Source organism: Martes martes (assembly GCF_963455335.1).
Source record: "Martes martes genome assembly, chromosome: 8".
In the NCBI taxonomy this organism is placed as follows: Eukaryota; Metazoa; Chordata; class Mammalia; order Carnivora; family Mustelidae; genus Martes; species Martes martes.
In genome coordinates, this window is record NC_137895.1 from 19,226,859 (window position 1) to 19,348,754 (window position 121,896).

Genomic DNA, 121,896 nt, shown 5'->3' on the forward strand with positions numbered 1-121,896 from the left:
TAGCACATACCCTCCTAAAGTAATTTTTATAGGTATGTACTTACTACCATTTTGTTAATTGTTTTCTAGTTGTTGTAGTTCCTTTCTGTTCCTTTCTTTTTCTCTTGCTCTCTTCCCCTGTGGTTTTTCTCTAATGTTAATGTTTATATTCCTTACTCATTATCTACTGCATATCTACTATAGGTTTCTGTTCTGTTGTTACCATGAGGCTCACATAAAAATACATATGTCTATTTTAAATTGATAGTGTATTAAGTTTGAACACATTCTAAAACTCTACATTTTTACTCCCCAACCCCTCATGTTTTGTGTTTTTGATATCACATTTTACACCTTATTTTGTATATCTCTTAAGTATTATAGTTATAGTTATTTTTACTACTTTTGTCTTTTAACCTTCATACTAGCTTTATAAATTATTGATCTGGGGGCGCCTCGGTGGCTCAGTGGGTTGAAGCCTCTGCCTTCAGCTCAGGTCATGATCCCAGGGTCCTGGGATCAAGCCCCACATCGGGCCCTCTGCTCAGTGGGGAGCCTGCTTCCCCCTCTCTCTCTTTCTGCCTGCCTCTCTGCCTACTTGTGATCTCTGTCAAATAAATAAATAAAATCTTAAAAAAAATTATTGATCTGTTGCGTTTACTATATAATTTCTTATAAGACCAGTTGAGTAGGTTATGAACTTCCATAGCTTTTGCTTATCTTCTTCAATTCTGAATGATCACTTTGCCAGGTAGAGTATTCTTATTTGGAAGTTTTTTCTTTCCAGCACTTTGAATATATCATTCCACTCCTTTCTGGCCTGTAAAGTTTCTGCTGATAAATTGCTGACAGTTTTACAGGGGTTCCCTTGTACATATAAGTTGTTTTTCTCTTGGTGCTTTTTATATAATAATTGTATTCATCAGCTCTATGACTTTTGTTTGGTACTTTCTTATACTTTCTCTTTGTTGAAGTTCTCAGTGTGTTCATCCATTCTCTTTAGCTCAGCAAGCATACTTATGATGACTTGAACTCTTTACCAGATAAATTACTTATTCATATTTTACTAAGGTTTTTTTCTGGAGTTTTATTTTGTTATTATGTGTGTAACATATTCCTCTGTTTCCTCATTTTGCTTGACTCTCTGTGTTTATTTTTATGTACTAGGTGAAACATCTCACCCAGTCCTGAAGGAGCAGCCTTTTATAGGAGATGAACCTTATCATTTAACTTTGCCCTAGATCTTGTTTGTCTCCTGAACTTTTGTGATTGCTAAGAAGCCTGATTTATTCTTGATAGAACCCTATTATTAAAGGTATGTCAAATGTTCCAGAAGACAGGATCTCATCAGCACTTAATTTCAGGCTGATTGGAAGCTAGAACTTCAGGAAGCAACTTTTAGTATATATAAATACATACTGTCCTGTGGGGTTGCAATTGTAAAGCCAGTTGGCCTTCAAACCATGTGACCTGGAGAAGTCCCCTCAGGAGCAGTTGCAAAAATTTTTGCAGTTGCAAAAATCAGGACTCCAGACAAGCATATTAGCTCCTTTCTGGGAGGTAATGGTGACCTGTAGTGAATTCAAGAGAGAGTACAAAAATGGCAACCCCTGCTGTGTTTCTTGAGAGCCTCTAGATGTGTGGTAAGCTTAAAGTCTGTACCTGAGACTGAAGCTCTAGAATGAGTATATAGGCCTTTCTCACAGGAAGACTAGGGTATTTTTTTGGTCCGCTGTCTGTGCAGTGCCTTGGAGTGTTAGCCCACTGGGAACTATCTCCCTGATTGTTTCAGATCCATGAGGCCCAGAAAGAGAACTACTCCCTTGACCACCAGACCTACTGCTCAAGGGGCATCCCGTGTATGAGCTGCATGTATAGCTTTGAAGGGGCCATAGGAGCAGAACAGAGGTGGGGCCCCTGCTAGCAGGTTAGAAGGAGAATGCAAAAATGGCACTTGCCAGTGACTCAGTCCCCAGAGAGTTTTAACAAGCTCCTGTCCTTCTAATAGATGTTTTAAGATTAGCAAATTAATCATATCACTTGGTCTAGGTGCTTTTCAAACTGCTGGTTTTTCACTGAGTTCCAGGCTAAATGAGTCTTTTTTTTTTTTTTTTTTTAAAGATTTATTTATTTATTTGTCAGAGAGAGAGAGAGGAGCGAGAGTGAGCACAAGCAGACAGAGTGGCAGGCAGAGGGAGAAGCAGGCTCCCTGCCGAGCAAGGAGCCCGATGTGGGACTCGATCCCAGGACGCTGGGATCATGACCTGAGCTGAAGGCAGCTGCTTAACCAACTGAGCCACCCAGGCGTCCCGAGGCTAAATGAGTCTTTATGTGAGCTCTTTTAAAGTGGAATCTTCATTCCTGACAGCACTCTGGTTCTCCTGGACATAATCATATTGGTTTTCAGAGCCAAATATTTTGGTGACTTGTCTCTCCAGGATAGATCCCAAGGACTGGGATGCCTGATGTGGAGCATAAACCCTTGGTTCCTTAGGGATAAGCTCCATATTTGTGAGGCCCCTCACAATTGTGGGTCATCATGCCAGAGGTGGGATTTTAGCAAGACTGCATTTCTTCCCCTCCTACTTATCTTGATATGGTCCTTTTATCCTTTGTCATGAAGATGCTGTTCAGCAAGTTTTCAGGTCTTTTCAGAAGGAATCATTACATAGGTAGCTATAGATTCATTGTGTCTGTGAGAGGTAAGTTCAGGATCTTCCTAAGCCATCTCCAGGCTAAGCTCTTAAAATCTCCATCTTTAGGCTAAGCTCTTAAAATCTCCATTTTTAACAAACTTCTCAAGTGATACTTTTTCAGTCAACATCTGTCCATACCTGGAACACACTCTACCACCTGCAAGGTATATTTTGGTCTTTCTTGACTCTGGAAAGAAGCATGCACGTGTGCACACGTGCACACACACAGACACACACAAACACACACCACTGCCCCACCTAATAGAGAAACAAATCTGAGAAAGCAAAGAGGACTTCCATCTCTGAACCAATGAATTATTTTCAAAGATGACTGCTTGAGTTTAAAGTACATAAGAACATTTTGTGCATAAGAATTGTTTGTGGAATGAGTAAATGAATGGATAACAGTTGAGTCCAAGGAGGGGACAAGGAGATGCTACATTCAGTAGGAATCTATAAGACTGGACAAAAACTTTTGCACATCCTGTGTTGAAGAGCTGCCAGGGAGAAGAAATGCTTAAGGCCAAGGAAAAGTAGTGTAAGAGGAAAACTTAAAGAGGAGTATGAAGCTTGGAAGGAACCACATATGAAATAAAATGTCATTTATTCTTTTCTAATCACAACTCAGTTTAATGAGGAGATTTGGCAGGGAGGGGGCCCTGGTTGGAATAAAGATGCTCTATTAACCAAAGAAGCCAGTGGAGATTACGTAGTCAAATAAACTGTAACGGTCTTCCCTAATTTACCAGCTGTTTCCTTTCTGTTGAATGGAAATAGAAAAATTAAACCTCCTAAACTCAATATAAAAATAATTCCTTCAGACTCTAGAGAGCATGATCAGGTTCTTACAAGAGAAACTATTTAGCAGTGACTTAATAATGCATCTTCAGAATACAAATTCAAGGGACCAGACATGGAATGTTCATCAGCCTTTCTAATGACATTCACAGAGTTATTTTTATGCTTAATCAAATGAGTCTCAGACAGCTTTTGAATATGGAAAGGATGATACACAAATGTTTGTGCCAATTTCTGGTTATGCACTTTGCTTAAAAATTGACTTGGACTAGCTGGATTTTGGCTGAAGAGTTTTCTTGGTAAGAACACAGTAAAATATGTGGGCATTTCATCTCAATTGGGGAAGGTGTCATTTCACTTTGGGTCTCAGGGTTGTAAAAGTTCAGCTAGGTGACAAAGTGACAAATTCTCATTACACCATTTAACAAGATTTTATAGATTACATGTTGAAGTAGGAGATTTCCATTACCATTTCCTGGATGGCGAATACATTGAAATCTTCTATTAAAAGGATAATAAATGACTCAAAACATAAAAATTAAAGCATGTTCCCTTCATTTGCTTTTTTGCCTTAGAAATGCAAATTAATAATACAATTTAGAACTAAAATAAAGCATCTAACTCAAAACATTTGTTTCACAAATGAAAAACATTTGTCAGATTTAGTTCAAAGTTAGGGCACCTAATAGTTGATTGGATTTTTGATAGCGCTGCCAATGTAGTATGACTGAAAACCTTGCTTTGATTTTCCATATATGTACTGAAAAGACCAGTGCTCCCTAAGTAATATCCCATAATGAACAGTTGTCATTTCCCTCAAAGTCCTTGTCTTCAGATTTTTCTGACAATATGCTGGTTTCTAGGAAATACCTGGTGGAATAAAGCAAAGAGAAGAAGGGAGACCCTTGCAAAATCTTACCAAAACTACCAATTCATGTGAAGAGAAAAAAAAAATCATTTTTTCCTTGGCTAAAGTAATTTAGTTTGGCTTTCCACATGACCCAAATTCACCAGATAATTACCAGTTCTCTGTTTCTCTTCATGCCATTTTGGTCTGGCCTTTGAATCCTGAGTGTACCCACAGTCCAAGGGATTAACTGAAAATTTCCCCTGACATTATTAAATCCATATACCATGCATTTTATGGCCTGCTGCAGGACCCCAGATTGCCAGAACTAGAGAATATGCTCAGGAGATTGTCCTGTGTCCCCAGATCAGATAAAGGGAAAGAAGTTATTTGAAAATATAGCTGGGGTTGCAAACTACACAAGCGTGGAAATATGTCTCTCTTATGTTATTTTATCCTCACCACCTTGCACACTACCTGGCAGTCAGATAGAAGCAGCTGGATAAATATTTCTTGAAAGTACATATAAATAAATAAATAGAAAATCAAAAAACCTAATGTAGAAAGTTGAGACAGTGAAATGGAACTTACCTCTGGGTTATTGTAAAAAAACTCAGTTTGTCAGATCTGTACTACATACACAAAAATTTGCTCTGGTGTGCCTGAATATAGATAGTAAGAACAACTAGAAATAAAAATTAGTGGACAATTCTATGTGTCAGGCACTGTTCTAACTAAGTCCTTTGTAGGTATTAATTCATTTTAACCAAAGCAAACCTATGTAGCAGACATTGTGATTATGCCATCTGGCAGACAAGGAAACTAATGGGGTTGAGAGTCTCATAAATTTTCTCAAAGGTCTGCATCTAAAAAGGGAAGAGAAACAAGATATTAGGCACATACTCTTAATTCCTGTGCTCTGTTAACTCCCCAAATTAATGTTAAACCTAATGAAGATAGTCGATGACTCAGGATACTTGTGCTAGGGGCTCACCCTCCACATCTCCACCCACCTTCTGAGAAGTGTGGCTGTGTTGGAGGTTATTTGTTAGTGTCGTTGGCCGCTAAAGGAGAAATATCCAAATAGGTGCTTTTATGGAATCTTAGCAAATCTTGGGACCTTGTGGGGTTTCACTTCTGCTGAGAGCCACGCAAAGGTGACATGCAGGCCGCTGTTTATAGAATGTCTTCAACAAAAAAGGTTAAAACAGCTAACACGGCCCTCCCCTAAATGGCACCTGATTTTATGCCATAGATTATATAGCCTGTTTCCATAAGGACCTTTTCTTAGGATTCTCAAGGATTTTTTTTTTCCCTCTATCAACAAAACTTGTCTCTTCCAAATCCACAGTTCTGGCATTCGAATCTATTCTTCTGTTGTAGGCTGCATGAACATATTTTATTAGTTTCTTTCTTTTTGCTTTCCTTATCTAACAATTTGAACTCTCCTACATATTTTATTAGTTTCTTTCTTTTTGCTTTCCCTATCTAACAATCCTAACTCTCCTCAAAGCAATATAGATGTCTGTGGCTAAACGTGGAAGAAATGCTGAAAAATAAAGAGAAGTTATATTTCAAAAACAAAAATAAAAATAAAAAACTCCCTTTCATGCCAATCAACCATAGTCTACTCAATTTAAGAAATCATCAAAGCTATAAACATTGAGGTACATAAACAATGAATCTTGGAACACTAAAAAATAAAATAAAATAAAAAATAAAACCTCACATAAAAAAAAATCATCAAAGCTTAAAAATTTGTTTCACTGAAATATGTTGGTTCATTTTCTTTTGTTTCATTTTGCCTCCTCCCAAAACCTGTGGAAGCAATTCTTGTACATGGCCTGATTTGCTTCAGAGTGGAAAACAGCTCTGGGCCTTAACTTTTGTCCTAAGTGTGCCATTGACTTACTGCAAAACTTGGGCTGGCCACCTCCCTGCACTACTGGGTAATCTCTTCCAGTTGTACAACCTATGGAACAATCCACCACTTATGAGCCAGACCTCACTGGGAAGGGGTATATGCCTTGCCTCTCTTGACTTCACAAGAATCCTGAGAGCAAGGAAGGTATTTTCATCCTCATTTTATAGATGAGGCAACTGAGCTTATCATCCAGGTGTGGTGATAAATCCAACATTCAAACCCAGGTTTTCCAAACTCTGAAGCCCTTCACTCTACATCTATTAGTGTGTGTGTGTGTGTGTGTGTGTGTGTGTGTGTGTGTGTGTGTGTCTATAAAGCTGCTAAGTCCATGATAGGGGAAACATTAATGGGAAAATACACATTCCAAAACACATCTATGCCCACTATTGGAAACACCCAATAGTTAGTCATCCTAGTCAAAGGGCAGAGCCCTGGGCATATCCTTATCCAGGAAGATACAGAAAGCAAATATGAGTGAACAAGCAAATTCCCTTCGGTTGACCAGTCTGGGTTGATTACATTGTTGGGACAACTTCTCACCCTTCTAAGGCAAGACTAGAGTTGCAAAATTTTTAGAAAGGGCAAGACAGAGACCACAAGCATTCTGGCAAATTCTGATTTGCAGGGCCCTCTCATGATGACTTATTTCTGCTGAAATGATAAGGATCCCAGACAGGCTCTCTGGGCAGGAAACTCCAGTGCCTAGGGAGGGAACCTAATTGGGAAATGGACAGTGAACCATATGCAGATTCTCATATCCCTGACACAGCAAAATACTCTCTTTGCTCTGCATGGCAAAGTTGTTTTCCCACTGTGTGCGTGGGAGAGAGATGACGCATTCTGTGACAGTAAATGTGAACAGGTGGGGGGGAAATAAGGGTCAACTTCCAAGAGGTCTGTTAAAACTTTCCCTTTTCAAAGTCTGAGGAAATAATAATGTGTCTGCCCAAGTGAAAGTCTATCTGTTGCCATGCATTCAGTGTACACCTTGCTTATCCACTCAGAAGTCTCAATTAAAATCACAGCTGTTATTTGTGTGTTGGGTTCAGAAACTCTCCCATGGCCATGGCAAAGGAACAAAGGAAAATACCCTTATTGGTTGTTACACCTGCAAATGGGATGAATGGAGGTTGATGTCAGCTGCATTCATATTATATCTGGAATAATAACAGTGCCTTTCATTTGCAGAGAGTTTTACAGTTTATGAAGCCCTTTTATGTACATTTCATGCATTCACTTAAATATGGTGCCTCCCTTACAGAAAATAATACAAAGGGACACTTTTTGAAAAATCAGTTTCTGCAGCATATAGATGACCAAATGATTCTGAGTGCCTAAGCATATTCATTACATGGTCATAGCACCCCCAAGACTCCCCACTTGACAAATTTCTACTCCATCATAACAACAGTAACACACACACACAGAGCATATAAGCATATTTCCTGTTTTTAGTTGTGTTATCTATCATTTTTGCTTATTGATTTATAGGAGTCCCTTACACATTCTTGATACGCATTCTTTGATATGAGTTCTCAATATGAGTCATATATATAGAGAGAGCGACTCTCTTCCAATTCCTTATGGAGTCTGTGACTCATACTATTTGTTGAACTTTGGAGCTAGAAAAATTACTAGTGGTTCTTTAGCTCAACCTCTTCATTTACAAATGAGGAAAATGGGCCCAGAGAGAAGTTTATAAAGCTACTTAGTGGTAAAATTAAGATGTGAAAAGGAAGATGTGGTCCATATACACTATGGAGTATTATGCCTCCATCAGAAAGGACGAATACCCAACTTTTGTAGCAACATGGACAGGACTGGAAGAGATTATGCTGAGTGAAATAAGTCAAACAGAGAAAGTCAAGTATCATATGGTTTCACTTATTGGTGGAGCATAACAAATAATATAGAGGACAAGGGTAGATGGAGAGGAGAAGAGAGTTGAGGGAAATTGGAAGGGGAGGTGAACCATGAGAGACTATGGACTCTGAAAAACAACCTGAGGGTTTTGAAGGGGCGGGGGGTGGGAGGTTGGGGGAGCCAGGTGGTGGGTATTAGGGAGGGCACAGATTGCATGGAGCACTGGGTGTGGTGAAAAAACAATGAATACTGTTACGCTGAAAATAAATAAAAAATTAAAAAAAAAAAAAAATTAAGATGTGAACCCAAGTCTTCTGACTTTTTCTCCTGAGCTGTAGCTAATATTCTGCACTGGCAAATTCTTAAGTTGTGTAACTGTCATACAATGTGATATAATCATACAATTCACATATAGTAAGTAAAAATAAAACAACGTACTGACATGTGAAACAACATGGATATATCTCAGACTTATTGCTGAGTGAAAAATTCAGACATGACAGGCATATACTGTGTGATTCCATACATGTAAAGTTCAAAACTAGGCAAAACCAGCCTGTAGTGGTAGAAATTAGATCTCTATTCCTTGAGAGAGGACAAAGACTAAGAGACAGTATGAGAGAGCTTCCCCTGGTATTGAAATGTTTTATATTTTGATGTGGAAAGTAGTTGCATGGATGGATACATATGTAAAGATTCACCAAGCTGTACATTTAACATTAGTGCATTTTATTGTATGTAAGGTATACATTCATAGAAAACAAAGAAGAAAACCAAAGCAGAGACTTAACTATTTCTTACTGACTTGATGGATATTGAGCAAAAAAAGAATAATTCTGGCCCTCAAATGATTTTTAATCTGAATTATTCCTTTTGGCTGACTTTCACTGTTACACAAACCACAAAGTTGCCAAATCTCCACTTTTTTGAATAGTCTGGCTCTGCCTTGAACAAGCTGTGGGTTGGGCTAATTGACCTTCAAAGTCACTCCTGGTCCAAATTTCTGGGATTTTTTGAAAGAGATGCCAAAATATATATAATCTCTGAGTGGGAAGGAACATCAGAAAGTGTCTGGTTCTTGTCTGCTATTTTGTAGGAACAAAGAGTGAACTTGGAGAATGGAAATGACTTGTCCAAGGTTGCCCTGATAGTAACTCTGTGCAACTCTGCAAATGTCATCTCAACTCAGTTCAGCAAAAAACCTGAGTACCCGCTAAGTGTTGGGCCCTGAGTCGGACACTATGTTAGTTTCCCAAGTTCCATAAAGCCATAGCCAAAGGCACCACTGTGTTGCTTTGTGAAAGAAGCAATGAGCTCATTTCCCACGTCCTAGTGTGAGAGCAGCAGCAGATAAGGTCAGAAGACATGAAAAGAAAGTAAGACAAAGGTCACACATAATGTAACCACACAATGTTCTTTCTTGCACTCAACCACAGAATCAAAAAAGTCTCTCCCTGTCCCAAGATAGTGGTTCTGGGACTCTAAATAGTGATAATGGCAAACTATAATTCTAGAATCTACTATATGAAAAATCTGATCATATGGCCTAAAATTATATGAGCCTGAAATTCCCTATTTTGTAAATTTGTATTTCCTTTCTGGAGAAAATTGTATTTTTAAGCAAAGTAGTTTTCTTCTTCAGTTGACTTAGCAAACATGGGGAACTAATTGCTGTAGCCTTCTTATAAAGTGGCTATAGGAACCAAATTGATGAATATAAAATTTCTCACTCAAAGCATGCAAAATCTAAGAATTCACCATTGTGACAGCAGCTTAGTACAGCAGACACAGTCCCAGAGAGAAAGTCAGAAGACATGGGTCTATCTTTTATTTATGTGGTTCATTGGTTGGTTTGTTTTTCAAGTTTTTATTTAAATTCCAGTTGGTTAACATACAGTATAATCCCAGTTTCAGGTGTAGAATTTAGTGATTCATTACTTACATATAACACCAAGTGGTCTGTCTCACTTCTACCACTGACTAGTTGTGTATCTTCTCCTTTTTGGAGAAGATACACAAATTAAAGATTCTTGGGCCACGAATCTTTTTCTCAGCTCTAAGATGCAACAAAAGCTGTGACTCGTGGGCTCATTCAAAAACTTCTGAGTCTGGGATGCCTGGGTGTCTCAGTCAATTAGGCGGCTGCCTTCAGCTCAGGTCATGATCCCAGGGTCCTGGGATTGAGTATCACATGGGGGGTGGGGAGGAACTTGCTCAGTGGGGAGCCTGCTTCTCTCTCTGCCTTTGCCTGCTTGTGTTCTTTCTGACAAATAAATAAATAAAATCTTAAAAAAAAAAAAAAAAAAACTTCTGAGTCAGGAAAGTTTTGCTGGTTGTTCCTGGGAGCCCTGTGTAATGAGGATGCAGAGGTGTTAATGAAGAGGAGAAAGCATGGAGAACACAGAAGAGGAAAGGGGGTAATTGGAGCAGACTCTAAGAGGAAGAGATTTCGTTGAGGTCTGTTTGACTAGCTGCTAGGTAGGCTCCTATGCTTTTGACCCCCTTCCCTTTGCCTTCACACCTGTACCCATGAAATATTTTATTCTATCTTGATCAAGTTGATCACAAAGCTTCTAGGATCTTAGCCTGGGATGGTGACTGGTTGTTTTCCTGTACTTTCTCCCTCATCTCCTATCTCTCCCTCATCCATGCTGTTTTGCTCTACCCCAAAACTTCTCCTCTGTGTTCCAAAGGCACCATAATCCACACATTTCTTTCTATTCATTAATCTCAAGGACTTGGTTGAAGATTATACCTCTAACCTCTGAGCTTAAAGGAGACTATGTAAATGTGTAACTCCCACTACAAATCTCCTTGCAGTCTTGCCTCCTTGAAGCTTAGCATGGCTAAGAATTCACCTGAGATACAGACAGGGATTTTTCAACTGTGGGCATCATATAGGTGCCCAATGCATCTCTGAAGAAAGTAACAGGAATACTCAGTGCCCAGTTACCAGGAAAGCATGGTCACACATAGCTAAGCCACTTCATATAGACAAGCTCCCAGGAAAACATCTCTTCCCCCAACAAAAAGTGTATACAAACCAGACTGGGTCTTGTTTCCTACCACTAGTATTTAATGAGACCAAAAGAAAAATGTGAGCTTGTAGGAGCCACCCCCCCCCCATTCTATCACTCATAAAATCAAAACCAAACTCCACAATCTCTGCAAACTCCTTCATGAACTTCTTACATCTCCATCATTCACCTTCTTGAATCTGATGCTGTGGTGCTGTGGTTTTCAATGTGGAGTGGACTGGTTCTCCACATTAGAATCACCAGGGGAGCTTGCCGTAATGCTCAGGCCACACCCAAGATCGAATAAATGACAGTCTCTGAAGGTGAGACTCAGGCATTAATATTTTGTAAAGCCCCCTCATGATTATAGCATACTGAAGTAGAGAATCACTGCATTAATTGGTTCAAGAATCATCTAGGAGGATTGTTAAGAAGAAAGATGGCTTAGCTCCCACCCCTGAGATTCTAAATCAGTAAGAGGTAAAAGCCTTGAAATGTACATTTTCCACATATTCCCCAGAGAATGATGGTGCAGATGGCGAGAGGACCACACTTGGAAAAACACTGCTCTTTGTCCACCAGGTTACTCAGTCCAAGTTGCCTGAGCACAGAGAGCACTCTCACTCTCCTTGGCTTTGATTCGGATTTGCTCTCTCCTTGGAATGCCTTCCCCTCACCCTGACCTCTAAGAGAACTTTCTGTCACCTTCCAAATGTAAACTCTTCTCTGTGACTTTTTCTGACCCTTCCCAGGAGGAATTAATCACTTTCCCTGTCTGAGTTCCCATAGCACTTTGTACATACTGCTGCTAATGCATTTATCATACAGTATTGTGGCTGCTTCTTTACATGTCTTTAAACTATGAGTATTTTCCTTTTTTCATCTCATCAGCACCTAGCACAGTGCTAGTAAATGTTTATTGAATTAAATGAAGTTGTTTGTGGAGTTGGTCATCATATTTGATATCCATCCACCCATGTGTGGCAAGACTACAGACGCTGGGATATGGAACAGGAAAGATCCTAGTGCCAAAGAGGAGTGTTGGCCATAACAAGGTGGGGTAGGAGGACTGCCAGCCCCAGGACCAAGACTAGGGCATGACTCCTTCAACACAGAGGGCATACAAAACAGATTCAGGTTTGTGTCCTAACACCAGCAGGGATAAGGAAAACACAGAGGATAGTAACTGAAAGTTAGAAGTCTATATGAAGCAGAAGTCCAGGCTCATGGATATGGTTAGTAATCATAAGAATAACTGATATACTTAGTATTTAAATTCAAATAATGCAGACTCTCAAGCCAAAGCTCAGACCTACAAACAAAATCTTCATGAGATATGCCGAGAATCTGAAAGTTTAACAAGAGTCTCAACTGATACTTATAATCAGTCAGGTTTATGAAACACCTGGCTAAGCAAATGTAGGAAGTGCTGAGAATGGGCAGAAAAGGTTTTTAATGAAAAGGAAAGTCAGCATCCCCAAGCACTTGATCACCTGTCCTTGTGGTACTAAGTCTCTATGTGGTGGGGAATGAGGAAAGTTTGAAGTCTGGGGAACACTGGGCTTGGGTCATCCCTAGATCCCTGAACACCATGTCTAACTTTTAGAGAACCTATAGTGAATTACACCAGCTGAGAGGAAGCTCTTCCTATCCATTCGACCTCTGTGAAGTAAAGAGCCGAGGAGGTTTGAGTATAAGGTAATGAACATTGTGGAAAACGAAAACAGAAGCTGAGAAAGGCTGTAGAAATAAAGCCAGCACAGACTGAGGGGGTGGAAAAATAAATCAAAACAAAAGCAAAGGTCAGCCCTGTCTCTCTCAAGCTAAAATAATACTTCTGGCCATGTTTTAAACTCTGAGAAAGGAGGGAAATATGGGGGTGTCATTACCAGAGTTAGCCAAACTGCAAAGTCTCAGGGCACAGTCTCTCAAAATTCACTCATGTCTGACACTAAATATAAGTTTGGGGGATTCCCAACACCACCTCAGTTTTGACCATTCATTAGAAAGATCCACAGAACTCATTGAAACCTATGATATACAGAGTCATAATTTATTACAGGGATTAAAACAAACAAAAGAAAAATTCATATAGGACAGAGTTTCAGAGAGCTCCAAATGCAAAGCTTGTGTCATTTTCAGGACACATTACCTTCCCAGCATCAATGTGTGACAATACAAACACAGTAATTTCCAACTGAGGAAACTCAGCTTCAGTGTCCAGAGTTTTTACTGGCTTTTAATACATAACTATAATTGATTGATTGATTGATTGATTGCCCACATTGTTGAACTCAGTCTCTAGTGGCAATTCCACTTCCCCAGAGGCTGGACCAAGAGACCTGAGGGTAACCCGGTGCCTGGTCTTTGCCATACTTGAAATGGGAGTTAAGGTTTGCAGAACTAAAATTGGACTTTCCAAGGAGCTGTAGAACCCCCATCCATAATACATAATCATGGCAATCATGGCATCAATCCAAGAACAGCCTTACTGAAAGTTTGGAATTGAGGTAAAAGTATTCAAATATATTATGTGTGTCATTGTATATTATATATATGTCATTATATATAACATATATATGTTATTATATATGTGTGTGTGTGTGTGTGTGTATGTGTGTGGATACACACATATAATGACTCACCTAAATTTCAGTATAACCCTCAGTTAGTAATCAATAAAAAATCTATCAATCAATTATTTTTTGTTGCAAAGAGCACTTGCTACATGCCTAGCACTATCCCAGATGTTAAGTCACTATTTGGAGGAATACTATAGAAAATTGAGACACAATCAAGGATTCCAGAAGTTACAAACTGGTTGAGAAAGATAACTTAGACAATTGAAATAGGCAGAAGTTTTCAAATAGAATGCAGCGGGGCATAGCAAATTCTCCACACTGATGATCACTGATAGGAGAGAGATCTTGGTAATGAGAATGTGGGATCCGATAACTGTCTGGAGGCAGAAAAGATTTTGAACCCCCACTGAAATAAAATGCCAAACAGTATGTAATTAAGGTCATAAATGTGAGGTAGAAACTGTATATGTGAAATGAGCTCAAAGGGAAAAGCAGTGAGGCATGGAAGAGCAGCAGAAACTTCTGGACAAATCTTGAAGCTGCAGTATAGTGTGGACAGAGCAAGTGGAGAGAAGGCCACATTGACCACACTGATGGGAAAGTAAAGAGTTAATTCCATACTATATTTCACAAGAGACAGTCATCTGAGCAGCAATGTGGACATTCTGATAATGAAAATACCAAACAAAAGCTCAGAATAACTTCAAAAGCTGATACACAGAAGCAAACAGGCACATTAATCAGGATGCTGGGTGATAAAGATATAAGGCCCCCTCCCACCATCTTTATGAACCAGCTGCCAGATAATCAAGATATATCACTTGAGAAGAAAATGTTGGGGGAAAAAAACAGAAGTCAGTAGTTTCCTGGAAAAGGAAATGAGGATGCTCCTTTGGGAGATTTGGAAGGAAGAATTGGGAGTAGTTTGGGAAGAATAGGTACATAATACATAAAAGCATTTTCAGAGTAGAATAAGCCATCATCACAATTCTGAATGGCTAAAGAACTTGGAAGATAGCAAAGGACCCAGAGCAATTTCAAAAACTCTCTCAAACATCTTTTATGTTATGCTTAGTAAGTTGTCTGAACTTTGAGAGATACAATCTGATTTGCAAGGCTTTCCATTATCTGGTAATACATTTTATCTAATTTAGATAATAATTTATCCAATTAGTTAATTAATTAAATCACTTATTCAATGTATATCTGAACACCTCCACTATTCTAGGCCTTATGGATATAATAATAAACAAAAAGTTTCTGTTCTCATGGAGATCATATTCCATTGGAGAGGGACAAACAATAAATATATATATATATAATGTGTCTACTATCTAATATACATAGACATAGATAATGGACATAGATAATGTCTATTACCTAATATGCAATATAGTCATTAGAACTAAAGCATGGATGAGGAGGTAGAAGGGAAGTTTCACAGATGAGGGGCATTTGAGCAGAAATCCAAATAAAGTGAGAGATGAGATTATGTAGATATCTGGGGGGAAATCATTATAGGTTGGGGGAACAGCTGGTACAAATCTTCGAGACTAGAATGAACTTCGCTGGTAAGCTTTAACATGACAGGCAATGGATAGAATGGAATGAAGTGAGAGAGTTAGGCAGTGGCAAACTCACACAGTAAATCAGAGTAAACTTTGGATTTTATTCTTGTTGCAAAAGTAAATATTCAGAGGGTTTCCTTTATGTTCCTGAAAATGAGGATTACTTCCTATTCTTTTTCATGTCTACTCTCAAACCATGAATCCTCTGGTAAGAAGACCATAGTAAATATGGTCTACCATATTTGCTCATCCACTCCATTACTCATCCACTACTCATCCCTTTACTTTCTCTTCAGATGGCCAGTGCTCAGACTGACCCAAAATTTTATTCCTGAAAGATAGGAGCTTTCAGTAGTTCCAGCTAATAGGGAATTAAAATAGCTTCCCTTAACTTATGATTGAACAGGGAAGTCCTATGAGTTTCCTCCGGATTTCATTCATACCCCTCTCTGACCACACTGTATCAGAAAGTTTTGGTAACCAGGATCAGTCACATTAGTCACCCCAGCCAACATTATGTTCTATATTTTCCTGCCCAGGGTAAAAGGAGCCTGGGATGGCAGAGCGGCAGTCTCTGTTTTTTCCTCTGGGAGAAGCATGTCTTCTCCAAGTACTAAAGCTGCTATACAACTATTGCCCAGAAGTCATAGTATAATGACCATAATATTAAATGTAATTATGAGAAGTGGCACTCCCATGTCCCCACTTTGGTCCCTGGATCCATATTTTCTGTAAGGGTCTGCACCACATATCAAACACAAGTAAACATAAGTCTCACCTCTAAAATGGTACCCCAACATTTCAAGATGTTAACTTTATGTTGGCATAGTAACTGAGTCTTATCTCAATCATTCTAATGTTTAAAAAAAAACAAAACAAAACACAACAAAACAGGTGCTTCCAGGACAGAGCTTATGGTGAGACTACGAATTTCCATGGGCATCAGCCCATTGGCATCCTTTCCTAAAATGTGAGTTTCATGGTGAGAGACAACATTGGGTGAAATACTGTGACAGTGAACAAGGCATTCAGAGTATCTACAGATGATGGCTTTGGCAGAAGCATGGAGGGAAGGGAAACAAATCCAAATCCAAATATTATCTATTTTAGTAAGGACATACTGCTTCTCCCTCCACAAAAGAAGTCAAAAATGATGAACCTGCCACCATGTAAATGACTGGAATGGTATTAGTTGAGACGGTTAGGGTTGGTCACTAGAGCTGACAAGTTGGTGATTCTGGGAAATCCTTAGTGAAGGGAATTCTACATAATTAAACTAGTAGGTTAGTTCCTGCTGCCATGGCCACTTAACTAATGAGTCCACTCAGCACCATTGGCACAGCTGAGGTCAAAGACATACTGGCATTCAAAGGACAGATCATAATTAATCACCTAATTATCACAGGCCCTTTTAGTGACTTTTTATATGGAACTCAGATATTGTGGACCCATTTTGAAAACACAACAGGTTAAAGTACACCTGGACACACCAGAATGTAGGGGTTTTATGGATCAGAAAACATTGTTTTCTGCATGGTTCCAATTTCTGTATCTTTTATTTAGCTATAAGTATCAGAAACAATTTTATGACTTACCAAAAAAATGATGTTAGGTAGCTCACAAAATCTCTAGGAACGTCAGCAAACCAGGCTGAGATGTTACACATTCAGGGATCATGTTCAAAATCATGTTACAGAACCTGGTTGGTGAAGACACCATTGCCACTACCAATACCACTGTATATTGGTGATAGCCCTGAGGTCATTGCTGTCCCTGGAAATCAAATGTAGCTACTGATCACGCTAATGGATCTGTGCATCCTCAATGCTCTGCATCCCTGACTTGTTTTTGCATGTGTATTTATTTTTTTTATTTAAAGGTTTGTCTCTAGTAGCAAAGTCCAGAGAAATAACAGAGTGTGTAACATAAACCAAGGAAAAGGGGAAAATGGATGATGAGCTAATAGCAGTTTTTTTAAGAACAAGGACAATCTCAAAAAGCTTAACTAGTGTTTGTACAAAGTAGCTCACTAAGAAAGGACAAGCAGCCTGTCTTCCTCAGAGGGTCATAAGCCCAAAGCATAAGGGAAACCCAGGGCATGTTCACAGGCAACTAATTGTTGCAAGGAACCATTTTTGCTTGGTTTCCAAAGTGTATGGCCTGGGAGACTACAAACCTTGCCTGAGATCCTCAGTTCCAACACAAAGATAAAATAACATTAACTGAAGGAGGTGTAGCAGTTGGTATCTAGCAAGGTAGACAGACATGCCAAAAGAATTTCAGACAGAAACAATGTCAAAGGAACTGGTGACACAGGTGATGAAAGAGCTAAGAAGTCAAGGAAGGACGGTAAGGCAACTCAACTACTAGCAAGAACAGAAAAATGCCCCCAGCCTAGGGCTGAAGGGACCCAGGGAAGAAGGAGCATTACCAGAGCCAGAAACTGAAGCCAGTGGTTGAGATTTAGAACTGTGGTAGGGAACATGCCACAGTAGCTGGGAAAACAGAAGATGGGATTGACTGATAGGAGCTGAAACTACATAAATAAACAAGCATACAAAAGCAGCTAGTGCTGGAGGCCTCATTTGAAGCAAAAAGGAGGAGAAATACTCGGTCCATCCTAGTTTCTGGTCTTCCACCAGTACCTCACAGTGGCCAGACCCACCTGCAAACCAGGTGGCAAGGAAACCTGCTAAATGTAGCTCCCTGCATGCAGATGGTATGAGCTCTTCAAAGTCCACCAAAAGGTAAAGGATTCCACATTACGCACACTGCTCACCCTCTGAATCACAGCAGCCGTCAGCACTAATCCTGCAGGCCTGGGGAGGTCCCAGCAAGGCTGGAGGTACTCAGCCTCTCCCAGATGGAGAGCTAAAATATAAGTCATTAAGGTCACATTTGTGTGACATCTAGTAAATTATTTTATAACCTGTGGCCAAGACCAGAATACAATGCTAGTGCAATCATGAGGTCACCACACTGGGTTCTAGGGTAATGTGGCTGAAGGTTGGGGAAACACCTAACTGGATCTCCTGTTAGGACTTGCAGGTTCCTAAAAGGCCACATTTAGCAAATGACCCTATTTGATATCATCCTCAGGCTTGCTAAGACCTACTTCCTTTAAGTTGATCTCAGGTAAGTATAACTCACATAAAACATTCATGTACTGGTACCCTTTTTCACCTATTCTCAAGCCCAGTCCTCTGTTGTACTGATGGAGGGGTTAGTGGTTGACCCAGTTCTAAGTTCTTGTCTCTAGTAGCAAAGTTCTTGTCTCTAGTCTCAAGAGCTCTACTGTTGAGGGGGTGAAAGCGGCCATGAGATTGTCCCTCACTCACACTTGTTCATCCATTTAGGAGAAAGTTTGTCTCTTCAGAGCAACCTCTGACACCCTTACACCATGCTGGCTTGCTTTTTTGCTGGGGCAAAACCCCCTAGTAAGACATACTAGATGTCTGGCCTTCTGAGAAAAGGGAAATATTTACTGGTTGCCTTCTGGATGCTACACACCTTGGCACTTTTCAAGTATATCACATAATCTATTCATAGAACTTCCCTGTGGTAGTACTAGTACTTCACTTTATATATAAGGAAACAGAATTCAGAGAAGTAAGGTACTTTCCTAAAGATATAGCTAACAAGTGGAGAACCAGAGATCGAGGAACTAGCACCCAAGGCTATCTTCCCAGAAAATATCTGAGACCCCTCAAAAGAAAAGATGCAAATCAAAGCTCTAGTTATCCGAACTAGGGGAATCAAAGTCCCTTAAGGTTAAATCAGATCTGATTCAACAGGGATCCATTAAGACTGCAAAGGAAAAAGAGCTAAGGACTCAAGACACCGAATCAACAGAGGATTCTGGAAATATTCCTAGCATTAGTTGTTTCCCAAACGCTTCCTCTATTTGCTTTGGATTTTCAGTGACCCCTTCATATAGCCTGGATGATGGAAGTGTTACAGTAAATTATACAATGCCATTTAGGGTGATGGATTTATCAATTTGAGTTTCCCAGTACTCACCTAATCTGAGAACTGGGGAGGGAGAGCAGTAAAGAGGGAATTACCACAAGGCACTTGCTTTCCAGCACAGGGTACCTCTCCTCCTCCTTCTCTCCACCCCCACTCATATCTGACTCAGCTTCTGGGAAGGAGTCATCTCCCTCACAGAGTACCTGTTTGGCATCAACTCCAGACAAGGCACTTTCCCACCTGTGAGGAAATTGCAGGCTCTGAGCTTCTAGAGTTGGAACTGAATGCCATGCTGCTGGTAAACTCAGCTCAAGCTCAACGCTTCCCACTCCACACACTCACTTATTCAATAAAAGAATGCTTTCAAAGTATGAGACAAGCTCTTCCTGGCATGGCCTGTGACTGCAGACCTCATTAGTATGCTGGCCTTCCTGCCAGCCCTTCCCTGGCAGTCCCCTGGCTGGGGGGCTCAGGTTCTCTCTCCTTTCAGGCAGTTTGTTCCATTTCTACCTTTCGGATTCAAGCTATTGTCTTGTGAAAAGGCTTAGGGCAGGGATACAGAGGGGGTGGATGGTGGAGGGGGGGTTTTGCTCTTTGGGTCCCCAGAGAAGCTGGGTTCTTTCCTGTTATCTATCTTCTCCTTCCAGCCCTTAACCTAGGTCCTTTTAGAGGATGTCCTTTTTCCTGTCTCTGGACTAAACAAACTGGGATTCTCTTTGGCTTTGGGTCCTGAGGGCTTTGTCTGCAGCTTGCCTTGATTCTACATCCTTTCTGATCTCTTCCCTCTTCCTGCTGAGTTTTTCTCACCTCCCCCACACCCAGGGTCACTTTTCCTGCCCTCTTCTCTTTCCAGTTCCCCAAGCTTTCAGGCTATTGTCCCAGGAACTCAACCATCCTCCTCTCTCATCATCTTTTCTACACATAACCTTGGCACTACCTGCTCACATCTGACACAGGTCCTGCCCTTTTCCTCCATCCTAGACAATGCCATTTTCCTTGTGCAGTTGTGTCCACAGCTTCACAATCTACATCTGCATTTCAAAGCACAGTCAATGATCCCAAACACACTACTGAAATACTTAAAAGACTGCACTTTCTTATTTTAACAAAACATTTTTAGCCAATGATGACTACTTTTTTCAGGGGACACTGCATTCTTTCCCAGAGCAAGTACTGGCAAATATACATAGCAAATCAGAAATATTCCTACAAACTTGTGCATATGAAATAATTTGGTATAATATTAAAGTCAATATGTGTCTAACAGTGTTTCTCTCTCCTCCTCAGTATCTCTAGAAGATCTTAGTATGCTACACTTACTACCAAAAACGTCCATAATCTCTTGGGGAAGTCTCCTCAACGTATTCCTGGACTTATTTACTATATACATAAGCAAGTCTACTGAAAGAAAAATTTATGTTGTCCAGGGTCAGAGGTCAAAAGTAAAAATATATTTCAGAATGAGTAAGAAGCAAGCAACTAGAAAGCTAAATAGAATTCTGGAACAACTTCAAAGAATGATGGAGTGGACTAACAGGAGAAAGTTGAAGCAGAATAAATTGATTTTTTGGTAGATGATTTCTTCCTAAACCAAAGAAACTCTGCTGGCATCTGTTCCTTCATGTACCACAAAATTCAAACCACAGCTAAAGCTACTTTAAGTAAAGTTAGGGGACTAGAAAGCAAGGTATTTCATGGAAGCACAGAATTTTAAAGCTGTGAGGAACTTTAAGGATCACTCACCCAAACAATTAGGCTATAAGAAGATCAAATCTATAAAGCCAGTCTCAAATGGTACCAGATAGTAGAATGATAGCTAACACTTATTTTTTAATTATTGTAGAAAGAACACTTAAAGTGAGATTCACTCTTAGCAATGTTTAAGTGTACAATATGTGCCTATTGACGGTATGCACTACATTGTACAGCAGACCCTAGAGCTGATTTATCTTACTTGACAGAAACTTTATGCCCATTTTTAGTGACTCCCCACTTCCCTCCCTCCTAAGACCTTAAAAGGGTATCCTCCAAGCTGAGTGTTTTTTATACAATATTTTACTTCACCTCACAATAGTCTTGTAAGGTAGGAATTTTAATTGTCCGATTTTCCAAATAAGGAAACTGAGATTCAGAGATTGAGTAACTCCATCAAGTTACAGGTAGAAAATAGCAGGATCAGTACAGGAACAGAGGTAACCTAATGGCACAGTCCTCTTAACCTCTAAACTATCCCATCATCACAAGGGGCTAGCCAATTCAAAACTCTGGTTAAACCACTCAGATAAGGAAAGCAGATACATTTAGGAAGGACTTTGGGGTTTCTACATTCTAGATGGATGGAACCTACATTATTGGGTTGTGTTCCATTAACAAACAATCCCCAAATCTCAATGTCTTAGAACAAAGTGACTTCTCACTCATGCTATATTGGGTCAGTAGTGAATTTGGCTAAGTATTATCCTCACTCACAACTCAGTTGGCAGAGCCTCCCCCTTTGGAATGCTGTTAGTCATAATGACTGAAGAATGGGAAGATGGTGATTTGTGCACTAGCTTTAAAGGCTTCTATCTGAAGGTGATACTCATCAATTTGTTCATACTGCATTGGCCAAAGTAAGTTACATGGCCACACCTAATGTCAAGGATGTGGGAAAGTAGAGTCTAACTAAATCATTTAATAACACGTTATAGGACACAGGGCATTACTCAGGGGGGTTATCGGGAAATAATGATGAACAGTCTCAGTAACTACCACAGTACCAAATTCTTGGAATTACTCACTTGACTCTGGTTGTGTGGACTAGCCCTACTGTAATTTAAATTTGTTTGAATTTATATATTTCACAAACAGGTCTAATTCCAAATTATTTACTATCACCATTGTTCTTTTAGAACACCAAATTCACTTTCCCTCTAGTATAAAGCTACATAGATAACATTTCTGACCAAATTAATAAAAACAAGATTTAAAAAAAAATAACTAAGTAAAATCAGGGCGCTGAGTAGCCCAGTTGGTTAAGCGTCTGCCTTCAGTTCAGATCATGATCCTGGAGTTCTGGTTTCGAGCCCCGCTTTGGGCTCCCGGCTCAGTGGAGAGCCTGCTTCCCCCCCTGCCTGCTGCTCCCCGGCTTGTGCCTTCTCCCTCTCTCTCTCTCTCATGCTCACTCTATCTCAAATAAATAAGTAAAATCTTAAAAAAAATAAGTAAAATCTATATTCCAACTAAGACACACACAAAAAAATTGAGGCTTTATGACATAATACCTGTAGAAATTCCTAGCATATTGCCTGGCACAAAGTAAGTACTCAATAATTGTTAGTTCCCTTAAATATATCAGGCTCCAATTAGTATTTCTTTAAGAGACACATCTATCTCAATATCTGCCAAAGACTGTTGAAGGCTAGCAACACTTCTGGCTCTAGTGCTCATTACTGGATGCACAGCATACTAAAAAATCAAAAGGCAAAAATGAGTGATCTTGAGAGATGTTGTCCCAAAGCTCTTCCCCAGGGAGAAAATATACAAGTTAGTTCTCCGGGCAGTAGTTATTTTCACGTGAACTAAACCTCTGAAACTGTAGCTCTAGAATTTCTAATTAACCAGAACAGTTTTCTGACATGTGCTGGTCACCATCAGCACCTCTCCGACAAGCAATTACACATTAGTACAGACTACAGCAGGTAAAAGCAAGTGGAGGGCAATAGAGGTTGTTTTCTCAAGAAAAAAAAAAAAGAACAAAACCACAAGTGGCACAATGGAATTTTCCTATTAACTGCTGGAATAAAGAGAGAGATGGGTGTCCAAAGGCAAAATGCAGAAAACTCCACACAAAAGTGAACCACAGTAATCGGAACTGTAGATCTTGAGGGAAGCCCATGGTATGAGAACAATTCTCTTTGAGAATTTAGAAAACAAACAAGGGCAGTGCCAGTCGCATAATTCTGCTCATCCCTTTTCTGATTAAACCAGGGTCAAAGGAACCCCAGTCCACTAGAAAGAAATAACGGATTTTTATTATTATTATCAGTTTGGTCTCACCCATGATGAAGACATTTTGATGATGGAAGATCTCCCCAACTTTACTCTACCTTACTTGACCCCAAACATGAATACCTCCAACTGAAACCTTGTTTCTTCATTTTGTAATATGAAGAAATGCTTGCTGGGGGAGCTTTCTAGCCGGATACCCTTGAATGCACTTCCTGATGAAGTGGGAGATGCGCCAGCTGCCACTACAGATGCTGAAAGAACTGGGAACAAGTGAAGCTGATTGTAATAATATGCTGCACAAGGCTGAAGGAGCAATGGTAGTGGAGAGCCCCAGTTCAGTGGGTAGGCACCTTCCAGCTAAACAAAGGCCAAGGCAAAATTTGGTCCATTGCTCTAACAAAGCTATGAGGATGGCTTGCCAGTTTATTATATGACACTGAAGGGCTACAGAATATTTCTTAAAAAGAAAAAGAAATAGTAGCAACAAGGGGAAACTGAAAGTTTCTTGTTCCTAGAAATTATGATTGCCAATTTAAGTAAGCTGTATAGGCTGTGATTTCATAGACATGGAGAAAGCTCTCAGCCAAGAAATATATCATTTTACTACTTGCAAATGCTTTACTTACCATCAATACAGATGTATTTCTTTGGCCTGAATCTTGTTCTGTTGTTAAAATAAAAATTCAGGCCATAGTAAATCAGCATTAAGTCATTTATACCTTACTATGAATTAATTAATGAATTAGAATCCTACCTCAGAAATTTATGAACATCTCCTAGTAACAAAATGAGGGACAAAGAAAATAACAAGGTGTTCCATTTCTGAAGGGGATCTCTGGCATATGAGCACAGATTACTTTAAACTTTTTATTAGAGGTTGAGAGTTAGGCTTCTGGAAATATGATAGGAAGAGGAAAACAGATGGGGAAGGCAAAAGTAAAGTTAAATGTTATTCCTTCATGTAAATGTTTTTGTTTCAATAAATTGATTAATGGAGCCATTTGCAGGAATGAGATTTTTGAAGGCTAAGACATACTAATCTTTGGGGCCGAAGATGAAGTCCTGAAAATTAGCATTTTCTTATTTTTTGAATTGCTCATAACTGCCTTTTCACTGCCTAGAAAACCACTTGCCATGTGGCAGATAATACATTTTTTTCATGAATGATTAAGTGAATGAAAGACTTAAAACTAAAGCTTCAAACCCCTAAAACAGCATTTCCTTCAAAGCTATCACAAATTTATCACATACCACAGACTATACACAAGGTGTACATAGCCCACTCATGCCCTTATTGCTCAAAACATATCCAAATGTTGTTCAGAAAATCCCCAAAGCAAGTGAAAATTCATTTTAAAATCATCAATGAGGGGTGCCCAGGTGGCCCAGTGGGTTAAGCCTCTGCCTTCGGCTCAGGTCATGATCTCAGAGTCCTGGGATGGAGCCCCGAATCAGGATCTCTGTTCAGAGGGGAGCCTGCTTCTCTCTCTCTCCCTCTCTCTCTCTCTCTCTCTCTCTCTCTCTGCCTACTTGTGATCTCTCTGTCAAATAAATAAATAAAACCTTTAAAATAAATAAATAAATAAAATAAAATCATCAATGGTGTCAACTCATCTCCCTATGGTGAAGTATTTGGTTTTATTTTTTAAAAATGTTACAAGTATAATAGCAGGTGAATTTTTAAGCCAGTTCTATTTTTTAAACAAACAAAAAAAAGAGATAAAATTTTATGAAAATTTAGGCTGACTTTCTCATGTGACATAAGCCAAACTAAAATTGGGTCCCAATCTTTATAAGAAAGTTCTAAGAAATGGCAGCATTGTTAGGACAATCAGCTAGCCCTCCCAAATGGCTTCTTTGAAGGATAAGATTTTTTTGAGTATCTAAGTTTTTCTGTTTGTTATCAAACAGTTAAATAAAAATGTATTAATGTCATACTCTGTTACTTCTTATTATTCATTACAAGCATCATAAAGAAGCATAACATAATGTTTAAACTTGTTGAATCTCTACATTGTACACCTAAAGCTAATGTAACATTGTGTGTCAGCTATGCTCAAATTAAAAAAAAAATTTTTTTCCTAAAAATCTCTTTTAAGATAGAGCAATGATGTATATTTTTCCTTTTTATTACCTCATTTCTCCACTTGCCCTGCATCCAGCTTAGATAATAAATACTATATGTATATAGAAGGACTCCACATATATCTCTTCCACTTGGACGTATGGATGTATAATACCTATCTCAAATTCAAATAAAAAATGTCTTATATCCTTTATCTTTCCCATCTCACTTCTTGCTCATAAATCTAATCTCTTCAGCCAGATTAGAAATCAAAAATCAAAAAATGTAAATCAGGCAATGTAACCCTCTAAGACCTACTATCAGCTTAAAATTCAAACTTGCAGCCCTTGGGCACAGCGCTCTGACCTGGCCTCTGCCTCACCTCAGCCCCAACATCTCTCCCCTTTACTCACTCTGCTCCAGCCCCTCTACTCTGCCTGCTGTTCCCAGAGCCACTAAGCTCAATATAGATTCAGCCCATTACACTTTCTCTTCCTTCTGCCTAGAATTCCTTCCCCTCTAATCTTCAAATGTTTAATTCCTTCTCATCATCAGGACTCTGTTCAAATGTTATCTTTTTAAAGAGTTATTTCCTGATCTATTTAAAATTTCCCCGCTCTAGACACTCTCCATTCCCTAACCCTGATTTATTGTACTCATAGGACTAATCATTCCTGAAGTCATTATTTTATTGTTTGTTTACTGTCAGTTCCCCTACGTCTGGAATGTCCCCTACATCAGTGCCATGAGGGTAGGAATTTTGCTTATCTTGTTTACTGTTAGGGTTTAGAATAGCACTTGGCACATAGGAGGCATACTACTGTGAATGAATGAATGTTCAATAAACCATACAAATTGTAGAGTGGTTCTAAGAAAGACCTAAGATCAGACTGCACTCTTTTTTTTTTTTTTAAGATTTTATTTATTTATTTGAGAGAGAGAGAGATCACAAGTAGGCAGAGAAGCAAGCAGAGAGAGAGGGGGAAGCAGGCTCTCTGCTGAGCAGAGAGCCCAACGCGGGGCTCGATCCCAGGACCCTGAGATCATGACCTGAGCCGAAGGCAGAGGCCCAACCCACCGAGCCACCCAGGCCCCCAGACTGCACTCTTTTGACAGTAAAGAACTGCTTATGAAGACAGCAGCCATCAGTTATGTAAATAAAGCACTGGATTTAGAACTAATGCATCCACACAGGCTTGTGTAGGTTACTAGGTATGTAATCTGTATTAAATATTACCTGCAAACAGGATATGTATCATTTCACAGTATCTTCAGAATCTTTGAGTACTGGATAAAATGTTGCTTTGGGAAGGTAGAAGATGACCTGAAATAAAGGAACAATATTCCCCTGGCCAGCTCTAGCAAGGTGTAGAAAATGACAAATACTAGCATCAATTGGCTATCCTCCTTTGCTCTCTTTCCTTTTAGAGTATGGAGCCCATTGGAAAAAAAGAATTTTATGAATTCAAAGAATTATCTTATCAAATCCCCATAATTATTTTAACTATGTGGCATAATCTGTGCATAGCCAGTGATTAAGTTGTGCCATAATTAAAACAGTATCATGAAACTAATTACAAAAAGCTAGACAGACTGTGTTATCTTTCTGCTCAGTGTCCAAATGCTACATTACAGAAGAATATAATTCTACTCTGCAGACACCATTAAAATCTTCCAACATATTTTTAAATCCCTGGCTGTCTGAGGGGTGAGTTGGGTCAGGGAAGGACGGGTGATGACAAAGAGTGCAGAAGAATCCTGAATGAAGTTTGAGCTTTTAGATAAGCCTTTCATCATGAGATGGGAAAATAACTAAAAATGATTGTTGGGGAAAAAAAATTTTTTTTTCTCTTTATAAAAACTGTCTAATCAGAAAACCAGATAGTTTGGCTGGACTACAGGAACTATCTAGAAGACAGAAAGACCTGGCTGATATTTCCCCATTTAGACTGAAACTACAATTATTTTCCTAATTAGAGCAGATGAAGGAAAGAAGAAAGAATCCAAGAGCTAATGTTAAATTCATCCTTTCAGGTAGCTATTCACACAAGGTCAGTGGCATAAGTAAAATACTTCACATGTATACATGTCTTTGCTAACAGTACATTTATGTGTTGCTTTCATTGATATTATCATTGTTTTTACCTCCAACTAATGGCAGGAGAGGCAGCTCATAAGTACATAGGATAAATGGCAAAAGGAAAATATCTGACATTAAAAAACTTGCCCTGGGTCACTAAGAAATAGCTACAAAATAATTCAAACTGATTTTCTTTCACCCCAGGCTACCCTGACAAAACCATAAAAATAGAATCACCCTATGGGGTTGCACAAGATAATGGCAGAAAAAGACATCAGGTAAGTATCAGGGCTTACCTCGGATCAGCAGGTGTTGGCCCGTATCATCTGCACTGCTTGGGAACTTTTTAGAAATACAACTTCTGGAATCCTAACCCAGAACCACTGACTTGGGAACTCTGGAGGTGGAGCCCAGCAATCTGTGTCTTAATAAAGCTTCCTGGTGATTCTGATGTTTGCCTAAGCTTGAGAACCACTGTATGTTTGTTATTGTCACTGAATTCCTTTTTTCTAGTTTTACTGAGCTATAATTGCCATATGTAAGTTAACATCATGTAAATGGAAGGTGTACAAATGATAGTGCTCTATCACTTTTCCTGGAGAATGAAGGATCCAAACATGCCATCCCATGGGTGTTCCAGGCCTCCCTTCCTGCTCTAATCCTGACCCTCCCATATGCTAGATGAATGAATAGCAACACAAATAAACTATCAATTAAACTTCTCTCTACAACTGAAGAGAGGAGTGTAAGTAGACCTACCTATAATACCAAATCAGAGGAAGAAAGCTGGAATTTCATGACTTTTCTCTGGATAGAGTTATGCTATTGGAAAAAAAACAGTTTATGATAACATTATACATTGGCTCTTAGAACTAAAGACTATAAGCTCTTTGATTTCTGGTTACTCTGAATGATCTTCAGTAGCTAGCTGTCACACTTGCTTTAGCTATATTAGCCATCTGTACATATTTGCTTAAATTAACCAACTAATATTTTTAATAGATTCCAGTTACCCTACGTATGGGAGGCAGTCGTCCTCAGCTGTTTTTTTTCTCTGTCTTCCAGAGCATTGCCTCACCTATCCAAGTATATCATCCTGCAAATAGAAAGAAATGGCCATTTACCATGCTCCCTGACTTAAAAGTCAGCCCTTACTGGAAAGGTATGATTATTCATACTTCTGTTCGTTCAACAAATGTTAACTACACATCTGTCACATGGCAGGTACTGGGCTAGAAACTAGAAGGACATACTCAGATATAATACTACACCCGAGAGGACACAGTTTAGTCCAAGGCAGCATACATGAATTAAGCACAAAAGGAGCTGCTAGTTGTTAAAATGGAAGTGAGCACAGGATATGATACAAAGTAAGAGGATACATTCAAGTCTACTTATAAGTGTGGCAAGGTGTCTGGTACCATTATGCCTGAACCTTTCTAACCCAGCAACTCAAATTAAGTCAACTCTGGGGATAAAAACTTGTTCTGCAATCTAAGCCTGGTAAGGACTAGTACTAGTTGGTTTAGAACTGGTCGAGAACACAAGGATTTGAACAAAATAAAACTTTTCCTTAGACAGAGTTGTGTGAACACTCACTGCAAACTACTTTTCCTGGGCTGTATACAGAATCTGTGTGTCAGTTCATTTGTGCCTCCTTGACGACTGAAGTCAGGGCCTAATGCTTGGCAAAAATAATTTGAACAGCATGCCACCCTCTCCCCTCTCTGCTGCCACAGTGATTCTAGACTTTGTGCAAATCTACCCTAAGCAACTAGGGACTATAACTAGGGAAATGGAGTTCCTTAAAAAGCAAAGGGAATGGAGTTGCCAAAAGAGTTTCTAGGAGGATATGTCTGGAATTGGGGATTTTTGATTTGTGTTTCTACAAAGCCTGGGCAAGCTGCCCTACTAAAATTACCATTAAGTTGAATTTATGACCAAGTAATGGTACATTTCTCTCATTAAAGACAGATCTTCTCTATCTGTCTGGGCTAGAGGGTGACCTGCGTGGGAAAACAGTAAATCACTAGCCCCGCGTTGCTCTGTTGTGCGCCTTGGGAGTGGAGGGGGATGCCAAAGCGGTTAAGGTCAGCTTTGTGATTTGTGTCCCAGGAGGGTAGAAAAATCAGTTTGAGGATTTGCTAAAGGATCAACAAAATAATTGATAACCAGTGCACTGGCATGATTCTGCTGTTGGAATGCCTTTGAAACCATTCCCAAATGGCACCGGGGATTAGGGAAGATTCTTGAATAGAGAATGAGCTATGTGACCTGGGGCATACTTTTAACTCTGTCTTCAACCTGGGTGGAGTTGTGAAGAAAAATTAATCTCAGGGACATCCTTGTCTGGAGTAGGTAGAATAATGGCAGCAACCAAGGTTGAGGCCACAAAGCATCTAGGGACACCCTCAAAAAGCGGTCAGTTATTTGGGGGGCTTCCTCAAGTTTTGTACTAAAATCAAAGAAACAAAAGCAGATGAAAATAAAACCTGATTTCAACAAAAACAAAACAAAACAAAACAAAACACCCTGATTTCAGTCCTCAATCCCAAATTATGGGACCAACAGCTGATGCTCTTTTGCTTGAATTTTCCAGGGTCTCTTTGCTTTCAAATTTCTGTCTAAGGAAACAAGAATGATAATTATAATATTTAATATTTATTGAGTGTCTGAAACCTTGGGCCAGGTACTGTACTAAGCCCTTTGCCTGCCTTCCATGTCTATATCCACCATTATCCCGTGAGATGGGGATTTCCAGCTCCATTTTGCAGATGAGAACCCAGGGTTTCCAGACGCCAACACAGAGATCATGCTATGACTCAGACCTCGATTAGGCTGTTTCTAAAGTTAAGCTCTTAAGCATTAAAAAACTCCAACAGAGGAAATAAACTTCTTTCCTTCAGATCCTACCTGTTCTTAATTCTCTAGGTCAAATATTTCAAATGTTTGATAAAATTTTGATATTACGAGGCTTAGTAATTAGTTACATGGAAATATCCCTTTTCAATTACTGCCACCACGCAGAAACCCATTCAATAAGTATTAGTTTCTCACCTCCAATTAACTGTATATTTCTATTCCATACTTAGAATACTTAAAGGGGAAGCATTTTCAAGATAAACTCTCTACCTTAACTCCATTTAGCTTTCTGACACCATTCTTTTGTAAGTCTTACACTTTTTATATAGCCTCAGGTCCTTTCATAACATAAATCCTTTTGTATTATCAATGATTTGATTATATGTTCTTCAAAACTTTATTCCTTTTAAGAAGGAACTATTTTGGAAATAAATAATTATAATTATAAATAATTGTAAGTCCTCTGGAGAATTCATGCTTATAAGGCTTTCTGTAGCTATATAAAATAAGACTTCTGTGCATTGTGGTTGTTGGATGTGTATTTTCTTTCTCTCTCCCCACCATTGTAAACTGTTATTCCACATACCGTCAGTGTGGCCTCACTTGTTATAATCTATCTTGCTCTATAAATAACTGTCTGAATAAGGGCCTGAGAGAAGATCTGTGTTTTTACTGTAGACTAAAAGTACACGGGTATCATGACATATGTTATATTATCACTTAGTTTACTTCTGAGTTCATAACTGTGTTTCCAACGGTTATGTCTGATCAAAGACATGAGTTGAATATGAATGCAAGTTAGTTTTTTTTGCAAGTCATACATGCATATTTAGAAATAAAAATAGTTATAGATATAGATGACAATATAGGCAAAGAAATACAGACAGAATGCATGGGTGTTTATTATGTCTTCATACCAGACATAATACAGTGAGAATCATGAGAATAAGGTCTTCTCTAAACTGGAGACTCTTTTTTTTTTTTTTAAGATTTATTTTTTTAAGATTTATTTGAGAGTGAGAGGGTTGGGGAGGGGCAGAGGGAGAGAATCTCAAGCAGACTCCCCACTGAGTGTGGAGTCTGACTCAGGACACCATCTCACGACCCTGAGAACATGACATGAGCGGAAACCAAGAGTCAGACGCTTAACTGAACGAACCACCCAGGTGCCCCTAAATTGGAGAGTGTTTCTACAAGTTTGTTTTGGGCCCAGAATTCAAGTTTAAACATTACTTATCATAATGCTTATTTATACTACAATGCTTATAAAGAAAGTTTACTCAATACATGGCAAATGAAGAAAATCACACAAAAGGCATTCAATGTCAAACCATTGAATTGTTTGCTATTACTTTTTTCTTCTTAGATCCACCTATCCTCTTCTTTAAGCATAAAGCAGTTTGTAAAATAACTCACATGTGTTAAAACTCTTTAATAAAAAATACTAAACATTAACAGAATGAAAATATAAGCCACAGAGAGAAAATATTTACAAATCATATATCCAATAAAGAAATTCTATCATGAATATATTTTTAAAAACTTCCTGAAACTCAATAATAAAAAAATGGTTAAGAAATTTGGACATTCGCCAAAGAAGATATACAGATGGCAGATAAGCACATGAAAAGATTTTCACACCATTAGTTATTAGAAAAATGCAAATTTAAACCACAATGAGGTACCACCACATGCTTATTAGAATGGCTAAAATTTTTTTAAATGGTCTTTCAAAATGTTGGTGAGGTTTTAGAGGAACTGTCACAGAGTGGCGGTGGGAACATAAAATGGTGCAACCACTTTGGAAAATCTTCTGTAAGTATTAAACGCACAGCTACCACGTGACTCAGTCATTCCATCCTAGGTATTTACTTAGGAAAAATGAATTCATAGGGTCAAACAAGAATTTATGCATGAACATTCATAGCAGATTTATTTATAAGAGCCAAAAGCTAAAACAACCCAAATATCCATCAACAGGTGAATGGATAAACAGATTGTAGTATAATCATACAATGGTATACTCTTCAGCAACTTAAACAAATGAACAATTAATACATGGCTATATCTCAAAATAATTACATCGAGTGGAAGAAGCCAGAAAAAGATATGTACTCTTTAATTCTATTTATATAAAATTCTGGAAAATACAAACTAATCTGTAGTAACAGAAAACAGCTAGCTCAATAGTTGTCTGGGGCCTGAGGTAGATGAGGGTGTAAAGGAAGGCTTACCAAAGACAACAGGGAACTTGTAGGGATGATGGATATGTTTACTATTTTGATTATGGCAATGGTTTCATGGGTGAATAAGTGTATCAAAAATTCTTAAATAGTACATTTTAAATTTGTGCAGTTTATTACTTGTCAATCTACACCTCAACATCCACTGGACTTTTCAACAGACTTACTCCAGTTTCTGTGTTAACAATAGAATGGAGAGGAGGTAGGGTGTCAAAGGTAGGAGCCGAGAGCCAGTAGGAAACTACTCCAACAATCCAGGTGAGAGACAGTGGATGTGTGCACCACAGTGGAGACAGTGATAACGGATCTATTTTATCCACTCTGGATGTATTTTAAAAGTAGAATCAACAGGTTTTCCTAAGGAATCAGACAGGGCATGTGAGAGGAGGAAGAGTCATCAATGGTGACTTGGCCTGACCAACAATAAGAACGGAGTTTCCATTCCACTTAAATGAGGAAGGCTGTGAGTGAAACACACAGATGGGGATGGTAATCAGGACTTGAGTTTAACCTTTTTAGATCGATGGGCTCCTATTGATGTCCTATTGACATCTCATCACCCCAACACATGGTGCACAGACCATCAAGTCTTAGATCTAGTTCCCTCAGAGTTTTCTAATTAGAGCCCAGTCCTTTCCAAGTAGTCATGGCTGATAGAATGCTCACTGGTGTGCCAAAGACTATACATTGTTTGGTTATTGGGTAGTGTGTGGGGGTCATGTTTTTATGTTCCTCCAGTACATATCTCCTTATTAGAGTGAGCCTTTTTCCTCACTCTACAAAGGTTGCAAGCAATTTCTTAAAACCTGGTCCTGTATCTTACCAGATCTAGTGCCAGTTCCCAAATTCATATTTAAGAAACTGGCACAACAATATTTCTGTCATGTTCTAATGGTCAAGCAATCATAATCCATAAGGACTCAAGGAGAAGGGACACAGACCTCCCACATCTAGATGGAAGGAGGGTCAGAAATTTGGAGGCCATATTTTAAACCCATTACACCAAGGTGCCACATAATGACTAGAGTTAAATGTTACCTACACACTTGCATTACCTTCTATTTAAGCCCTTGTTGTCTTATAAGTGAAGGGATCTGTATATTCATCTTGACTGCAACCCCATATCATGAATAAACCATTCTTTGCTGGCATGTGTGATCTTGGCATCCAATTTGTTTTCACTCTTTACAAATACAAATGGTAACATTGCATTTTGAAATGATTCATGATACAGTCAACCTAAAAGCTTTCTGTAGACAGGGACTTTATCATGCTACAATGTCCCAAACATAGTACCTATTTAGTGATAATGAAAATTGATATATGCTGAGTTGACCCTACACAATTGTCAGAATCTTTTGGTAAGTACTGATTGCCTCAATATTTGGCAATATAAAAGATAAGTAGAAGCTGTAACTTCTTCCCCTACCTCACCATTAGGTGGTAAGTGTAGTGAAAATAAATATCAGACCAAATTTTGCCACATAGAAATATTTATTAGCAGACAAGTCTCAAAATAGCCATACAAACTATTCCAATGGGCTTGAGGAAGTATCTGCTCTCTACCTTTTAGGCATACCAACAAGCTTTACAATAAGAGTTGAATACAAAAATTAACAAAACTTCTAATTAGATCAGGTGACACAGACTTGATTAAATATGGAGGCACAGAATCAAAATTCTAGACCTAGAACATATACTAAAGATGTTAGCCTTCTGGGTTTTGTTGTATCCTTCAATTTTGTTCCTTCAAGGACAGAGATGTCTATGTAATCTTCTTTTAGTCTGATATATACTTGCACACCATCATTCACTTACACCCCAGAAATTATGTCCAACATCCCTTGCACTGATCACTGAACCCTCTGGTGCAGATTTAAATAGCAACATTTGAAGTGTTTTGGATCTGGATCCCTGAGTAGACAATCGTAAGGTCACAGGTGTGTGCTAGAGCTGGATTATACTAGCTGTGAGTCAGTATATATCTCTTCCCAACACTGCATTCCGTGACCTCGTGCTATTGCTTGAACTGGCTATGGTAGGAATAGTTGCACAACAGAAATCAGCAAACAAGACAAATCAGAACTCTGTCCCTCCCTAGAGCTGTGTTGCCAGCACATTACTATAACTGATCATCCCTATGGTATGAATTAATTCACATCAAACCATTTGTATTGGAGTATTTGAAAGTAACTAACTAATAATATAATAAGCAAATATTAGTTGCTTAAATCAATTATTGCATACAGTTCTTATATTTAAATAAATGCCTAGGGGTATTCATGTGTGTTTTGAGTGAGTTGTTTGTCCAATCTCATTATCTCATGAAATTCCATAAGTTTTCAGTAATATCATATTTATAGAATAATAAAAACTGAGTAGAATAGAAATTGATCAGCAGGGATAAATTAAATGATCTTTTATAAGATTATATACTCATATTTAAGACTGATATAAAATAGAATGACAGATATTAATCCAATTTTAATTTTATTTCATTGAAAATTCTGATCTAATCTGAGGTATGGCCTATTTATGTGCAGTATGATGGGAAAGACCAGAGGTCATCTCTACTTTAACACATACCAAATACATGACTTCAGACAAGTAATTTCCAAAAACTCAATTTCCTTATCTGTAAAACGGGAATGACAAAGATGAGATCACCCATGTAAAAACATTTACAACTTACAATGCTACAAAGTGGGTTATTTTTTTAAAGATTATTTATTTATTTATTTGTTTGAGAGAGAGAGAGAGCACAAGCAGAAGGTGGGGCAAAGGGAGAGGGAGAAACAGACTCCCCAATGAGCAGGTAGCCCGATGAGAGGCTGGATCCTAGGACCCTGGGATCATGACCTGAGCCAAAGGCAGACGCTTAACTGACTGAGCCACCCAGGTGCCCCCAAAACTGATCATTATTACTAAAGTGCCTCACAAAGAGCTAGCTGCTAACCAGTTAAGACTAGGTCAGGAATGCACTGTTCCTTCCTTAGTGAGAAATAATATATAAAGCAATAAAGTATTTTTTTAAAAAACTTTCTCTCCAAAATAAAGACTACTGAGATTAACTTTTACAGGTTCTCTGAGGCTGCAAACAGAGAGTGGTTTTAAAATTGTCATCAGGCATGTACACTTGGACACACTGAATGTTGTTATCTTCTTTGTGTGCATACAAGATTCTCTTGCTGAGCCTCACTGCCTTCAGAACTGGCTCAGGCTGTACAGTTTACTGCCTGTCACAGTTCATTGTTGTGTTCCCCTAGATCTTCACATCTTTCTTCCCTTTTGCTTCTTTAGTATAAAACATCCTTCCTAACACATCCTCCCAACTCTCTCTCTTGAAAGAGAAAAAAAGAAGACCCTGAAATATCTGCTTAAATCCAATCTCCAATTTCATTAAACATGCCTCCACTCTACCATACCTAATTGGTCCTGGGGATTTATATGTATTATCCCATTTAGTCCTCTTCAAAATATTCCCTTTTTAAAGATATTTAAAAAAAAATACTAACTGAGCTTCAGAAAGTTTAGGGACTTGCCCAAGATTCACAAAGCTTAGAGGTGGTATATTCAGATTTCTAGTCCAGGTTTGTCTGGGTTTAAAGACCATTCTCACTTTTTTTCTTTAATAATCCTTCTAGAAAGCTTGCAGGGGACTTTTTAAACTCTCAGAAATTAGTCAGTGTTTTTAAAGGTCTTCTAGGCCATGCAATAGGTAGATAGTTGAACTATTTTCCATTAAAATAATCAGCACTTGATTTAAAGCTGTATGTTAGACACCTAAAATGGACCCTTTTTAAGAGCATGACTTTCTTTTTTCTTTTAAGATGTACTTACTTATTTGAGAAAGAGAGCACACAGTGGGGAGGGGCAGAGGGAGAGGGAGAACGTCTTAAGCAGACTCCACACTGAGCAACACTGGATATCAAGACCCTGAGATCACAACCTGAGCAGAAACCAAGAGTTGGATGCTTAACCAACTGTACCACGCAGGCACCCCACACAGTTCTACCTTTGAACTCCTAGTGAGTATCTCAGTGCCGGCAAAGGAAGTATTTTAATAAATATTTATTCTTGAATGGAAGAGTGGTTCCAAATGGCTATGCATCTATACCCAACTAAACCCTTCCTGTGACAGGGAAGTCACCATTGCCACAGGAAACCATTACCTTCAAGATCTCATGTCAAACTATGTGCATGATGTAATTAAAAAAAGAAGAAGAAGAAGAAGAAGAAGGAGGAGGAGGAGGAAGAGGAGGAGGCTGGGGAGTGGAAGGGGGAAGAGGAAGTGAGGAGGAGGGGGAGGAGAAGGAGAAGAAGAAGAAAAGGAGGAGGAGGAGGAAGAGGAAGAATGAGAAGAAAAAGAAGAAGAAGAAGAAGGGGGGAGAAATGAAGGAAGGAAGGAAAGAAAGAAAGAAAAGAGAAAGAAAGAAAGAAAGAAAGAAAGAAAGAAAGAAAGAAAGAAAAGAAAGAAAGAAAGAAAAAAAAGAAAAGAAAGAAAAGATAAAACATAAAGGAAGAGTGGTTCCCCAGGAATAGATTTAACTACTTGAAGGAGACTTATTTCCAAATGAGATGTAATGGCCAGGAAACTGAGTAAAGACAGATATCCTGACTTCTTCATGCCTACCCTGAGCAAACTGCACTGCACTCTATACCAAAGGGACATTTTATCAATTAGGGTATAAAAATATTCAGAAGAATCCACTGTTATCAGTAAATGTAGTGCTTTGAGTCAATGGGCTGTTTGCAAAAATAAACTGAAAAATATGAGTCAGGCTTGAAAGAGAAGAAAATAATGCATATAGGTAAAAAAATAAGCAAAGTTGAATAAGATGATTTAAAGTTTAGAATCCTTAACCACAATGAGATATCTCTTCAAAAAAATAGTTTAGAATTCTTTTTTGAATAGTATTTTATATTTTTTAAGTTTTCAGAGTTCAGGGCTATGTTCATGGGGTGCTCTGATTCTTCCAACATGCATAAGTTGGGAATGCCTCTCAACAGGTGTTTTTATAAAGCATTGCATAGATAAAATCTTTACAATAAGGTATTTTAAACATATTTAATGACATGGGTTATTTATAGTATCTGGTTATAAATCACTTTAAAAACTAGTACCCCATGATACATCTACTTTATAAGTTCAGATTTTTCTCTTATGGTATTTTGTAAACTATGGAAAAAAGCATTTTTCTCTCCTCTAGCAAAATTACCAAGGCAAATAATTTAGACATGAATTCTAGGCAATATATTATTATTTTATTAAACTCACTTTGCATTGAGATAAATTTCTAAACACTTGTATTTTTATTTTGTATTTGTATTTTTATTCTGCTGTGTATTCTGATGTTTCATTGTGTGGCTATAAGTAATCTGTTTAATTTCTGGCCTCCTTTAATAGATTTAAGTGTATTATTGTACAAACAAGACAACAAAAGTCCAGAGAAGGCTAGTGGTTTTTACAGCATCTCGCAGCTGGACCACCATGGAGTTAAGGGTAGCCAGGACTTCTTGAGGTCATACCAGTCTCTCCTGACTTACCAGACTGAAATCTGCTTTTCATCATTTAAATGTCACATATTTCAATTCTTAGTCCACAAGTATAAATAAGAAAAGGGGCGCCCTTGTCTTTGATATATGTTAGAATGAAGACAAACTGAGGCGGAAAAGAAACCTAATTCTATTGAGTACTGACTACACTCTAGCCATTGTCCTGGACACTGGTGATAGATCACTAAATTAACCCTTATAAAGCTCACAATCTAGTAAGGGAGAAACTCAAAAACCAAATAAACAAATATGTATTTAAGGAATGTTATGAAGGAAACAAATAAGATGCCAAGAAAGAAAATACTAGAGCTTGGGGTACCTGGGTGGCTCACTCGGTTAAGCCTCTGCCTTTGGCTCAGGTCATGATCTCAGTGTCCTGAGATCTGCCCTGCATTGGGCTCCCTGCTCAGCAGGGAGTCTGTTCTCTCACTGTCCTGTTTGTGCTCTCTCTCTCAAATAAATAAACAAAATCTTTTAAAAAAAGAATATTCTATCTAACAACAGCAGAATACATACTCTTCAAATAAAATAGACATTCACCAAGATAGACCATTTTCTGAGCCATAGAGTAACTAATTTAAAAGGATTAAGTAAAATAAAGTATATTCTCTAAACATAATAATGAAACTAGAGATCCATAGAAGAAAGGGATCTTTGAACACTACATCAAAAACTAACAATGTACTATACAGTGGCTAACTGAACATAATTAAAATAAATAAAATTAATTAATTAATTAATTAATTAAAATTTTAAAAAGAAGGGATCTAAAGATCCCCAAACATGGAAAATAACAACACATGTCTAAACAACCTACAAGTAAAAAATGAGAGTAAAATAATGAATTAGAAAATATTTTGAATTAAATTAAAATGAAAGTATAGCTTGTCAAAATTTGTTCAACAAATTAATTCTTAGATTAATTCTCAAAGCTGCAAAATAAGAAAAATAATGCCACCCCTACACAATTTGAAAAATAATGCCACCCTTACACGATTTGAAAATAAGTAAGGTAAACAAACAATTTGGACCAAGACTTCACTACAGAAAAAATATCAATGGCAAATAAGCACTTGAAAAAATATTCAATATCATTATTTCTCAAATATATCCACAATGAGATAGCATTTTACACTTACATATGGCATATTTTCAATGAATAAATACATAAATAAAATAATTGATGTGATAAAAATATTCTGTCATGATTATGGCAGTGGGTACATAACTATATTGTTTTTCAAAATTCATGTAGAACTATACACCTATAAAAGGTAAACTTTAGTATATGTACCTCATGACTTAAAAAAATAAAAAGCATTGTGCTGAGTGAAAAAGCTAGATACAAAAGATGGAATATTATATGATTCCATTATATGATGTTCTAGAAAAGTCAAACCATGGGTACAGAAAACAGATCAGTGATTGTCAGAGGTTTGATGTTAAGAAGATTAGCTGCAAAGGACAATGAAAGAAATTGTGGTGATGAATTTACCCTTATTTTGCTTATATATTTTGTTTCTGTATTTTGACAGGGGTTACATGATTTTATACATTTCTCAAAACACATCAAATGTACACTTAATAAAACTGAATTCTTATTATGTAATTTATACCTCAGTAAATGAATGAAAGAATCATTGAATCATTCAATGTTTGTTGAATAATTCCATTGATTCGACAATCATCTTTGATTTAATATCTTAGAATGTGCAAAACCCTATACTAAGGATACAGGAAAACACAAGTAAATAAGGAAGTATTACCTGCAGAAGATTTACTGGGAAGTGCTCCCGAGAGTAACACTTGTGAAACACTGAAGGAAGCAAGATTGAACAGTGGGCTACACAGTCCCAAAAAAAAAAGCCTCTGACAATTCCATGGGGGAATTCTGGAGATGGATGGGCCTACAGAGTGGTTCCAATTAAAGCAAGGGGGTTAAGCTTTTGTACCCCTGTATTGTCCAGTCCTTGAATCCAAGCTGCCCGCTTGGAGAACAGTTCCCAATGAAGGACACAGCTATGAGCGGTCAACAGCCAATATTCCCAGCATCTAGGGAAATGAATGACTTGATCCTAAAGAGGAACAGGGACTCTGGGAGGTATAGCACAAGAATTCTCTATAAAATTTAACAACCTAATGGGGACATTGACATGTATATGACCAGTTAGACCCTGAGGAAGAATGAGATTAGTGTTTTAATAGTAGCAACAGAAAGTTTGTTGTGGGAGTCAGAGAATTCAGTTTGGTTCTAGCCAGGGGCAATGCAATCCAATGGTGTGTCATTGGGACAACTTTAATTTATATATATAAATAAACACATAAAGCCGTATTGGAGGCTGGGAAGCAATCTAAGGGCTGGTGTCTACGGAATTTGTCATCTCCGCTCTCTTGTCCTCTGGTTGCCACTGATTTGACCAATATCAGAGGGTAGAGGAAGCTGAGTTTGGGGTATTTATTCCCTGCTCCCTTCTCGCCTCTTAGTAATTTTGACAGAAGCTGTGTTTCTTCACAGGCACTGCTCTTGAACAGCTGTTTCTCCTCTTGCATGGCTTTAGCTCTCACTGGGCTGCAATAACACCATTTTCTCACCTTGTCCTTTCAGACTCCAAAGCAGTAATGGTTTCCTGCTGTCACTAGTTCCTAGGTGCTTCACTATCCTTTGTTGATTCCCTTAACTTGGACCTGAAATAGTCCTTTTATAAATCAGTTCATCTCTTCCAAGTATGCTAGGTTTCCTGCAAGGACCTCCTAAGTCATTCCACTCTTGCTTGCTTGTGTTCTAACCTGGAAGTTTATTTCTGCTTTCTCATTCCTCATTAACTTTTGGGACCTATCAGCCAATTAATTTGACGGTCTCTCTGATGATATTTCTGACTCATTTTGAATTGGATTATTTACCCTATAGGAATTAAAAGAAGTGAGGGCTAACACATTTAATAACCTAACATATTATTCTCCAACCCATACCCATGGGCTCATGCTTTTCCATCTGTCTTCAGTACCTGCCTCCTCCTACCCATCCTACCAAAACTACTATAGGATTAGCTCTTCTACAGAGCCTTTTCTGACCTGTCCCTCCAAACATCAGCAGATTTAAATGCTTTCTCCTCTTTGCTACCATAACTCACTACAGATTTCTTTATTATAACACTTATCACACAGCTCTATAACTGTTTACACACAGCTCTCCACTAGACTATAACTTCTCATAAGACTCTGTCCTGTTAATTTTTCTATTCCTATCATCTAACACACACCTGGTACACAGTAGTTGCTCAATAAGTTTGAGCAAATTAATAACTCATTCACTAATGAGTTAGAGAAAGAAGAGACCTTTTTCTGTAATAGTTCTAAATATAATCCAGGTACACTGTAGATTTAAGGCCACCATTAATCAGTAAATCTATGGGTTGTTGGGATTAGATACCAGGAGGAGCATTCTCTAATCCCACTTGGAAACAAATGCATTTCCAGTTTTCCAGTTTCATTGGCTCATTCACAATCTTTAATGTTAACTTGTCCAATATAGGACTACAGAAACCCAGTTTACAGAGATGAAGACCAAGAATCTCCAATGCATCTATGGCCATGGTCAGATCCCCTAGACTAGGCAGAATTACAACAAATCAAAGGAAAGCTTTCTTTTTTCTAGATTCTCCAAACTGGAAACGTAAGAAAAGGCAGTGAAACTACATAACCCTTGTATCATTCGTCCTCTCAACATTTTTGCATAAACTAACTTTGGAATCTTAAGGTTTCAAGATAGATCTTGAAAATTAGACAGCTCTGTGAGGATGCTACTTAAGAGTTTTCCAAGGTTATCCTTTGGGAAGCTTAAGTTATGTGCTTTCAGCTTCTACCTAAACCTCAGTCAATCTGCTCTTTTCTACTCCATATGGTCTGGCAAGTAATTCCTCCCTTTTCCGCTGCAGGGAGTTAACCCCACAGCAGAAACAGTGACTCACAAGGACAAGAACCAAATGATGTAGACGACCCCATCACAACCACTCAAGCTGGTATAAACATTCTAATATGGCATGGAGATTAGACATAAGATGGTGCCACTTCTTCCCAGACCTGAGTCATCTTCCCCTATGGATCAAATGTAACAGCAATCAGCTTTTAAATGAATTCCTCAGAATAATGGCATATATTTTCCCTATTGTTTACAGGGAAATTTATATCACAGAAGATGTTGATATAACTACAAAAAGAAAAGAATGCTTTCTTATCTCCAACTATTCCTATTAGCTGTTAGGCTCTAGTCACCCTGCACTAGTTATTTATTCATTTAAAGCTCTTAAATGTAACATTGGTATCCTTTCACATACAGATGACTTCTGCCAAGAAAATTCTCCTAAACCAGAAAATGACTAGAAACTGGTCTAGAGAAATGCAATAATAGTCCAATTTATATGATCTATAAAAGGGAGTAGCAGATTTCTTTATGGTGTAGTGGCACTGGAATTAAGCTGAACTCAAGGAACTGAGTGAAGAGGGATGATACAGTGTGAGGAACCCTGCTTAGCACCTTCTTTTTAGTTTTGTATCTCATTTAATCCTTACAGCATCCATGGCTGGTCAATATGATTAACTTCATTTTACAAAAAAGGAAACTGATTCAGATTTAGAAAGGTAAGGAACCCTTCTAAGAGTAAGTAGACCTTACTCTACTTTAATTCCATGAACGCTTCAGTTAATAGGATTAGTGGCCAGGGTGGAAGGGTTTCTGCTCCAAACAAGAATATCTGTTCATTGCAGCACTGCCCTGCCCCACTCAAACATGTATTGTACTTTATCATCTCAATGCCTTTGCTTCTTCCTTCCCTGAAAACGTCCTCCCCACTGTCCACTTCACTAATTCAGATTTCAAATCTCAAGTCTAATTCCATTTCTTCCAAGAAGTTTTCTCAGATCATGCTGTACATTGGGACTATACACTTACTGAACTCCTGTAGTCATTTCTCTCTTCTTGAATCACATGGCACTTGTCATATTTTTCCAGGTATTGGTAGCTATTTTCCCAACCGCATGTCTTCTTTCCATCTGGTTCATAAGCAACCCAAGATCAGACACTTAATCTTAACATTCTCTACTATTCCTAAAAATAATTCTGAATTCAGAATTGCTATTCAGTTGAATAGCAATATATAACAAGCATTTAGGAATACAGAAATGAATAGTTTATGGAAGAAATATTTAAAAATATGTTTTGTGTATGTCCTATCACTACTTATTGCCTACCCCTTACGTATTTACGTTGTGACACAAGCACAACTCTTTTTTGTGTGTGTGGATCTAAATTTTTTTAATTAACATATAATGTATTATTTCTTTCATGGGTAGAGGTCTGTGAATCATCAGTCTTACACAATTCACAGCACTCACCATAGCACATACAGTTCCCAGTGTCGATAACCCAGCCACTCTATCCCTCCCCACCTTGTCCAGCAACAGTTTGTTTCCTGAGAATAAGAGTCTCTTATGTCTCTCTCCCTTTTTTATTTTTCCCTCCCTTCCCTGAACAACCCCCCACCCTGCCTCTCAAATTCCTCCTATCAGAGAAATCATATGATAATTGTCTTTCTTTGATTGATTTATTTTGCACAAGCACAATTCTCATTTGCCATAGAAAAAAACAATCTATTTACCAAAGTAGGAAAATAACTAAGTTCTTCTATAAGAGTTTTCATCAGCAGGAGTTGAAACAAGCAAGAAAACAAAAAGCATAAATCACTATGACCTGAGTTAACTGGGTTAGTCTACATTGTACACAGGCTATCCTTACATAACTTCATTTTTCCTTGTAAGAGAATTTACCTTTCTAAAAAGGAGTTGAGAGGCAAAGGGCATTTGCTGGAGTTCCCACAAGCCCCTTGGATGGCCCTGTATTCTGAGCACAAGCCTGAGAAAAAGTGATAGCGTTAAGGAAGGTAGTCAGAAACACTTAAGGTAGCAGCAACTGAACTCCAAAGAGAGGAGAACAATAAACTCAGAGAAAACCCAGGCCAAACAAACAGCTTCACTGAAAAATCCACCCCTTCAAGGGAATTGCCCACTCTTGGGAATTGTGAATCTTTTCTGTCTTTCTTTCTTTTGTCATGCTACATGATTAAGTCCTCTAGTTAATGAGAAAAACATTTGACTTACTTATGTTCAATAAATTCCCATGAAAAAGATGGAACTTGGAAATATTTTCAAGTTGAGAAACATTTTAAAAAATTCAAAACCATCCGTCAAGCCACCCTGTACCAAATGGAGGTATTTAGCACCATCTTGGCAACCTAAGCCAGATGCCCTGCCCTTCCACTCAGCAAGAAGCATCTAAAAAACCACAGGAAGCTCATCCCAGGCTCCTCAAGCAACATTCCTCCTTCTTGGATAGGGCCAAGCCCAGGCTGGGATGGAGCCTTAGAACCAGCAGATGTCCCAGACACAGAACTCGGAATGTAACCTACATATTTTCTTTGGTCATTAACTTATTTTTACTATTAAAGCGTCCTTTAAAAAATTAGGACCAAAAAAAAGAGGATTAAAATGAAATAACCACCTATAATTATACCTTCTTAAGCTAACAAATATTAACAGAACTCTTGACCTACCCCTCAAAACCTCCCCCATCTCTCAACCATGTTCATATCATTGACTGACATTACCATCCACTAGATAGACTACAAATCTAGCCATCAAACTTTATGTCTCTCTATATACAATTAATCAGCATTTTTCTTAAAACTTTCATATTTATCAATTTTATCTTCTTTCATATTTAGTGGGGTCAATATTTTGTAAATATTAAATTGGTGTTCTTTTTTGTTGCTCTTTTCATTGTTCTTGTTTCCTGACAGTCATTTAACTCTTATAGCAACAGAAACAACCCTAAATTTCTAGACTCAGAGAATGTGGATACCTTCAAAACCAATGTTTAATCCTCTGTCTTTCTCTCTCTCTCTCACACACTCACATATTCCTGGAACTCATAAATACATGAGGTATACCCTTTAAAAATCAGAACAATTAGTGTATAGGAAAAGAGTTTAATTTTCTCTCGTTTCCTTTCCAGCCTTCTGGCTGAGGTGTTAAAAGCAGAATAGGGGTGCCTGGGAGGCTGGCTCAGTGGGCTAAGCCTCTGCCTTCAGCTCAGGTCATGATCTCAGGGTCCTGGTATCGAACCCCACATCAGGGTGGGGGGGCGCGCTGCTCAGCAGGGAGCCTGCATCCCCTCCCCGCCTGCCTTTCTGCATACTTGTGATCTTTGTCTGTCAAACAAATAAATAAAATCTTTAAAAAATAAAAGCAGAATAAACACCAAAAGGCAAACAAACAAAAAAAAAATGGAGAGAGGAGTAAAGATTTTGGTTAATACTTGTGATTATCCATGCAATCTCTCATCACATATTGACTAGACATAATAGGGAGAAGTCAATAAATAATAACCACTAGCCAGCAAAATCAAAGGAATCACTCAAACATTTTCAAGTAAAAGAATCCCATCATTTAAACCAAGAGGTCCCTCCTATACTTGGAGAATAAACTCTGATAAACATACGTACCTCACTACTGTATTTGTTAAAAAGCAAGGTTAGTATATAGCAGGAGGCATGTTAAAAAAACACTATCCTGTCCTATTAAGAATAACTTTCCTGCCATCTCTGTTCACTTTTTTTAAAGGTTTATTTATTTGTTTGTTTGAGAGAGAGAGAAAGCACCCAAGTGGTAAGAGGGAAAGAGGAAGAGAGAGCATCTCAAGCAGACACCCCATTAAGCATGGAGGCTGATGTGGGGCTAGATTTCAGGACCCTAAGACCATGACCTGAGCTGAAATCAAGAGTCAAATGCTTAACCGACTGACACACCCAGTCACCACTCTTCACATTTTCAATTACTAAAGATACATAACATATTCAACTTTGAATTCAAAGCCACCAGATCATCTGGATTTTTATTTTATCATCAACTCCTTGAAGGAAACTGACTTTTGGAATGTAGAAAGAAGACATTTTAGTCAGAAAAAGTAACTACAGTAACACACCACCCAAAAGTCTCATTGGCTTCTACAAACAAAACAAAACAAAAAACAAAAATGTTATTGTTACTCAATACTTGAAAGAGAGCTCCCATCACTTGGGTCAGTGGGGCCTTTCCTCCTTTGCTCTAGGAGTCCATTATGTAATGGAGACTCTTTTATATGGCTTTCTTGGTCAACATTGGAAAGAAATGAGAGCTGGAGATTTTTCATGTGGCCTCTTCTAAGCTTCATCTCAGAAGTGACACATGTCATTTCTACCCCATAACCCACTGGCCATAATTAGCCATGTGACTCAGCTGAACCATAAGACTCCTGGGAATACTCTCATCTCTGCCATGAAAGAGTACCCAAACCTAGACTTTATAGTTAGCACGGTAGAAAACTACCAATCTCTATTTTTTTTTTTACCTCCTTCCCCTACTATAGAAACCTTAATGAAAATCCAATGAGAAATGCAAGTTTCAATAACCCTAGAAACATGCAGTATTCATCTATGATATGAATCTATGAAAAATTCTACCAGCCAAATGGCAGATAAAAATCTATAAACAATTGCAAAGTCATATGGACAAAATATATTAGAACAAATCCTTCTACTCAGACCAGGTTTTTAACCTCTGAAGTTTGACTTGGTTGATGCAGAGTTAATTTCAAAGGCAACCTGGGATGTTTTATTCCCTTCCCAATTAGTACTGCTACCATTTTCTGCAGTGTTACTCAACTGGGAGTAGAGATAGATGAGAAGAGCTCTATGGGCTGACATTTCTGAACTCTACATCTCATAATGAGACAAGCTAGTGGGACAAGGAAATTCATTTTAACACAATCAGAATCCATATGAAATAAAAGATAGCCACATGCTGGAAAATACATAAGGAGCTATGACTATCAGCTAGTCTTCCAGCTTAAGATACAAGGATTCTAGTAGTAAGCAGGTAGGAAGTTATGAAAATCAAGAAGATGCAACAATCTTTTACAACTGGTATTGTCCTAAGGAGTCTGGGGTGGGAATAATAATCTACTTGTGATTATGAAAAAAGAGGTACTTATTAGAGGAAGAGAGTAGAGTAGTATTGGTCATCCTAGAAACAGCTCCAATGTAACACTAAAACCTAGTTACCCAGATTAGCAGAAAGTTTAGTACCTGTCTCCTGGGGATCCCATTTCCTGAATCTAAGAACTCCTCAGAATGCTAATTCTTTTTATAGACCAGTCTTGCCAACTCTGCCTTGATTCTGATGCTATAAATTAAATGCATCTCCTTGAAGATGGAAGATTTGCCACATTTTCCAAACTCTAGTTGATAGGTGGGGCTCTGTTCCTCTGGCCAGACCCCACTCATGAAAGGGAGGTTTTACCTCAAGGCCACTGAGAATATTGGGATGCCAGTTGCCCTTTCCCTGGCTTATGATGTGGAGGTCACACATCAGAGGGGGAAAGCCAAGGAGACCTGGGACTACTGCCCCCTCTCCATGAAGGGTTTAGCTCCTAAAGTGGAAGGGTTACTCAGAAAAATGTACCCTCAACACCAAACCTGTGGCTCAGAGATTTTGTCCATGGGGAGAAGCTCAGAGATTTTGCACACAGGGTGAAGCAGTTCCCCAAAGGAACTGACTTCAGTTCCAACAGAGCATGAAGAAGTTCAAGTCTAAAGATGCTCTCAAAAGCAATCTAGGTGCACTGAAAGACAATTGGGATGAAATTGATACTCACTGGAGATATAGGTTAAACTATAAACTGCATGGTTTGCTTAAGAGAAACAGGAAAAGAGACAGCTGGGAGGGGCCTTCCTGGTGTCAGAAGATATACCAAACACTGACTCAGAAACTATCCTTTCAAAAAAGCCCAAATTTTATTGGATCAGGTTTTTTTAAATTTTCTTATTTTTTATAAACATATAATGTATTATTAGCCCCAGGGGTACAGGTCTGTGAATCGCCAGGTTTACACACTTCACAGCACTTACCATAGCACATACCCTCCCCAATGTCCATAACCCCACCACCCTCTCCCAACCCCTTCCCCCCCCCAGCAACTCTCAGTTTGTTTTGTGAGATTAAGAGTCTCTTATGATTTGTCTCCCTCCCGATCCCATCTTGTTTCATTTATTCTTTTCCTACCCCCCAAACCCCCTACATTGCATCTCCACTTCCTCATATCAGGAAGATCATATGATAGTTGTCTTTCTCTGATTGACTTATTTCGCTAAGCATAATACCCTCTAGTTCCATCCACGTCAACACAAATGGCAAGCTTTCATTTCTTTTGATGCCTGCATAATATTCCACTGTATATATATACCGCATCTTCTTTAACCATTCATCTGTTGATGGACATCTAGGTTCTTTCCATAGTTTGGCTATTGTGGACATTGCTGCTATAAACATTCGGGTGCATGTGCCCCTTTGGATCACTATGATCTTATCTTTAGGGTAAATATCCAGTAGTGCAATTGCTGGGTCATAAGGTAGCTCTATTTTCAACTTTTTGAGGAACCTCCATGCTGTTTTCCAGAGTGGTTGCACCAGCTTGCATTCCCACCAACAGTGTAGGAGAGTTCCTCTTTTTCTGCATCCTCACCAGCATCTGTCATTTCCTGACTTGTTAAATTTAGCCATTCTGAGTGGTGTGAGGTGGTATCTCATTGTGGTTTTGATTTGGATTTCCTTGATGCCGAGTAATGTGGAGCACTTTTTCATGTGTCTGTTGGCCATCTGGATGTCTTCTTTGCAGAAATGTCTGTTCATGTCCTCTGCCCATTTCTTGATTGGATTATTTGTTCTTTGGGTGTTGAGTTTGTTAAGCTCTTTATAGATTTTGGATACTAGCCCTTTATCTGATATGTCATTTGCAAATATCTTCTCCCATTCTGTCAGTTGTCTTTTGGTTTTGTTAACTATTTCCTTTGCTGTGCAAAAGCTTTTGATCTTGATGAAATCCCAATAGTTCATTTTTGTGCTTGCTTCCCTTGCCTTTGGCAATATTCCTAGGAAGAATTTGCTGCAGCTGAGGTTGAAGAGGTTGCTGCCTCTGTTCTCCTCAAGGATTTTGATGGATTCCTGTCTCACATTGAGGTCTTTCATCCATTTTGAGTCTATTTTCGTGTGTGGTGTAAGGAAGTGGTCCATTTTCATTTTTCTGCATGTGGCTGTCCAATTTTCCCAGCACCATTTGTTGAAGAAGCTGTCTTTTTTCCATTGGACATTCTTTACTGCTTTGTCAAAGATTAGTTGACCACAGAGTTGAGGGTCTATTTCTGGGCTCTCTATTCTGTTCCATTGATCTATGTGTCTGTTGTGCTAGTACCATACTGTCTTGATGATGACAGCTTTGTAATAGAGCTTGAAGTCTGGAATTGTAATGCCACCAACTTTGGCTTTCTTTTTCAATATTCCTTTGGCTATTCGAGGTCTTTTCTGGTTCCATATAAATTTTAGGATTATTTGTTCCATTTCTTTGAAACAAATGGATGGGATTTTGATAGGGATTGCATTAAATGTGTAGATTGCTTTAGGTAGCATAGATATTTTCACAATATTTGTTCTTCCAATCCAGAAGCATGGAACATTTTTCCATTTCCTTGTGTCTTCCTCAATTTCTTTCATGAGTACTTTATAGTTTTCTGAGTATAGATTCTTTGCCTCTTTGGCTAGGTTTATTCCTAGGTATCTTATGGTTTTGGGTGCAATCGTAAATGGGATTGTCTCCTTAATTTCTCTTTCTTCTGTCTTGTTGTTCATATAAAGAAATGCAACTGATTTCTGTGCATTGACTCTATATCCTGACACTTCACTGAATTCCTGTACAAGTTCCAGCAATTTTGAAGTGGAGTCTTTTGGGTTTTCCACATATAGTATCATATCATCTGCAAAGAGTGATAGTTTGACTTCTTCTTTGCTGATTTGGATGCCTTTAATTTCTTTTTGTTGTCTGATTGCTGAGGTTAGGACTTCTAGTACTATCATGAATAGCAGTGGTGATAATGGACACCCTGCTGTGTTCCTGACCTTAGCAGAAAAGCTTTCAGTTTTTCTCCATTGAGAATGATATTTGCGGTGGGTTTTTCATAGATGGCTTTGATGATATTGAGGTATGTCGCCCTCTATCCCTACACTTTGAAGAGTTTTGATCAGGAAGGGATGCTGTACTTTGTCAAATATTTTTTCAGAATCTATTGAGAGTATCATATGGTTCTTGTTCTTTCTTTTATTAATGTATTGTATCACATTGATTGATTTGTGGATGTTGAACCAACCTTGCAGCCCTGAAATAAATCCCACTTGGTCGTGGTAAATAATCCTTTTAATGTACTGTTGGATCCTATTGGCTAGTATTTTGGTGAGAATTTTTGCATCTGTGTTCATCAAGGATATTGGTCTGTAATTCTCTTTTTGATGGGATCCTTGTCTGGTTTTGGGATAAAGGTGATACCAGCCTCATAAAATGAGTTTGGAAGTTTTCCTTCCATTTCTATTTTTTGGAACAGTTTCAGGAGAATAGGAATTAATTCTTCTTTAAATGTTTGGTAGAATTCCCCTGGGAAGCCATCTGGCTCTGGGCTTTTGTTTGTTTGGAGATTTTTGATGACTTTCAATCTCCTTACTGGTTATGGGTCTGTTCAGGTTTTCTATTTCTTCCTGGTTCAGTTGTGGTAGTTTATATGTCTCTAGGAATGCATCCATTTCTTCCAGATTATTGGATCAGTTTTTAAAGCAACCTGTGTAACAAGGCATCACTGAAAGTAATAGAGCAATCAGCCAACGTTTAGTAGAGTTTAAGAGCTGGCTGTGACAAGAGAAATACAGAGACCAAAAAAAGCCCTGCCAAAGCTTCCCCTATGAGGAGCAGCATCAGACACCTCATATTGCAGGGGAAGAAAGAGATTTCACTAAAATGAGACAGTTAGTCAATAAACAAGTAAACAAGCTCAAGGATGTGGGAACTAATACTCAAAATTGTTGCAATAAATTATCTAAAATATTCAGTTTCAAAATATATATATATATATATGATAAGCAAAGAAACAAGAAAGAATGACTCATACACTGAAAAAAAAACTCTTCAAAGTAGTCATTTAAATATTTTCAAATAACTAATGGATAGTATGATTACAAAGTAAAGGAAGGTATGTGACAGTGTCAACATAAAGAAAATATCAACAAATTGCTTTTTAAATGAAAATTCTGGTTTTAAAAAGCACAACAAATAAAATAATTCACCAGAGGGGCTTAATAGAGGATTTGAATTGGAAGAAAAAAGAATCAGCAAACATAAAGATAGATTAGTTGTGAATATGCAATCCAAAGAATATAGAAAGAGGATGGAAAAAACAAACAGAGATGGAGAAATATGGGACACTATTGAACAAACCAAAATACATGTAACAGGAGAACCAGAAAAACAAAGGAGAAAAGCAGAAAAAAATATTCAAAAAGTAGTAGCTGAAAATGTCCCAAGTTTATTGAAAACATCGATCTTCATGTTCAAGAAGTTCAATGGGCTCCAAGTGGAAATACAAAAAGATCCATGAACATATACATGATAGTAAAAGGCTGAAAGCCAAAGATTAAGAGAAAATATTGAATGCAGCAAAAGAAAAATAACTCATCACTTGTAAGGGAACTACAATAATATTCATGGCTAACTTCTCAGCAGAATCGACTGAGGCTAGAAAGCAGCAGGGTAACATACTCAGAGTGCACAAAATAAAAATTACCAATGAACTATTTTTTAGTCAACAAAAATAAGGCAAAGTAAAGACATTTCTCAATAAATAAAAACAGAATTTGTTCCTAGCAGACCCATCTTATCAGAAGTATTAAAAGAGAGGGAAGGAGCAAGGTAGCAGAGGAGTAGGAGACCGAAATATCATCAGGTCCCAGGAGTTCAGCTAGATAGTTATCAAACCATTCTGAACACCTACAACCTCAACCAAAGATAGAAGAGAAGAAGAGCAGCAATTCTAGGAACAGAAAATCAACCACTTTCTGGAAGGTAGGACGTGCAGAGAAGTGAATCCGAAGTGATGGGAAGATAGACTGCGAGGGGAGGGGTTGGCTCTGAGCAAGTGCGAGAACAGTGGAGAACAAAATCAGAACCTTCAGAACTCTTCTCTGAGGGATGTCGCTCCACAGGCTAAGTGGGGGATGGAGCCCTTGCCAGGACAGTGTGGTCTCAGGACCCGTGGGGACACAGAAAGACCAGGGGTGTCTGAGTGCAGTAGAGCTCCAAGGTATCAGAGCAGTGAAGCCATCTATAGAGACAGAGCCAAGGAGTGTGCTCTCAGCTTGGGCTTACCTTAAGGTAAGTCAGGCCACTGCTCCTTGGGCAGGGACACCACAAGTGGCAGATCCTGGAAGACTCACCTTCGTCCTCTGGGAGAAGCAGCATGGGAGCATGCTGCAGGAATCAGCTGGATTTGGAGACTCCAAACGGGGTCCCGTGCCAGAGATAAAAATGCTTGGTCACAGGCTGGGTGAGCTCGGAGTGTGGCCAGAGACCAGGGAGATAGGAGGGATTGGCTGCTTTTCTCTGAGGGCATTTTGAGGAGTGGGGCCCTGGGCTCTCAGCTGCCATGGGGCCAGAGATTGGGAGGCCGCCATTTTCATTTCCATCCTCCAAAGATCTACAGAAAGGGTACAGGGAGCAAAAGCTACCAATAGTGAACCCGAGCAGATTACTTAGCCTGGTCCCTGGCAAGGGTGGTGCAATTCCACCTCAGGCAAAGACATTTGAAAATCACAGCAACAGACCTCTCTCCCAGAAGATCAACAAAAACATCAAGCCAAGAACAAGTTCATCGATCAATGAGAACTGAAGAACTCCAGGGATAGAGGAAAGCAACACAGAATTCATGGATTTTTTTTCTCATGGTCCTTTAGTCTTTCAAAGTTAAATTTTTTTAGTTTTATTTTTTCTTATTCTAATTTTTTAATTTTTCCTCTTTTCTATTTTAACAATTTTACACTATTCTATCTTATCAATACCTTTTTAAAAATCTTTATTAAATTTCCATTGTTATAGTCATATCTTATCCCTTCATTCTATTTAACCTTATTTTTTGTATACATATAGGTTTTTTCCATTTTATTTTATTTCTTTTCAATGTTCCAAAATTCATTGTTTATACACCACACCCAGTGCTCCATGCAATACGTGCCCTCCATAATACGCACGTCCAAGCTCACCCAATCCCCTACCACCCTCCCCTCCAAAACCCTGAGTTTGTTTCTCAGAGTCCACAGTCACTCATGGTTTGTCTCCTCCTCCAATTTCCCCCAACTCACTTCTCTCCATCTCCCAATGTCCTCCATGTTATTCCTTATGCTCCACAAGTAAGTGAAACCATATGATACTTGAATCTCTGCTTGACATTTCACCCAGCATAATCTTTTCCAGTCCTGTCCATGTTGATACAAAAGTAGTGTATTCATCTTTTCTGATGGAGGGATAATACTCTATTGTATATATGGACCATATCTTCTTTATCCATTCAACCATTGAAGGGCATCTTGGTTCTTTCCACAGTTTGGCGACTACAGCCATTGCTGTTATGAACATTAGGGTACAGATGGTCCTTCTTTTCACTACATCTGTATCATTGGGGTAAATACCCATTAGTGCAATTGCAGGGTCATAGGGAAGCTCTATTTTTAATTTCTTAAGGAATCTCCACACTGTTTTCCAAAGTGGCTGCACCAAATTGCATTCCCACCAACAGTGTTAAGGGTACCCCTTTCTCCAAATACCCAACAATACTTCTTGTTGACTGTCTTATTAATTTTGGCCATTCTAACTGGTGTAAGGTGGAATCTCAATGTGGTTTTGATTTGAATTTCCCTGATTGCTAATGATGATGAGCATTTTTTCATGTGTCTGTTAGCCATTTGCACCTCTTCTTTGGAGAAGTGTCTGTTCATGTCTTCTGCCCATTTTTTGACGTGATTATCTGTTTTGTGTGTGTTGAGTTTGAGGAGCTATTTATAGATCTTGGATATCAGCCCTTTGACTGTGGTGTCATTTGCGAATATCTTCTCCCATTCCATGGGTTGCCTCTTTGTTTTGTTGACTGTTTCCTTTGCTGTGCAGAAGCTTTTGATCTTGATGAAGTCCCAAAAGTTCATTTTTGCTTTTGTTTCCTTTGCCTTTGGAGACATAGCTTGAAAGAATTTGCTGTGGGTGATGTTGAAGAGATTACTGCCTATGTTATCCTCTATGATTTTGATAGATTCCTGCCTCACATTGAGGTCTGTTATCCATTTCGAGTTTATCTTTGTGTATGGTGTAAGAGAATGGTCAAGTTTCATTCTTTTTTTCTTTTTTTTTAAGTTTCATTCTTTTACATGTAGCTGTCCAATTTTCCCAGCAACATTTAATGAAGAGACTGTCTTTTTTCCACTGTATATTTTTTCCTGCTTTGTTGAAGATTATTTGATCATAGAGTTGAGGGTCCATATCTGGGTTCTCTACTCTGTTCCACTGATCTCTATGTCTGTTTTTGTGCCAGTACCATGTTGTCTTGGTGATAAGAGCTTTGTAGTAAAGCTTGAAATCAGGCAACGTGATGCCCCCAGATTTGTTTTTCTTTTTCAAAATTTTCTTAGCAATGGGGGTACTCTTCTAAGGAGCTGGCACATATATGTTTTTATTTCTTCAAAATTTGGGGAAACAATTTCTTCTAGTAGATTAAAATATACCCTAAATCTAGCAAATGGCTTTGTTCTATACTACAGCCTAATCACTTTCCTTCCTCTTTTTTTTCTTTTTTCTAACAACTTCTTATTTTATCATTCAATTTTTAGACATTTTTTTAAATTTTCATCTTTACAGTAATATTCAATGCCTTCATTATGTTTACCCCTATTTTTGTACCTATATGTTTTCTTTCATTAAAATTTCAGGAGGTAGTTTCTTCTAACAGACCAAATACACCCAAAATGTAGTGTGTGCTTCTGTTCCATTCACCAGTCTAATATATATATATTATATATATATATATATATATATATATATATATATAGTTTTCCTTTTTCCCCCATTTCTTTTTCCCCCAGTTTCAGGTCCCTTCTGATTTGGTTAGCATATATTTTCTGGGGTCATTGCTACCTTTTTAGTATTTTGCTTTCTCATTCATCTATTCTTACCCGGATAAAATGAAAAAGCAGAAAAACTCACAAAAAAAAGAAAAGAAAAAGAGGCAGCACTGATGGCTACAGGCTTATTCAATATGGACATTAGTAAAACGTCAGAACTAGAGTTCAGAATGACAATTATCAAGTTGTTACCTGGGCACAAAAACAGCATGGAAAATGTCATAAAATCCCTTTATGAATAAATAAAATCCCTTTCTGTAGAAAAAAAATAACTGGGGCACCTGGGTGGCTCAGTGGGTTAAAGCCTCTGCCTTCGGCTCAGGTCATGATCCCAGTGTCCTGGGATCGAGCCCCACATCAGGCTCTCTGCTCAGCGGGGGGCCTGCTGCCTACCTTCTCTCTCTGTCTGCCTACTTGTGATCTGTCTGTCAAATAAATAAATAAATAAATATTTTTTAAAAAAGAAAAAAAATAACTAAAATCTAACCAAGTTGAAATCAAAAAAGTTATTAATGAGGTGCAATAAAAAATGGAGGCTTTTACTGTTAGGATAAATGAGGCAGAAGAGAGAATTAGTGATATAGAAGAACAAATGATGGAGAGTAAAGAAGCCGAGCAAAAGAGAGACAAACAACTACTAGAACACGAGGGAATAATTCGAGAGGTAAGTGATATCATAAGATGAAACAGTATTAGAATAATTGGGATCCCAGAAGAAGAAAGAGAGAGGAGGGCAGAAGGTATACTGGGGCAAATTATAGCAGAGAAGTTCTCTAACTTGGGGACGGGAACAAGCATCAAAATCCAGGAGGCACAGAGAATCCCCCTCAAAACCAATAAAAATAAGTCCACACCCCATCATCTAATAGAAAACATACAAGTCTCAGTGAAAAAGAGAAAATCCTGAAAGTAGCTCAGGACAAGAGGTCTGTGGCATACAATGGTAGAAATATTAGATTGGCCGCAGACCTATCCACAGAGAACTGGCAGGCCAAAAAGGACTGGCATGATATATTCAAAGCACTAAATGAGAAAAATACGCAGCCAAGAACTATATCCTGCTAGGCTGTCATTGAAAATAGAGGGACAGATAAAAAGCTGCCAGGACAAACAAAACTAAAAGAATTTGCAAACACCAAATCAGCCCTACAGGAAATATTGAAAAGGGTCCTCTAAGCAAAGAAAGAGCCTAAAGTAACAGACCAGAAAGGAACAGAGACAATATACAGTAACAGTCGCCTTATAGGCAATACAATGGCACTAAACTCATATCTTTCAGTAGTTACCCTGAATACAAGTGCCCCAATCAAAAGACACAGGGTATCAGAATGGATAAAAAAAAAAACAAGACCCATTGATATGTTGTCCACAAGAGACTCATTTTAGACCCAAAGACTTCTCCAGATTTAAAGTGAGGGGGTAGAAAACAATTTACCATGCTACTGGACATCGAAAGAAAGCTGGAGTGGCAATCCTTATATCAGGTAAGTTAGATTTTAAGCCAAAGACTATAATGAGAGATGAGGAAGGTCACTATATCGTACTTAAAAGGTCTATCCAACAAGAAGATTGAAATAATTTTCAATATCTATGCCCCTAACACGGGAGCAGCCAACTATATAAACCAATGAATAACAAAATCAAAGAAACACATCAACAATAATGCAATAGTCGTGGGGGATTTTAACACCCCCATCACTGAAATGGACAGATCATCTAAGCAAAAGATCAACAAGGAAATAAAGTCTTTAAATGACACACTGGACCAGATGGACATCACAGATATATTCAAAACATTCTATCCCAAAACACAGAATACACATTCTTCTCTAGTGCGCATGGAACACTCTCCAGAATAGATCACATCCTGGGTCACAAGTCAGGTCTCAACTAGTACCAAAAGATTGGGATCACTCCCTGCATATTTTCAGACCACAATGCTCTGGAACTAGAACTCAACCACAAGAGGAAAGTTGGAAAGAACTCAAATACATGAAGGCTAAAGAGCATTCTACTAAGGAATGAATGGGTCAACCAGGAAATTAAAGAAGAATTTTAAACATTCATGGAAACAAATGAAAGTGAAAACACAACTGTTCAAAATCTTTGGGACACTGCAAGGCAGTCCTGAGAGGAAAGTATATAGCACTACAAGCCTTTCTCAAGAAACAAGAAAGGTCTCAAGTACACAACCTAGCCCTACACCTAAAGGAGCTAGAGAAAGAACAGCAAAGAAAACCTGAACCCAGCAGGAGAAGAGAAAACAATGAACTAGAAACCAAAAGAACACTAGAATAAATCAACAAAACTAGGAGCTGGTTCTTTGAAAGAATTAATAAGATCAACAAACCCCTGGTCAGACTCATCCAAAAGAAAAGAGAAAGGACCCAAATTAATAAAATCATGAATGGAGGAGGAGAGATCACAACCAACACCAATGAAATACAAACAATTATAAGAAGATGTTATGAAGAGCTATACACCAGCAAAATTGACAATATGGAAGAAATGGATGCATTCCTAGAGACATGCAAACTCCCAAAACTGAACCTGGAAGAAACAGAAAACCTGAACCATAGCCAGTAAGGAGATTGAAGCAGTCATCAAAAATGTCCCAACAAACAAGAGCCCAGGGCCAGATGGCTTCCCAGGGAAAGTCTACCAAACATGTAAAGAAGAACTAATATCTATTCTCCTGAAACTGTTCCAAAAAATAGAAATGGAAGGAAAACGTCCAAACTCATTTCATGAGGGCAGCATTACCTTGATCCCAAAACCAGACCAAGGCCCATCAAAAAGGAGAATTACAGACCAACATCCCTGATGGATATGGATGCAAAAATTCTCACCTAGCCAGTAGGATCCAACAGTACATTTAAAGGATTATTCACCACGACCGAGTGGGACAGATTCCTGGGCTTCAAGTTTGGTTCAATGTCCACAAATCAATCCGTGATACAGATACACAGATATAGATACAGGTACAGATATTAACACATTGATAATAGCAAGAACAAGAAACATGTGATACTCTCACTAGATGCTGAAAAAGCATTCGACAAAGTACAGCATCCTTTCTGGATCAAAACTCTTCACAGTGTAGGCATAGAAGGTACATACCTCAATATCATCACAGCCATCTATGAAAAACCCACAGCCAATATCATTCTCAATGGGGAAAAACTGAGAGCTCTGGCCCTAAGGTCAGGAACACGGCAGGGCTGTCCACTATCACCACTGCTATTCAACATAATACTAGAAGTCCTAGCCTTAGCAATCAGACCATAAAAAGAAAGAAAAGGCATCCAAATCAGCAAAGAGGTCAACTCTCACTCTTTTCAGGTGATCTGATACTTTATGTAGAAAACCCAAAGGACTCCTCTCCAAAAGAGCTAGAACTCCTACAGGAATTCAGTAAAGTGTCAGGATATAAAATCAATGCACAGAAATCAGTTGCATTTCTATACACCAACAACAAGACAGAAGAAAGAAATAAGGAGTTGATCCCATTTACAATTGCACCCAAAACCATAAGATACCCAGGAAAAAAACCTAACCAAAGAGGCAAAGAATCTGTACTCAGAAAACTGTAGAATACTCATTGAAGAAATTGAAGAAGACACAAAGAAATGGGAAAACATTCCATGCTCATGGATTGGAAGAACAGATACTGTGAAAATGTCTATGCTACCTAGAGCAATCTACATGTTTAATGCAATCCCTATCAAAACACCATCACCTTTATTCAAAGAAATGGAACAAGTCATCCTCAAATTTATATGAACCGGAAAAGACCCCGAATAGCCAGAGGAATGTTGACAAAGAAAGCCAAAGTTGGTGGCATCACAATTCCGGACTTCAAGCTCTAGTGCAAAGCTGTAATCATCAAGACAGTATGGTACTGGCACAAAAGCAAACACATAGATCAACAGAACAGAATAGAGAGCCCAGAAATGGACCCTCACCTCTATGGTCAACTAATCTTCAACAAAGCAAGAAAGAATGTCCAATGGGAAAAAGAGAGTCTCTTCAACAAATGGTGATGGGAAAATTGGACAGCCACATGTAGAAGAATGAAACTGGACCATTTCCTTACACCACACACAAAAATAGACCCTGAATGGGTGGAAGACCTCAACATGAGACAGGAATCCACAAAAATCCTTGAGGAGAACACAGGGAGCAACCTCTTGGACCTCAGCTGCAACAACTTCTTCATAGGGGCACCTGGGTGGCTCAGTGGGTTAAAGCCTCTGCCTTCAGTTCAGGTCATGATCACAGGGTCCTGGAATAGAGCCCCGCATCAGGCTCTCTGCTCAGCAGGGAGCCTGCTTACCCCTCTCTCTGCCTGCCTCTCTGCCTACTTGTGATCTCTTTCTCTGTCAAATAAATAAACAAAATCTTCAAACAGAAACAAACAAACAAACAAACAAACAAAACGTCTTCCTAGAAACATTGCCAAAGGCAAGGGAAGCAAGGGCAAAAATGAACTATTGGGGCTTCATCAAGATCAAAAACTTTTGCACAGCAAAGGAAACAGCAACAAAACCAAAAGACAATTGACAGAATGGGAGAAGATATTGGCAAATGACAGATCAGATAAAGGGCTAGTGCCCAAAATCTAGAAAGAACTTACCAAACTCGACACCCAGAGAACAAATAATCCAATCAAGAAATGGGCAGAAGACATGAACAGGCTTTTTGGCAATGAAGACATCCAAACGGCCAACAGACACATGAAAAAGTATTCAACATCACTTCAGCATCAGGGAAATAGAAATCAAAACCACAGAGAGATACCACCTCACACCAGTCAGAACGGCTAAAATTAACAAGTCAGAAAATGACAGATGTTGGTGAGGTTCTGGAGAAAGGGGACCCCTCCTACACTGCTGTTGGGAATACAGGCTGTTGCAGCCCCTCTGGAAAACAGTATGGAGGTTCCTCAAAAAGTTGAAAATAGAGCTACTCTATGACCCAGCAATTACACTACTGGACATTTATCATAAAGATACAAATGTAGTGATCCAAAGGGGCACGTGCACTGAATCATTTATAGCAGCAATGTCCACAATAGCGAAACTGTGGAAAGAACCTAGATGTCCATCAACAGATGAATGAATAAAGAAGACGTGGTATATATCTATACAATGGAATACTATGTGGCCATCAAATGAAATGAAATCTTGCCATTTGCATTGACATGGATGGAACTAGAGGGTATTATGCTAAGTGAAATAAGTCAATCAGAGAAAGTAATTATCATATGATCTCTTTGATATGAGGAGTTTGAGAAGCTGAGCAGGTTTTTGGGTAGGGAGGGAAAAAATGAAACAAGATGGAATTGGGAGGAAGACAAACCATAAGAAACTCTCAATCTCAGGAAACAAACTGAGGGTCGCTGGGAAGTGGGTTATAGGAATATGGTGTCTGTGTTATGGACATTGGGGAGGATAGGTGCTATGATGAGTGTTTTGAAATGCTTTAGCCTGATGATTCACAGACCTGTAGCCCTGGGGTAAATGATACATTATATTTTAATTAAAAAATAAAAAGAAGTATTAAGAGACATTCAAGCTGCAAGTTGTACCCACCAGTTACCTGAATCTATATGAAAAAGCAAAAAACACTCTGTGAAGGTAACAGTGTAATTATAAAAGACAGCATATTTCTTCTCCTTTCTTCTTTTAAAAACAACATGTATACAATGTATTGTTGAGACTGTAACATAAGGAAATGTAATAGATTTTCCAATAACAAAACAAAGACAATGAGTGGGAGTACAGTTGTATTGGGCTAAGGAAACGATGTCAGATGGTAACTCAGACCACAGAAATAAATGAAGAGAACCAGAAATGATAAAGAGGCTAATATAACAAAAGGTATATATACCTATACATAGATATATATAGATATAGAAGGATATATATAACTAAACTTGCTCTTTCTATATGTGTACTATAAAAATGTACTTCTTCTCTCTCATATGAGAATACACACACACATAATTGCTCTCAGCTTCTTTAAAAAAACATAAAAGTATATAGAGTAATAATTATAACAACCATATTGTTGGGTTTGCAACATTTATGGATATAGTATGTATAATAATAATGCCACAAAAAAGGGGAAACAAGAAGTAGAGGTATAGAGAAAGAAGACTTCTATATTTCACTGGAATTAAGTTAGTATAAATCTCAAGCTGATTCTGGTAAATTTCAATGTATATAAAAATCCCTAAAATAATCAATAAGGAAATAAATCAGAAAATATAGCAGAAAAAATCATTAAGGAAATTAAAATGCTATATTGGAAAATATTCACTTAATACCAAAGAAAGAATTAAAAGAGGAATAGAGGAACAAAAAAGACATGACACATATAGAAAACAAAAAGTAAAATGACAGACATAATTCCAACTATATTAATAACTTTACTTGAGAATAGTTTATTTTTTTAAGATTTTTATTTATTTATTTGACAGACAGAGATCACAAGCACACAGAGAGGAAGGCAGAGAGAGAAGGAGGGGAAGCAGGCTCTCTGCTGAGCAGAGAGCCCGATGTGGGGCTCGATCCCAGGACCCTGAGATCATGACCTGAGCTGAAGGCAGAGGCTTTAACCCACTGAGCCACCCAGGCACCCCGCTTGTGAATAGTTTAAACAATTCCATCAGAAGCCCCAAGACTGTCAGACTAGATAACAAATATGATCTAATATATGCTGTCTGAAAGACTTATACTTCAAACTCAAAATATAAATAAACTGAAAGTAAATATATGGATAAAGAAATCATGCAGACAACAATCACAAGAAAGCTAAAGTAGCAATACAAATATAAGACAAAATAGACCTTAAAACAAAAAATGTGACCAGAAATAAAGAAGAACATTTTATAATGATAAAAGGTCAGTCAGTAAGGAAGATACATCAATTATAAATGTATATGTGGCTAATAATAGAGCACCAAAATACACGAAGAAAAATCTGACCAAAATGAGGGCAAAGCAGGTAATTCAATAGTTGGAAACATCAATATTTGACTTTCAATAATGGATAGAGCAACTAGACAGAAAAGTCACAAGGATGTAGGAGACTTGAACAACACTGTAAGCCAGCTAGACACTAATAGATATATAGACTGTGACCCACTAGCAGCAAAATATAAAATCTTCTCAAATGCACATAAAACATTCTCTAGGACAGGCCATACATTGAGCTATAAAACAAACCTCAATACACTTAAAATGATAGAAAAAATGCAAAATATTTTCTCTGTTCTCAATGGGATAAAGTTAGAAATCAATAACAGGAGAAAATTCGGAAACACAAACTTCACAAATAACGTGGAAATTAAACAACACTTTCCCATTTAACCTGTTGATCAAAAATGAAATCAAAGGGAAAATTATAAAATAAGTTGAGAAAATGAAGACACAACACACAAAAACTTAAAAGAGGCATCTAAAGCGGTATTCAGAGGCAAATTTATAATTTTAGAAGTCTAAATTAAAAAGAATGAAAAACTAGGGTGCCTGGGTGGCTCAGTGGGTTAAAGCCTCTGCCTTCAGCTCGGGTCATGATCCCAGGGTCCTGGAATCGAGCCCTGCATCGGGCTCTCTGCTCAGCAGCGAGCCTGCCTCTCTGTCTACTTATGATCTCTGTCTGTCAAATAAATAAAAATAAAATATTTTTAAAAAGAATGAAAAACCAAAAATCAATAACCCTACCTTACACCATAAAACACTAGAAAAAGAAGAAAAAGAAGAGCAACCTAATCTAAAGAAAGAAGAAGGAAATAATAAACATTAGTGAAATAGAGAATGGCAAAACAGTAGAGAAAATCAATGTTTGAGAAGATTGACAAATTGATAAACTGTAGTTAGGTTGGACAAGAAAAAAAGAGAGAAGACTCGATCTACCAAAATCAGAATTGAAAAAGATGTTGTTACTGACTTTACCAAAATAAAAAGAAGATTAGTAAAGAATACTATAATTCTATAGTATATAATATATATATATAGTATATATATAGTATATAATACTATAATTCTTCTATAAAGAAGAATATATATACTGAATGTATATATATACATATATACATGTATATATGTATATATATACATACATACATAGCCACACACATACTGGTTCAAGAAAAAGTACACATAATCTGCATATATCCATATCAAAGTAAAGAGAAGTAATTATTAATCAAAAAAGTCCACATATAAAAAAAGGCCCAGGCATCACTGGCATTATTGGTGTATTCTATCAAATACTTAAAGAATTAATACCAATTCTCACAAACTCTTTAAAAGGGAAACACTTCCCAACTCATTTAGTAAATCCAGTATTACTTTGATGTCAAAAGCAGACAAAGACATAACAAGAAAACTACAGATCAACGTTCTTAGGAATATGGATGCAAAATTCCTCAACAAAGTACAAGTAAACAAAGTCTAGCAACATATAAAAAGAATCATACACCAGGATCTAGTGGGATTTATCCCATAAATGTAAGGTTGGCTTAACATCCCAAAACCAATCGATGTAATACACTATATCCTTTGACTAAAAACCAAGAGCCACACCAATAGACACATTATGCATTTGACAGTAACCATGATTAAACAACACTTAACTAACTAGGAATACAAGGGAAATTCCTCACCTTGATAAAGGGCATCTACAAAAAAATTAGAGCTGACATCACACTTAATGATGAAAGAATGCTTTCCCCTTCAGATGAGGAAAAAGACAAGGATGTCCACTCATGCCACTTCTGTTTAACATTGTACTAGAGTTCATAGCCAGGACAATCCTCTAGATGTTGTGAACTGGCCACTCTGTATCCACTTTTTTTTTTAAGATTTTTTTTTATTTTATTTATTTGACAGAGAGAGACATAGCGAGAGGGGGAACATAGCAGAGGGAGTGGGAAACGGAGAAGCAGGCTCCCTGCGGAGCAGTGAGCCGGATGCGGGGCTCGATCCCAGGACCCTGGGATCATGACCTGAGCCGAAGGCAGACACTTAACGACTGAGCCACCCAGGTGCCCCTCTGTATCCACTTTTAACTCACTCCACTATATGATCTATACTGGAATTATACAGATCTTTAAAAAACTAAACTCAGAACATGACACTCTCCTTTTATGCCTCTTCAGTGACACCTTGTTCTCAGGATAAAGTGGTCTTGTGTACTACATCTGCCCTGAACCATATAGTACATTTAAATAAGCTTCTTTAAGGCTTGAGATGTGCCATGTTCTCTCTCCCTGTGTAAATTTCTCATAATGGGAACTCTGGATATCCTGTCCACTTACAACTCTATTCCTCCACCCCATTCACTATCACATGGCAAGCTCCTACCCATCCTTCAGATCCCTGCTTAGACATAAGTTGGTCCAAAAAAACTATCCTGATTTTCTTAGTCTGGGTAGAGTGTCTTCCATTAAGCAACTGCAGCACCCTACACTACATAGTGGTTATTGTACAGTATTATAATGACCTGTGTATTTGTCTGAATCTTCCACTAAACTGTAAATTCTATGAGGACTAAATATGCCAGTCTTGTTCATTGTGGCAATTCTAGCGTTTATATAGCACAGTATCAGTATAATAGGTGTTTGATAAATGCTTATTAAAAATAACAGCTAACAGGGTACCTGGGTGACTCTGTTGGTTAAGTATCCAACTCTTGATTTTGGCTTGGGTCATGATCTCAGGGTCATGAGACTGAGCTCTGCCATGGCAGAGGCTGCTTGGGATTCTCTCTCCCTTTCCCTCTGCCCCTTCCCCAACCCCACTGCTCCTGTCTTCACTCTCATTCTTTCTCTCTCAAAACAAACAAGCAAACAAAAACCTAACACTTATTAAGAGCTTGCTATGTGCCAGGCACTATTTTAAGTGCTTTACAAATGTTACCTTAATCCACAAACATTTAATGCAACTCCTGGTATATAGATAAGAAAACTGAGGCACAGGAGTTTTGAAAGAATTGCAAAAGTAATAGAGCTAAAGGTTGCAGAACAAGATTTGAACTCAGGCGGTCTGGCTACAGAATCCAAGTTTTTAACCACTATGCTATATTCTTAAGTATATGCAAGCATGAAAAAATGCTGTCCTGGATATTTTGAGAAACACAAATATGAGAGGGGGAATGGAATAAGAAAGTACACAGATACATAAAATACCCAATGGAGTTCTGTGTAATACAAGGCTTTCTCGCTTTTAAAATACACAAACAGTAACAAAATCTTTCTGTTTGGTGAGATGGGATTTGTTCACAGAGAAATATTTCAGTATAAAATTCCTGAATTCAAATGTGTTTGTGACTCAGTTACACAGTGGCAGTTGACATTTATGTTAAAAATGAAAAAAAAAAAAAAAACCCAACAAGTTATTCTGGGCACTAACCCATGTTTGAAACTGCTGCATTTATGTTTTTTAAATATTTTTCTATAACTACTAACCTTTCCAACAGGACCAGCTCTTTGACATTCCTTAAGAATTTCCATGCAAGGCCTATGTTTTTCTGCTCTGAAAGAAACTAAAAGATATTATGACTGTTGGGTGTTTGGATCTATAAATAATTAAAGTAAAAGAGACCTTACTCACCATCCCCCAAAATTAAATTAAAGTTTAGGGAAAAAAACACCTTGTATGAGTATTTAATAACAACAGTAGTTATTACTTAAGCATTACTGTCTGCTTCATAAAGAAGTTACTTCCCCATTATAATATTTAACGACATCTTAACTAGTTCCATTGTAAGACTTCTTAATGTACATAATCAAACATAACAAGAATAAAAACCCACTTTGCATATTCAGCTGGGAGAAATGTTGCTCTTGATAAAATTTGTGAGTCACTAAAACCAGCTTAAGGACTTGTGATTAAAGCAATACACTTTTTAAGGACAAGGAACAGCTTCCAAAAGGAAGAGTGGCCATTTGCTGATGATAATCCAGAATGCTCTTGGTTCTTTCAAGTCTATAGAATTTTTCTAACAAGTGTAAAGTAATATTGTTATATATTTATGTTAATGGAAAATGTTAAAATAATAGCCTGTTTGCTTATTCATGATAAATGAAATGTGAGCAAACTTGAATTTTTCTCTGAAAATTGGAGAGATAAATAGATTTAATGATGCTTAAATAATATTCATAGGACAGTACATGTTAGAACAGTCTGCAGAGGAAATATACATAATCTCATTCTCTAAAAAGTATTTAAAATTGATCCAACAACTAAAAGTAGGCTTACCTTTGGAATTGAATTGGATATCCATCTTTGTAGCTAGAACAAATATAGAAAATCATTAAAAACAAATTTACTAGAGTAAACTTCTAATTTAGACCTATTTAGGGAAAGGTCAGTTTGAAACAGTTAAAAGGATGGACTTGAGAATAATTCAGAATAAAGTGCTATTATTTTTAAGAAATTTAGTAATTTGAATGAAAACATTTAACAAAATTTTAGTGAGTAGAAATTTTCAGAATCAAGATTTAATAAGGAATAATAACAAAGACCCATAATTACTTTTCCATTTTGGAAAAGAGTTTATTCTCAAATTTAAAATGCCCCATGTATTTTTAATAACTATTTCCTTAGGAAACCCTTTGTTTATATATAGCCCAAAGTTAAACTTTTTTCTATCTTATACAAAGGGTTACAAATTCTTAATAACATTTCTATGTACCATAATACTATCATGGGACCATTTCAACATCTATGAATGTAATATTTGCAAAATAACAAATTATTTTGTGACTATGTGACTGGTTCCAGATAGTTCAAGAATATTACTTTCTAAACAACAACTGCAAATTTTCAGTAAAAATTAAAACTTTTTTCCTAGGGAAAGAAGTAATGGCTGAAAGAGAAAACCAAATAATCAGGAATAAAAACAAAAATTTTAAATGTTCCTGTCTGTGAGTGTTAAAGATGGATAAATTATTCATTAACTTTGTTAGCTGAAGAGAAAGTAATTTTGAGTAGTTACTGTAAAAGGTCAGATGGAAAACAAATTTCCTCTCTGTCAATAGGTTAACAAAATGTTATGCTTGCTGACTCTGTATAAAGAGGGCAACTCAAAGAGCACTTGACCTGATTAGCTCATCAGCAGCCCATTAGGAGGTTTTTCTTGGAAAAGAAATGGGGAACCCATTTGCACCATTTTTATCACCTTCCCAACTTTTGTATGCTGTTGTGTAGCAGAAGCTTAGCTACTAGTGGGCACTTGATATGCAATTAGTGGTATATCTGAGTTTGGGTTTAAAATTTCAGGGATCTAATGGCTTCTGGCTTCTAGAGGAAACTAAAAAGGCAAAATATTTCACCCAAATATTATCTTTGTTACCGATTTCATTTTATATATATAGATGGCTCATTTTCCCTGTTTATGCCAAGATGTATGATATATAGAAATAAATTATATATACAGGCATATAATTACATATACCATTTGCATAAATCATTTTTCCATATACTGGGTAGGGACAGGAAGATAGAAAAAGAGAATACTACATTATAAGTACTTATTGAATGTTTATAGCTATCAGCTCCCAACTAGACTCTGAATATCTTCAGATTAGAAAATTTGCACCTCAAGTTCTAACATGGTTTTCTGAATACATTTTTCTATTGACTGTTTACACGGACTTCCAGAATAAATTTATTTTTCTTACAGTGGTGGCAACAGGTATATCCACATTTTGTTTCAATGCTCATTTATAATCATTTCTCCACTTCTAATAAATAAGAAGTAATTAGAGGAACAAAAAACATCAAAACATCCACATTCTTAAGGTTTGCCTTAGAAATTCCCACTTCTAACTTCTTTTTAAATCCAAATGATTTCTCACACTTGTATACTACTAAAAATGCCTGTGTATAAGTAAGATCTTAGTATCTTCTTCCTTATCTTATCTTTAGGTTAAAAAAAAAAAGAATTGTTTGCATATTTAAATGTTACATTTCAACTGCTTTACTTTTTATTGTGTGTCAGATGCTTACCCTTCACTTCCTAGGTCAATTCTTTTCAGTGGAATTAACCATTTAAATGTTTGTTATTGCTATCTCAGTTTTTTTAAATGATTGTTAAAAAATTTGAAAATGGACAAATACAAAGGTTCTGCAACAAAGAAAGATATAAATATTGTAATTAATAATAAAGATAAAACCATTTTCATGGGAGATTTATATGAGGATATAATACACAGTAAAGCCTCAAAAATCATCATTTCTATATGTATGTAAAGAAATGTGATTTGAAAATAATTGTCCTAAGACATAAGTAGAAAAAAATGTAAAAGCTCTACTGAAGTAAATAATGTAATAAATATCTTATGCATGACTAGAAGTAGAAATTAAAATAGTAACAACCCTGCAGAGGGGCAAAATCACTTATATGGTAGACAAGCTTGAGAGACTCTCCTACAACATAATGTAAAAGGAACCAAAAGATCAAAGTGATAGACAGGAGGGATTCAGTTCCTAAAGCAATGATTGGAAGAAATGGAACACTGGTGATAAAGATGCAATAAAATGAACATTTTATTTAGCCCTGGCGGGGGGGGGGGGGTGGGAGTCCTGAAATTGGTAAAACAAAATGATTTACTTTGTACCAGGAAAAAATAATTTTTAGAAGTTGTCACCTCAAAACATCCTGGTGATATTTTTAAATTTCAAGGAAAAGGAAAGAATTCTGTAAGCAATCAGGTAAATTTAAAAGATTCCCTACAACCTCCAATTTCAGAAATGGAAGGTTAGTTTATTCATACCAACTCTGTTAAAATCATTTTCTTAGAAACATCAAAGAATTCAAAGGATAGTGAGAAGGAGATGCCAAGACAAACTCTAGAAGAAAGTAGATATCTAGAAAAGTGAATAGCCACAAATCTGCTTTTTCCCTGAGGACATCTGCTGATCCAGATAAGATGGAGTTGCAATTTAGATGACATGAAGACACATGAGTCGATAAGTCAAAGTTTAGACCCCACCAGACCTGAGGAACCATATATGAGATAAGCACCTCAAACTAAAATTATGAAGTAAGTAAATCCACCTTCATAACTACAATGCACATGCAGGGAACTTGAGGAAGGTGGGATTTCATGCTGAGCAAAACAGAGGGGAGAAAATAGAATAAGAAAAACCTGTCTCTTAAAAATGGTAACCACAAATGATCTCTTGCATAGATTTTCAGCCCTAACTCATATCAGTGGGGTGGTCCAGGAAACCTCAAGCAGTAAATTTAATTTAAAGTGGTTCTGTACTGTTTATGCTTCTGGGGATCTGACAGGCACAAATACAAATCTTAACTAGATGCAAAAACTTTACCCTATGCCCCAGGGAATCCTGACAAATAATTTTTCAAAGACAATTGGTAGTACATAATCAAAAATAAGTAAACCCATGAGGAAACATGATACTATGAGTGAGAACAGAAACACAAACAGCCAGCAAAAAGATATCCACAAAAATGTCACATATTGAAATAATCAGAGGATTATATAACAAATAGGCTTGCAAAGTTTAAAGAAATAAGGTCAAGATTGAAAATATCTGAAAGGAAGTGGATATTACATAAAGTGATCTACAGGATATGAAAAAAAGGCAATGAAAATAGAATACTTAATTTTAAAAACTCAACTGGATGTGTTTAACAACAGACTGAACAAAGCAAAAGAGAGAATTACTAAACTGGAAAACAGACCATAATAATTCACCCAAAATGTAGCATAAAGAGAAGGAGAAATACAGAAAATAATAAAGGAGTGGAGACACAAAAGAAGATAGATATGGGCAATGATTAATTTGAGAAGGAGAGAAGAGCTGTATAATAAAGACAGTATTTGAAGAAATGAAAGACTGATAATTTTCCAGGGAAGATGAAAGATACCAATCCACATATTCAAATGAAACTGCAGTAATCATAGGCATAGAAAAAATAGTTCCCAATCCAAGTAATGTCAAAGGTTTTAATATCTGGAAAAAATATAAGGAATTCTAACAATCCTTTAAGAATTTGAAAATTGAGATTGAAAAGAAGTCCAAAAGAAAAATGACCAAAGGAGATGAACAGGCAATTCACAGAGGAAGAAACCTGAATGGACAATATACATATGAAAAGATAACCAACTCAGCAGTAATCAGGAAAATGTAAATTAAACTAATGAGATACAGTTCACATTCACCAAATTAGCAACAATTTTAAAAGTTTGACAAAATCAAGTGTTGAAAAGATTTTGGAGAAATCAGTATTCTTATATACTACTGATGGAAGCAGGAATTAGTACAGCCACTTTGGAGGACAATTTGATGGTATATTAACTCAAAACGCTCATACCTTACAGTCTCAAAATTCCTATTTTAGAATTTTTTTCCTAAAAAAATATAATTTGTGCATAATGAGACATTTACAACCATATTAATTACAATGTTATTCATAATAATGAAAAACTGAAAGAAAATTACATGCTCATCAACAGAGGAAGTGACTATGCAGCATCCCATTTGATGGAAGACTGTGCAATAGTTGAAAGAAACTAACAAGATCTATACTTTTCAATGTGAATAGTTCAGAGAAGTATGTTATTGAATAAAGAAGTAACTCAACTAGAAGCATACTTACAACAGTCTGAGGTTGGGGTTTTGGAAGAGAAGAAAAGAGGTAAAGGAATAGAGACAAAGAGGATTTTACCTTTATCTATTGTATTTAGTTTTCCAAACTGAATGCCTTCATATTTTGCTATGTAATTAAAAATTAATATTTTTAAAGTTTAATAATAAAAATTAGTAAGCCTGATAACAGGATATTCTTACAACAGAGTTTTCATCAGTTGTTAAATTTAAATTCAAAGTGTAATCTTCTGCAACATCTTATAGCTTAACTCCAGTGTTTGTATCAAAGTATGTTATTCGGTGCCTGAGGTCTTTCATTCAGCCTTGGTTAAAATAATAGCTGTAATGATAGTGATGTGTTTCAACGTTATTTAATGAGAAACTTTGAATTGTTAACACCAGTGCTTTTAAAAATGCAAAGCATTGGTCTAGCTATTACTCCTTGTTCTAGCTAGGTAATGAAGGAGTTTAGATAATATTTATATACCAGTTACTATAAAATTTAAATTAAAACTATACTTATTCTGTATCATGTTATCTTAAAGTTAAATTTCTATCTAAGTTTACAAAATAAGACAGTTTTCCTATAATACTCAAAGGTTTGTTTTAATAATTTCAAGGACTGTTGACTTTTAAAATGCTGAGAATATAAATTCTTGTTATAGGAAACTACATTTTTTAGAACGTTGGCCTTAGAGAATTGTCTTTGTTCACATGAAACTGTAAACCATGTTTGTCATAGTTTGCATGTTCTCTAAGTTTACAATAGTCTGACATTCCTCCTAACCTTCTCCCTACTCCAACCTTAATTACAATTAACTCACACAGAGTAGATGGTTTTTCTTTCCTTTTTCTTTCTTTTTTTTTGTTTGCAGTATGAAAAAGTATATTGAAGACTTTTTTTCTTGCAGAACTTATTTTTGCAATTAAATTAAGTGATTCAAACAGATTACTTTGAAGGTACAAAGTAGAACTTATTCCATTGCACATGATTCATAAGGAACTTAATTTAAAGCAAAAGTTATAAATGGAACATCATATAGCAATTAACATTCTGCTTTTCCCTTTACAACAATAAGTTCCTTCTTGAGAAAGATTTAAATAGAAAAGTAAAAACAGAAAAAAAATACTAAAAGAAAGCATGAGGTTTAAAAAGAAAACCTCTTGAGTAGAGAAAGTCTGACTAAAACCATAAAAGGTTGATGAATTAAACTATATATGAATAAAAGTCTAAATTTCCTAAAGAAATAAACAAAGTCAAAGCACAAAAAATAAACTGGAAGAAAATTCACAATACACATTACAAAGGGCTAAGTTCATAAAACGTATAATTTTGTGAACACATAAAACAAAAAACCAACAAGAAAAGTGAGCAAAGGTCATGAGCAGATAAGAATATACAAATTAATTTTAAAGTAAAATGAAAAACTATAATGAGATATTAATTTTCACTTATCAAATGAGAAAAAACTTTTAAGTTTCATAAAAAGAGAAACAGGCACTCATATATTAGTGGGAATTTCACATGGCGTAATCCCTATGAGAGCCACTGACAGTGTCTGTTAAAATTTTAAATGCACAAAATTGTCATTCCCATGTCCTACTTCTAGTATTGTTAGTCAAATACATTCAAATAATGTGCAAAGAAGTTGTACAAACAATTCACTGTAGCACTCCTCCTAATAACAAAAATCTAGAAACAACCTAAATTCCCATCAATTGCTACAATAAATCAGGGTGCATCTGTAGGACGGAATGTGAAATACAATCATAGAATAATATCCAAGACATCTTGTTACATGGAAAAGGCAAAGTACAGAGAAGTATGCAAAATACGATTGTGGGTCTGTCTTAGACTGTATTTGTGTATGAGAACAGGTATACATGATATCATAGGAAATATAAAGAACTGACAGCAGTGGCAGGACTGAGGGGCAAGGGTAGGAGGGGAACTTACTTCTAGTTGTACACTAGCTGATGCCTTTTGAGTTTTTTGTTGTTGTTGTTGTTGTTGCCAAGAACACATATTACCTGTTTAAAAAGGAATTATTAAAATTTGGTTGGAGAGGAGAATATATAAGTACATGTAATTGCTTGATAAATTGGGCAATCTGGGTATAATATAATTATCTAAAAGGGTTAACTAAAGAATAGCCACAAAAACAAAACAAACAAAACTTCAGAGACTATGCAGTATAGTAACTAGGATTGTAATGTGCAAACCCGGTTAGATAAGAGCACATAAATGTGGTTAGGATAGTAAGTTGAATTTTATAACTCTGGAACTGCAGCTACCTTTCTCTTCTGTGGAGTTGTGTCTTAGTTCTGGGAATCTGACATTGACTGCAGGGGAGGGAATAGAGCAGTTCTAGGGCTGGAATCACCTCTCTACACAGATGTCCACAGAGACATCCCTATCCCAATTGCTCCTCAGTCATCAGTCCACATAGCATAATGAGAAATGGTCCTCTTTCCTATCTAAATAGCTGCTTCAGGTTCTCTTTGCAGTTCTCTTTGCTTCCTCCATACCATCTGAGAATAGAAGAGGATTCTTTCTCCACTCTATTCATGCTATGTTAAGGAATGTGACTCTCTGTAAGGCTGGCATGACTTTATCTTCTTGGGTATGTCCAAGTCACCTCCCAACCCATCCCCAAGCTTCTCTAAGGTCTGGCACCTCCCCAGCTGTCAGCCTGGAAAGTAGAGAGCAGGAACCCTTTCTCTGGGCCCCCCAGACTCCCTGCTTTCACAGGAATCTCTCCATAGAACCTCTTTCCTCTCACCCTTCAGGAATCATTTTTTTGTCTGGTAAAACAAGAAGCAACCCAATCTTTCTCATTGTTTCTCAGAAACATTTTGTCTATACCCTGAGTCTTCTAACTTTATCTAAGTCCTAGGCTTAAAGAAACATGCCTTTTTTTTTTTTAAATCATGTTACCTCACTTACCTGATGAAAAGATCTCAGAGCCAACTCTCCTCCTCACAGTAGAAATTCTAAGAAGAGTAAAAAAGCATAGGTTATTATTTTAAGATTGAATATTAACCCACACTCAAAATAATGGGAGACATTTAAAGTGGTAGGACAGGGATTGAAACCAAGCACTCTGGCTGCAAGAGTGTCATTATATATAATCATTATTACTATAGTCTTCATGTCTACTCACAAACACCTCTTGGTGTCCATTGCACAATATAGTGCATTAGAGCAAATTTTCATCTCCAAATGAACTTCAAGAACACTATTTGAGAGAGAAAGATGACTGGGTGTTCAAGATAAAAGCTAATGTCCTGGGTGGTTTTAGAAAATATATAAAGACAGAATGCAGAAGACACTCTCATACTTTCACCTTCTGGTCAGTGAAATCTCCCTGTTTCCAGGGCAGATGACAACATGGGAAGGGGTAGATACATCCTACCTTTTACCAGCTCAACCCCATATTCCTCGTCTGGGCCCTTTCCACAATTTGGTTATTGGAAATTCCTCCCAATATAGGCCAAATCATTGGCCAGTAAGCCAGGGTTCAGTACTACTATAATTTCATATTTCTTCTAGTGCCTTCATTAATATTTTATTAACATATAATGTATTATTTGTTTCAACAGTACATGTCTGTGATTCCTCAGTTTTACACAATTCACAGCACTCACCACAACATATACCTTCCCCAATGTCCATCAGCCAGCGATCCCATCCCTCCCACCCTTTTCCCCTCCAGCAACACTAAGTTTGCTTAATGAGATTAAGAGTCTCTTAAGGTTTGTCTGCTTCTCTGGTTTATTTTATTTTATTTTTCCCTCGCTTCACCTATGATCCTCTGTCTTGGTTCTCAAACTCCTCATATCAGTGAGATCATATGATAATGTTTTTCTCTGATTGACTTATTTCACTTAGCGTAATACCCTCTAGTTCCATCCATGTCGATGCAAATGGCAAGATTTCATTTCTTTTGATGGCTGGCTACATAGTATTCCATCATATATGTGTATATGTGTGTGTGTGTGTGTGTATAGTTTGGCTATGGCTAAGGTGGGCGTTGCTGCTATAAATGTTTCAGTGCACGTGCCCCTTTGGATCACTACATTTGTATCTTTATGATAAATGTCCAGTAGTGTAATTGCTGGGTCATAGAGTAGCTCTATTTTCAACTTTTTGAGGAACCTCCATACTGTTTTCCAGAGGGGCTGCAACAGCCTGTATTCCCAACAGCAGTGTAGGAAGGGTCCCCTTTCTCCAGAACCTCACCAACATCTGTCATTTTCTGACTTGTTAATTTTAGCCGTTCTGACTGGTGTGAGGTGGTATCTCTCTGTGGTTTTGATTTCTATTTCCCTGATGCTGAAGTGATGTTGAATACTTTTTCATGTGTCTGTTGGCCGTTTGGATGTCTTCATTGCCAAAAAGCCTGTTCATGTCTTCTGCCCATTTCTTGATTGGATTATTTGTTCTCTGGGTGTCGAGTTTGGTAAGTTCTTTCTAGATTTTGGGCACTAGCCCTTTATCTGATCTGTCATTTGCCAATATCTTCTCCCATTCTGTCAATTGTCTTTTGGTTTTGTTGACTGTTTCCTTTGCTGTGCAAAAGTTTTTGATCTTGATGAAGCCCCAATAGTTCATTTTTGCCCTTGCTTCCCTTGCCTTTGGCAATGTTTCTAGGAAGACGTTTTGTTTGTTTGTTTGTTTGTTTCTGTTTGAAGATTTTGTTTATTTATTTGACAGAGAAAGAGATCACAAGTAGGCAGAGAGGCAGGCAGAGAGAGGGGTAAGCAGGCTCCCTGCTGAGCAGAGAGCCTGATGCGGGGCTCTATTCCAGGACCCTGTGATCATGACCTGAACTGAAGGCAGAGGCTTTAACCCACTGAGCCACCCAGGTGCCCCTATGAAGAAGTTGTTGCAGCTGAGGTCCAAGAGGTTGCTCCCTGTGTTCTCCTCAAGGATTTTTGTGGATTCCTGTCTCATGTTGAGGTCTTCCACCCATTCAGGGTCTATTTTTGTGTGTGGTGTAAGGAAATGGTCCAGTTTCATTCTTCTACATGTGGCTGTCCAATTTTCCCATCACCATTTGTTGAAGAGACTCTCTTTTTCCCATTGGACATTCTTTCTTGCTTTGTTGAAGATTAGTTGACCATAGAGGTGAGGGTCCATTTCTGGGCTCTCTATTCTGTTCTGTTGATCTATGTGTTTGCTTTTGTGCCAGTACCATACTGTCTTGATGATTACAGCTTTGCACTAGAGCTTGAAGTCCGGAATTGTGATGCCACCAACTTTGGCTTTCTTTGTCAACATTCCTCTGGCTATTCGGGGTCTTTTCCGGTTCATATAAATTTGAGGATGACTTGTTCCATTTCTTTGAATAAAGGTGATGGTGTTTTGATAGGGATTGCATTAAACGTGTAGATTGCTCTAGGTAGCATAGACATTTTCACAGTATCTGTTCTTCCAATCCATGAGCATGGAATGTTTTCCCATTTCTTTGTGTCTTCTTCAATTTCTTCAATGAGTATTCTACAGTTTTCTGAGTACAGATTCTTTGCCTCTTTGGTTAGGTTTTTTTCCTGGGTATCTTATGGTTTTGGGTGCAATTGTAAATGGGATCAACTCCTTATTTCTTTCTTCTGTCTTGTTGTTGGTGTATAGAAATGCAACTGATTTCTGTGCATTGATTTTATATCCTGACACTTTACTGAATTCCTGTAGGAGTTCTAGCTGTTTTGGAGAGGAGTCCTTTGGGTTTTCTACATAAAGTATCAGATCACCTGAAAAGAGTGAGAGTTGACCTCTTTGCTGATTTGGATGCCTTTTCTTTCTTTTTATGGTCTGATTGCTAAGGCTAGGACTTCTAGTATTATGTTGAATAGCAGTGGTGATAGTGGACAGCCCTGCCGTGTTCCTGACCTTAGGGCCAGAGCTCTCAGTTTTTCCCCATTGAGAATGATATTGGCTGTGGGTTTTTCATAGATGGCTGTGATGATATTGAGGTATGTACCTTCTATGCCTACACTGTGAAGAGTTTTGATCCAGAAAGGATGCTGTACTTTGTCGAATGCTTTTTCAGCATCTAGTGAGAGTATCACATGTTTCTTGTTCTTGCTATTATCAATGTGTTAATATCTGTACCTGTATCTATATCTGTGTATCTGTATCACGGATTGATTTGTGGACATTGAACCAAACTTGAAGCCCAGGAATCTGTCCCACTCGGTCGTGGTGAATAATCCTTTAAATGTACTGTTGGATCCTACTGGCTAGGTGAGAATTTTTGCATCCATATCCATCAGGGATGTTGGTCTGTAATTCTCCTTTTTGATGGGCCTTGGTCTGGTTTTGGGATCAAGGTAATGCTGCCCTCATGAAATGAGTTTGGACGTTTTCCTTCCATTTCTATTTTTTGGAACAGTTTCAGGAGAATAGATATTAGTTCTTCTTTACATGTTTGGTAGACTTTCCCTGGGAAGCCATCTGGCCCTGGGCTCTTGTTTGTTGGGACATTTTTGATGACTGCTTCAATCTCCTTACTGGCTATGGTTCAGGTTTTCTGTTTCTTCCAGGTTCAGTTTTGGGAGTTTGCATGTCTCTAGGAATGCATCCATTTCTTCCATATTGTCAATTTTGCTGGTGTATAGCTCTTCATAACATCTTCTTATAATTGTTTGTATTTCATTGGTGTTGGTTGTGATCTCTCCTCCTCCATTCATGATTTTATTAATTTGGGTCCTTTCTCTTTTCTTTTGGATGAGTCTGACCAGGGGTTTGTTGATCTTATTAATTCTTTCAAAGAACCAGCTCCTAGTTTTGTTGATTTATTCTAGTGTTCTTTTGGTTTCTAGTTCATTGTTTTCTCTTCTCCTGCTGGGTTCAGGTTTTCTTTGCTGTTCTTTCTCTAGCTCCTTTAGGTGTAGGGCTAGGTTGTGTACTTGAGACCTTTCTTGTTTCTTGAGAAAGGCTTGTAGTGCTATATACTTTCCTCTCAGGACTGCCTTGCAGTGTCCCAAAGATTTTGAACAGTTGTGTTTTCACTTTCATTTGTTTCCATGAATGTTTAAAATTCTTCTTTAATTTCCTGGTTGACCCATTCATTCCTTAGTAGAATGCTCTTTAGCCTTCATGTATTTGAGTTCTTTCCAACTTTCCTCTTGTGGTTGAGTTCTAGTTCCAGAGCATTGTGGTCTGAAAATATGCAGGGAGTGATCCCAATCTTTTGGTACTAGTTGAGACCTGACTTGTGACCCAGGATGTGATCTATTCTGGAGAGTGTTCCATGCGCACTAGAGAAGAATGTGTATTCTGTGTTTTGGGATAGAATGTTTTGAATATATCTGTGATGTCCATCTGGTCCAGTGTGTCATTTAAAGACTTTATTTCCTTGTTGATCTTTTGCTTAGATGATCTGTCCATTTCAGTGATGGGGGTGTTAAAATCCCCCACGACTATTGCATTATTGTTGATGTGTTTCTTTGATTTTGTTATTCATTGGTTTATATAGTTGGCTGCTCCCGTGTTAGGGGCATAGATATTGAAAATTATTTCAATCTTCTTGTTGGATAGACCTTTTAAGTACGATATAGTGACCTTCCTCATCTCTCATTATAGTCTTTGGCTTAAAATCTAACTTACCTGATATAAGGATTGCCACTCCAGCTTTCTTTCGATGTCCAATAGCATGGTAAATTGTTTTCTACCCCCTCACTTTAAATCTGGAGAAGTCTTTGGGTCTAAAATGAGTCTCTTGTGGACAACATATCAATGGGTCTTGTTTTTTTTTTTATCCATTCTGATACCCTGTGTCTTTTGATTGGGGCACTTGTATTCAGGGTAACTACTGAAAGATATGAGTTTAGTGCCATTGTATTGCCTATAAGGCGACTGTTACTGTATATTGTCTCTGTTCCTTTCTGGTCTGTTACTTTAGGCTCTTTCTTTGCTTAGAGGACCCTTTTCAATATTTCCTGTAGGGCTGATTTGGTGTTTGCAAATTCTTTTAGTTTTGTTTGTCCTGGCAGCTTTTTATCTGTCCCTCTATTTTCAATGACAGCCTAGCAGGATATAGTTCTTGGCTGCGTATTTTTCTCATTTAGTGCTTTGAATATATCATGCCAGTCCTTTTTGGCCTGCCAGTTCTCTGTGGATAGGTCTGCGGCCAATCTAATATTTCTACCATTGTATGCCACAGACCTCTTGTCCTGAGCTACTTTCAGGATTTTCTCTTTTTCACTGAGACTTGTATGTTTTCTATTAGATGATGGGGTGTGGACTTATTTTTATTGGTTTTGAGGGGGATTCTCTGTGCCTCCTGGATTTTGATGCTTGTTCCCGTCCCCAAGTTAGAGAACTTCTCTGCTATAATTTGCCCCAGTATACCTTCTGCCCTCCTCTCTCTTTCTTCTTCTTCTGGGATCCCAATTATTCTAATACTGTTTCATCTTATGATATCACTTACCTCTCGAATTATTCCCTCGTGTTCCAGTAGTTGTTTGTCTCTCTTTTGCTCGGCTTCTTTACTCTCCATCATTTGTTCTTCTATATCACTAATTCTCTCTTCTGCCTCATTTATCCTAATAGTAAAAGCCTCCATTTTTTATTACACCTCATTACTAGCTTTTTTTATTCAAATTGGTTATATTTTAGTTCTTTTGGTTTTCCAGAAAGGGATTCTCTAGTATCTCAATGCTTTTTTCAGCTACTATCCTTATAGTCATCATTCTGAATTCTAGATCTAACATCTTACTAATGTTCATATTGATTCAGTCCCTAGTAGTTAGTACTGGTTATTGTTCTTCTTCTTCTTTTTTTTTTTTTTTTTGAGGTGAGTTTTTCCACTTTGTTATTTTATCCAGAAAAGAATAGATGAAAGAATAAAATACTAAAAGAGTAACAATGACCCCAGAAAAATACACCCTAAACAAAACAGAAGAGACCTGAAACGGGGGGGGGGGGAAAGGGGGGAAAAATATTATCAGGATGGTGAATAAAACAGAGGCACACCCTTGATTTTGGGTATATTTTGGTCTGTCAGAAGAAACTGCCTCCCAAAATTTTAAAGAAAGAAAAATATGTGTGTGTGTGTGTGTGTGTGTGTGTGTGTGTGTGTGTGTGTGTAAATATGATGAAGGGATGGAATATGATTGTAGAGGTGAATACTTAAAAAGATTCTAAAAACGGAATTAATAAGAAAAGAAGTTGGTTGAAAAAGGAAAGAAAAAAGTTAAAAAAGAAAAAAAGGAGAGAATGTGATTAGGCAGGGACTAGAACAAAGCCATATGCTAGTTTTAAGATACATTTTGGTCTGTTAGAAGAAACTGTATCCCAAAATTTTAAAGAAAGAAAAACTCATATATACACCAAAAATAAGGTTAAATACAATGAAGGGATAGAATATGAGTATAATAATGAAAATTTAAAAAGATTTTTAAAAAGGTGTTGATAAGGTGTTGGTTAAAATAGGAAAGAAGAAAAATTCAAAAAAATAAAAAATAAAGAAAATCATAAAAATTTAACTTTGAAAGACTAAAGAATCATGGGAGAAAGCCATGAATTCTATATGCTGTATTCCCCTAGCACTGTAGTTTTGCAGTTCTCATTGATCTGTAAATTTGGTCTTGGCTGAATGCTGTTGCTGATCTTCTGGGGGAGAGACCTGTTACAGTGATGCTCAAGTGTCTTTGCCTGAGGAAAAATTGCACCACCCTTGCCAGGGGCCAGGCTAAGTAATCTGCTTATATTTGCTCTTGATAGCTTTTTTCCCTAAAAGCTTACTGCACAGCTTTGGAAGATGAGAATGAAAATGGCAGTCTCCTAATCTCTGGCCCTGGAGGAGCTGAGAGTCAGAAACCCCCTTTTTAGTGAGCCTTCAGAGAAAAGCAATCAATCACTCCTGTCTCCCTGGTCTCCAGCCACCCTCCGAGCTCACTCAAACTGTGACTGAGATTTTCTATCTCTGGAACACAGCCCCATTTGGAGTCTCTAAACCTAGAAGATTCTTGCAGTGCACTCTGTGCTACTCCTTCCAGTGGAGGAGGTGGGGAGTCTCCCCAGATCTGCCACTTGGGGGTCCCTGCTTTAAAGAGTAGTGGCTCCACTATGCCACAGATCTCAAGTTATGGCACTCCCGAGCTGAATCCCACTCCTTGGCTCCATCTTTGCAGCTGGCTTCCCCACTCTGATACCTGGAAGCTCCTCACAATCCAACACCACTGGTCTTTCTGTGACCCCGAGGGTCCTGAGACCACACTGTCCCAGCAAGTGTTCCACCCCCCTGCTTCACTTCTGGAGCACTATCCCTCATACAACCAGACTTCTAAAAGCTCTGATTTTGTGCTCTGCTGCGCTCTCACTTGCCAGGAGCTGTTCCCTCCCTCTGTGATCTATCTTCCCATATATCGCCTCAAGTTCACTTTTCTGCACGTTCTACCTTCCAGAAAGTGGTCACTTTTCTGTTCATAGAATTGCTGCTATTCTTCTCTTCAATCTCCTGTTGAATTTGTAGGTGTTCCGAATGGTTTGATAACTATCTAGCTGAATTACTGGGACCAGAAGAAATTCAGGGCTCCTTCTTCTCCACCATCTTGCTCCTCTGTCCTTCATTAATATTTTAAAGAGGAATTGGGAGATGAGTGCTCCCTACCAAGTTAGGAGGATGTATAGGACAATAATAGTTATAACTTGAAATTTTTTATGAAAGAAATAGAAACTAGTTACCACTCAACATCCCTTCGATGTAATACACTACACCAACCTCATGGAAATTCAGACTCCTTAACATTTGACAACACAGAGCAAATAGATTGAAAAAGGAAATTTAGATCTTAAAAAATGAAAAAACAAAGTAGGCACCTAAAAGAGGATAATTTGAATATAAAAATATGAAACAAATATGTTGGGAAAAGTAGTGAAGCCATTGAATAATGAAACAAGATGGGATTGGGAGGGAGACAAACCATAAGAGACTCTTTTTTTTTTTTTTATTAATTTTTTTTTTATTTTAATAAACATATAATGTATTTTTATCCCCAGGGGTACAGGTCTGTGAATCATCTGGTTTACACATTTCACAGCACTCATCATAGCACATACCCTCCCCAATGTCCATTTCCCCACCACCCTCTCCCGTCCCCCTTCCCCCCCGCAACCCTCAGTCTGTTTCTTGAGATTGAGTCTTTTATGGTTTGTCACCCTCCCAATCCCATCTTTTCATTTTTTCTTTTCCTACCTCCCCCCAAACCCCCCCACCTTGCATCTCCCCTTCCTCATATCAAAGAGATCATATGATAGTTATATTTCTCCGATTGACTTATTTCGCTAAGCATGATACCCTCTAGTTCCATCCACGTCGTCGCAAATGGCAAGATTTCATGTCTTTTGATGGCTGCATAGTATTCCATTGTGTATATATACCACCTCTTCTTTATCCATTCATCTGTTGATGGACATCTAGGCGCTTTCCACAGTTTGGCTATTGTGGACATTGCTGCTATAAACATTCGGGTGCACGTGCCCCTTCGGAGCACCACGTTTGTATCTTTAGGATATATACCCAGTAGTGCAATTGCTGGGTCGTAGGGTAGCTCTATTTTCAGTTTTTTGAGGAACCTCCACACTGTTTTCCAGAGTGGTTGCACCAGCTTGCATTCCCACCAACAGTGTAGGAGGGTTCCCCTCTCTCCGCATCCTCGCCAGCATCTGTCATTTCTTGACTTGTTAATTTTAGCCATTCTGACTGGTGTGAGGTGGTATCTCATTGTGGTTTTGATTTGTATTTCCCTGATGCCGAGTGATGTGGAGCATTTTTTCATGTGTCTGTTGGCCATCTGGATGTCTTCCTTGCAGAAATGTCTGTTCATGTCCTCTGCCCATTTCTTGACTGGATTATTTGTTCTTTGGGTATTGAGTTTGATAAGCTCTTTATAGATTTTGGATACGAGCCCTTTATCTGATATGTCGTTTGCAAATATCTTCTCCCATTCTGTCAGTTGTCTTTTGGTTTTGTTTACTGTTTCCTTTGCTGTGCAAAAGCTTTTGATCTTGATGAAATCCCAATAGTTCATTTTTGCCCTTGCTTCTGTTGCCTTTGGCGATGTTCCTAGGAAGAAGTTGCTGCGGTGGAGGTCAAAGAGGTTGCTGCCTGCATTGTCCTCAAGGATTTTGATAGATTCCTTTTGCACATTGAGGTCCTTCATCCACTTTGAGTCTATTTTCGTGTGTGGTGTAAGGAAATAGTCCAATTTCATTTTTCTGCATGTGGCTGTCCAATTTTCCCAGCACCATTTGTTGAAGAGGCTGTCTTTTTTCCATTGGATATTCTTTCCTGCTTTGTCGAAGATTAGTTGACCATAGAGTTGAGGGTCTATTTCTGGGCTCTCTATTCTGTTCCATTGATCTATATGTCTGTTTTTGTGCCAGTACCATACTGTCTTGATGATGACAGCTTTGTAATAGAGCTTGAAGTCTGGAATTGTGATGCCACCAACTTTGGCTTTCTTTTTCAATATTCCTTTGGCTATTCGAGGTCTTTTCTGGTTCCATATAAATTTTAGGATTATTTGTTCTATTTCTTTAAAAAAAATGGATGGGATTTTGATAGGGATTGCATTAAATGTGTAGATTGCTTTAGGTAGAATAGACATTTTCACAATATTTGTTCTTCCAATCCATGAGCATGGAATATTTTTCCATTTCTTTGTGTCTTCCTCAATTTCTTTCATGAGTACTTTATAGTTTTCTGAGTATAGATTCTTTGCCTCTTTGGTTAGATTTATTCCTAGGTATCTTATGGTTTTGGGTACGATTGTAAATGGGACTGACTCCTCGATTTCTCTTTCTTCTGTCTTGTTGTTAGTGTAAAGAAATGCGACTGATTTCTGTGCATTGACTTTATATCCTGACACTTTACTGAATTCCTGTATAAGTTCTAGCAGTTTTGGAGTGGAGCCTTTTGGGTTTTCCACATATAGTATCATATCATCTGCAAAGAGTGATAGTTTGACTTCTTCTTTGCCGATTTGGATGCCTTTAATTTCTTTTTGTTGTCTGATTGCTGAGGCTAGGACTTCTAGTACTATGTTGAACAGCAGTGGTGATAACGGACATCCCTGCCGTGTTCCTGACCTTAGCGGAAAAGCTTTCAGTTTTTCTCCATTGAGAATGATATTTGCGGTGGGTTTTTCATAGATGGCTTTGATAATATTGAGGTATGTGCCTTCTATCCCTACACTTTGAAGAGTTTTAATCAGGAAGGGATGCTGCACTTTGTCAAACGCTTTTTCAGCATCTATTGAGAGTATCATATGGTTCTTACTCTTTCTTTTATTAATGTATTGTATCACATTGATGGATTTGCGGATGTTGAACCAACCTTGCAGCCCTGGAATAAATCCCACTTGGTCGTGGTGAATAATCCTTTTAATGTACTGTTGGATCCTATTGGCCAGTATTTTGGTGAGAATTTTCGCATCTGTGTTCATCAAGGATATTGGTCTGTAATTCTCTTTTTTGGTGGGATCCTTGTCTGGTTTTGGGATCAAGGTGATGCTGGCCTCATAGAATGAGTTTGGAAGTTTTCCTTCCATTTCTATTTTTTGGAACAGTTTCAGGAGAATAGGAATTAATTCTTCTTTAAATGTTTGGTAGAATTCCCCTGGGAAGCCGTCTGGTCCTGGACTTTTGTTTGTTTGAAGATTTTTGATGACTGTTTCAATCTCCTTACTGGTTATGGGTCTGTTCAGGTTATCTATTTCTTCCTGGTTCAGTTGTGGTAGTTTATACATCTCTAGAAATGTATCCATTTCTTCCAGGTTGTCAAATTTGTTGCCATAGAGTTGCTCGTAGTATGTTCTTATAATTGTTTGTATTTCTTTGGTGTTGGTTGTGATCTCTCCTCTTTCATTCATGATTTTATTTATTTGCGTCCTTTCTCTTTTCTTTTTGATAAGTCTGGCCAGGGGCTTATCAATCTTATTAATTCTTTCAAAGAACCAGCTCCTAGTTTTGTTGATTTGTTCTATTGTTTTTTTAGTTTCTATTTCATTGATTTCTGCTCTGATCTTTATGATTTCTCTTCTCCTGCTGGGTTTAGGCTTTCTTTGTTGTTCTCTCTCCAGCTCCTTTAGGTGTAGGGTTAGGTTGTGTATTTGAGACCTTTCTTGTTTCTTGAGAAAGGCTTGCACTGCTATATATTTTCCTCTCAGGACTGCCTTTGTTGTATCCCACAGATTTTGAACTGTTGTGTTTTCATTATCATTTGTTTCCATGAATTTTTTCAATTCTTCTTTAATTTCCTGGTTGACCCATTCATTTTTTAGAAGGATGCTGTTTAGTCTCCATGTATTTGCGTTCTTTCCAAATTTCCTCTTGTGATTGAGTTCGAGCTTCAGAGCATTGTGGTCTGAAAATATGCAGGGAATGATCTCGATCTTTTGGTACCGATTGAGACCTGATTTATGACCCAGGATGTGGTCTATTCTGGAGAATGTTCCATGTGCACTAGAGAAGAATGTATATTCTGTTGCTTTGGGATGGAATGTTCTGAATATATCTGTGATGTCCATCTGGTCCAGTGTGTCATTTAGGGCCTTTATTTCCTTGTTGATCTTTTGCTTAGATGATCTGTCCATTTCAGTGAGGGGAGTGTTAAAGTCCCCTGCTATTATTGTATTACTGTCGATGTATTTCTTTGATTTTGTTATTAATTGGTTTATATAGTTGGCTGCTCCCATGTTAGGGGCATAGATATTTAAGATTGTTAGATCTTCTTGTTGGACAGACCCTTTGAGTAGGATATAGTGTCCTTCCTCATCTCTTATTATAGTCTTTGGCTTAAAATCTAATTGATCTGATATAAGGATTGCCACCCCAGCTTTCTTCTGATGTCCATTAGCATGGTACATTGTTTTCCACCCCCTCACTTTAAATCTGGAGGTGTCTTCGGGTCTAAAATGAGTTTCTTGTAGGCAGCATATTGATGGGTTTTGTTTTTTTATCCATTCTGATACCCTGTGTCTTTTGATTGGGGCATTTAGCCCATTAACATTCAGGGTAACTATTGAGAGATATGAATTTAGTGCCATTGTATTGCCTGTAAGGTGATTGTTATTGTATATTGTTTCTGCTTCTTTCTGATCTACTACTTTTAGGGTCTCTCTTTGCTTAGAGGACCCCTTTCAATATTTCCTGTAGAGCTGGTTTGGTGTTTGCAAATTCTTTCAGCTTTTGTTTGTCCTGGAAGCTCTTTATCTCTCCTTCTATTTTCAATGATAGCCTAGCCGGATATAGTATTCTTGGCTGCATGTTTTTCTCGTTTAGTGCTCTGAATATGTCATGCCAGTTCTTTCTGGCCTGCCAGGTCTCTGTGGATAGGTCCGCTGCCAATCTAATGTTTTTACCCTTGTATGTTACAGACTTCTTTTCCCGGGCTGCTTTCAGGATTTTCTCTTTGTCGCTAAGACTTGTAAATTTTACTATCAGGTGACGAGGTGTGGACCTATTTTTATTGATTTTGAGGGGCGTTCTTAGCATCTCCTGGATTTTGATGTTTGTTCCCTTTGCCATATTAGGGAAATTCTCTCCAATAATTGTCTCCAATATACCTTCTGCTCCCCTCTCTTTTTCTTCTTCTTCTGGAATCCCAATTATTCTAATGTTGTGTCGTCTTATGGTGTCACTTATCTCTCGAATCCTCTCCTCGTGTTCCAGTAGTTGTTTGTCTCTCTTTTGCTCAGCTTCTTTATTCTCTGTCATTTGGTCTTCTATGTCACTAATTCTTTCTTCTGCCTCATTTATCCTGGCAGTGAGAGCTTCCATTTTTGATTGCACCTCATGAATAGCTTTTTTGATTTCAACTTGGTTAGATTTTAGTTCTTTTATTTCTCCAGAAAGGGCTTTTATCTCTCCGGAGAGGGTTTCTCTAATATCTTCTATGCCTTTTTCGAGCCCGGCTAGAACCTTGAGAATTGTCATTCTGAACTCTAGATCTGTCATGCTACCTATGTCTGTATTGATTAGGTCTCCAGCCTTCGGTACGGCCTCTTGTTCTTTTTTTTGAGGTGAGTTTTTCCGCCTTGTCATTTTGTCCAGGTAGGATTTGCTTTCTCCTGCTGTGGAATTCCGCTGTTCTTGGTGACTGAAGTTGGTTTTGGATCGGTTTCTTGTTGATCTTCTGGGGGAGGGGCCTGTTGTAGTGATTTTCAAGTGTCCTTGCCGCAGGTGGAACTGCACCGCCCTTGCCAGGGGCCGGGCTAAGGAATCCGCTCGGGTTTGCTTTCGGGAGCTTTTGTTCCCTGAGCGCTTTCCGTAGAGTTCCGGAGGACGGGAATGAAGATGGCGGCCTCCCAATCTCTTGGCCCGGAGGAGCCGAGAGCTTGGGGTTCCGCTCCTCAGTGCGCTCTCAGAGCAAAGCGCCCAACAGTCCCGCCTCCCTGGCTTGCGGTCGCGCCTCGAGGAAAGCAGTCAATTGTTGGAGCTGGAGAAAAGCGCCGGGTCGCTTTTGTCTCCGTGGCCTCCGGCCGCGCTCCGAGCCCACCCAGCCTGCGACCGGCACAAGGTAACCCTGGGCTTAGAGCTCACTCCTCGGCTTTGTCGCTATAGCCGGCTTCCCCGCTCCAATACCTGCGAGCTCTGCGGCACTCAGACACCCCCAGTCCTTCTGTGACCCTGCGGGTCCTGGGGTTATGCTGACCCCGCCTGGGTTTCCCCCCAGTTTAGCCTCTGGAGCGATGTCTCCCAGTGGAGCCGACTTTTAAAAGTCCCGATTTTGTGCTCCGTCGCTCCGCCGCTTGCCGGGTGCTGGCCCCTCCCCCCGGGGTCTATCTTCCCGTCGCTTTGGATTCACTTCTCCGCAGGTCCTACCTTTCAGAAAGTGATCGATTTTCTGTTTCTGGGATTGTTGCTCTTCTTCTCTTTGATTTCCCGTTGGATTTGTAGGTGTTCACAATGGTTAGATAAGCTATCTAGCTGATCTCCTGCTACCCGATGTCGTCTCAGCCTGCTACTTCTCCGCCATCTTGACTCCTCCCCCATAAGAGACTCTTAATCTCACAGTACAAACTGAGGTTTTCTGGGGGTGGGAGGTTAGGGATAGGGTGGTTGGGTTATGAACATTGGGGAGGGTATGTGCTATGGTGAGTGCTGTGAAATGCTTAAGGCTGATGATTCACAGACCTGTACCCCCAGGGCAAATAATACATTATATGTTAATAAAAATAATTTTTTAAAAAGTAAAGGATTCTAGATGATCACTTTAAAAAAATTAAAAACATGAAGATAAAAATGTTATATCCTACTATTATACCATTTGTCAGAAAATATCTGCCAAAATTCAACACGTGATTCTTTTTTTTTTTTTTAATTAATGTGTAGTCAAAAAGCTAAATTTTGTAATGTGAAATAAAATAAACTTACTTTAGGGATTGTATTTCTTTTTCAAAGTAATGATCCAATTTAAACTTTTTTTTACTACTTATCTTAAAATTTTTGTCATCATTTAAAATGATTCCTTTTTATATCAGTCTTTTCTCTGGTAACCAATTTGCACTTATTATTAGACTTATCTATGTAACAAAAGTGGAACCAGAGGACTTCCAAACTCAAACCTAAAATCCCTATTCCTTGTTCTCAATTGAGAATCCCACACAAAGTAACAGTCTTTGTTATTTTTCCAAACCCCAGGAAATAGTGCACATAGAGAATTAGGTACAATGTGTTCACTTGTGAACAATGTGCTCAATTTTATAATTTTAAATTTTCTGAATGGCCTCAAAGCCATAAAATTTGAAAGAAAACTAGATCTAACATTGTAACGCTATTTTCCATTAAAATGGTTGATACTCTACATAGCTCAAACATACATATCTTAAATTTATCCATTTGAAAACTCAACATAGATTACAGGATTAGGGTTCCCTATAGCTTTCTGATTAGATCTAAGTCTACAGCTGAAATAAAGATTCTCCCCCAACACACACACACACACACACACACACTCTATCTCCATTAACACTAAAAAAGAAACTAAACAAATCCAGACTAATGTTTTGATTAAAACCATAAATTGAGTCTATGCTTCGCAGGATAGCTCTGTTGGGGCTAACTATACCTTTGGGGGCCAAAAATCACACCACGTGTCTCTGATTCAGATCTTTTCTTGTGGTTGACAAAGAAAAAGGTTCAACATGAAAATGAAAATGGGCTCAATCTTTCTTAAGTACTAAAGAAAAGCAGGCAAGTTTATTCTTAGAGCAAGTCACTTTTTAGATCTGAAAACAACCAGACTCCATACTTTCTGGCCTAGTTCACTCTTCTCAGATTTCACTATCAAAAATCAAACACTTTTGCCAAAAACACCTTCTTTAAGATTCAATACCAATTAAACTAAAGCACAACAGTAGAGAAGGAATTAAGATCGGCTCCAATGTTATTGTCTAAATATCCATGACTAATATAGTTGAGGTTAATAGACGAGACTATAATAAAGAATCTAAGGCAAACATGCCTAACCTTGGATCCAAGAGTAGAATTTGAGGGTTTCATGAGCATGTGAGGGAGAAAAAAATGTATCTTTTCTTCCTCCCTAGACTCTAACTTGACATTTTCCTTGAGGATAAGTAGAGGCAACAAATCACAGCAATATGAGCAGCATCTATAACTTTGTCACCAATAGAAATCACAAATATTCATTGGGGAAGGTATGTGCTATGGTGAGTGCTGTGAAGTGTGTAAACCTGGTAATTCACAGACCTGTACCCTGGGGCTAATAATACATTATATGTTAATTAAAAATTTAAAAAAAGAAATCACAAATATTTTCATATCACATTATGGTAACTACAGATATCTAAAAATATCTGTAAATCTAAAAATTTACACATATCACTACTTCAAAATTACAGTGATAACTAACTGGTTGCTATCTATCTGCCTAAAATACTCAGCATGCAATGTGGATACCAACTATTAAACAATTATTGTGTATTTCATAGTCATTGGTCCACCATACTCTCACATGTTCTCACTTTAAAATCCCATGTTCTCACAGAGGGAACCCAGACCCATGTTGCTTTCCCTACCTGCAATTATTGGCTGATGAGTCAGAGGCTACCCCAGAGTTTAATGTTCTCATTGAAGTTAAGCAGCAAAGCCTTTATACTGTCTCTAATAAATAAAATTAACTCAGCTATATTTTAAAGGTATTATTTTATAATTTAATGTGTTAATAAAGAGGTAGATATATGACTATGCTATGAATTTAATATTTTGATATGTATATATAATGTCCTCTTTGTAATTCAGTATATCTTATTGTATTCATTTAATCTTCACCAGATGGCCAAAAGGGCTCAAGGCACTAAAAAGGTCAAAAGATGCTAACAGGTCAGGGCAAAAACTGCAAAGTCAAAGCAAAATGCACTTTTCACAGCAAATTTAGGTCCACCAATATAATCAATTCATGACTTAGGACAAAAAATATTTTTTCACTGAAATTGGATACATAATTATCCTCTCCTATACTTCAAATATAAGCACTCTAAAGGAATTTTATAGTCAAACAAAGAACACAGGACAAAACTTTTAAATCTGGTAATGGTTAATAAGTTTTTTTCTTTTTTTTTATTATCATGGCAAGCACCATGAGCCAAGGTCAGAATCCTAGAAAGACTCCCTTCCCTAACCACCACCCAACATATTATATAAAACACAGACTCTAAATTATTTCATCAATACAGAAATAACAAAATCTGCATCCACCCATCTTCAGTTGTGCTCAATACCAGATAGCTTCACTCAATGGTGCCCAAACTACCAGGTCTCGTGTTAAACCATGTCCTCCTTCTTAAAACAGGCAGTAAAATAGCAGGTAGAATTTTCAGGCTCAATTTAAAATGGAATAACTCAAAGAATTCATTGGTATTCTGTTTTAGGACTGCTTTCCCACCTAATGTCATTTATTAGTTTTTCCTCACAACACAATGCACATGTTCTTTTTACTCAGTAAAAGCCTTTCCTCACTGACCTCTGATAAATGCTCCTGAGCCCTCCTTTTCATGCCTCTTCCTGCCCTCCCTTTTAATAAACCTTATATTGTGACTTAGAAAGTCCTCAACTTGCTATAGCAAATTTTCCATTTTCACAATTTTTTTCATTTATTTCTTTTTTTACTATAAAAATGGTATATTTTTTATTAAAACCTTGGATAATATAAGAAAACCCTCCCATATTTTTACTATCATAAGCAACCAATATATTTTTCTGTGTATATGTTTTTTAATATACTACATATAGAATTTTGTATTTTGCTTCTTAAACTTAACACTGTATCACATAATTTTTTGTGTGTGAATTTTTTCTAAATTTTCTTTTTTTAGTAAGAAGGATAATCATCAAATAAATATACTATGATGTTCTTAACCAATCCCTCACTGATGTTTACCATTTCTTATAATGATAAGCAAGGCTGTATCTCTGGATCTTGGTTTATATTACAGTTTAGCCTAATAATTCTATATCTGGGAACGAATTTTCATTTCTTATCTGTGCCTCTTCACCTTATCAGAAACCTCTCTAGGTCACACTGTTTCAGTTGCTCATTCCCCTAACACAGACTGACTACATAAAATATGCCTCAAGGAATTCACAGTCAGAGGAGAAATAAAAACAAAACTCAGTTGGCAAAACACTGTGATGAGTGCTATAACAGAAGATTATTCAAAGTGCTATAGAAATACAGAAATACACGTATTGCATGGAGCACTGGGTGTGGTGTAAAAACAATGAATTCTGTTATGCTGAAAAGAAATTAAAAAAAAAAAAAAGAAAAATGAAATACTCAGGTATCCCAGAGAGTTCATAGTTGGAGCCAAATATGGCTGAGCTGAATGAAAAGTCCAAAGAAGCAGCAGTAGGATTCCTGAACCACCATCTCATACTACCAGCTGATGACCGCTCTTCCCGTATTTTGGCAGAAGATTGAGGCTTTCTTCTCTTACATACTAAACCAAGTGGTTCATTGAGAATTGGAGTAAGGTGCATACTAACAGAAAAAAATGGGGAAATATTAGAAAGAATATACCAAGTGGTGATATTTAGGAGTGCCCACGTGTGTGTGTGTGTGTGTGTGTGTTTGTTATGTTAGACACCATACAGTACATCATTAGTTTTTGTTGTAGTGTTCCATGATTCAGTGTTTGTGTATAACACCCAGCGCTCCATGCAATACACGCCCTCCTTAACACCCATCACCGGGCTCACCCATCTCCCCATCCCCTCCCTTTTAAAACTTTCAGTTTGTTTCCCAGAGTCCATAGTCTCTCATGGTTCATCTCCCACTCCAACTTCTCCCCCTTCATTTTTCCCTTCTCCTGATATCCAGGAGTGCCCACTTTTAACTTGCTTCCTAGAATACTGGTAGCCAGGTTTTACAATTCCCAGGCAATGGACTAAGGAGCCTACTCTGGAGAAATTGAAAAAATATATAAATATGTATTTTATAAATGTATACGTGTGTGTGTGTGTGTGTGTGTCTTTCTCCCAAAGAAATGGCCCATTTCTATCACCCAACCATGTAGCACATCATTTAAAATCTACACACACGCAGATACAGAGCTCTTAAATTGCTCTTAAATATGATGCAACCACCAATATCAACAAACATTTGAGGAATGATTATAACCCTAAAGAGAAAAAAGCAAACCAAAAGGCATTAGGAGAAACATGGAGGAAAAGAGCTAATACTACAAGCAAAAGAAAACCTCAAAAATGTTATTAGTGTCTTCCATAAGATAATATACTGTATCCATGAACAAACACAAGATGATGAAAAAAACTCTTAGAAATTAAAAATATGGTAGGATAAATGAAAATGGTAGGAGGATTAGAAGGTAGACTTGAAGAAATCTCCTAGGAAGTAGAGAAAAAGATAAGGTTTTTTTGCAATGTTTTCATTTTAGTCTTTTATTCTGCTCAAGCAGCTTTTTTAATGTAAAATGTCCTATTACATCTTGTTTGTACATCTTGTATATATATTAAGAGTTTGATATCCATACTTTTTATATATCATGCAGTTTGTTTCTGACAGAGTGATGAAAGTGGACATCATATTGCTGTTCTCAGCAAAGATTGCTTTTATACTGTATTGTAATTATTTTCACACAAATGAAGGGTGTAAACAAAACTTTGTATATTTGTGATTCCTAAATAATTCACAATCTTCATTATGTTTTTTCCATTTTCAGTAGCAGCCTAAGATGACATACGAAATGGATAATTTTTCAGGAAGATACAAATTGATAAAACTAATTTAAGAATAAGTAAAATGACTATGGAGTATTATGCCTCCATCAGAAAGGACGAATACCCAACTTTTGTAGCAACATGGACAGGACTGGAAGAAATTATGCTGAGTGAAATAAGTCAAGCAGAGAGAGTCAAGTATCATATGGTTTCACTTATTGGTGGAGCATAACAAATAATATAGAGGACAAGGGTAGATGGAGAGGAGAAGGGAGTTGAGGGAAATTGGAAGGGGAGGTGAACCATGAGAGACTATGGACTCTGAAAAACAACCTGAGGGTTTTGAAGGGGTGGGGGTGGGAGGGTGGGGGAACCAGGAGGTGGGTATTAGGGAGGGCACAGATTGCATGGAGCACTGGGTGTGGTGAAAAAACAATGAATACTGTTACGCTGAAAATAAATAAAAATTTTAATTTAAAAAAAAGAATAAGTAAAATGAAAATCTTAACAGACCAATAGTCATAAAATAAATTGGAAAAATGAATATATATCCAGTGATATGCTGAGCTCTTAAGAGCGGACCATAATTGTCTCTTCTATGTTCAGTGACATCACATCGGTAGCTTGAAATCTCCCATAACAGGAGTATGTGTTTACATCACAGAAATTGGAAAATGCTACAAATCAGGGTTTTTTTCTTTCCAGAGATCCAGTTGTTGAACATTTAACAGAATATGCTTGGAATACCCCTTCATCTAAAGTAGCTCAGGTCCAAGTTAAGTCCTATCAAACACTTAAGGACATTACTGTATATTCTTTACTATATATATTTACATTCCTTTCCACATAATCTTTATATTTCTATTTTTACAAAGTCCCCATACTTTGTCTCCAATTCTACCCCAACCCTCCATTCTGATTTGAATTCACACCAGTCACTTTCATCCCCACTACTCCAATAGAACTTCTGATGTGAAGCTTATTATGACTCTAGCGTTTGATAAATCCAATGATCTGTTCATATTCTTCCCTTACTTGGCTAATCAGCACTGGTTGACACAGTTGAAGATTACCTCTTCTTTGAAACATATTCTTCACTTGGTTTCTAGTTCACAACATTCTATTATTTTTGCTCCTACCCATTTGATGTTTTTTGAATTTGTTGATTCTTCCTAATCTCCCTGATAACTTAAAGTTGTCCAAAGGCTCAGTACTTATATCTCCTCTCAATCTAAACTAACTCTTTAGGAGGACACATCCACTTCAAAACTTTATATATATTATATAAACTGATGAATACCCAATTTACATCTCCAGCATAGACCTTATCCATGAATTTCAAATTCATGCATTCAACAGCTTACCACACTTTTTTATCTAGTTACTTAATAGATATCTCAAATTTGACATGTCTAGATGTATAGTTTTTGCTATAATGAAATAATTGGTATCATATTCATCCTCCCACAAGAAGTAACCCGAAAATTGAACAAAAATAATTACACAATATATATAAATATTAACTAATATAATGTTCTGTGTCCATTATACCTCAGTAAAAAAAATTAACAAAAATGAATGAAGAAATTGCTTTAAGCATTGGACAAAAACAATGCAGGTGTTATTCTTGAGAGGAAAAGTAATGCATGAGATGAACTTCATATTCTTCCTGGCTTTCTGCCTGGAAGAATTTTAGAAATAGCAGCACAGACAGTGGATCACAAATAGAGAGCAGAAACCTTGCTGAGTAGAGAAAGCAAAGTGAAATTTGTGAGGAAATGTACCACAGCTGTATGGAATAATAGCCCCATATATCTATATAAAGATCCCCTTTAGTCTCTGGATAAATACTAAGTTATGCATGCACAGAGCAAGATTCCAAGAGGCTTATAGGGAACAACTATTCAAGGGCCATGAGATTAATGCAGATTCTGAAGCTCTTACAATATAGAGAGATGTTTATGTTTTGACAAGCCCAATGAAGAGATTTGGCTGAATACCCAAGCATTCAGTTAGGACTCTAAAAAGGACACTTCTAAAGACTTTCTCATTTCATTGTATGAGATTAACATAACCCTAATGCCAAAACTAGACAAGAATCTTGCAAAAACAAGATTACGGATCCTTATCCTTCAAGAATATCTCAAAATTCTTTAACAAAATATTAACATATCAAATGTAAATATACATAACAAATTATCGAGAGTTAGCGAAACTACTTCATGGTATTGCTGCCTCAGCATCCATTTTGTTTAGCAAACCAGGGTCTTAAACAGATACTAGTCCCCTCAATGCAAGCACATGCCCCAGATAATAGGTCACAGAGTCAGAAACAAATACAAGTTCCTCACATGAGTTCCCCAACAGCCCTTGTGATCAATGGTCTCCTCAGCCTCTCAGGGTCTTCCTTTCATTACCCTTTAGATAAGACTTTCATGGAGTTTATCAAAACCCCATTCTTTTTCATTTGAAATGAGCAATCCAGCTTTAGTCTGGGAACCCCAATGCACTCCCCCTATGGACCCGAATAAATGCATGTGCCCCAGGTCACTCTGCTTACACCCTACCTTGATCTCCCTATGTGGTCCCTTGAGGCATACTGTATACTTGCTTCAGGACTAATGAGTCATAAACTATTTCAGTTTCTCTTGTGGTCTCTTATGGAACCATGGCTCACCATCCAGCACCCTGTAATCTACTTACTAAATCTTAAATTAACAAAGTCATAACAAGGAAAATACCTCATGACCAAGTGGAATTTATTCCAGAATGCAAAGTTGATTAAGCATTGAAAAATAAATCAATACAATTTTCTGCATTAACAGAATAAAATGATTACTTTAATTAAAAAATTCCTTCAATAAAAAAGCAGAAAAAGCATTTGACAAAATTAATACTTTTCCTTAATAAAAACCCTCAATAAAATAGTAATAGAAGGAAACTCCTTGTATTTTTTCCGTATATTTGCAATAGTCTTCCTACTTTAATATTTGTATCCCAAGAGTCTATTCTCAACAGAACAACAAAGTTATCTTGTTAATTAGATTAATTTCACTCTTTTATCCAAAACACACTATGGCTTCAAATTTTGCTTTTGCAGTTGGCTTGAGTTGGCAAGATATCAATTTAGTTATGTATATCATCATCTCGAAAGCAAGCACTAAAGAAATATGAAGAATTATAGAAAACAAGCCAATAAGTTTAAATGAATTACCTAAAAAAGAAAGAGAAGATAGGAAAAGGAAATAAAGGGACAAAACCAGAGGAGACAAGCAAAAAAAGAAAAAAGAAAAAAAAAAGAAAGAAAAGAAAAGTAAACGATTTTTCTTTTCTTAAAAGAAAAATAAAAGATAGACTTAAATGCAACCATCAACAGTTACATTAAAGGGTACCTGGGTGGCTCAGTGGGTTAAAACCTCTGCCTTCAGCTCAGGTCATGATCCCAGGGTCCTGGGATCGAGCCCTGCATTGGGCTCTCTGCTCAGCAGGGAGCCTGCTTCCCTTCCTCTCTCTCTGCCTGCCTCTCTGCCTACTTGTGATCTCTCTCTCTGTCAAATAAATAAATAAAATCTTTTTTTAAAAAATAGTTACATTAATAGTAAATGATCCATATACCAATATAAAGACAGTAATCATTAGATGGGAAAATAAAAATATTTTTAACAGACCCAACTACACATGGTCTACAAAAAAATCCACTTTAACAGTAAAACAATAGACATGTTCCTATTATAATCAAGAACAAGTAAAGTATGCCTCCTATTTCTATTACTAATTAACATTATTCTGGAAAAGTTTGACAATGCAATTGAATAAGAAAGCAAATTAAGAAGTACAAATATTTAAAAAGAAGGAGAAAAACTAATTGTTTATAGATGGCATTGTTGCCTATGCATAAAACTCAAAAAAAAAAAAAAACTCTACAAAGCAACTATGACTTATAAAAAGGATTAGTAGAGTAGTATCACAAAATAAATAAATCTCAATATTTTTCTATTTTACGATAATGAATTAGAAAATAAATTACATTCTTAATAGCAAAACAATTATATCACCTAAGAGTTAAACTCAAGAGAAATGTGCAGAATCTCTCTGAAGAAAAACCACAATATTGTTATTGAAGGACATAAAGAAAACATGTTTAAATGGAGAACTATATCATGTTACCAGTAAAGAAGACTTAATACTATCAAGATGTCAATTCTTCCCAAATAAATAAATAAATTCAGTGTAATCCCAATGAGTTTGATGATATATTTTTGGAAACTCAACAAAAGATTCCAAAGTTCATCTGGAAGAATAATAACAAAACTAGTAAGATTTTGAAAATTATACTAATGATAGAATTTTTGACCTGCTAGAAAATAGAATATATTAGTATGCAAAATGATAACTAAAATACTGTAGTATTTAATTATGTAATTATGCCATAAAAACAAGCAAACAACAGAAAAAAATTTGAGTTTAGAACTATTTCTCTCTAAGCAGAATATGTAATTCTGTATGATTAATGTGTAAAGTGTAGTATTTCACATCAGTGGAAAATAATCTGTAAATAGTGAAGGAGTACATGACTAACCATTGTGAGGAAATAAGCCAGATTAATAATTTTTACTATATTTAAAACAAATTCCAGACTTATTAGAGATCTAAGATTTAAAGAAAAAGCTCTATAGCAGTAAAGGATTTTATTTATGAATATGTAATCTTAGTGTGGTAAGGAAAATGGCACCTACGGTATACAGGAAAATATCAAACTTTCTACAAAAATACATCTTATTTGTTAAAAAAAAATTACATTAAAAATAGAACTAAAACGGGAAAATGACTAAGAAAAATATATGCAACACACCCTTAAGGAAAAGCTCAATAATCCATAGAAAGTTGACAAAAAAGAAAAAAAAGAAAGAAAACAAAAATCGCTAACAGACAGTAGTGGAAAATACTCAAAAAAAGATTAAAAAGTTCCTTCCCCTCTTGCAAGATGGCAGGCGAAAAAATTTAGAAGCCAGATACTAAGAAGAAGAAACCTGAAGCCCATAAGGCTAATGCTGGTGGCAAGGCTGAGAAGAGTAACCCGAAGGCTAAAACACCATAGAAGGGGAAGCCCCACCGCAGCCGAAACCCTGTCCTAGTCAGAGGAATTGGCAGATACTCCTGATGGGCTATGTATTCCAGAAAGGCCATGTACAAAAGGAAGTATCCAGCGGCTAAATCCAGGGTTGAAAAGAAAAAGAAGGAGAAGGTTCTTGCTACTGTCACAAAGCCAGTTGTTGGTGACAAGAACGGTGGTACCCGAGTGGTTAAACTTCGCAAAATGCCTAGGTATTATCCTACTGAAGATGTGCCTCGAAAGCTGTTGAGCCATAGCAAAAACCCTTTCAGTCAACACATGAGAAAGCAAGCTAGCATCACCCCTGGGACCATTTTGATCATCCTCACTGGGTGCCGCAGAGGCAAGAGGGTAGTTTTCCTGAAGCAAATAAGTAGTGGCTTGCTACTTGTGACTGGACCTCTGTCTCTCAATCGAGTTCCTCTGTGTAGAACACACCAGAAATTAATCATCGCCCCTTCTACCAAAATTGATACCAGCAGTGTGAAAGTACCCAAACATCTCACTGATACTTATTTCAAGAAGAAGAAGCTGAGTAAGCCCAGACACCAGAAGGGTGAGATCTTCCACACCAAGAGAAATAAGAGATTACAGAGCAGCGCAAGATTGATCAGAAAGCTGTGGACTCACAAATTCTGCCAAAAATCAAGGCTGTTCCTCAGCTTCAGGGCTACCTCTGCTCTGTGTTTTCTCTCACAAATGGAGTTTACCCTCACAATTGGATTTCTTACAAAGAACCTAATTAAATAACTGATCCATTAAAAAAAAAGATTAAAAAGTATTTGACACATAGTAATTAAAAGTACAACTGAAGAGGTTTATCAGAGTATCAAATAGACAAAGTTCTATCTATATAAGAAAGAATAGGAGAATAGAAACTCTTATATGTTATTGGAGGAGTACAGGTTTGTATAACTATTTTTTTAAGATTTTTTTTAAGTAATCTCTACACCCAACGTGGGGCTCAAACTTCCAACCCAGAGATCGAGTCGCATGCTCTACTGACTGGCACCACTGTGTAACTTTTGAAAAGTTTATTGGAGTTCTTGAATTTTCGTTAATATACCACTTAAATTAATCCTAACAAAATAATAGTGGATTTCACTAAATGGATTATTCACAGTACTTGCTTATAAAATTCCAGACAAAATATGCCTACTCAGTTTTCTCAAAGAAATAAAATCACAGTAGCAATGAAAAGAGAGAAAGGGGATCTTTGATAAAGTAAGGAGACACCTGTAACCCTGAACTATAATATTTGAGGAAGGGCTGCGAGATGCAGGGAAATACTCAAAAAGACATCTGTGGCTAAAGATCTCAAACAAATCAGGCAGAGCACAGTACAGTTATCCAAGTATGTGGCAAAACCACAATTCTTGACTGAAACAGTGGGAACAGGATGCCTGGGCCTTTAAAGGGAGCTTCACTGAACCCCACAGAATCCTAGAGGAGAACATAGGCAATAACCTCTTTGATATCAGCCACAGCAACTTCTTTCAAGATATGTCTCCAAAGGCAAAGGAAACAAAAGCGAAAATGAACTTTTGGGACTTCATCAAGATCAAAAGCTTCTGCACAGCAACGGAAACAGTCAACAAAACAAAGAGGCAACCCACGGAATGGGAGAAGATATTTGCAAATGACAGTACAGACAAAAGGTTGATATCCAGGATCTATAAAGAACTTCTCAAACTCAACACACACAACACAGATAATCATATCAAAAAATGGGCAGAAGATATGAACAGACACTTCTCCAATGAAGACATACAAATGGCTATCAGACACATGAAAAAATGTTCATCATCACTAGCCATCAGGGAGATTCAAATTAAAACCACATTGAGATACCACCTTACACCAGTTAGAATGGCCAAAATTAGCAAGACAGGAAACAACGTGTGTTGGAGAGGATGTGGAGAAAGGGGAACCCTCTTACACTGTTGGTAGGAATGCAAGATGGTGCAGCCACTTTGGAGAACAATGTGGAGATTCCTCAAGAAGTTAAAAATAGAGCTTCCCTATGACCCTGCAATTGCACTACTGGGTATTTACTCCAAAGATACAGATGTAGTGAAAAGAAGGGCCATCTGTACCCCAATGTTTATAGCAGCAATGGCCACGATCGCCAAACTGTGGAAAGAACCAAGATGCCCTTCAATGGACGAATGGATAAGGAAGATGTGGTCCATATACACTGTGGAGTATTATGCCTCCATCAGAAAGGATGAATACCCAACTTTTATAGCAAAATGGACAGGACTGGAAGAGATTATGCTGAGTGAAATAAGTCAAGCAGAGAGAGTCAAGTATCATATGGTTTCACTTATTTGTGGAGCATAACAAATAACATGGAGGACATAGGGAGATGGAGAGGAGAAGGGAGTTGAGGGAAATTGGAAGGGGAAGTGAACCATGAGAGACTATGGACTCTGAAAAACAATCTGAGGGTTTTGAAGGGGCGGGGGGTGGGAGGTTGGGGGAGCCAGGTGGCAGGTATTAAGGAGGGCATGTATTGCATGGAGCAGTGGGTGTGGTACAAAAACAATGAATTCTGTTATGCTGAAAAGAAATTTAAAAAAAAAAAAGGAATAAGCAGAGGAGGTGGGTCTAAACAAGGCAACACACATTCTTTAGAGAAGCAGTGTATCATTGTGGAAGGTAAAGGAAATGGATCTTGAATTACAAGCGGTCCAGAAACTGCTGATACCTTTGATCTAGGGAGATATGAAGGTTGAAAGAGTTCACGCACACACACACCACTGAGTCATAATGAGCTTTGCTGTGAACCAAAAAAAGTTACTGCTTGCCTGGAACACTACCCTAGTCTCTCCCCTGAAGGAACCTCTCACAAGTAACTGGAAGAATTCACCTCATTCACAAAAGTAATAAGCAAAAAAGACCCAGCCAAGTATGTATGCAAAGTTACTTTCAGGAAAAAGAAGAAAAATGTGGGAAAAACAAGTGGCAGGTGATGAATACCCACCAGAAAAATATGGCCACTGCTCAGATAAAAATCATGATCAAATATATGGTCATGAATAAAGTCACCTAATGAATCAAAGAGCTCAAAGCAGAGAACTGGAGGAGATGAAACATGAGCTGGCAGACGTAAGAAATAAGTAGAAGAAAAAAATAAATCCACCCAAGAAATCAAGTCCATATTGAGCAGCACAAACAGCCATCACTGAAATTACACCAAGGAATAGAACAGGATTGAGAAAAGCAAGCAAAATGTTAGATACAAACTATAGACTAAATCAATAACAAAAAACAACACAAAACAAAGAAAGAAAATAATTTAAAGATGTAATTTTGAAAAAACTGGGACTTAAACCTGTAAGTTAAAATAGCAGTTCATACACAAACTACAGGAAAAACAACAAAACTAAATTACTGCAATGAGATCAGAAAACTAAAACATACCCAAGCAATAGCACTGAACTATAAAGATGAAAAACAACAACAATAACAACAAAGAACTTTGGGCATCAGGCAAAATGAGTAAGTTATCTACAAGTTTGAAGTAGACTTCCTGTTTCTTCTAAACTTCCTCTTATTTTGGGGCTACCCAGGTAGATAACTTCCCAGCTTTCTTTGCAATTACTTAGGGTGGACACATAACTATGTTCTGGACAACTGGATATGTGCTATAGTGAAGTGTGCAAAGTCATCTGCAATTTAGAGACAGCTGCTTTCCCTGAATTTTGCCTCTTTTTGTCCTCTTCAAGCCAGAATGTAGATATACCAGGGTCCCACCTCCAATCTTGGGGGTGAAAACAATGTCTTAGGGGGATGGTGGAGCAATAAGACAGAAATTGCTCCCTGGATGATTTTATGCAGCATTTGTTCTGATAACCTAGACCAGCCAAACTGACATGTGAAAGAAGATATAAACTTCAATATTATTTAAATCATTGTATCAGTATCACATTCTTTCCTATACCAAATATGAAGGGAAAGAAATTAGACTGGCCTCATATTTCACAACAATATTCAGTGCTGAAAGACAGATATGGTACTTACTGTCTTGGTCAGTTTCAGGCTGCTATAGCAGAATTGCATACACTGAATGGATAACAAACAACAGGAATTTATTTCTCACAGTTGTATTTCTGGAGGCTAGGAGGTCTAAGATCAAGGTGCCAGCAGAGAGTCTGTTTCCAGGTTCACAGACAACCATTTTCTCACTGTGTCTTAATATGGCAGAAGAGGTAAAGGAGTTCCCTGGGATCTCTTTAATTAGGGCAGTAATTCCATCTATGAAATCTCCACCCTCATGATATAACCATTCCCCAGATCCCCACTTTTAAATACAATCACATTGGGGATTAGGTTTCAACATATTAATTTTGGAGGGATACAAACAAGAGCCAATCAAAAAGCTATTACAAACAATAATTTAATTTAATAAAATACCTAGGTTCAAAATTAATATAAAAATAATTCCACCTACAACTTTGATATACATGCTTCTATCAAACCAAACCTCACACACACACACATACATGAAAATTTGGATAAAATAAAATAATGTGTTTGGAAGCATTAGAAATTCTCCGGGCAGCGGAACTTGAGAGGTAAAGCTCTCCAAGAGTCAAGAAGTACTGAGATAAGTTCAACATTCTATTCTACTCTTCTTCTGAATGCATTTGCTGATTTGCAAGAGTCTAGCATCTGAGAATTCAGATTGGTTAGAGGATTGGTTTCCTCTAAGGCCCCTCTGTTTGGCTCATAGATGTCCATCTTTTCCCCATGTCTTTTTTTAAATATTTTATTTATTTTTTGACAGAGAGAGACAGCAAGAGGGAACACAAGCATGGGGGAGTGGAGAAGCAGGCTTCCCACTGAGCGGGGAGCCTGACGTGGGGCTTGATCCGAGGACCCCAGGATCATGACCTGGGCTGAAGGCAGTTGCTTAATGACAGAGCCACCCAGGAGCCCCTCCCTATGTCTTCACATGGTCTGCCCTCTATGCATGTCTGTGACCTAGTCTCCTCTTTTTAAAGTACACCAGTCACATTGGATTAGGGCCCACCACAATGACCTCGTTTTAATTTAATTACCTCTTTTAAGATCTCATCTACAAACACAGTCACATTCTGAGGTACTGTCAATTAGAACATAGGAATTTGGGAAGGACACAATTTAGTGTATAAGAGATACTAAGAAATAGAAAAAAACTTGGGTAGCTTACTGATGCTATACCTCAAGGAAGGCCTATCAAGGAGGTGAAACTTTAGTAAACATGACAAGCATTTAGTTAGAGCTCCCAAAAGATTGCTTCCTGCAGTCAAACTGGAAGTGGATTAGCCTTCATGTACACTGCAGTCCATCTTCAAACCAGCTCCATCCCAGACAACACCGAGGTGAACTCCCTGTCAGAAGCAGCTGCAAATCTTCTCTGAAGAAAAGGACAGCATTTAGACTCTCAAATTATCTTGAAAAATTTCAATATTTGCCATTTGATCAAAAATTACAAAGTACAAGAGGAAATAGAAACAAACAGTTGAAAACCAAGAAGAAAAGATTCAGTTACTGTTCAAATACTGGAGATCCAGAGTTCTGTTCTAGATGTACTATGCCAGTTTTCAAAAGGGCCTCAAAGATAACCAATAGATTTGGAAGTAAACTAACCACTTCTTTTTTTTTTCCTTAAAGATTTTATTTATTTATTTGACAGACAGATCACAAGTAGGCAGAGAGGCAGGCAGAGAAAGAGAGGGGGAAGCAGGCTTCCTGCCAAGCAGAGAACCTGATGCAGGGCTCGATCCCAGGACCCTGGGATCATGACCTGAGCTGAAGGCAGAGGCTTAACACACTGAGCCACCCAGGCGCCCCAAACTAACCACTTCTTGAAACAAAACATAATCATCATTAAAGGAAGACAATAAAATAAATATACTCAACAATGTAAAACACAAGATGAACAGTATATAATATAAAATTGCTCAACATACCATAAAGCAGAAAACTGTGACCCATAAAAGAAAAAGTACTAAAAAACACACAATCAAAAATGACAGTGATGATGAAACCAGCAAACAAGAGTGTTAAGACAAGTACTACAACTATGTTTAAGTATTTAAAGCAAAATACACATACAGTAAGAAAGAAATTGTATGAGATCTAGAGATAATGTCAAAGATAGGAGCAAAGTTATCATAAATAAATTGCTAAAAACTAATGATAAAGAAAATACTTCAAAAGCAACCAGAAAAAAAAAAAAGCATGATGAACAGAAGAACAAAAATGAAATTAACTAAAGACTTCTTATTATAAACTATGGAAGCTAGAAGAGGGTGAAACAACATCTTTAAACTACTAAAAAAAAAAAAAAAAGCAAAACAAAACAAAACAACTTGTCAAGTTAGAATTCTGCATTCAGTAAAGATATCCTCCAAAATAAAGATGAAATAAACATATTTTTTTAAAGACATGTTCAAGGGGTGCCTGGGTGGCTCAGTGGATTGAGCCTCTGCCTTTGACTCAGGTCAGGGTCTCAGGGTCCTGGGATTGAGCCCCACATTAGGCTTTCTGCTCAGCAGGGAGCCTGCTTCCCCCTCTCTCTCTGCCTACCTCTCTGCCTACTTGTAATCTCTGTCTGTCAAATAAATAAATAAAGTATTTTTTTAAAAAAAGACACCTTCAAAATGTTGAGAGAATTTATCACTAGGCTGTCTATATTGAGAAGAAAAATAATACCAGATGGCAAGTTGGATCTACACAAAAGAACAAAAATTACAAAAATGGTAAAGATGTGGATAAATGTAAAACTTTACCTCATTTTTAAAATTCTTTAAAAGATACCTTCCATTTAAGTCAAAATTATAATAATGTATTGTGGAATGTATACCCTGTATGTAAAAACCATATAAGGGTATCTGGGTGACTCAGTCAGTTAAGCATCTGACTTTGGCTTAGGTCATGATCTCAGGGTCCTGGGATTGAGCCCCTCACGGTTGCGCCCTGCACTCAGCGGGGAGTCTGCTTAAGATTCTCTCTATCCTTCTTCCCTCTGCCCTGTCCCATTCCTCCCACCCCCGCTCTCTCACGTACGTGCTCACTCTCTCTCTCTAAGTAAATAAATAAATAAATATTTTTTTTTAAATCAAAGGTAAAGAAGAGGTATTTAAGGAAGTAAGACTCCTGAAAAGGTGGAAAATGTAGGATAGAACACACTGACAAAGGACGGAATTGAACAAGAGGTGGAATACTGAAACAAAAACAAAACTAGAACAAATGGGTGCAAATGAAAAGAATGTTGTAGGTTGTCTGGGTGCCTGAGCCTTTAGCTCAGGTCATGATCTCAGGGTCCTGGGATCGAGTACTGCATTGGACTCTCTGCTCAGTGGGAAGCCTGCTTCCCCCTCTCTCTCTTCCTGCCTCTCTGCCGACTTGTGATCTCTCTCTGTCAAATAAATAAATAAAATAAATAATAAACAAAATATTTTTAAAAATAAAATCTCTTAAAAAATAAAATTAATTTTAAAAAATTTAAAGAATAAATAAAATTTAAATAAAATTTAAAAGAAAAGAAAAGAATGTTGTAGAAGCTAAAGGTAAAAGTTATGGAATTACTGGATCTTTTTTTGCATAGCAGAATTTTTGAAAAACCAAAGTTATACTTTTCAAAGAGTCTTAAACTATTATGGCCTATCTGTGAATGGAAGAGAGAGAACTCCTGGAGGATTCCCCAGTAGTGTTGAGAACACAGTTAAATTAGACACCGTGAAGCTGTGGTTTCCTCCACAAGTACTTAATGTGCTACACGTGAGAGGAGGACAGGACAGGAATGACTGGCTATAGTTTGGTACTAGTTTGGTGCTGGCCTTCTCCACGATCAGCACAACAAAAAATAGGAAGTAATACTATTGAGGATAAGAGAGAGAGACAAAATGAAGGAGTGGATTGCAGGGTATAGGATAAATACAGAAAAAAAGTGGGGGAAGCCAAAAGTGAACAAATATATTGGGAGAAATTGGAAAGGAACTGAGAGAACTGATATAGTCAAAAAAGCATTGAGAGTTGGAGACACAGAGAATACAACCTCCTCTAATATCTGCAGGGAATTGGCAAGCATACAAATAGACCTACTTATAAATTTAAGGGTAATATGAATTGCCAATGTTATAAGTGTTCTTTGGCCTCCATGGGCAACCACCATGAACACTGTGCTAATTTGGGAGTATCTCCGGAATCACATTGGAATGTGAAGAAAAGGTGGCATTGGCTTAGGACCCTCTCTTTGCATGGTGATGAAGTGTGTAAGAGGCTAAAACTATTTGCTAACATTTTGTAGAACTGTTGCTTGTGATAACTTGGAAGACAGATCATACATTAAATGAACTTATAGCCCCAGGAAAAAAGACTGGAAAATGGAAAGAGAGTAGCAAGACTTAGTTGCTCTTAGTTGCTATGTTTGCCAAGTGTTGTAGGTTAGATTGTGTACCCCCCTTCCATAACCAAAAAAGATTTTTTGGATTTCTAACCCAAATACCTCAGAATGTGACTTTATATTGAAGATACAGATAATCAAGTTAAAATGAGGCCATTAGGGTGAACTCTGTCCAATGTAATTGCATAAAAATTAAAAAGGGAAATTTGGCACAGAGGCACACACACAGGGAAACACCCATATTGAAGGTGAAGGTGGAGATTGGGTGACGCATCCACAAGCCAAGGACACCAAAGATTGACAGCTATCAACCAGAAGCTAGGAAAGAGGCTTGGAACATTGTCCCTCACAGCCCTCAGAAGGGACCAATGCTGCTGACACTTTGAACTTGGACTTCTGGCCTCTGGATCTGGGAGACAATACATTTTTGTTTATTAAGTCACTCAACTTGTAATACTTTGTTATTACAAGGATCAAATCAAGGGTATGGCCATCACATTCATAATTAAATTTTCTGAATAGGTTAAGATGTCCCAAAGCAAAGTTTTAATACCAATATATCTTTCTATTTTATGAAATGGCTTACAAAAATTAATTTAGAGCTTGGATCTCCATCACCTGAGAAATGTAGATACAGCTCAAAGAATGCTCAGCTTTCCTCATATCCATAACTTAGATTTGAAGGACAGGTATCCAAGTCATCACCAAATGGGTAATTCAGTGAATGATAGCAAAAAGAAAGGATAGTATTTTTATATACAATATAAGCTTCAAATGAGGTATTTATCTAAGGAATCAAAATGATTACAAAATAATTTCCGTGAGACAGTCTCTCTGTTTTGTTCTCAGTTGTATTCTCAGCACCTAACCCAGAGGACCTAGACTAGAAGCTGCTCAACAAATATTTGCTTATAACAAGAATAAATGATGAAAGAGGAGTCAGAAGAAGTTGGGCTTTTCTCTGCTTGTTCATCCTGGTCCCACGATGCTGAAAGAAGTGGAAAATGAGAAACCCACTTAAGCAGTATTCTCAAAGGGAACTGAATTTCACTGAGGGTAAGAAGATAAAGGGAGACTTTGAGAAATCTGTATGAGACTGTGTAGGGTTTCTTTGGCCCAATCACCCATAGGCAGACTTGCCATTGATTTATCACTATCTCCCTAGCTTACTTCTCCCAGAACTAGGACATACCTCTCTTGTAAAACCCACAAACTTCTGTAATCCCAACTTTTATTTTTCAGCAGATGATGGTATTTCTCTTTTTTTTACCAAGAGTATTGAAACCATTCAACATAAGCATTCTCATCAAATCCTGTCATTTTAGTCTCTAAGTTGTGAAGAATATTGAGACTTTCTAGTATCCATATCACAGATGATGACATAGCCTCATCTTTAAGGCTGCATATCTGGGTTCCTACTTGTTTGCAAAGAGGACATTTTTGTATATGTATATGTATTATCATGTATAATACATATACATTAGTATATGATCTAGCTGAATTGGAAATCAATGTCTTGACCCTTCACCTTGCTCCCCCATCCCCATCATCTGCTCCTTCAGACCAAGAACTCTTTCTGAAAATCTTGACATAAATACTTCCAAGTGTAGAAAACTCCCATTTTTTTGACTCTGCCTACTAGATTAAAAGCATCAATTCTGTGATGGGTATTAAGGAGGGCACAGATTGCATGGAGCACTGGGTGTTATACACAAACAATGAATCATGAGCACTACATCAAAAACTAATGATGTACTGTATGGTAACTAACATTGCACAATAAAAATAAATAGATAAAGTTTTTTTTTAAAAAAAAAAAAGCTTCAAGTGTCCATGGGCACTACCATTATGTAATGCATAGGAAAGGGAACAAAGGCATTAGAACTTAGTTAAAATCATTCCACAAACCAGGCCCATTATAGAACTATTCCTCTAAGTTCTTACTCTTTCACCTACCTTATTTGCAAACATCCTTGTTCACATTCACTTTCTTGATGTGCACCTTACTTATAAGGTTTCTAATCACATTCTAGTTCCTCTAAGGCCATGAGAATATTTCAGAAATAGTATTTTATATAATGTGTTCCTGCTCATACATTCACCCAGATGACCCCTGGTCACATCTATCCCATGATAGTTAGGTGAAATGGGTTTGTGCTTCTAATTCTAGTTCAAAGAAATCCAAAGTCATCTCCAAGATTTCTACAAATTCCCAAGACTTATGTTTTTATGATTTCTTCTGCTCAGTTCTACATTATATTAATCTGGAACTAAATCCAACTTCATTCAATAGAAAGGCCTCTATTCACATAAAACATAGATTTTCCTGAATATGTAGGGAACACAAGGAAGGACCATAGCCTACACCACAGAGCAAATACCTTAGAACTCCATATCAACCATCCCTCTTCTCCAGAGTCTTTTCTGGCCATCTCACCACTGGGGATTCCTCTGTTTTTTCTTAACATACCCAGCACCTAACTCCATGCATGTCCATAAACTCCCCCAGAAACCCGGACCCCAGAGGTTTCACTGTCTACCTCCAATGTATTTTTCCAGACAACTACTGTTTCCTCCCTAAGAGGAATTCTGATGCAAGTCATTATGGTTATCCATGTTGCTTTCTGGAAATTGTTTATTAATTGTAGTCTGTTTTCCTTTGTTTTTTGAATGAGGAAACTGAGGCTCAGGGATCTTAAGTGCCTTGCTTATTTTAGCTCTTAGAACAGTGTTTACACAGGCTACATGATGCAGAATCACTGGGTGGTTGGTTTTTTTTGTTTTGTTTTGTTTTTTGTTTTTTTTTTTTTTTTAATGCTGAATTTGGGACTCCACCTTTGATCTACTGAACAAGACTCCCAAATAATTTTTAGGTACACAAAATCACTATAACTTAAGGACTGGAGGGGCAAGAGATACGTAAAGTCATTATAAATTTAATTTAAATCTAAGCTTAAGAATGACAGTTTGGATTCATTTAGCACCCAAAAAGATTTCAGACAACTTTGACACAGGACAAAGTAAATACTAGTGTCATTTTGGTGGAAAGAACACCAGACTAGCAGTCAAGGCTAATTGTGTGACCTTGAGCAAGTTACTTAACATCTCTGGATCTCAGGTTCTTGGGGGAAAATACTGCTTTCCCTACTTAACTCCAAGGACTAGGAGAAGGATAAAATGAGATCACGTTCGTGAAAACACTTGTGGGAGGAGGGGAAAATAAATAGCTCTCTACAACTGCTAGGTATTATTTCGAAGTCCTACTTGGGCCTGGAAAATATCAATCTTCTGCATGTTACCAGTATGCTAGTAAGGCAGCCTGTGGAGTTTTTCAAGAAGCTAGTAGGATCCAAGTTAGGCAGCTCATTGCTCAGGCTGAGTAGCCAGAGAGGGGAATTCTTCATTCAGAGCAGCATCTGTTAGTGATTACGGTTTCAGAGGCATGTGTCTGAACTGAAGGCAATGCTACAGAATTGGTCGTAGCAGCAGTCCCAATGGTAAAACAGATTCCATCTTTAAAGTGGATATGAAAGGTAAACATGAAAGCATTATGCTACAATCACATGGAGTAAAACAGCGCTTGTTTAACATCCCCCACAACCTACTCACAAACACACACAAAGGAAAACAACAATAGACAAAGGGTTACGTGAAAGAAAGAGAGCCTGAGAAAACAATTACAACCATCAAACTCAGAAGAGCTCACTTGCACTCTGCTAATTGCTCAATATATTTGTGGAGTGGGCCTCTTTGGCATCCATTCCCTGACATGTTCTTCCTTCAAAACTCAAGTTTGTTCAATTTGGATCCTTGGCAAAAAAAAAAATCCCTCATCCAAAAATCACTATGAATTCTGTCAGAGATCTGACTATAGCTAAAGAAAGTAAATTTATTATAACTCAGAAGATATAATGGACTTGGAACAAAGACCAAAGACCTGGGCCCAGAGGGGAAAACAGTGATCCTTGGATTTCCAGGTGGGCCAGGTGAGTGAGAAGTTCTGAACATGACCGGGGTGGAAGAAGGGTGGAGGCAGAATGAGACCCCAGGGATTTTGTTAGAGTGTTTTTGTGAAAGTGTGCATTTTCTAACTATAAAAGGGAATGTATGTGTATGCTCAAGTTGAACTTAGCCTAAAGAAGAGTACCTTTCAACATTTAAAGAAAAAGTCAAGACTAGAAGTATAAGGTAGGTCAGAATTTACTGGTGAAGCTATAAATTTCAGTTGAGTGTACATGAGTCAAAAACATGATGTCCTGCACCAGGGGAGAATCCTGGTTTTAATGAGGAATACCTAGAAGATACTTGGAAAATCAGCAACTCGAATAGGTTGGCTGGTTTAAGTTCCATCTTTCTAGAAGCACTTGAAGAGAAAGCAGGGAGAGCTATGCCTATGCCCAAAGCAAGTGACCAGTAGGAGAAAAGAGAGGCAAAAGCTGACTCCATGTACATGTATCCAAGGATGATCTTAGCACAAGAAAGCTCCTCTAGTAAAGCAGAGCCTTGGGCCTATGGGCCACATTCACTAAGGCCAGAGGAGATGAACTATAGTCATCTCTATTTGGTTAGAAGTTTGTTTGCCTGTTTGTTTGTTATCCATATGGAAATGAATGGTCACCTCATAAACTAAGTCTAGCCACAAATCCTTTAAATCTATCTTATAGAAACTACCTTTCAGGGCATGAAACAGACTAAGAAGATAATAAATTTTTTTCAGTAGAAAGGTCATTAAACTAAGAGTGAAGAGGCTTGGGTTCTAGTCCAGTTTTTTCAATTACTGGCTGAGGTGGCATTGCAAGACCTCTCTATGTAATCTACTGGAAGCCTGCAGTGAGGGGACAGCGCAGGGTGGGGAGATGTGGAAAGATGATCTTCAAGGTCCCTTCCAGTGAAAACAGTCTATGATTCCAGTTAGCATATAATATAATTGAGGAAGTCTGAAAGGTTATATATCAAAACATGACTAGAGGATACCTCAGGGGAATGGGATTAGCACAGGAGTAGAGAGACAAAAGAAAATAATTGGAGAACACTTTCAGTGAGGAAAAAATGCAAAGGCAGGAGGGATTTGTGAGTGAAATATTAAACAAGAAAAGTTTCAGTTAGCATATAAAATAATAGAGAAAGTCTGGAAAGCCATATATCAAAACATGACTAGTAGTCAGAGTCTGAGCACGAAACAGAAAGAGACTTGGGAGAGCCAACGGTGTGAATATTTTATTTGCCCTCTCTCTCTCCTGCCCTTGTTGGAAAATCCATGGTGGAGCCACTAGATACCACTCAATTCCTTCTAATTGTTCTTTAACCTTTGGACCCAAGCCTCCATGCCCAGTGACAGGAGGAAGGACATATAGTTGGTGTTACCTGGGAAAGTGCTCTGCAGCCTCCTGTACAATACACCATCTGATTTTCTGGCACAGTTTGAAGAAAACTGAGCTTGTCTTTCATCCTGTACTGATACTGCTATTTTCCCCAGAGGTTTTAACTTCATTACTGTGGCTTCTTATGTCATCCTAGTTCCTCTCTTTGTCCCCATAAGCTTCAGGGTCTACAAGTCTATCACGTAAGCTATATAGAAGCCAAAAGAAGGACATGCAATCAAACTGTTTTCAGAAGTTTTCCATGGTTTTAAGTGACCCTGTCAACAGGGTCCCAAACTCATCATGTGTCTGTTTCTGGTAGAGGATCTGGTTGTCTTCATGTAGCTGATGACTTTTATTGGTGCAGTTCATTGGAACTGCCCTGCTGATCTTCACCAAATTATAAATTTGCAGGGTTCCAATGAAATGTATGAACCCCAGATTGATTACTCTGTTGAGTCATCAAGATCAAACCAAGTCAGCTGTTGAAGGACCCAAGCAAAACTCTCTGGTATTCCAAAGAGAAAAGCAGAATAAGTCCTTGTAAATTAAAAAAAAATTAAAGTGTTGCTAAATCACCACTGAGGACTTTTAACATTATCCTTATACTATGAAGGATATGTCCACTGTCTAATTCCAAACTTACAATCTGACATTTTCTTACCTCAGTACCAAGCTCCAGAATGTGTTAGATTGAAAAGCAATACATAGCTTCAAAGCTAAAAGATAAGAAAAGAATCAAGTGAGTAAGAAAGCTAAAACCTCTAAAGGTGGTGGACCTTTTCCTGTGGCTTGAAAAGGCAAAGGATAAAGATAAACAGGAGAATGAAAAAACATACCTCCCCAGTTCTTCTAATACCCAACTATTGGTTTACAACCAGTTTCCCACCATAGTTTTGCCCTTATTCAAGGAATTATGATTACAAAAAAAAAAATTATTGGGGGTAGGGTAGAATAATGGCTATATAGTTAACTTTTCTATAATCCTTGTTGTTTTGTTTTATTTATTTATTTATTTATTTATTTTATTTGTTTATTTATTAGGAGGAGTGTGTGGTGGGGAGGGCCAGAGGGTGAGAGAGAGAAAGAGAGAGAGAGTCACAAGTAGACTCCATGCTGAGCACAGAGCCCGATTCAGGGCTCAATCCCATGACCATGAGATCATGATCTGTGCTGAAACCAAGAGTCCAGTGCTCAACCCACTGAGCCACCCAGGCGCCCCTGTAATCCTTGTTTTTATTTTCCTTTGATCTCATGTTCCTATTCCATGAAATGAGCAGTTTACTTCTATTATCGTCTCACTTGTCAAAGTAACTTTCAATTCTATTAATAACTTATAGGTGATACTGAAATCTATAAATCATAAAATACCATCTGATAAATAAGACTAAACACAGAAAGTTGGCTCACTGAGGTGATTACTACTCCTTTTGCCATTTCCCCTTAAGAAATGAAAAGCTCCACCATGGGAAGGTGGTTCTGTCTTATTTTCTCTGGATATGAGTTCTGAACTTGATTATGAGAAAGGTGCTTCTCACCCTCTTCCCTACCTACCTCAAAATTAGCAGACAAGGCTGTGATTTTCTTATGAAATTAAATGTTTGTAACTTCTATTAAAATAGTGTTAGTAATTGCCTTTGGGTAAATGGACATGCAAACAGGTCACTGAAAATTTACTTGTGTAGGTACATATTAGTAAGTAATTATAGTAGGAAGATTCCTAATTTGGAAAAAGGCCTAAATATGATTAATAGATAAGAATTTATGGATGTCATTTCCCTAATAAAGGAAAAGTACCTGGAAAGTGAGATTCATGTTCTACTACATTTTAAAACTACTTAAAAGTTGGTTTAAATGCTGTCCCTGTGAACTGCAAGGGAATGCAGTTCTATATTTTAGTAGATCTACTACATTGTAGTAGTAGTAGTAGTAGGTCTACTACTTCTAAAATGTAATCTACTACATTTTAAAACTACTTAGAAGTTGGTTTAAATGCTATCCCTATGAACTGCAAGGGAAAAATTTGGCCCAATTATTATCTCCTAGTTACCAAAACTCACTTGACAGAGTCAATGCCTCAGTTAGTCCATACTGGAAATGAGCGATTTTCCCAATAAACAAGTCTCTGATGTTTTTCTGAAATGAAAAAAATGCCATGAAAAGATGTAGGAAAAATGGTGGAGTAAGTAATGTAGGTAATAAAATAAGCACATATCTTATTCATAGCCTCTTAGATATGATGATGCTCTTATGCCTCATTTAAAACTTCATTACCTTGGAAGCCCAAAGTGTGAGAATAAATAAAAAAGACAAGGTGAGCTTTCTAGGCCACACCAAAGCTAATTCTGTGTCTAATGTATCATATGTGGTTGATTAAAAGGAGAAATAATTTAAAAATATTAATCCCTAAGCTTATCAAGTCCAGAATAATAATTAAATAAACCTTCTGATAACACTAAAAGGAGGAATATAATGAAGCCCATGTAGCTGAGCACTGTCCTTATCTAACTCTGTTTTCCTTTTCACAGGGTCACAGAACCCACAGAGGCAGAAACTAATAGCCTTCTTCTGGAGCCTAATTATTTGTTCTCAGAAACTCAAACCACTTCACTATACCCAAGAAGGCCAGAAAGTTTGCAGGTAAAGCTGAGCCAGAGAGTCTGGTTTAGTTACATGAGCCAAAACATGAGTCGACCCATTTGAGCTGACTAGACACAAGCAAAGGAAAATACAATACTTCATATATGTGTGTGTGTACGTGTTGGTCTGTGCCGTGTTTGAGCAAATGGTCACTGGGGCTGACAGGGAGTAATAACAGAGTATTTTCACTGGCTTGTCTTTTCTTTGGCTCATCTTTACTACTGGAGGCAGGGCAGCAGTGCTAAATCTTGGCTTACTTTAATTTGCCTACTTCATTTCTTGACAAGCAAGAATAGAAAGTGCAGTGGTGTTTGTTATTTCTGCAACTGATAAAACTCTTCAAGAGTTTCCCCACCCCTACTAAAGCATCCTTCTTCTAAATGCAAATATGCTTCCAAGATTTTGTGTAGTGTTGAGGTAAGAGAGAAGTTATTCATTTATTCAAAAAATGTTTGACCTTCCATTTACATGGAACAGTGCTAGGCACTGTAAAAAATAAAATACACAAATAAAGTAAGCATAATACACAAAGTTTTAGAACTAACTGTAGGGTAAGAAAATGTTTGTTAGTAACACAGAGCTCCTTTTCAAAAAGTGTGATACAAATCTCTTTCAATATAGACTGACCTAGATATAAGGATATCTAAGTATAGGCCTAGATACAGATAAACAGATACAAAGACAGCTATAAAGAACTAACTCTCCCTGCTGTGTAAGGATCTTCTTTCTCCATCCCAATTTAGAACCTTCTACACATGCAGGTCTGGCCCTAGACAAAAGAGTGAAGTGGGTGGCCTTCACCTTCAGGGCTTCCCAACAATCTTATAGGTTTTCTGTCCTTTCAGGGTCCATTTTGCTAATGATTACTCTAACTACTCTACTCTAGGACTTGCCCCTCAGTCAATGGCCCACTGTGGTCCTCGCAAATTCTTTCTCTCCCGTTCCACTTCCCAAGTCTGGAGCTCTCTGAGGATGACCATTCAGAAGCACCAATTTTGCTAGATTACCAGCAGGCAGCATGGTATGCAAGTTGCACAGAGTGGTCCTGAATTGAGTTAAACAATTTTGTGGAATCCTGGCTCAAATACTTACCAGTTCTGTGATCTTGAAGAGCTTACTTAACTCGTGTCTCAGTTTCCTTTTAGGTAAGACTGGATAAAGGAGGATGGTGGCTAATAGCATATGTCATCTAATCTATGATGCCTTCTCTCTTCTCAGTTTCACCATGATTTTACACCTCACTAGGATAGAAAAGAATGTTCTAAATTATGCATGTAAGATGCTTTTGATTGTAATAAACAACCAAATTCCTGGGACCCTGGGTGGCTCATTTGGTAAAGCGACTGCTTCGGCTCAAGTCATGATCCTGGAGTCCCAGGATTGAGTCCTGCATTAGGCTCCCTGCTCAGCAGGGAGTCTGCTTCCTCCTTTGACCCTGCCCCTTCTCATGCTCTCTCTGTCTCTCATTTGCTATCTCTCAAATAAATAAATAAAATCTTAAAAATGTATATATATATATATATATCTTAAAATGTGTATATATATGTATATATGTGTATACATATATACATATATATATACACACAGCCAGATTCCAGAGTGTTAAAATTTGAAAAAAGGTACAACCTAAAAGTGATTAAATACAATAATATCTACCTCATAAGTTTATTCTCAGTATTAACTAAGGTAACCAATATAGTGTGCTTACCACAATTCCAGGCACAAATTAAGCACTTGAGTGTTAGCTAATACTACAGAGTTTCTCCAGCCTTTATACTTTATCTTAACAAGGGCTCTTTAAATACAACACCTTGGAGAGGAGGAGCAAGATGCCAGAGGAGTATAAGACCTAATATCATCAGGTCCCAGGAGTTCAGCTAGATAGTTATCAAACAATTATGAACACATACATACTCAACAGGAGATCAAAGAGAAGAATAGCAGCAATTCTAGGAACAGAAAAGCAACCACTTTCTGGAAGGTAGGATGTGAGCAGAAGTGAATCCGAGGTGACACACAGGAAGATAGACTGCGGGGATGTGGGGCCAGCTCCCAGGAAGCGGTAGAGCAATGGAGCACAAAATCAGAACTTTTAGAAGTCTGCTCCACTGAGGGACGTCACTCCAGAGGCTAAATGGAGGTAAACAATGTTGTCTCAGCCCCAGCAGGGTCACAGAAAGACCAGGAGTGTCTGAGTGTGGCAGAGCTGCCAGGTATCTAAGCGGGGAAGCTGACTGCAGAGACAGAGTCAAGGTAGGAGCTCTGAGCTCAGGGTTACTTTAAACCATGATCCAAGGCACAGTCAGACCACTGGTCTTCGAGCAGAGACCCCACAAGTGGCAGATCCAAGGAGACCCCCTCCTTCCTGCTCCAGGAAGATCAGCATGGGAGCACGTGGCAGGAGTCTGCTGGGCTTAGAAACTCCAAACAGGGTTGTGTGCTATAGATAGAAACACTTGGTCACAGGCTGGGTGAGCATGGAGTGAAGCCAGAGACCAGGAGACAGGCATGATTGACTTCTTTTCTCTGAGGGCACACTGAGGAGTGACACCCCAAGCTCTTGGCTCCTCTGGTGCTGGGGATTGGGATACTGCCATTTTCATTCCCATCCTCCAAAGCTGTACGGAAAGCATTCAGGGAACAAAAGCTGCCGAGAGCAATTGGCAAGAATGGTGCAATTCCACCTTGGGAAAAGACATTTGAGAATCAATGCAACAGTCTCAGCCCCCAGATCAATAAGAACATCCAGCCAAGACCAAGTTCACCAATCAATGAGAACTGCAAAACCTCAGAAATAGGGGGATACAGCATATGGAATTCACAACTTTTTCCCCATGATTCTTTAGTATTTCAGAGATAATTTTTATTCTATTTTTTCTTACACTTTTTATTTTTTCTTTCCTACTTTAATGGTTTTTAACTATTTTATCTTATTAATACCTTTTTTAAATTTTTTTTTAATTTTTATTGTTATAGTCATATTCTATCCCTTCAATGTGTTTAGCTTTATTTTTTATATACATTTAGGTTTTTCTTTCTTTAAAATTTTGGGATAGAGTTTCTTCTAACAGATCAAAATATACCCTAAATCTAGCACATAGCTTTGTTCTAGTCTCCAGCCTGATGACATTCTCTCCTTTTTTTTTCTTTTTTCAACCTACTTCTTATCAATCCTTTTTTAGTATCTTCAATTTTCACATTTACAGTCATAGTCCATCCCTTCATCATGTTGACCCTTATTTATGTCATTATGTCTTTCATTAAAATTTTGGGAGGCTATTTCTTCTAACAGACCAAAATACACCCAAAATCAAGCATGTGGCTCTGGTTTTTTCCTTTTTTCCTCCTTTCTTTTCCTGGTTTTGGGTCTCTTCTGATTTGTTTAGCATATATTTTTCTGGGTTCATTGCTATCTTTATAGTATTTTGTTCTCTCATTTATCTATTCTTACCTGGATAAAGTAACAAGGCTGAAAAACTCACCGCCAAAAAAAAAAAAAAAAAAAAAAAGAACAAGAGGGAAAACCTATGGCTAGGGATCTAATCCATATGGACATTAATAGGATGTCAGATCTAGAGTTCAGAATGACAATTATCAAGGTGCTGGCTGGGCTCAAAAAAAGCATGGATGACACTAGAGAATCCCTTTCTGGAGAAATAAAAGAACTAAAATACAACCAGTTGAAATAAAAAAAGCTATTAATGAGGTGTGATAAAAAATGGAGGCTGCTAGGATAAATGAGTCAGAAGAGAAAATTAGTGATATAGAAGAACAAATGATGGAGAGTAAAGAAGCTGAGCAAGAGAGATAAACAACTACTGGACCATGAGGGGAGACTTGAGAGATAAGTGATACCATAAGACAAAGCAATATTATAATAATTGGGGTCCCAGAAGAAGAAGAAGAAAGAGAGAAAGGGGCTGAAGGTATATTGGAGCAAATTATAGCAGAGAATTTCCCTAACTTGGCAAAGAGAACAAGCAACAAAATCCAGGAGGCACAGAGAACCGCCACCCAAAATCAATAAAAATAGGTCCACACCCCATCATCTAATACTAAAACTTACAAGTCTCAGTGACAAAGAGAAAATCCTGAAAGCAGCTTGGGACAAGAGGTCTGTGGCATACAATGGTAGAAATATTAGATTGGCCACAGACCCATCCACAGAGACCTTGCAAGCCAGAAAGAACTGGCATGATATATTCAGAGCACCTAATGAGAAAAATATGTAGCCAAGAATACTATATCCAGCTGGCTGTCACTGAAAACAGGAGAGATAAAGAGCTTCCAGGACAAACAAAAACTAAAAGAATTTGTAAACACAAAACCAGCTCTACAGGAAATATTGAAAGGGGTCCTCTAAGCAAAGAAATAGCCTAAAAGTAACAGACCAGAGAGGAACAGAGACAATATACAGTAACAGTCACCTTACAGGCAATACAATGGCACTAAGTTCATATCTTTCAGTAGTTACCCTGAATGTAAATGGGCTAAATGCCCCAATCAAAAGACAAAGCATATCAGGATGGATTAAAAAAAATAAGACCCATTGATATGATGTCAGCAAGAGACTCACTTTAGACCCAAAGACACCTCCAGATTTAAAGTGAGGGGGTGGAAAACAATTTACCATGCTAAATGACATCAAAAGAAAGCTGGGGTCACAATCCTTATAACAGATAAATTAGATTTTAAGCCAGACTATAATAAGAGATTAGGAAGGTCACTATATCATACTTAAAGGATCTGTCCAATAAGAAGATCCAAAAATTTTATATATTTATGCCCCTAACATGGGATCAGCCAACTATATAAATCAATAAATAACAAAATCAAAGAAACACATTGACAATAATACAATAATATTAGGGGACTTTAACACCCCTGCCACTGAAATGGACAGATCATCTAAGCAAAAAATCAACAAGAAAATAAAGTCTTTAAATGACACACTGGACCAGATAGACATCACAGATGAATTCAAAATATTCCATCCCAAAGCAATAGAATATACATTCTTCTCTAGTGCACATGAAACATTCTCCAGAATAGATCTCATCCTGAGTCACAAATCAGGTCTCAACCAGTACCAAAAGATTGGGATCATTCCATACATATGTTCAGACCACAATGCTTTGAAACTAGAACTCAACCACAAGAGGAAAGTTGGAAAGAACTCAAATACATGGAGGCTAAAGAGCATCCTACAAAAGAATGAATGGGTCAACCAGGAAATTAAAGAAGAATTTTAAACATTCATGGAAACAAATGAAAATGAAAGCACAACTGTTCAAAATCTTTGGGACATAGCAAAGGCAGTCCTGAGAGGAAAGTATATAGCACTATAAGCCTTTCTCAAGAAACAAGAAAGGTCTCAAGTACACAATCTAACCCTACACCTGAAGGAGCTAGAGAAAGAACAGCAAAGAAAACCTGAACCCAGCAGGAGAAGAGAAAACAATGAACTAGAAACCAAAAGGACACTAGAATAAATCAACAAAACTAGGAGCTGGTTCTTTTAAAGAATTAATAAGATCGATAAACCCCTGGCCAGACTCATCCAAAAGAAAAGAGAAAGGACCCAAATTAACAAAATCATGAATAAAAGAGGAGGGATCACAACTAACACCAAAAAAATAAAAATTATAAGAACATATTATGAGAAATTATATGCCAGCAAATTTGACAATCTGGAAGAAATGGATGCATCCCTAGAGACATATAAACTCCCAAAACTGAACCTGGAAGAAACAGAAAACCTGAACCATAGCCAGTAAGGAGATTGAAGCAGTCATCAAAAATGTCCCAACAAACAAGAGCCCAGGGCCAGATGGCTTCCCAGGGAAATTCTACAAAACATGTAGAGAAGAATTAATACCTATTCTCCTGAAACTGTTCCAAAATATAGAAATGGAAGGAAAACTTCCAAACTCATTTTATGAGGCCAGCATTACCTTGATCCCAAAACCAAAAACCTCATCAAAAAGGAGAATTACAGACCAATATCCTTGATGAACACAGATGCTAAAATTCTCACCAAAATACTAGCCAATAGGATCCAACAGTACATCTATTCAGCACAACCAAGTGGGATTTATTCCTGGGCTACAACATTGGCTCAAAATCCAAAAATCAATCTGTGATACAATACATTAATAAAAGAAAGAACAAGAATCATATGATACTCTCAAAAGATGCTGAAATAGCATTTGTCAAAGTACAGCAAACTTCCCTGATCAAAACTCTTCACAGTGTTTGAATATAGGGTACATGCCTCAATATAATAAAAGCCATCCATGAAAAACGCACAGTAAGTTTTTCCCCTAAGCTCAGGAACACAGCAAGGCTGTCCACTATCACCACTCCTATTCAACATAGTACTAGAAGTCCTAGCCTCAGCAATCAGACAACAACAACAACAAAAAATAATAAAATAAAATAACATAAAATAGAATAGAATAAAATAAAATGCATCTGAATTGGCAAAGAAGAAGTCAAACTCTCACTCTTCACAGATGATATGATACCTTATGTGGAAAACCCAAAAGACCACACCAGAACTGCTGGAACTCGTACAGGAATTCAGTATAGTGTCAGGACATAAAATCAATGCACATGAATCAGTTGCATTTATATAGACCAACAACAGGACAGAAGAAAGAGAAATTAAGGAGTTGATCCCAATTACAATTGCACCCAAAACCATAAGATACCTAGGAATAAACCTAACCAAATACTCAGAAAACTATAAAGTACTCATGAAGGAAATTGAGGAAGACACAAAGCAATGGGAAAACATCCTATGCTCATGGATTGGAAGAACAAATATTGTAAAAATATCTATGCTACCTAGAACAATCTACATGTTTAATGCAATCCCTATCAAAATACCATCAACTTTATTCAAGGAAATGGAAAAAATCATCTTCAAATTTATATGGAACCAGAAAAGACCCCAAATAGCCAGAGGAATGTTGAAAAAGAAAACCAAAGTTGGCGGCATCACAATTCCAGACTTCAAGCTCTATTACAAAGTTGTAATCATCAAGACAGTACAGTACTGGCACAAAAACAGACACATAGATCAATGGAACAGAAATGGACCCTCACCTCTATGGTCAACTAATCTTCAACAAAAGAAGAAAGAATGTCCAATGGAAAAAAGAGAGTCTCTTCAACAAATGGTGTGGGAAAATTGGAACAGCCATGTGCAGAAGAATGAAACTGGACTATTTCCTTACACCACACACAAAAATAGACTCCAAATGGATGAAACACCTCAATGTGAGACAGGAATCCATCAAAATCCTTTAGGAGAACATAGGCAGCAACCTCTTGAACCTCAGCTGCAACAACTTCTTCCTAGAAACATCACCAAAG

General features: G+C 37.6%; 1 pseudogene across 1 annotated transcript; it reads left to right on the plus strand.

The window, feature by feature from the left end:
* Positions 1-23,460: 23,460 nt before the first annotated feature.
* On the plus strand, positions 23,461-98,864 carry LOC308347021 (large ribosomal subunit protein eL6-like; annotated as a pseudogene). Its single transcript has 3 exons — positions 23,461-23,575; positions 27,583-27,656; positions 98,104-98,864. The product of its transcript is annotated as a large ribosomal subunit protein eL6-like (transcript).
* The last annotated feature ends 23,032 nt before the right edge of the window (positions 98,865-121,896 follow it).